The sequence below is a fragment of the Leptidea sinapis genome, chromosome 37 (assembly GCF_905404315.1).
Source record: "Leptidea sinapis chromosome 37, ilLepSina1.1, whole genome shotgun sequence".
In the NCBI taxonomy this organism is placed as follows: Eukaryota; Metazoa; Arthropoda; class Insecta; order Lepidoptera; family Pieridae; genus Leptidea; species Leptidea sinapis.
Genome location: NC_066301.1, coordinates 745297 through 889475, shown reverse-complemented (window position 1 = coordinate 889475; position 144179 = coordinate 745297). Strand labels below are relative to the sequence as shown.

Here is a 144179-nt window from a genome sequence, read left to right as displayed (position 1 = left end):
GCCTTTGCAATAATGTACGTGTTAACGTGATGCGTAGTTAATATCACGTCTTAAATTGATATGTAACAAAGTTTTTATGTTTTGCCGAGGCAATCTTTAGATAGCGACAAAACATCAAACTCGTTTGTTGGTTGTTCAAGGTTTGGCGCTCACGTAACAAAGACCCGAAACGGCCAGTTATAATACGGACGAGAATAGAATGGCGTGTTAAAAGTTTGTCACGAATTAACAAATAGGGTTGAGGTTAAATGTATCGATAAGGTTTTATTTTTATACTCCTTAAATTTTTTTACTAGTGGATTTATGCTTGAGATTTTATTTGAATAAAATTTGTCTGATAATTTATATACGTACACGTCCATTTTGGGCAAACCTACTTCAAGTTGGAGTTTATAAAGATTGGTACGAATGGGAGTATTGTACGCAAATTTCAACGCTTTATTTTGAATGACTTAAAGTTTCCGCATGTTCGTTTTGCAGGTTCTGCTCCAAACTGGACAGGCATACGTGATACATGGTCGGACCAGGTTGCTGTATAACCGTCTATTCATAATAGGGTATAGTGCTGTTAGCGACTTGATACCTTTGAGACGGAGTTTTGTTAAATTTTCTGACCAGTTAAGCTTGGTGTCTATTGTTGATCCCAAGTATTTAACAGAACGGCTCCACGGGATGCAAACATTGCCAATGTTTGGTGTTTTATTAAGTGGGGTTCGTGTTTTTGTAAACATGATAACCTCAGCTTTGGAGGCCTTAATCTTAAGTTTACATTTCTGGAAATAATCCATGAAACGGGCAAGAGCAAGTTTCAGTCGGACAGTAATGAGGTCTTAGTTAGAAGAGGATGTGAAGTATGCTGTAACGAGAATGAATGAAAACTGTCACAAGAACTCCACCAAATAACAAAGAACAAGAATGTTCATCTACAATATATTCAACAACACTCACTAAACACCTCTACCTACAATATGAGCATTTTGCTTATATTATAATCATAAATACTATTATATTTAATTAAGGGTAATTAAAGCTCAAATCTTTTAGAACAATTCATACCCAAGCTTTCTTATCAGCTAAATAATCCTTTAAATTGTAATACGATTTTTCCATAAGTTTATGTTTAATAAAGGACATTTCCATTATGTTCTCAGGAAGCTTATTATTAAAATCTAACGCAATTACCAATAAATGACTTATGTTTTTCATATACCTTTTGAAATTTATTGCCATTTTTATGAAAATATAATAAATTATCATATATATATATTGGTTAGAAACAGTCATAATTTTAAAATCTGTAAGTTTTGATCTAAGCGACTCTCTTGGTCCCATACCACAAATTGCCCGAACAGCTCTTTTCTGCAGCACAAAAATCGAATCAATATCAGAAGCATTACCCCATAATAATATACCATACGACATAATGCTGTGAAAGCAACTAAAATAAACCAATCTTGCAGTTTCAATGTCTGTTAAGGAACGTATCTTTTTTACTGCGTATGCATCAGAACTTAGTCTACTCGATAAGTTTTCTATATGAGGGCCCCATCGGAGTTTGGCATCTAGCGTTATTCCAAAAAAAAACAGCGGTATTAACTATATCAAATTTCTCGTTTTTAAGCTGTATATCGATTGAAGCATGCAATAAGCGGTGATATATAATTTTTTCAAATAGCTTACCAATACATGTTAATAAGCTAATTGGACGGTAGCTAGAAGGATCAGTTGGATTTTTAGCTGGTTTATGAATTGCTATCACCTTAGCCACTTGCCACGCACGTGGAAAATATTATGTTTGAGTGATGCAGCCGTTACATATTTTTGTTAGTAAAATTATACATTTTTGGGCTATATTTTTGATCAGGATATCATCCCGGCCAGGAACTTTACAAGGTTTGAGTTTTAAAATATTTTTCTTTATTTTGTAGGGGCAGACCAGCCTAATGGACTCATTTGTGCAGACATAGTCTGTTAAAGAAGCTATATATCGCAGCTGCAGATTGCAGAAGCAGATTGTTCGTTACTTTGCCAGTCATTAGCATATTGTTATAAAAAGCATTCACTAATACGTAACACTGAGACTGTTGGTTAGTTATTTATTATCCATAGTCTAGCTTGAGAGTGGGAATTTCAAATGAAGTTGGACGCAAGCTTTTGACTAGACGCTAGAGATCGTTGCCTGGGTTATCAATCCTGTTCAGCTTTCTATTCCACACTTATCGTTGTTGAGTTTCAAAGCGTTGCCAATAATGATCTTTAGTTCTTTAATTTTGTGACATAAGACCTTCTTAACGAGTGGATTAGATTCTTTTGCGGCATATTTACGCGATTTTAATTTTTCTTATAATATGCCTGGGCAGAGAACACCAGTACAAGAGTTTTAGTGTGGATATAGGCACGCAGCGATCTCTGGCTTCTGGCGTTGAAAGTTTGTAATTGCATTATCAATTTCTTGAGGGCAGCCATAGATTTTCCAATTTAGTAGAGTAGCACTATTAAGGAAACTGCGATAGATTTTTTAATTAACTTTGGCATATTGAATTTCTGAATCGGATTTCGCATAAATTTTGTCTCTAAATTAATGAAAACTGGAAATTAATTAGAAGACAATGCAGGAATAGTTTTTATATTACTGGGAGAGTGAAAGTTTTTACATAACAGAATGTCGGGAATTGAGGGGCTTGGATTTGGGCAGTAATGAACTAATGTAGGATCATCTGGGGCATGTACTCGCTCTTAAGCATATTTTCATACAGCTTTTTGCCATGATTATGGCAGCGACCAGGAGACCAGAGGGGATGTTTAGAGTTGAGGTCACCCATAGCAAGTACCTTAGGGCTAGCTGCAAATATATTATCTAAGTCACTGGTGATTCAAGGTAGGTTGGAGACTGATATACTGAGTGGATTGCTATACTCTTATTACAAAGAGCTGGCGAGATACTAGTGACTTCTAAGTGTTTCGTGGGCGGAGTCGGGATCAAGTTGTAGTAAGATCCGAACGCACTAATACGGCTACAGCCTGGCCAATACTATCGTGATGCTTGTTCCTACGGTAGCATGCAAACCCAGGAATACCAAAAGTCAGTCGGCTGGTAAGTCTTGTTTCACAAAGAGCTATAACATCTATATTAATGTCACTCACCGCCAGTTCAGCGAGTTCCTGTTTCTTTCTAAACACGCCATCTGCATTCCAGTATAATACCCGAAGCTCATGGGAACTAGACATAACGACCCAGATGAGTTAAAATAAGTATCACTTTATCCATTATAGTATTGCATTTCCTAAACTCTTGCTTAATTGTTTGTATGGTGGTTAGAATTTCCAGCATTTCTGTGGTATTCTTGTCTTGAGGTAGTTTTCCAAATGTTACTCCAGTCATTAGAGTTGCTGTGCATGTTGTTTAAGATTTTGACCGTCATGTGATTCCGCCGCACACTCAGATCGTTTCGCCGTCAGGTGGTATTTCGATTTGTACTTTTGGAACTTGCTGGATGCTTGTGCCAGAACTAGTGACTTGGTGCCAGAACAGCACAATCTATCGATAAATAGCTTCTTTAAAGGTAATAATACCCGAAACGAAAAGCCATTTAACTTAACTAAGTATATCTTAGCGCACACTGTTTCAATAAATATCGTAAAAACCCTTGAAACACAACGCACTAAGTATTTAAATTATTTTTTTTTGTTAAATAGTAAACAGATTATAATTATAAACAAAGGAGAAATAAACAATAACGTTTTTTAATGTCTTACAGGTTATGTAATACAAAGCAATTTAATTTTTAAAAACGGTACCAACTTACCCGTTGCTACTCAGAATTTTATTTAATGGACAAATGAGCGTAAGAGACACCTGTTGTTGACCACCGTCGCCCACATTCTTTTACAACACCACAGAAATCACAGGAGCGTTGCTGGACTTTTTAACCGACTTCAAAAAGGAGTTTATCAATTCGATCGGTATTTTTTTATGTATGTACACAGATTACTCTGAGATTTATGATCCGATTAACGTAATTTTTAATTTTCGTTCGATGCAGAATAGATGCCATTTAGTCCCATAAAAATAAAATTTTACATAGTTTGGCCCTAATTGTTTTTAGTGTACGGCTTTTTGAGGAGTTTTCATTCTGGATGATTATATATATAAATTATTAACTGACACTAAAAAGTAAAAAATAAACCGACTTCTAAAACTGAAAAGTATCAAATAACTAAAAATTAAATTAATACAACTTTACTTTACAGTATTTGTATGTGTTACATATTGATAGCTTTGAAGTCGGGGCCAAGCCAAATGTAAAAGTAAGTACCTACACGCGCTACGCGTGACTTTGAGCGGGATAGCTTCGTCTAGAACAAAACAACCCAAGCGGACGGACACGCGTGGCCAGACAACCTTAATAATTACAATATGCGAGCTGTTTATAATATTAAGTTCTATTTTGTTTAGGGCTTGGCACTGACTTAAAACCATTCAATAGGTAGCACATATAAATAATAGTATTTTATTAATATTAAAGGTAAAGGTGTATCAAATTAAATTTTTAATTATTTAATACTTTTCAGTTTTTGAAGTCGGTTTTTTAAACCTTTTTTTATAGAAAGATGTACATGCTAATTTTAATGATATTGATGTCAAGGAAGAAACTTCTTTAAAAAAAAATTAACAATAAAAACAACCGACTTCAAAAACACTATTCCAAAACAATAGATATAATATGCACTAAAAAGTATTAAAATAATTACGTATTTTATACATATTATTGTTATTTTAAGAATCGGTGTCCTTCCGCCATGACCCGCTCCCGCCTCTCACCTCTCGCCTCCTTACGACTCAAGCACCCCTCACCTCACCTATAACTATGTATGTAGTTACAAACCTATCTTGGATGACACCGACTCCAAAAATTACAATAATCGTAACTAGAATTAGATTAATAAATGAGATTGTATAAAACTACGAAATTATTTTTATACTTTTTAGTGCATATTATCTATTGTTTTGGAATAGTGTTTATGAAGTCGGTAGTTTTTTTTTTAATTTTTGGATTTTTATTGAATTTGAAGTACACTTACTAATAATTTGTCTAAATATATGTAGATATACAAAAATTTTCAATGCAGCAATGAACGTAAGCGGTTTGCAATTTGATTACAGACAGAAGTTCTGCCACAGATCGCACCCTTACTGTAAGTCGTTAAGGAGTCTCATTGATCATCATATTTGACTACGACAATTACTTGAACATAACTATGTTATGGTAGATAACTTAAATATCCGGATAACATAAAAAAGATTCAGCCGAGAATCGTTAATTTGCTCCTAAGAATTGAAGAGTTCCGTTACTTTGTCATGCATTCCGTAATCAGAACCTAACCAAACTCTTACCAAACTATCTTTGAAGTATATCATTTCCAAAAAAAAGAATCTTCGAAATCAAATGGCGCGATATTGAGTTATTCCTAAATTTATCATCCACTTTGATATACGTATGTATAGCAAATTTAGGACTTATGGTTTTCTCATGGATGCTACTGTCAGATCTGGACTAAATTAAAATGGGACCAACCGGGAAGCACCAGCTTGCTTGCTTTCAAATAAAAAAAGAATTATCAAAATCGGTTCACCCAGTCGAAAGTTTTGAGGTAACAATCATAAAAAAAATACCGACGAATTTAGAACCTCCTCCTTTTTTAAAGTCTGTTATAATAGGCACTGTAAGGGAACGCCAGACATCTTGATGGTGGAGATGATATCTTAATTTGTGGCGAGTCGCGCGAAAGTGGAATTCGGCGGCAGGAATCAGGTCAAGCAGTTGTTCGGAACACTCCAAGCAACGCCAAGTGATCTAGCCGTTCACAGAGCACGGGATCCCCGACAATTCAAGCAGCTATGCTATGCACGCGATCAATAGGTTCAAGCTGATTCTGGGGTGCGTCTGACCAGAGATGACAGCAATACAGGCAGTATGTGGTAATCCTATGCTTTTGGAGAGCGCTAGAATCAAGGTCAGCTTGAAGTATTACCGTGATCTATTAACGATCCCCCGCTTCTTTGAAACCAATTTGGTTTCCTTGACACCTTTCAGATGACCAGTAGATATGAGCTGACGCGGTCCTCAAAATCAACTCGTAGGCAGAGAGTACACCCTACCCTCGAAATTGCCAAAACGTTGACAGCAGATATCCTCTCCAAAACACACATCCCCATACTGTTATTAACGCCGGTAATTTGTGCGAGTGATGAGCTTAATCCAAACGAGTCCGAGTAGACCACTCGCAAAATCGACAGCGATATATTCGGAATGATACGATAATACCCCGAATATGTCACACCTACCCACCTCTAGCAAATGTTCGTATTACATATCGTTTATCGTAACAATATCGTAACAACATCGTATCCACAGACTAATATTTTATTTTTTTACGATGTTAGAGTGAATGAATTATGCGCAAACCTTGAAAAACTAAATATTATCTATATATATATAAAATGTAAAAAAAGTAACTCAACCCTTCTCGTCAACTTCCTTTTTCTCAGGCGGCCATTTGCATTACTTTCTACGCATAAACGTTCAACAAAATGACATAAATCCATGGAAGTAATATATATATATATATTAGAATATATTATATAGTTAGTAGAAAGAAGGTAATAGAATATATTATATATACAGGATGTCCCAAAGTTATGGGAAATGAAGGAAAAGTACCTTAAATATCGAAGATAGGCTATTTTACTGAAAGAAGACTATGTTATTTTTAAAAGTTAGTATTTCTGCATTCAAAGATTTTCAAAAAATTACTTGCCTCGTCTGGGAATCGAACCGACTTAAATGTAAAAAAAACCAACTCTACTCGTATGATGCCAATCGAAAGAATGGCCAAGAACTAATAAGTATTCTTAAGTAACATAGTATTTTAAAAGAAAGAAGCCAATTAATTGGGTATTTTTTTGTAAATTAATTAATTAAATGCTCAAAATGTGAACCCTCTTGTCTTACGCAAACCGCCAATCTTTTAATGAGTCCGCTGCCTGTTGATTTTCTTATCATTTTATGGTGAATACTCGATATGATATGGCACAATTCTGTTTGTAACTCGCTCACGTTCTCGTATCGCTTTTAGTATAGCATATCTTTCACGTATCCCCAAAAGAAGAAATCTAATGGTGTAAGGTCCGGGGATCTGGCCGGCCATATAATCGGTCCATTCATACCAAGCCAAGTAGGAAAACATTCATTTTACGTTGTTATTTTTTTTTAAATGCTACGTTACTTAAGAAGAGTTATTAGTTTTTGGCCATTCTTTCGGTTGGCATCATAAAAGTAGGGGTGTTATTTTTTTACATTTCAGTCGGTTCGATTCCCAGACGAGGCAAGTATTTTTTAGAAAATAAAAATAACATAAAGTCTTCTTTCAGTAAAATAGCCTATCTTCGATATTTAAGGTACTTTCCCTTCATGTCCCATAATTTTGGGACATCCTGTATATTAGAATTAGAATATTTATAATATATGTATATATATTGTATGGCAAATATATCTATACAACTTGAATCGATTATAGCAATGACAGCCTAGAAGGTGTCGTTGAGATTCATCATCAATCATCGTTTCGACATTGAATTTGATTGAATATGATGTAACTAAGAGTAGGATTCGACACGACTAATGCCACGATATATCGAATATCGATTATGTTCTCAAGTCCGACACATCGTACTGTGGCTCGCACCAACTCACCTATACCGAGGTCTCTCTCTGCTCTCAACGCTCTTCTCGAAGCCAACCCTGCTTGTGATTTATTTGCGGATGGATGGCAGACGATTTTAACAGAGTGCTTGCGTTTTTGTGAGAGGAATGGATGAACGGTATTTGGATGTTAATTAATTGTTAGTTATTTACAGTAAACTTTGTATTTATTAACTATTATTTGTGTAATATGTCTAGTTTGTAATTAATTCTTACTTTAATATTGTAATTGGCTTACGCCGTTTTATTAAAGTATAAATAAATAAATAAATAAATAGGAGTAGGCGCCCTGGCCCGATCGTAATGCGTCATAGGACGACAGCATGACTCTGCCACATCAAAAAAATCTTGTAGTCACTCACAATGCACAAAACAGTAGTTGCGTTAGTTTAATCTTAAAAAAAAATACTTTTTAAGAAGTTAAGTTAATTAAATTTATAATTTATAAAATAATTTTTAAAACATTCGAATGACACAAAAATAGCTGTTGTATCCTAGCCTTCCGTGGGTATTTGGTAATGGTTGCTTAATATGTGTAAAAAAAAGTATCGATAAACTATAATTGTGAGATATTCCCTATTAAAGACTTATGTTTTTCGTTATTTGAATGTTCAGCACTACATTCATCAATGACCAGTGTATCACGAGACTTCTGGGCGAATAGATTATGTGTTTGCCTTTCGAAGGAATCAAGTTGAAATGGACACTTAGAACTGCTTGACTTTATACGTTGATTTTGACATTTATTTTTAACCGACTTCAAAAAAGGACGAGGTTCTCAATTCGTCGGTATGTCTTTTTTTATGTTTGTTACCTCTGATTATGATGATTCTTTTTTTATTGGAAACGATATACTTCAAAGATAGTTTGATGAGAGTTTGGTTAGGTTCTGATTACGCAATCCATGACAAAGTAACAGAACTCTCCAATTCTTAGGAGAAAATTAACGATACTCGGCCGAATCTTTTTTATGGTATCCGGATATTTAAGTCATCTACCATAATATAGTTATGGCCAGGTTATTATTGTCGTAGTCGAATATGATGATCAATATCACTTCTTAACGACTTACAGTAAGGGTTCGATCTGTGGCAGAATTTCTTATTGTCTGTAATCAAATTACGAAGCGCTAACGTTCATTGCTGTATTGAAAAATTTAGTATATCTACACATATTTAGGAATAAGGAGCTTTCTTCCACGTACTACAAAGCTGTTGAATGAGCTTCCTTATGCGGTGTTTCCGGGACCATACGTCATGGGTACCTTCAAAAAAAGCGCAAACTCCTTCCTTAAAGGCCGGCAACGCTCCTGTGATACCTCTGGTGTTGCAAGAGATTGTGGGCGGCCGCGGCGGTGATCACTTAACACCGGGTGACTCGTACGCTCGTTTCTCCTCCTATTCCATAAAAAAATAGCCAAATTGTTAGTTAGTGTACTTCAAATTCACTAAAAATCATAAAATAAAAAAAATTGTAACAAAAAAACAACCGACTTAAAAAAAGCCTTCGACAACAATAGATATAAATAGATGAGGAAATATATAGTCGGTGTCATCCAAGATAGGTTGGAACTAAATACATAGTTATAGGGAGATGTGCTTGAGTTATGAGGAGGCGAGAGGCGAAGGCGAGTCGCGGCGGAAGGACACCTATTCCAAAAATGACAATAATCGAAACTAGAATTACATTAATTAAATAGATTGTATAAAATACGCAATTAATTTTAACTTTTTAGTGCATCTATTGTTTTCGAATAGTGTTTTTGAAGCCAGTTGTGTTTTTGTAAAAAAAAATTTTTCTTTTACGTTTGCGTATACGCGTGAGTTTGTTTTTGAAGATAAAACAGGATGCACAATATTGATTTTAAAGTTCAGTTCAGTTTTAATGAAATAAAAAAGTGTTCGCAAGAATGAACATAGGGAATTTTTATTTCGTCGCCACCTTTGTTTTTTTTTTTGTTTGATCCAGCGGTCAATGTATGTTGTCTGTACAGTACTGTTTTCTTTTAGTACATTTATTTAAATATTTATTTTGTTCGACAATTTCACTTTTTCAATTTAAAGTTTTTAATTTATAACTAATTTTGCGATAGTTCTGTAGACTAGTACTACTTATATTTTTATTAATTTCCATTCCAATCCATAAAAAAAAATTAACGTATTGTAAAATAAGTGTACATACCTGTAATGTAAGTATTACTTAATCAAATAAGTGGCAAGTAAGACTGACGGTTTTTTTACATAATGCTATTGTTTTTTTTTTTATTTTTTAAACACCTTTAGTTTTTTTTTTTGGTTTGGAGGTGCTAATTGTTTTGTGTTTTATGTAAAAAGTAAAAATGTTGTAAAACATTAATTAGTTCAAAATACCAGGAGCGCACCTAAAGCACACTATGGAGGATGCTGTCTGAAATGTGTGACTTCAACTGTGTTTTAAATTAAATTCCATTAAAAAATTGTAACCATATTTTCAATATTTATGTGTCATTTTCATTTCCTCGTCTATTTATTAATTAATGAAGTAACGAATACTTTAATCACTTTTAGTTCCTTCGTATCTTTTGAAATTAAATACCCTATGCCATGTTACTTAGACTATGATTGATAACAGGATTATATGTAAATAAAATGTCAATCTTAGATTTGGTCGTTGAACGATGTTAGTTCTGCGCATGCGCAATATTCAGCGGTTGCCGGTGGCGGATTTCCACTGCACAATACTAAATTTTTATGATGAATTATTGTCGTTAATAATATTAAATTGTGTATTTATAAGTTAGTATTAATTCTAGGCGATAATAGTATTTTTCTAACATGCCGGACAAACCTCTTTGGTTTTTGGCCTGTTACAAATTAATAATTGTAATTCTACTTTATTGTATGTGTGTGTGTAAGTTGTAGTAATTAATATAATGAAGTAGTTTCGGATATATATGATTAAGTTTGAATAATAAAATATATACCATAGATAATAAATAATAGGTAGTAAGTAGATAGGTGGTAATAAGTGATGTATAGATATAGTATAATATGTGTTAACTTGTGTATAGGCTACATTATTATTATTATTTATTATGAGTTAAATAAAAAAATTGTAAATAAGCTGTACTGTAAGCATCTGTTTAATAATATCGTGTTAATATTATCTAACCTTTACCAAGGCTCGAAAAGGTAAGTCCCTGTTTACTTTATCAGTTTTAACAATGTACAAGTTCATTTTCACAGTTTTATCATAGATGCCCTTATAATTTTGATAGTAGTAACTGAGTATCTCTAGTGTGCTACTAGTTAATAAACATAATATGCGAAACTTAGCCAGTACTTAATTTTTTTACACCATAATTATTAGCATAATAATATCTTAATTTTATCTATGATGCACTAATAATGCTGTAGTTTGGTCAATACAGTACACTTACACCTCCTTTAAAAAAAACACAGTTCTTATATTTAAATAGATCGGTAGTGCCTATCAATTACATAAATATTTATCATTACAATATAAGAAATAGATTGGAAAATGAACAAGAGTCCGAGATACGAACAGTGTGTTCATACACATTACACATATCAGCCAAAATAAACCAAGGTTAAAACTTCAATGTTTCAATTCAATTCAGATTATCTAAATAATATTCATTAGTAGTATTCATAAATTGTTTTTGAATACCTAATACCTAAAAAAATTATTTTATACCATACTATGTTATTTGACATAGTATATGTATATCATTAGAAACTACTACTAGATTTGCGTTTACTTCTGTGCGAGACTGTGGTACTATCGCAGTTCAATTACTGTAGCTCCGTCTATGGGCCGAGGTTGACCGCTAGCGCAGAGAGGGCAATACAGAGAGTGCAAAACTCATGTGTACGCTTTTGTTTCAACATACCCAGGAAAGCATATATAACTCCCTACTTGAATAGCAAAGGCATCCTGAACATGAGTGCAAGAAGACAACTTCACTATGCTTGTTTAACTCAAAAGGTTATTTGGAACAAGAAGCCTGAATATTTATTTGAAAAGCTCCGTTGGGTTAAAGATTTCAACGTACAGCACAACTTGCGTGCTAACAGACAACTCGGCCTTATAATCCCTAAGCACAAAACAGCTCGGTTTAGGGGATCTTTCAGATTCTCTGCAGCAAAAATATGGAATGACTTACCTCCTCCTCTAAAGAAACAAATAAGTATCGAGTCCTTTAAAAAAAATACCGTTTTGCTTTACTAAAAAGCAACTTGCTGCGGAGAAATTGAACCACTTCCACTGGAAATATCTTTCTCTAAAAGATTTTTTTTTGTGTACGGACATAAACACACTCTCACACTCATGCACATACCTAAACACACACATACATACACACACACATTTACACACACACACACACTTACATATACTTGCAAGGGTAATCAGAATATTTTTTCTAATATTACATTTTATAAAAAAAAAGATAGCTTAAGTAGGTAATCGGGGAGCCACAATACATCCACTCCCGCTCAACACCTTAGGGAGGAGGGGATGGCTGAAAAACAGCGCTGCATGGAAACGTAAATCCATGATTCCATGTCAGGTGAAGCTGAGCCTTTTCCTTTTGCCTTTTGTTTCATCGCGTATCCTAATTGTTTATTTTATATTTGTAATGATTTGTATGGCAATAAAGAATTTATTATTATTATTATTATATCAGAATAAATGGCATAAGAAATTAACTGTAAAATTGCGCTGTAAAACAACTCATTAATACGTGTACTGTACGAACTAATTATTATTATCTAAATTTGTTTTTGGGACGCACTAAGACGCACTAGTGAACAAGGGCTGATTTAATTAGATAACAATTAGTTGATTACACTAATGCATAACTAAAAAATAAAGAAAATACAAGAAACAGACCAATCAGCGGCGAACTCATAAACTTACGACCAGTAAATTGTCAAAATATCATTGTCTGGTAAAATATCTTACCAGTGGGAGGTTCCTTTGCGCAGGATGCCGGCTAGATAATGGGTAGCACAACGGCGCCTTTTTCTACCGTGAAGCAGTAATATGTAAGCATTATTGTGTTTCGGTCTGAAGGGCGCCATAGCTAGTTAAATTACTGGGCAACTGAGACTTAACATCTTATGTCTCAAGGTGACGAGCATAATTGTAATGCCGCTCATAATTTTTGGGATTTGCAAGAATCCGGAGCGGCACTGCATTGTAATGGGCAGGGCGTATCAAGTCCCTATATGTTATAAAAAATATTCTTACAATATCACTATAGTATTGTACCCGTGAAATTATAATATCACTAAAACCAGGCCGTTAAATTGTTAGATATGAAGTCGATTGACAATCGACCGTATAATTATAATATTTATGAAATTATCATATCACGGCTTTGACAATATACCTGCGACATATTATGTCGTAAAGTCGTTTAAAAAGAAATGAATACATGTACGAATAACATCAACCTAAATTATTCGTCCAGTACCCGTACAAATAATCACTTCGGTTTTTTTTTCAGAAGCTCATACACTCGAAAACGACTGATCAATTGAGATAAAAATCACAAAAATGTTATTGAAAAGTTTGAAGCCACAGAATTGGTACAGATTGTATGTAACAAGTTTCCTATCCTCTAAATGTGTGGAATTTAGTTCCTGTAATGTTGATACCGTCGCGGCCGATCTCGCATACAACATTCATGATAGCCATTTTGTAGATCCGTCTAAACCACCCTTGGTCACCTTTCATGCTTTTTTGGGATCAGGATCACTTTGGGATGGTGTGGCTATGGAAATTCAAAAGGAAACAGGAAGAAAAGTTATAAACCTGGACGCTCGAAGTCACGGCAACAGCCCACGCAGAGCTTCTCTTCATTATTTCGAAATGGTCAACGATGCGATAAAAGTATTTCGGAAATTGGAAATACCAAAAGTATCTATTATTGGTCATAGCATGGGTGGTTATACCTGTATGGCTCTATCACTTCTCTGTGTAAGTTTGTTTTTATTTTCCTTTCAAATTTTAGACGTAATACAACTTAAATATTTATCATCTGATTAAATCAGCCAGTCAGTTGGATGGCTAGTAGATAATGTGTCGCAGCGGTCTGGTTATATCGGCCAATGGCATTACTAGCCCGTTCGTTATATGCCATAAGCTGGATGGCTGCAACATAATTTATAATAAGGTTTTGTTAACGAAAATTAATGCTATCGCGATCTTCAGACAAATACCGAACGAAAAGAATCATGCTTATATTTTCATGACTATACTATACTATTGGAAACATATTATTATCTTGTTATTTTAATAGTTTTATATTTTGTTAGTTGAATTGTTTAATCAAGTAATACTTACATAAAAAGACCATTAAAATACATTCGAATCATAAAATACATATTGCTGTAAAGTTGATGAACTTTTTTTGCTATTTGGTTGAGTTCTCGTGAGTCATGACAGTTTTGGTCACCACTGCTTGTAGCTGCGTCTTGAGGCGGGTCGTTCTCTTCCCTAAAATATGGTCCATGGCTGGTCCATGCGTCATGCTTGTGAATGGGACCTACTTGTGGTGGCTGGATGATCCTGTAACCAGAAAATTTGCTTCATGTTTTTAACCGACTTCGGAAAGGAGGAGGTTTTCAATTCGATTGGTATTTTTTTTATGTATGTACACCGATTACGCTGGGATTTATGATCCGATTTCCGTGATTCTTCTTTTATTTGATGTGGAATGTTTGCCATTTGGTCCCATACAATTTGACATAGTATGGCCCAGTAGTTTATATTTTATGAATATTTTTGTTTACGTGGATGATATTATAGTTTGTGTACTGCTTTTTTAGGAGTTCTCATTTAAATTGATTTTATATTATATTATTATTATTATTATCCCGTTTGCCGATATGTGGGTTTTAGACTACCTGTCATTCATAGCTATCAAATTTTCTTCACGATATTTCAGTATCTCACAAGAACGTGAAATAGGGGATTTATATTGTTTAAGGCACGCGGAACCTTTTGTAGGCCTATCCATAGGTACTTAAAAAAAATATTTAATATATAAAAATAAAAAGCAACGAAATCTTACAATTTACCTAATTAATGACACTAAAAAGTAAAAAATAAAAAAAACTTCGTTTAAAAAAACCGACTTCAAAAACTGAAAAGTATAAAATAACTTATTAAAGATTTAATATGAGGAGATTATTTATTAAGATTTGCATAAGAGGAAAATTAATCCTCATATGCAAATCTTGTAACTTTAATATTAATAAAATACTATAGTTTGTATATGCTACCTATTGATAGGTTTGAAATCGGTGCCAAGCCAAATGTAATAGGTAGGCAGGTACCTACACACGCCACGCGTGAATTTGAGTGGGATAGCTTCGTCGAGAACAAACTATCCAAGTGGGCAGGCACCTAGTTTTTGAAATCGTTTTTTATACGAAGTTTTTTTATTAAAATTAAATATACAAATAAAATTTTAAAAACAACATAATTTTATGAACGATGCGGGACTCAAACCCACAACCTCCGGCGTTCCGTGCCGGTGCTCTAACCAACTGAGCTAAACGTTGTTGTTTTTCAAATTTTATTTGTGTATTAATCCTAGAAGTGAGGATTATCACTTTAAAAACATAACAAATTGTTTAAAATTAAATATATTTTTTTTATAATAGCTAATAAAATGATCGCATAATTCTTTTATTTATTTCCAGTGTGTGTGTGTGGATTAATATGCATGTGTTGTACTCAATAACTCTTGTGTTATATTTCTTATAAATTTACACAATTTTTTTTTCTTTCTCGTGTAAGGCATTGAGTTTTAACGTTTGAGTATTTTTGTCGCATCACTTTATGTTTATAATTGAAATTATTTCTTAGATAATGTGGTAATAAATATAAAAAATGAAGTGGCAATGAGTTTCCTGCCACTTTTTCTTATTAAAGCTTAACCTTTTCCGAAATGGTGGTAAGTATAGAAAGAAAAAGTTTTAACATTTATAAGATTAATTTCCTTAATCTACTTAATTTAAAATGATTTTGATTTGATTTGATGACTTTTTTATTTGTCACTAGAAGAGAAAAATTAAATCGTCAAACGCAATGATATTTATTTGTTAATCAATCAATTCATGATTTCTTAACTGTGGTATGTAATTCTATGATTTTTTTTTACTTTCGTAATTAGTGCATCTTCCCATAACACAAGACGGCATTTTAATGTTGTACCTATATCAAATTGTAAGCAATTCTGTCAACAACACCCGCGTGTGTACATTTCGTATCGAGAGAGCGACTACGACCAAAGGAACCAAACCTTTTTTAATACTACATTGGTTAAACGAACTAAATTTTTTCGTCTGCCATTTATCAGACATTAGAAAAAGTCATATAAATCACTTATTTTCCAAAAATTGATACCTTTAGCAATTTTTTTGATGTCAGTTCAAACACTACTACCGCTTCGGAAACAAAAAGCGCTCTGAAAGAGAAGAAGCGGCGCATGAAACTCTCCCAGCATTCTTTTTTTGCGCTTTTTTATTTAGAATATACAATATTGTACCGTCATTTTTATTACTATAAAATAATCATAATCTAGTCCCAGGCTGTCCGATCACTTTGATATTCAGCTGTGGAGTAGTTATTTATTTATAGATAATGCCTGAAAATAGTTTGTGTAAAGGATAATTTTTCAAAATGTAATTATGATTCTTCAATGGATATTATTGTTATTAATGTGAATAGTTATCTGATTTATTGATTTGTAATATTTAATACAATGTTATACGTTTCTGCACTTCTTCTCTATGTAAACTTTCACAAAACCAAAGCTCACATTCCGTCACGCGAGCTATATTACCTACTTGTACCTAAAAGGGATAAAACTTTGATTTATTTCTCATTCATTCGAATCTACTTATTAATTCAAATTCAAATATTTTTATTCAAAATGGGATTCAAAACCACTTTTCTGAACGTCATAATCTACCACCCGTTCAAAATAGACTACCTGAGACCTGAGAAGAACGGGCGCAAGAAACTCAGCGGCTTTTTTTTTAATAAAAATATGGATTATAATGTAATGTAGTACTATAAACATTTATAATAATTAAAGAGCCTGAAGAATTTCGCTTCATTCCCAGTCTGTGGTGTCATTAGAAAAATCATTTAAGTTATAGTATATACCTCAACAACAACCACACGAACGTTTTTTAACAATTCTTTTTAATTTCGTAACACATTTGTTTTGTACATTTTCTGAGATCATATTGTAAAAGTATATACATCGCCCAATAACAGACTTACTAACTCGACTTAACCGAGTAGTAGGCATAACAAGTTTTTGCTTGTCCCATAATGTTATTATGAATGTCACAGTTTCTAGCAAACTCAATATGCTTATGAACATAAAGAACGTTATCAAGAATATATTGAGAAGCAACAGTCAAAATGTTTATTTTTTTTAATTTTGATCAATCCTCAATGAATCTTTAGGACCTAGGTTATAAATAGCGCGAATAGCCCTCTTCTGCAGCACAAAGATGGTGTTATTATCGGCCGCACTGCCCCATAACAATATACCGTAGGACATGATACTATGAAAATAAATAAAGTATACTAGTCGCGCCTTATCTATGTCAGTTAACTGTCTAATTTTCTTAACCGCATATCCTAAGTACTCGCAAGCCTATTCGCCAATCCTTCAATATGGGGGCCCTATTGCAATTTAGAATCAAGAGTAATGCCAAGAAATATAGCAGATACCTCTCCGTTTAATGAAATATTCGCATCTACATTTTTATAACATACATATACACAATATAATATACACTATTACATATTGTAATGGTGATTCCACACTGCTGTTTTAAATTAATGTTTACAAATATAAAACATTCTGTAACAAACATTTGATTACAATATTATAAAATCGTTTCATGTTAGATGACGTTAGTAAACATTTCTTAACAAAATTGTTAGGATAATTGAAGCAAGTTAAAATTTGCTTGTAAAAATTGTACCCAGGAGACAGCAGGGTATGCGGTGTCACCAGTTTTAACGGCACCGTGGGATCACCATAACAGTTAAAACATTGATGCAATTAACAGAATAGGTAATATAAATAAATAATATACGCGTGAGACGGTGAGTGTCATCAACACTCGGTTGAACCGTATCCTGTCTTAGTATTTTATTATCCCTAAACGTATTGTATCTATTATTGATTAAAAAATACAAATAAATTAATTAACAGCGTCTGAGAACAATTAAAAAAGCAATTTTGTGGATTTATGAAACCACTATGGAAGTGAAACTGTTAAAAAAGCGCGTACACCTTCCTTAAAGACCGGCAACGCTCCTGTGATTCCTCTGGTGTTGCAAGAGATTGTGGGCGGCGTTGATGACTTAAGAACAGGTGACCCGTACGCCCGGTTGTCCTCCTATTCCATAAAAAAAAACTGTACTTTACAAAATATCCTAATATTAATATCAGCATAATTATAGAAAGAAAACAATAAGAAATTAATGGTTCGCTATTTTTAAAATAAATATATGACGTAACCCGCGCTCTCTTTCCCTATTCTCAATTTAAAACTGCAATTATATTCTCCGCGGCCCGTAATCCGCGCAGCCTGTGCGAAAAGGAACTTCGTTCCAAAGATACGTATACATATATAAGTACGAAAAAAATTTGTTCATTTTGTTATATATTATGTATCTACCTAGGTATTGTGACTTAAATATTATGGTCTGTTAACCGAAAAATAACATTAAATATGTACATTAAATGGTGTTACACAAAGAACATTTATTGCATAACACATGAGAGTTTCTATCTATTGCGTCACCTGTTGTTTATTGATTTATAAAATTTTGTATTTCAGCCCGACCTGGTCTCCAGTTTAATTGTGGTTGATATTTCTCCTGTAAAAGCTCGTCTAGATTTAGTATTTGCGATGAATGTTCTGAAGTGCATGGATACTGTTCCTTTAAAGTCAAGTTTGACAATGTCAGAAGCGAGACAACTAGCGGATCATAAGTTACAAGCCATCACGACGGATAAGAAATTGAGAATCTATTTAGTTTCAAACTTAGTCAGGACAGCCACAGGAGAATATACATGGAAGACTAATATTCCGGCATTAAGAGATAATTTAATAAATAATATAGCGAAATTTCCTCCAAGTTTAAAAGGACGTAAATATCTTGGTCCCACTTTGTTCATATGTGGAGCCTCATCGGAACACGTTTTGTAAGTACATGTTCAACAGATAAACTGAAAAAAGAAAAGACACAACAAGACATTTCATTACAGTGATTCCTTGAGACGGCTTTTGGTCTGCCAAAAGAAGGTCTGCCGAAAGAAGAAAGAAAGCCTTTGGTCTACAACCTAATGCGAATTGTTAGAATATTATAGTTAGAATAGTTGATCAAGTGAACGACTCGCTCGTCCGGTCACTTTTTCTCATAAAAAAAGTACACTGTTATATTTTTAATGAAATAGGATAGAATACAATAGTGATATTTGTTAAGCCAGTTGTTGATCCACGTATAAATTACATGACATATTTATTACAAGAAGACTTTAGGTAAACGCTTTTTTGCAGTTTTTTGTATTTATTTCTTAATTTTTTTCAGAAAGGAAGACTTGCCGGAGATCAAAGATTTCTTTCCACAAGCTGAGTTTACCTTCATAGAGGGAGCAAAGCACTGGGTGCAAACTGATCAGCCGGAGCGATTTAGAGAAACGGTGTGCAAATTCCTGAATGAAAAATAATTGATATCAGTGTTTGTTACTACTGTTTTCATAATTATTCACCATCCGTTCATATAATGGTAACAATACACTGGCGGACTCATTACCCGCATCAGTATTCGAAGCCTTTGAAATAATTCGCCATTCAAACTTTTTATACAAAGACCTAATGTTAAATAAAATAAATAAAAAAATAAAATGTATTTATTTCAGACATAATAAAACCCATAGTTACAAAAAAAATTAGCCACTGTAAAGGGTTGCCAAGTTAAAAGTAAAATTAGAGTAACTAAAACTATATACATATTGCACATATTTGTGCAGTCATTTTTTGTTCTTGTCCATGTAAACAGAGATCCAGCACTTAAACACTGGATTCCTGATGTCGTCAGAGACAGCCACGAGTATTTTGTTGTCGGAACGTCGCAGTCTCCGCCAGAGAGAGGCAACGCGAGACCGGATTATCGCGAAAAAGTCGGGTACCCCAGCGTCTGCGAACATGCCCGACGCGTTGCAGCACCGAGGAGCCGCATAAGAGCCCGGAACGCATCATTGTACTGGATTCTTATTCTGCTCATAGCTTTCTGCGAAATGTTATCCGCAGCTGGCAGGTGTACATGCCTAAACAGTATGCCTTAAATAATGTGGTTTTTACATCATTGCTGCATTTTGCAAATCGTCGAGCGAGCATGTTGCCTCTGACTGCAAGGGACCTCCGCTCGCGCTCAATGTCATCATCGTCATACAACCGTTCCGTCAACAAATGTCCTAGATACCTGAACTGCTTAACTACACCAACCACCGTACCGTACAAAAACACACTCGGTACTCTCTCCGGAGGCAGTCTTGCCTTAAACACCATCATTTCAGTTTTAGCAACGTTATATTTCAGTCCGTGCGCATTTCCATAGTGCTCACAGACCAAAAGCAGCTTCCTCATACCCTTGATCTAGGGGCTGAGGAGGACCATGTCATTCGCATAGCTTAGGTTATTCACGCATACGTTCCCTATATGGCAGCCGATCTTGGTGCTCCTCAGGTCCTCAATCAGCCCATTAACGTAAAGATTAAACAGATCGGGAGAGGATGTGTAAATTCAATGACAAATGGGTAATACGTCACAACAGCCGACCAATCACAGCGCGTCATTTCATGGGACGAGGGTATAAAAGAGCGGCTTCCGGTTCATTTGATTCAGTCTCGTGCCAGATTTGGCGAGACAACACGTCCTGAGGATGCCTCGTGTAGAGGCGAAACACGTGTCGAATTGTTTTAAAAACAAATATTGGCGGAATTAACACTAAAGAAAACTTAAATCATTTGTATAATTATGGATTTCCGCAGAGTAGCTTTTAGAAGTGGGAGAGTCACGCTGCCGTCTTTTGACGTACGCATAATCGGGCCAGACAATCCGGGTTAATTACCACACTCGCACAGAATACCGGCGTGAAGTAGCGGCCTTGTGCCGCTATGTTTCGCATAGGTTAGTGTCGAGGACCGGTGGCCATCCCCCCCCCCCCTCCACCCGAATATGACTGCGGAACTAAAAAAGATTTTACCCCAGGAGGGTACCGGCTCTACCAGAGTTGGAGAATCCCTCCCCGGGCACTCTAGCTCGGGCTGCCCTTCGTATTCTGGGTAGGGCACGGTCCGGCAAACTACAGGCCTATTGCTATTACCTCCCTGCTCTCCAAAATCATGGAGAGCATAATTAGCCGTCAGCTCTTGGTATACCTAGAGGGTCACCAGTTGATCAACGACCGACAATACGGGTTTCGCCATGGTCGGTCGGCAGGTGATCTTCTGGTATACCTGACACATAGATGGGCTGCGGCTATTGAAAGCAAGGAGGAAGGCCTGGCAGTTAGCCTGGATATAGCGAAGGCCTTTGATCGTGTATGGCACAAGGCGCTCCTCTCCAAACTTCCATCATTTGGGCTTCCCGAGAGCTTGTGCAAGTGGACCTCCAGCTTCCTCACTGGGCGTAGCATACAGGTCGTTGTCGACGGATATTGCTCGAACCCGAAGCCCGTGAATTCTGGAGTGCCTCAAGGCTGTGTGCTGTCTCCCACGCTGTTTCTTCTGCATATCAATGATATGTTGGACACCTCCAACATTCATTGCTATGCAGACGACAGCACTGGTGATGCCATATACACGGGCCATGCAGGTCTCTCTCGGGAAATCGTCGACCAGTGCCAGGAGAAACTTGTGTCTTCTATCGAGTCCTCTCTTGAGAAGATCGCGGAATGGGGAAAATGGAACCTTGTCCAATTTAACCCCCAGAAGACTCAAGTTTGCGCTTTTACCACTAAAAAAACCCCATTTGTCGTATCACCAACACTTCCCTTAAAGCCTCGCCTAGTATCGGAATACCGGGTCTCGAAATCTCGAGCGATTGCCAATTTCGTGGTCATCTGGAAGTCAAAGCCAAATTGGCTTCAAAGAAACTGGGCGTCATTAATAGAGCACGGCAATACTTCAAGCCGGCCCACATACTAGCACTCTACAAAGCGCACGTCCAACCACACATGGAGTATTGCTGTCATCTCTGGTCTGGCGCACCCCAGTATCAGCTCGATCCATTTGACCGCGTGCAACGCAGAGCAGCTCGAATTGTCGGGGACCCAGTGCTCTGTGAACGCCTGGATCACTTGGCTTTGCGTAGAGACTTCGCTTTATTGTGTGTCTTCTACCGCATTTATCACGGGGAGTGTTCCGAAGAGCTGTTTAACCTGATTCCTGCCGCCGAATTCCACCTTCGCACGACACGCCACAAGTTAGGATATCATCCTCACCATCTGGATGTGTAGCGGTCCTCCACAGTGCAGTTTTCAAGGAGCTTTCTTCCACGTACTACAAAGCTGTGGAATGAGCTTCCTTGTGCGGTGTTTCAGGGACGATACGACATGGGTACCTTCAAAAAAAGGCGTGTACACCTTCCTTAAAGGCTGGCAACGCTCCTGTGATTCCTCTGGTGTTGCAAGAGATTGTGGGCGGCGGTGATCACTTAACAACAGGTGACCCGTACGCTCGTTTGTCCTCCTATTCCATTAATAGTTTTTTGTTTCATTCCAAAATTTAAAAAAGTTTTTGTTTCTTTTATGGATAGCTAATGTATTCATTTTAATACTGTCTTCATTTTTCTGTCACCATTTTAATTCGTGTTTGAATAATTTACGGCTATTATACATATTTTCATATAACACCGCTGAGGGTTTGCCAGCAAACGTCCAGTTTTTTAAATAAAGCCTTGCTTCTTCGTGGCTATCTCTGACGTGGTACTTCCAAGCCGGTACCTTCTTACGACTACTCTGTTCACATGAACGACAACTTACAGCGTTCTGTAAAACATCCGTTATATGCTCGTAGTGTCTATCTATATAATCATGGTGGTCCCGTATATGAACATATTTTAAATTATTATCACAGTCACAAATATCAGAATAGTTTAAGCTAAATAAATATAAATTAGTGTAACAAAATTCGCCATAAGTATTAATTTGACTAGTAGTTCTCTCGCCACATTTTACATACTTTAGAGAGTCCGGTCCACAGGAGGTAGCTGAACTCATTGTCACTCCAGAGATATTACACTAAATGCTCAGTGGATGGTGGTTGGAGCTTCTGACATCATGGGTAACATACGCACCGACCACGGTATCCCATGCCGCTTTGGTGGTTATACAGTGATCCAGCCATCTCTTGCTACCAGTAGCCAAACATGGGAAAGTATATATATCAGAATTGTTGCCTAATTTACTATAGTCAGCCCATTCCCATAACATGTCCTCACAGAATTTCTTTAATTGTTTACCGAACCTAGCACCTAGGTGCGCCGGTCCACAATCGCACTGGCTTCAGCTAAACAGTCCGTAAATTCCTCTACATTCTTACTATTATCAACCGGCATATAAATATTTACTAATATGAACGAACTCGAGCCTACAAATACACAAATTGCCTGAATTCTTTTGTTTGAGCACTGCACGGGTACAACGTTGGAAAATATTTTCTTATTCCACATGATAGCGAGCCCACCGTATGGTCTTCCGCGAAGTAGGGTATACTTCTGAGGAGTCCACGGACGACTTCGCTACGCAGTCGAATGATGTATTGATGGAGTCCACGAAGTTCAGGTCGTGCTCCATAAGTCTCTTGCAGTAAAATTATATGTGAAGTAGTTGTCAAGTCTAAAACATTTTTAATAGAGCTCTTAATGTTCTTACAATTAAATGTAGATATTATTATTCTAGAGGTTGTACTATCCATATTAATGTTTTGGTCATTTTATTCCTCTCGCCGTGTATTCACGAAACAAACTGAATTTGATACCTGGATACTAGACAAAAATCTTTATTTAGAAAAGTATCTAATTTATGTCTGGCGACTGATAACTTGAACGAACAAAAGTCCGTTTCGTGCCTCTGTTGCAATGGTTCTATTTTAAGACATTCTTCATGCTTATCTTTTAAGTAAGTAATCTGATACATCCTCCACTATAGTACACTTTTTTAATCGAGATATATAGATATGAGATGTCAAATCTGATTACTGCAATCTACTCGAACTTTGAGCAGTTCCCGTTAAGTTATTAATCGTTTTCTTACGTTCCACAACTATAAAACTATCATTCATATTGTTCTGCGAAACACGTCGACCCAGCGATCGCGGCGAGCTAGCCGTAATTACCATATCTCTATACCTGAATGTGACCCTTTGTAGGCGAGTAATTGTGCGGTAATAAATACGACTCGGTTTGTCTAAGCTATGCGAATTGTCGATCACAGCAGCCGATAACTGGTTTGACGGCTTTTTCGTATTATTACGCCTTTGTGTCTTGTGTCTTTGAGCAACTGATTGCGATGTACTGTTTTGCATACTATATTGTTGTTTACATTCGCAAGTGGAACTTTCTTTATTCTTTAATGAATTCACTGTGGATTTCACTTCCTCAAAATCTGGTTTTAATAGCGATTAACATGTTTTTTTAATAAGGTGAATTTTTTCCAGTTTGTAATCAGTTCCGCATAGATCTGATCAGAGTTATTAAACGGCCTCGCGGTTTATTAGTAACATAACATGTTAACATTATACTTAGGTACTAATTGAATTATTAAAGTACTTATGTCTTATATTATAATATCTTTAAATTTTAATTGATAGCATTGTGAAATCCGACATGTTTTAGTATAACGGTAGTGTGTTTGTATTTAGACAATTTTATAACATATTTTACATGTCAATTGACTTAACATATTGGATTATCAATAATATTATGTTAACATCTTAAGTATACAATGTTTCATACAAATAAATAAATATTTCATTTAATTTCATAAAAAATTCATTTCAAATTTCATTTCATTTCACAAATTTAAGACTAGGTAAGTATACATTTTATTTCCCGTCATTAACGGACAGTCCCCACATTTTCATTTAATTTAGTATACAAAGTTTGCATATTAATTCTAAAGTAATTCTCAACTTTGTTGCAGTTTACGATTGTATCCGTCAGTATATATACACTAATATAATAGTATGTTGCTCCTTTATGCTCGGCCATCAACGGTCGTCCTTTAGTTTCACTTTTTATGGGAAAAGGTAAGGTTAACCCAAATAAAAAAAATCTATTTCAGATAATATATTCTTATTTGTTCACAGAGAGGGATCACTTTAAAGAATTTATGAGCACTAACTTCTTATTGACACGCTGTCAAAGTAACAATAATTTATTTTGTGTGAGTTTCATAGTTCATACAATAATATAATCTATCTTTGGGTAACTCATATATCAACGCTTACTTCTTATAAACTGTCAGATGTTGTAAAACTTGTAATATGACGAGCGGTAATTTATAGGGCTGTCAACAATGGAATTGTATGACAACAGATACGATATTTTAGAACTTATTCTGAATTACTAAATCAATTCCTGTGAAACTTCACAAAGGTAAAACTCAACAATTTCATAACACAAATATAAAAAATAATTGCGAAAAGATCTACCTTTAAGCTGTGACTCTACAAACTCTTCATCTACTAATATCTATAATGGAAGGATCAAACAGATTTAATCTTTAATAGCGTTCAAATAATGATTGTTTTTTATTTAATAAAATGTAGTAAAACTCTCTCTTTTTCTTTTACAGATTTTTATCTGAATTAGACAAAGGTCTCTATTTAACGTCAACGCACAGTCCCCTGAGCGTAGTAATATAGAGCGTAGTTTCTGTCGAATTGATCCCCCTCTTAAGACGGTTAAATTTTTAAGACATAATATCACTTATAATATGGAAATAATTATGAAGTGTCGCGATGAAGCTTATATCTTGGCAAAAAAATCGAAGCTTAACGTGAATGTTGAGAGATACAAACATTTAAAAAAATATGGAATACAAGCTTTAGAAATAGAAAAACTAGCGTATTTCAGTACATACTTTAACGCTAATTCTCGCAAACCTAATAAAATTTGGAAACATATAAAGGACCAGGTAAGATTAAAACCTAAACATGACACTTTATTACCCTCTCACCTCAACAATCCCGAACCCATAAATACCCATTTTCTTAACATTCCAGGTACTAACAAAATAACGCTTGCAACCCGAACATATTTTGAGTCACATCTTTAAATTTGAACACGTGGATGAAAACATGGTTTTAACAGCAATTAAAGAAATAAAATCACAGGCTGTTGAATTGGATGATGTGTCTCTTGATATGCTACTCCTTACCTTGTCACATACTCTGCTCATATTAACACATACTATTAACACCTCGTTTCAGTCTAGTACCTTTCCTGATCTCTGGCGCCACGCACTAGTGCGACCTTTATCTAAAAAAGATAACCCTGAACTGTACACAGACCTCCGCCCAATTAACATACTTCCTTGCGCATCCAAAATTATTGAAAAAATTGTACACAAACAAATTAATGCGTTTTTTGGAAACGAATAATATATAACCGGACCACCAATCATGTTTCAGGAAAAAAAGAAGTACTACCACTGCTTTACTGGATGAAGTTAACAACATCTTGGATGCTCAGGAGGAAGGTAAGGCCACAATGCTAGTACTGCTTGATTATTCCCGGGCATTTGATACTGTTGATAACTCATTTTTAATTTCCAAGTTGGTGTACTACGGATTGACCCCGTAGGCTGTACAATGGTTCAATAGCTATCTATATAACAGAACCCAAACAGTTGCAGTCAAAGATGATATCGGTAGTTATAAACTATCTGGCTGTGCTCCTATCAACGACCAATTTTAGGACCCTACTCTTTAATCTTTATAGTGCAGATATAATCTACAACATAAAAAATACAAAGTATCGTATGTACGCTGACGATATTCAATTGTATATTTCCTTTAATCCCAAGGATACATTACATGCCACACCATTGTTAACTTCCGATCTTAATGAAATTTGCAGTTGGTCAGATCGTAACTCTTTAATTCTAAATCCCTCAAAAACAAAATTTATAATCCTTGGCATCCCTATGTCTGTAAAAACGACTGAGCAGTATAATCCAAAGGTCACGGTCAACAACACGGACATTGAGCGTGTCCACGAGGCGCGCAACTTATGTTTAATAATTGACGAAAACATGCGCTTCGAAAAGTATATAAGCCAAGTGTTATCCAATTGTTTTTATAGACTTAAAGTTATCTACAAAATTCAAAAATATCTAAGTACAGAACTTCGAGTCAATTTATATACTTTCAAAGCTCAATTACTGTGACGTGGTGTATGGTCCAACGAATGCAAAATGCGTGCGGCCGATTCTGCCGGAACATTCCGCCCAGGCACATATAACACATTAGTCCATACTTAAACCAGGCCAATATACTTAATATGGAAGGTCGGAGGTGTCTGCATTTAGCAACGTTGCTTTTCGGTATACTAAAACACCTCTTTACTTGTATAATAAACTTGAATGGCTAGGGCAACGCAGTGCTAATAATATAAAAACCAGATCTGCCTCGCAGATATTAGCAGTGCCCCGGCATCATTATGTACTCCTTCTCGAAAAGGTGCAAAAAGTTTTTCTTAGGTACCTTTACAAAAGTACGCATGGATACTACCTCTATATGTATCCCACAAAATTTCTTCTGGGTACATTAGGCTACAACTCCCTCGAGGTTAGGCGAAAACGACATCAGCTCACAGTTATGTGCAGAGTTCTCAGAGGTGATATAGATACGCCGAGTTTCCATGTTGAGCTATGTAGAATCTTTGTACCGGACAATTACTGTTCGAGGCGCAAGCATAGATTGTTCTCAAGTCCGACACATCGTACTGTAACTTGCACCAACTCACCTATACCGAGGTCTCTCTCTGCTCTCAACGCTCTTCTCGAAGCCAACCCTGCTTGTGATTTATTTGCGGATGGATGGCAGACGATTTTAACAGAGTGCTTGCGTTTTTGTGAGAGGAATGGATGAACGGTATTTGGATGTTAATTAATTGTTGGTTATTTACAGTAAACTTTGTATTTATTAACTATTATTTGTGTAATATGTCTAGTTTGTAATTAACCCTTACTTTAATATTGTAATTGGCTTACGTCGTTTTATTAAAGTATAAATAAATAAATAAAAAAAAATAAAAATCATTCAACAGCGTTCAGGGGTAGTTTTCGATACAGTGCTACTAAGTGCTGGAATAATTTACCGCCACCAATTAGACTATTAAAAAATGTTTAAAAATTTTAGAATGAAAAAAAAAAAAAAAAACTATTCTAGAGTCACGAGGGGCCTCTGAAAACCAGTGTTGTGTTGGTGTCTTCTGCACTGACCAACAATATGTGAGTCAGCTCCTTTTAGCAGGGAATCACGCTCACACTGTTATTTTTATTACTTTATTTTTAATTTTTATAATATTGTTACGTTATTTAATTTAGTATTTTAATATATTAATTAATATTGTAAATTGTTGTGTTTTTGTGTGAGTGTTTTTTTATTGATAAAAGTGTTTCTATTTCTATATAAAAAAGCTGACATATGTATTAATTACAAACTAAACTGTATATTACAGCCATTGTAAAATACTCTATTGATTGAAAAGAGTGGCCGTTAGGTTTCATGTATGTTCTTCTTACGAGCTCTACTTTTCCGAACATACGGTAGATTAATTACATTTTGTAATTTAACAGAAATATTAATAATGACGATTCAAGCGCTTAATTTTGTCGGTCAATCTTGTGGGGGCTACTTGCTCTTTGCTTGCTGAAAAATGGAAGAAGCTGGTACTGGGGAGCGCCCGCCCAGAGGTGAGAACATATTCCATGTGAGGACGAGGTCAGTTTGGTCATCTCTAACAAGTGACCACGGAAAACCGTAAGCTGGAGGTCTACTCGCAAAATCGACAACGATATATTCGGAACGATACGATAATACCCCGAATATGTCGCAACTACCCTACTCTAGCAAATGTTCGTATTACATATCGTTTATCGTATCAACATCGTAACCATAGGCTATTATTTTATTTTTTGACGATGTTAGAGTGAATGAATTATGCGCAAACCTTGATAAACTAAATATTATCTGCGCTATGTCAAAAGTCAAAACATAGCTAAGGCGCTAGGGACCATGCCAAACTCTGCACCACCAATTTGCATCATTAACACAAAATGTAAATATTAAAAATTATGTAATGAATATAATATGACCATTTAAAATTTAACAAATAATACAAAACTTGCGGATAATAAAATGTAAAAAAAGTAACTCAACCATTCTCGTCGACTTCCTATTTCTCAGGCGGCCATTTGCATTACTTTCTACGCATAAACGATCAACAAAATGACTTAAATTACTTGTTAGTAAAAAAATCCTGTTGAATAGTAATTTATATATAATTATTTTAATAATATCTATTAAGTATGTATATTGTACGGCAAATATATCTATACAACTTGAAAAGATAACAACTAAGAGTACGGTTAGGAATAAATTTTGTCGTCCTCATTCTGAAACTTTGCAAAGCATAGTCTCGATGTTAGAGACAAGTTTATTCCGGTTCTCGTCGATGCTATTCCGGGAGGTGTAAGAAGCATAGCCTGTGCTGCACACGCAGCGTTGCGGGACCAGTGTTCATGGGTTTTAAGTCGGAGCATGCACCGTTGATAACAACCCTGATGCTCCGATCGGCCAAAAAGCTAGTGACCCATTTGCAAAAACTCTCAGGATGCCCATAGGATGGCAGTTTCGCTATAAGCGTTTCATGCCACACCCGACCGAAGGCCTAAACTATGTCGAAACTCACCGCCAACACCTCTCCCTTCGACTCAACCGTTTGCACCCATTTATGGGTGAGAGGTGCAAGAAGATCAAAATGGAAAACATTACTCTGCGATGTGGCCGAAGTTTCAACTCTTGCGCATGCGGATCCCTCTATGCTCCGAAAGATAAAAGAAAAAAGAATTACAGGCTATATTAAAAAAGAACCACTGTCCCTTTCATCACAACTGAGCAAAGACTCGTATGAACAATTAGTTGCTATTAAAATCTAGAAGGAGCCCAAGAGTCAATTCTATAAAATGATTTTAAATTTTGACAGAAACCTTTTTGGCAAACTTTTTCCTGCTGGTTACCTCGTAGTCCGGAAGGACCGCGCGGGTGATCTGGGTTGGGGCGGGGTGTTACTTTCGGTGTGGGATTGTTACTCTATTCGTTTGATGACGATAATGATGGTCTTACAGAAGACAAAAACTATTAATCGTAATTATTAATTGGAAAAATATAACTTTTTTATGCTGTGTTGTGTATTTGCCTCCAAATTACAATGATGAACAATATTTAAATATTTTGTCATGTATAGAAAACGCAGTTAGTGCACAATCTGATTTAAATATTAATATACTCTGTGATTTCAATCTAAATTCTTGTAGCGTTAACGTTAACATTAATGTTAAAGCGCAATTTTCAATGTTTTGTGAGTTCTGTTGCATTAAACAAGGCAATAAGGTATTTAATAGCCGTGGCAGGATACTTGACTTAGTACTGAGTGATCTTGATGCCGATCAGGTTGTCGTGTCTGAATGTCTGGAGCCGCTCGTTTCTATCGACTATTATACTTTGGAAGTCAGGCTAAGTATCGGTCATGGTGATGTGCCACCACCAGTGTTACTAGCCCCGACATCACGGCCGATTACATTTAAATGGCGTAAAACGGACTATACGGACTATATTCTGTTTTTTTCTAACTTAAATTGGAATGATTTGCTTAAAATTACCGACAACGATACAGCCGTTGATAATTTTTACTCTACGTTGTTGAATTGAATTACGGAAATTGTTCCAATGAAGAATCCATCGCCCATCAATAGTAAGTAAAGATCCTAAGTGGTATATAGGTAATACAGGTAGTCATAATTATGAACCTTAAACAAAAGTATCATCACCTAAAACTGTTTAAATGGTACGGCAAGGTATACAATAGGAAATTATATAAATACTATAGATGGTAGGTTAAGATTTTAATCGACAACGCAGTACGCACAAGCAGCATTTTGATTCAAAAAAATATTGTTAATGAACCAGTAAAATTAGAATTAGAATATATACGAGTAAGAGATAAAAAAGTGACAGGCAACGTATTGACACATTCCCATATTATGACACTGAGGTGACAGGCGAAGCAGCAGCGGAAGTATTTGCTCAATATTTCACTCAAGTGTCTAATATGTGTGGTGTCCGTTAAGGTTCTTCTGTTGTTGTCAATGTGATTCAAGATACAGACCTTGAACTGGCTACAAAACACTTGAAGGCGCGATCTTCTGCTGGTCCGGATGGTATACCTACCCGTGCTTCTTGCCAAGGACTGTATGTCTATTTAAATAAGACAATAGGGGACTCCTCTAGCAGTGTAAAAACAAGTAATTTAACATGTACTAAAATAATTAATAATTGTAAAATTGCAAACATGATGCACCAAAACGTGCAAGGATTATTTGGTAAAGAACTTGAACTGGAGTTTTTTATGAATCATAAAGATACATATTTTATGTTTAACAGAGCACTGGCTCAGAAAATATGAGCTTATCTTTAACTTCAGTGGTCATCAGGTGGCAAGTGCGTTTTGCAGAGAAAAGGCTACACGTCTGTGTGTCTTCTACCGCATTTATCACGGGGAGTGTTCCGAAGAGTTGTTTAACCTGATTCCTGCCGCCGAATTCCACAAGTTAGGATATCATCACCACCATCTGGATGTGTGGTGGTCCTCCAGGACACAGTGCGGTTTTTAAGGAGCTTTCTCCCTCGTACTACAAAGCTGTGGAATGAGCTTCCTTATGCGGTGTTTCCGGGACGATACGAAATAGGTACCTTCAAAAAAAGCGCGTACACCTTCCTTAAATGCCGGCAACGATTGTGTTGCAAGAGAATGTGGGCGGCAGTGATCACTTAACACCAGGTGACCCGTACGCTCGTTTGTCCACCTATTCCATAAAAAAAAACGTGGCGGTTTTCTTCTACTTGTAAGTAAATTATTTAAATTCAAGAAACGTGAAGATATCGTAGGTCTCTCTGTGGAACGTACCATTGAAATAAATAGCCTTTGCAGAGCTCGAGCGCGCCATTGTTGTTAGTATATACATATCCCCAGATGGAGTAAATTCTTTATAACGTCATGCTCTATAACAAACTCCCTGTAACGTTGAAGTGAGCTCAAATTGGATGGTATGCGTTAAAAGCCACATATTGAAACACTCTTTATAGCGATACGCCATTCTCTATTAGGAAGAAATGTTTCCATATTTGTAGACAGTAAATATATATTATCGGTATTATTGTTTGTTATGTTATCAGGTAATAAAAGACTTTGAAGCTCCTAAACATCCGAGGTCGGTCTAGCTTTTGTTATCCTTAATTGCCTTGAACACGTGCAGTATGACGCATTGTTTTCTCGGAAGTGATGGTCTTCGACCAAGCATACTGGGTACCTATCGTACTATCAGTCGTAAACCTACTATGAAACTATTAATATGGCCAGTAAACGGAAAGCGATTAGTGTTGACGAAAAAGTTTGTGTGATACGTGCGATTGAAAAGGGAGAAAAAAAAGTGACGTTGGAAAGCGTTTTGAACTAAGTCAATCCACTGTTGCAACCATTTGGGAAAACCAAAAAACAATTCTACAGGCGGCGCTGGAAGGAAAGTCTTCTAAAAAATTAAGAAAGCCAAAATTCGAAGACTTAGATCAGGCAATGTTGTCGTGGTTTAACAATCAGCGCCAGAATAATGTACCCATCTCGGGGCCAATTGTATAAGCTAAGGCTGAAAAGTTTGCCAACCAACTTGGCATAATTGACTTTAAAGCATCTGAAGGTTGGCTCGGAAAATTTAAGCGCCGTCACCAAATTACGTACGGTAAAATGAATGGAGAGGCGCGGGATGTCGATATGAATGTGACTAACAATTGGTACACAACAATTAGTACAGTGTGGCCTAAATTAAAGATGAAGTTCTCACCAGAAGACATTTTTAATGCAGATGAAACTGGCCTTTTTTTCAAGTTGACTCCAAACAAAACTTCAAAATTCAAAGGGGAAAAATGTGTTGAAGGAAAAGTGTCTAAAAGGCGTATTACACTTCTAGTGGCTGCCAATATGAGTGGCACAGAAAAAAGAAAGCTCTTAGTTATAGGCAAATCGAAAAACCCTCGGTGTTTCAAGAACATAACACAGTTGCCAGTTACGTACAAAGCAAAAAACGCAGCTAGGATGACATCGCAGATTTTTGAAGAGGAAGTGAGAAAATGGGATGCTGAATTCAAATCACGGAAAATCTTGCTTCTAGTAGACAAAGGTCCTCCTAAAGATAGCTTTCTATAACGACAAAAAATGCTCAGTCCCTTGAGTTTTGTTAAAGTGTATTCGAGGACGTTTTATTAAAATTATGTAAGTCGAAGAAGTATATCATGGATATGTGATGATTGATAATTTAATAAAATAAATTATTTTATGAGAAAAATCCACCACCATTATTAGATTCAGATCATTGTTCAAATGATCGATGTGATTAAACCAATATTTTCTTAGAGCCTACTAGAGTAAACGGCACCTCCAAAAGCAGTATTGATAACATATTTACCAATTATAAACATATCCATATCTCAGGCAATAACATAATAAGTTCAGACCACTCAGAACAGGTCATTTGGAATCGGTAAAAGCATAGTTTTAATTTCTGTTACTAACCTTGATTCCAATGAGTCTATTTTGGAAGATACAACTTGATTAATAAAATCCTTCAGTGCATTCAAATCGAATTGGCTTGGTGTACCGGCAGGGGTCATCATCTCCATATCTGAGGCCGGTGAACTTGAAGTTTCACCCCTAACCGGAGTATCATCCTTTACTCTGATGCGCCGAGTAACGTTTAAACATATCTCACATTTGAATGTTCTTTTAAATTCCGAACCTTTCTCTCTAAATGTCGCTGATGCTATGTTAAGACATTTATAGTGGTAAGTTCCATTACATCCAGTGGATTTTAGTAATTCTACACGTTCAATTATATTCTTGCATTGCGCACAATTCATGTTCGTTGTGTAAAACAATGCAGAGTGAGACACAAATAGCAACTAACGCTCTGAGTGACAGAGCGCGTTGCACCGTTGTTGGTCTAATCACGGGCAAAACTTTTAATCACTATTATACACATAACACTTATTATTTAAGCCACAAATCTAATTGTATAATTTAAGTACAACTTTAAGAATAATATCAACAATTGAGTAATACTCAATTACACTTTAAACATTTAAAAATGAATTAATTCCGCCACACAACAATAACACCGCGTAATGCAAATGGCCGCGTGAAACATTCATTTAAAATAATTAAAACAGAGTTTGCTTCTATGTTTACTTCTAAGACAGTCAAATCAGGTGGTCTGCTGTCATTTAATGATTGGGCAACAGCTGGCATTCATAGGAGCAGGCAAAGGCTATATGAACTATATAGTGAGAAATCATTATATAATCATGATGCATCTTTTCTCGAGTATGTTAAAAAATACTCTAAATTATTTAAAAGTGTTTGTTCTATTGCAAAGTCTATGCATATCAGACAAATAATTAAAAATGCACCGAATAAAATAAAGATGACTTAGAATGTGATTAACTGGGAATCTGGAAGAGTGAAAGACCGCAACATTGAATACAATCTATCAATAAACAATACTATAATTAAATCTCAGCAGGAAGTTGCTTCTGCTTTTGAGAATTTTTTTTCTGACATTCTAGTTTCTATCACAAGTACTCTTGTCTCCTCCACCAGTGTTGCTGAGTCACTTCTTCTGGAAAATGTTAGAGAATGTCAACAAATTTTCAATTGTAGTTTTGTTAGCCCTGGAGAAATAATTAAAACTTTCAAGTCTCTAGACATGAAAAAAACTGCTGATATATGGGGCATTTCTGTTAAAATAATAAGTTCAATAATTGATGTCATAGCATCATATCTTGCAATAGTCTTTAATAATTATATTAATCGTGGCGTGTTTCCTGACCTTCTGAAACATAGTAAAATTACACCAATATTTAAGTCGGGATGCTCTTCTGACCTGAACAACAATCGTCCTGTGTCGGTTTTGCCGACCTTAGTAAAATTAAAAAAAATTTTAAGCCAAATGCTTACTTACTTTAACTCTCATAAGTTACTTTATTTGAAACAATTTGACTTTACTGGCGTCCCCTAGTAAAGTCAAATTGTTTCAAATAAAATAAATAGTAAAATAAAATAAATTTTCATTATCATATTATAATGAACTGTAAAACTGCGAATAGAGTAGTAAGATACATTATGAGGAATGCTTCTCAATGTAGCATTGTGGGGAATGTTTCTCAATTTAGCGAAGGTATTATTTAATACTTACGTGCGGAGCAAATCTGAGTATTACGCTTTTATCTGGGATCTCTTATTTTCGCTATTGATTCTTAGTTTCGCTAGCCTGGTAGGGTCTACGAGCGAGCAGTGACGTATGCGCGAGTTTGTCGTCACCTACGATCCGACCGATATTTTAAAAATGGAGAGACATAAATAAAGCAAAGCATAATAAAGGTCATTGCGACCCAAATTTAAATTTTTAAGCGTTCATTAAGACGCTGAAACAATCTAATTTAAAGTGATTATTATTATTATTATCGGCACCAAATTAATAAAATATATACTTATCGTGAGTACCCATCATAATAATTACAATGAAATGGTATTATTTAGCAAAATTATTAAAAATGTCAATTTAGTTAGGGGAGATTAGTACAAAATCGGGTATGGGAATAAAACCAGGACATGGCCCAAACACCCTTAAATTAATTTCAAATTTCCGCGCGCTTTGTGCCGCACAGTTAGCCAACTTGAATAGTTTGTCAGCAGAAGTTTATTAACCTGCGTGCGTGCATATAGTAAATATTCAAGAAAAAAAGTTTTTGAGATAGTTTGATCTAATTTTAGATTAATTTCAAAGCAGTATTCGTTTATAGTGCGTTGAGGTAAGTGAATTTTGTTTTTGTAGCAAACAGAAGATAAGATAAGATCATTTATTTGTAGTCATGGGTATACATAGATGTTTCAAATCACAATAAAGTTCTCCATTCCTTGCCCGCATGCTGTGGCGTACAAATAGTAATTAATAACAAGTCAAACAAATATATTTATACACAATGACAGTTAATTGATATACATATCAATAATTGAATATTTTGAAATAACATATAACAAGTGAAATTGGTAAAAAGAAATTAAATTAAGTAAAATGATATTTAAAAAATGTTAATTGAGTGTTGTATCTGAAAAGAAGTCTTATATGGAATAGTACGATTTTGTCACTAGCACATTAAATAGTTTCTTTTTAAAACACGTCAGCTTAAGTTCTGTGATAGTTGTAGGTATCTTGTGTAATATTCTCGGCGCCATTTCAAGAACACTATTGTACATCGAAGCTGTGTTGCTGCCATGTAAACGTAATCTATCCTTGCTTCTCAAACTAATATTGTGGATTTGAATATATATTGAATTGAAAGATTGAGTATATATTAAGGTTTATTTATTTATTTTATTTAGAAATACCAACATTTGTTTACATTGATGCGTTATATATTTATAATACAAACTAAATATAATGTACTTAATGTAACAAACAATTACAGGTATCTACCACATGCTTTAATAATTTTCACAAAATAAATATTAGTTTAAGAGGAAAAAAAATATGTGCTAACAAGTTATAATGGTTAAATGATTTGGTTTTAAAATATTATTGTTTAACATTATTATATATATTATATTATAAAACTAAGAAACATAATTATTATGACTACATTTTATTCACTAAACTTACATACAAATAATTTACGAACTGTATGGACAGAAGTCGTGAAATTAGTATCGATGTAATCGCTATATATGTTTACCATCTTGCACAGCCTAGGAATAGGAGAGTTCGCTCCAAACATACATCGAACCGGTGGAACTAGCGGAATAATTTGCTTCCGGGGATATCTACTAGGGACACGAAAATTAATTTTATTCAGAAGCTGAGGACAGTCAATCTTGTCATTTAAGTTTTAATACAAAGATGATATCGATTAGAGTTCGCCTGTCTTCTAAGGAAGTCATTTTGAAAAATACGAGTCTATTAGCATAGGTAGACAGACTTTTTCTTGAAAGTCCGTTCGAGTAAATTAAATGCCAAATAAATCTTTTTTGAACTCGCTCTATTCTTAACATGTGTGTCGCATAGTGAGGTCTCCAAACTACCGATCCATATTCCAATATGCTCCGTACCAATGAGTTGTAAAGTGATATTTTTTAAAAAGTTGTTACGAAATACTTTTATGTTTCTAATTAAAAATCCTAACATTTTAGATGCCCGAGAGGTAACATACTCTATATGGGGAACGAAAGTTAACTTAGCATCAAAAACAATGCCCAGATCTTTAACTTGATTTAACTTATGAATAGAAGTCCCATTAATGCTATAATTGTACGCTACGTTACTGCTTTTCCGTGAAAAAGTCATAAAGTGGCACTTATCTGAGTTTAATACCATACCATTATAATGGCACCATAAAGTAATTCTCTCGAGATCTGATTGAAGTCTGGTACAGTCTTCAATTGAATTAATTTCTTTTAATATTTTCAAGTCATCGGCATAGAGATAAGGTTTTGATGATTTTATGGAATTGACGATATCGTTAATAAAAAAAATTGAAAAGTAGGGGCCCTAAATGAGAGCCCTGCGGTACACCAGATGTAATAAATTGAGGAGAGGAATTGAAGCCATTCACCTCCACAAAAAAGTAGCGACTAGACAAATATGATCTAAACCATTCCAAAAATATGTTGGATATACCATAAGCTGATAATTTGGCGATCAAGACACTATGACACACTCGATCAAAAGCCTTACTGAAGTCAGTATATACAACGTCGACCTGTTTCTGTGCATCCAGTAATTCGGTTATAGTTTCACAAAAATCTACGAGGTTGGTTGTTGTTGATCTTGAAGGTACAAAGCCATGTTGAACTTCATGTAAGAACAATTTGAAGTGATTTTGTAGAAAAGGACAAATTAAGGATTCTAAAATTTTGGCAAATGTGGACAAAATGGAGATTGGTCTATAGTTTTTAATTGATTCCTGATCGCCTGACTTATGTATGGGGACCACCTTGGCTGTTTTCCAATACAACGGAAAGCATCCCGTACTGAGAGATTTATTGTAATGAGAGGGGAACTGCCAACTGCTCAGCACATTCAACCACAAAAATTGAAGGAATTCCATCTGGCCCAGCTCCTTTATTTATATCCAGTGATTGCAGTTTTTTAAAATCATATTATCGTCAATCTGTGGTGGCATCAATAACGGACTATTATTCCTGACATTATAGAAATATTCAGAGTTTAGACAGTTATTATAAGGTTGTCCACTGTTATTTGTATAAATAGAGCCAAAATATGAAGAAAAAGCTCACAGATTTGGGTTACAGTTTAAACGAACATTGGTTAAATACTTGTTGTGGCATGATTTTAAATTATTATATTACTTTCTTTGTCTATGGTGTGCTCGGGGTAATACCGTGTGGTACCCGGTTTTGTACCATTATTAGATATTTTATTAAATGTTATTTTGAATGTTTTATTGTCACAGTTATTAAACAAAATGCCACGAAATTATAAAAGGGCGACTAAACGACAATCTTGGAGTGAAGAGGGTGTGAAAAAAGCTTTTTTAGAGGTAATAGAGTGAAAATTTGGCTATCGCATAACTTTCCGAAATCATTCTGTATCAATCAACACTTGAAGACAGAGTAAGAAAATGTAGAAAAAATAATAATAATGAAAATGCTGCTAAAAAAGGTCTAGGACGCTTAAAAACAATTTTTACAGACGACCAAAATTTAAAAATTTTATTTATCAGCACATAAATACCTTGAAGCTTAGTTGTTTGGACTTCCCTATAGAGATGTTCGTCAACTCGCATTTCAAATGGCTGAAAAAAATGGCTTAAATCATAATTTAACAAAGATAGCGGATTAGCTGGAATGGATTGGCTTTACGGATTTCTACGTCGTCGCCTGATTTGTCGTTACGCCTTCCTGAGCCTACTTCAGTTGCACGTGCGATAGGATTTAACAGGGTAAATGTCTCAGGGTAATGTAAGTTTTCCTCCCTACTATCTGAAATGCAAAAAAATACAATTTTAGACCAACCAATATGCATAATGTCGATGAAACAGGCATCACGACCGTCCTTAAAAAAAGGTCAAAAGTAATTGCTGTAAAAGGTAAAAGCATGTAAGCCTTATCTCTTCAACTGAAAGAGGCCAATTGATGAGCGCAGTTTTATGCATGTCTGCTGCTGGTGTCTACGTCCCACCCCTACTAATTTTTCCGAGAGTCCGAATGAAGGCTGAATTGTTAGATGGTGCACCGCCTGGGACTATTGATGTATGTCGTCGTAGTGGATGGATACAAAGCGAGATTTTTGTTCATTGGCTTGGTCACTTTATTGAAAGCATCAAACCCACTAAGAATAATCCTGTATTGCTTTTGCTTGATGAACAGGCCACGCATACCAAAAATCTTGCATTGATAGAAAAAGCACGAGCAAAAGGAGTCTTCACAGTTAGCTTTCCACCATACTGTACTCATCGTCTGCAACCCCTTAACGTTAGCTTCATGGGCGCACTAAGTACCTATTACAGTCAAGAAGTGTAGACATGGCTGCGTGATCATCCAGGTCGTGTTGTAACTCAATTTCTTCTTGCTTTTTTGGATTTCACATGCGAAAGCGGAGACTCTTCAAAATGCAATGAGTGATTTTTCTAAAACAGGTATTTATCCACTGACTCCGAATATCTTCTCTGATCATGATTTTATTTCTGCTGCTACAACAGATATTGATGTCAGATGACCCTGTGCCGAACTCTTCTGAAGCCTCCTGCAGCCACCAGGTAGCCCACAACCAAGCACATCCCAGGAATCGTAGTCTTTAGCTTTTTCGCCAGATGATATTTTACCTAAGCCTCATGTCACAAGAAAAATATTTACAAAAGCTCGTCGAGGTAAAACAGCTATTATTACTTCGTCACCTAATAATTTAGAACTAAAAGAAAATGCCAAAAAAAAAAATAAGAAAAATGTTCCTAAACTTAGAAATGACTTAGCGAATCCCAAAATCTCAAAAAAAAGAAGATTTCAGATGACATTTGCATTTATTGCACAGAAATATATGGCAACACTAGATCCAGTGACGTTTGACAAGCAAAAAATGGTCTCATGAAGCCTGTACAGGCTGGGAACCCGAAGAACTGGACCAATTCAAGTGCTTCAGATGTTAGGGGCAAAGTCGGGTATAAAACAAGAGGGTACCTAATACAGGCAAGGGGCAAGAGCGTAAAATACAAAGGTATAAGTATACATTTTTTTAATATTCATATTTGTTAAACAAGTGATCTCATTGTTTAACTTAAAAGAGCCATAGCCATAGCGTCCCGACGCTATGGGAAAGTGGGGTAAAATCGGGATTTTACCCCACTTTCCCCTGCATAATTTTGTTATTTTAAAGGGGTACTTACCTAAATACGATCTCTATCCATTTATGTTTGGATGTGCTGTGGACAGTTTTTCACTGAAACTTTGTCATTGCGTGGAGTTGTATTCACAGCACGGTCAAAGCACAACTGAACGATAACTCTGCCCAATAGACTCGTAGGCAGAGTTTTGCTTCAGACAATTTTGGAGCGTGATTGCGAGTCTAGTTATTTATTGTACGTCAATGCAGAGTTCCCGCTGACTAGACAATGGGATGACAACAAATAACACGAAGAATGTATCAGGCATCACCTACCTCGCGGATATTTAAGGGAAGGGAACGACCCGCCCCACGACGCCGCCACAACATTCCTTGAAACACTTAACTACAAGAGTACTGTCTGCCATATTTGAAGAGGTCAGAAACGAAATGTCTTTAAATGAATAAACATAATAATTTTCATTTAACTGTACATTTATTACTTAAATTAACAAATTTAAAACACAGACAAGATCTTCTTGTTCTCAAGCGGGTTATCACAGTTGTCTGCTCCCCTGCAGGCCAGCATGTGAGTCAAGGTCAGTTGGTACCAGTGTCGTACAGAAGGCAGCTGGTCTTCTATTATATTCTCTAATTCATACGGGTCTTTGGACAAGTCGTACATTTCCTTGAAGTTCTGAAAATGTATTGAAAAATGAATTATTACGTTGTAATTAGGAATCTATATAACACTAGCTTGTGACCGGTATACTTCACTTCACCTAAACAAATGCCAATATTAATACTTCATTTAAAATCTGCTTTTAAAATTACGAAATTTGTAGAAATTCGATTAGTATTTTGACTATTGGTTTTTCCCTGTTCTTGTAATGAAATAATGTCACAGCAGTTATAGCCACATGGAATGACATATTCCCAATCACCTCGCATCGTCGAGGGCAAGTATTCCCATTTATATCCACGGAACAGAAAAATCTAGTGGAAGTGGCATGTGGGCGTTAAGGCCTGGACACACCTGTCATACAGCCTTCCGATCCGACTACGGTCATACAGCGGGACGACTGTATGATATGGGAATAAACAATGGTTTGGAATGCAGTAGGTCTCACCTGTCCGACACGCGACCCGTCCTACTCCCACCCGTCTCCGATTCCGGTATCCCGTCATGCTCCGACATTGCAGACCATTCGTTTACTTGATGCGGGAAGGTTGTCGGTGGCAGTTTTTGTGTTAAATTCAGTGAAATGGCGGGTATAAAAGCGGAGGAGCTTATTGAAACTGTCCGAATGTTTCCAGCTCTCTATGATCAGGCACAAGAGCAATATAGAAACTCGGAGTACAAGGACATTATGTGGAAAAAAGTTGCGAAGAAACTAAATGTAGAAGGTAAAAACATTTGTATATTTAAACTAAGCTATTAAAATCTTGTCATAATAACAATATTTAAATCCACTTCCACTTCTAGGGAAGGGGTTTCCTGTTGGAATTGTGAATTAAAATAAATAAATTAATTAATTCCGAAAATATTCAAGGGATTTATTCGTTAGGAATATACCGGGTGTTTCAAAAGTCAGTTTACCGAGTTAAAACATAAAAATGTTAACAATGACCTTCACAGTTGATTTTATCATTGCTCAAAAACAGGTTGTGCAACATTAGTTACGAAAGCATTGTGTTTAATAAATCAGTTTACCTCAATTAGTTTGGTAAACTGACCTTTGAAACACCCGGTATTTATTCTTATCTATAGTAATTGACGAACGTAAGTGAGTCTATGATTAGAGAGTAGACTCGATCTGCATTTGGATTTTCTGTCTGTCTGTCTGTCTGTCCGTATGTCTGTCACGCGATACCGGCCGCAATTTTGAAGATATCGGCTTGAAATTTGGCAAATTTTTGCTATCTTTTGTACTTGTATTATTTCAATTTGTTTTCAATCACGATTGCTAAAATGTTTCAACATTCGCGCAATATATTCGCAACCGTTTCAACTGGCGATTTCGAGTAGACTGAGTGTCAAATCTCAAAAGAGCAGGAAGTGGGCATGACATGTGTGCTCACCCCTTTCCGATCCCGCACCGATCAGATTCTTTAAGCAATATCGGACCGGAGTCGGATCGGAAGGCTGCATGACAGGTGTGTCCAGGCCTTTACCCTGTCGCCTCTATTGTGTACAAAATATGTACCTACTCGAGGCTCAAGTGAGACCAGTCATTTGATGTCAAGTGAAGCATAATTATCTTTCACAAAAATATAAATATGTGTGGGCCTTATTGTGCCATTTTGACTGTAGAAATCATAGCCGCAATAAAAATATGTCCAACGAAGGGATTTCCTATCATCGGTAATCATAATTTTCCGATCTAAATACAGTTAATATTTTTTATGTGTTGTGCAATATATACAATTAAAAAAGAACCATAAAATTACGACGTATGATTCATTTACCTATACGTTTAATCGATGTAACTTATGTTAGAATCATTAATGTAAACAATAAAAATATCTTGCTACTCAACAAGTGCATGCATGTACAACATATCGATATAATTTTATCGAAAAAATTTTATCTTTATAAATTGTATTCAAGTATTGCTCTTTCCCATGCATCATGCGATAAGGGTGTAAGTAAACAAAATGTTAAAATATGCTTGTGGTAATTGTGTATACGAGAGACTACGATGAATTCACATTTGTACGGTCAACAGCATGTCGACTGTACATCACGTTTCGCGTATCAGCGTTTACGTCGCCTCGCGTTATTTCCTAAGTAATATTGTAACCAGTTCGCGACAAGCCGCCGATCGATTCGCGTGCTCATTACCATACCAACATTTTACCATTTTACCATATAGCATAAGTTAAGGTTTCAATATACCATTTGAGCCTAACTTGTGTTTTACTCTGTACGGAACCAAACCACCGTACATTGTGGTCCTTCGAGCCGGATCTGAACCAGCGACCTATGGATAATTGTGGTCCTTCGGCCTTTTGTTAACCAGTGACAAAATTTTTTTTTTTTAACCATTCCAAGGACATTGTGGTCCTTCGGCCTTTTGTTAACCAGTGACAAATTTTTTTTTTTAACCATTCCAAGGACATTGTGGTCCTTCGGCCTTTTGTTAACCAGTGACAAATTTTTTTTTTTTTAACCATTCCAAGGACATTGTGGTCCTTCGGCCTTTTGTTAACCAGTGACCAGAATTTTTTTTAACCATTCCAAGGACATTGTGGTCCTTCGGCCTTTTGTTAACCAGTGACCAGAATTTTTTTAACCATTTCGAGGACACAAAAACATTGTGATCCATCGTTCTATTAACCAGTACCATTAGTTAACCATTTTAACCAAAATTCGTCGCGTGTGTAGTGAACCAAATTAGTGTTGACCAAAGTGCTTGTGTGTGGAGTGTAACCAGTTCACCAGATCGGCGATACTACCAGCGACTACCAACGGGGAGACTGCTGAGGACACACCAGGTCACCACGTACCAGTCTTCAAGTAAGATCTTTCCTTTTTATCACTCACCACTCTTTACCACTCTCTTTTGACCCGTAACCATGGAGGCTCTATTAACCACCCAAAACCAGATTATGTCCGCGATTAACACGCAGTGTGTTAATTTCAAGAAGGACGGGCCAGAACGAAAGACACCCGCCTATATTGAAAAACGTCTCAACGCTTTAGACTCGTACTGGAGTGAATTCCAGACCAACCATACTAGGCTTTGTGCTGAGTTTGAAGACCCTAACCATCGCTACTTCGCGGAAAACCATTACCAGCGGACGAAAGATTTTTACCAGGAAGTTAGGAATATGATTTCTAATTACGTAACCAGCGATCCCAGCAAACCATTACTGAGACCTGCTACACCATTATCGCAGGGCTCAGATAGGCGCGATATTTTCTCTCCCGCTCAGGAGGGTCCCTCTTTTAGCTTCCCTGCACCAAAGCTATCGAACCAGGGCAACTCCAGTAGGGTCGAAGAAATGCTGCGAAAGCAGAAGAGCAACTTCAAGGCGCTATCCCGTACCATAGAGGCTGTCGACCTTGAAAGCTGCTCCGACCGCTGGGAGTTCGAAGATATTTTACGAACTATCCAATCAAGATGGTCGGTCATCGATTCTCTTCACTGGGACATCGACAGCGAAGGGCTGCTCGACAACGAAGAGTATGAGACAGCATTCGCTGAGATGGAGAAGAAATACAACACCATGAAGAAGGCAGTGAACAGACAGATGTGGTCGTCATCTTACAGGGAACGTTCAACCCCACAAATGGACATTCCCACCTTCAGCGGAAACTACCAAGATTGGATATGTTTTAAAGATTTATTCTCCGAAACAATTCACCATAATAAATCTTTACCAAATGCGCAGAAAATGCAATTCTTGAAAAGTAAGCTCCGTGGCGAGGCTGAAAAATTAGTTCACCATTTACGCATCAATTCTGAAAACTACGAAGTATGCTGGGACATATTAAACCAACGTTACCATAATACTAGGTTAATATTTAATTCTCACATACAATTGTTACTAACCATGCCTACGATTCAACATCAATCTGCAGCGGTCATCAAAAGGTTACATGACACCACCAACGAGTGTCTTAACTCTATAAAAGCAATGGGCATCGACATTTCCAACTGGGACCCATTGATCGTCTATATTTTGTGCCAAAAGTTAGATACTGAAACCCATAATGATTACATTGTGTCGCTTAAGAATCCAAAAGAATTGCCTACTTTGTTAGATTTTTTGAAATTTTTAGAAATTAAATTTACTTCGTTAGAAAGCTCTCGTCGTAAGCAGGACTTCAACAAATCAAATTCATCCCAGGTACACCAAAACCAATACCAAAAACCATGGGCTGAAAAGCATACCAATAACCATTTACATAATTTTATGAACAGAAATTTTAAACCAAGACCAGCTGTAATAAACCACGTCAATACGAAACCAGTACATATTGCGCCACAACGGAAATGCATACTCTGTAAAACGTGTTGCCATGAATTGTTTAAATGCAAACAATTTCTAGAATCCGCACCGCTGAATCGACTTAAGGTCATTGAATCCAACAAATTATGTAAAAACTGTTTAATTAACCATTATGACAAGGAATGTTCTTCGGAAAAAACTTGCCGTTTTTGTAACCAGCAGCATAATACTCTTCTGCATAATGCTCTTGTCACTTTTGCACCATCTACTTCTAGAAATACCGAGATCGAAAATTCTCCTAGAAGATCCAATATATGCGTTACCAATGCCCCACAAGAAACCATGCCCAAATTATTAGCAACAGCTAAAGTTAATATTATGTCTATGGATGGCTGTCACCATACCATGCGAGCCCTCATAGACCCGTGCGCGGAGTCATCTCTCATTACAGAGAATGCCGCTCAACTTTTAGGCTTACCCAGGATTAAGCGCCACTGTGTGGTGGTCGGAGTAGGCGCAAAAGCCAACAATAGTAAGGGAGTCGCACAGCTTTCAGTGTCATCTCTTCATAATAATTTCACATTTAAAACGGAAGCCTATGTGATGAAGCATGTCGTCGGGAATTTACCACACGAAACATTAGAAAAACCAGCTTGGCCGTATTTACAAAAGTTACCACTCGCAGATCCAGAGTTTTATAAAAGTAGACCAATAGATTTAATTTTAAGCGTTGAAGTTTACGAATTAATTATTTTACCAGGTTTAATTCGTAATGGCACATCACTACCAATCGCGCAAAATACCAAGCTCGGTTGGATTCTTAGTGGTACCATAAAACCAAACCAAACATATTGCAACGTCGTCATGGTCGACTTGCAGGATATACAGCGGTTCTGGGAGATTGAAGATATCTCAGACAACTCTGTAAATATTACGGATGAAGATAACCATTGCCTTCATCATTATCAACAGCATACTACGCGCAAACCAGACGGACGTTATGTTGTACGGTTACCATTAAAACCAGAGATTACCGAAAAATTGGGTGAGTCTAAAACCAAAGCCGTAGCCCAATTTCGGCAATTAGAACGCAGATTTTGTAAAAATAAAATTATCGAACAGAACTACAAACAATTTATCCATGAATATATTAATTTAAACCATATGAAGAAATGTAATAGTAATCCGATACTTCAGTGCTATTTACCTCACCATTGTGTAATCAGAACGGATTCCACGACGACTGCCACGCGAGTTGTTTTTAATGCCTCAGCGAAAACTTCGACTGGACTTTCGTTGAATGACCTTATGTACTCTGGACCAAATTTACAAGAGGATTTGTTTACTCTCATATTAAAGTGGAGGCAGTACCAAATAGCCTTCACAGCCGATATAGAGAAGATGTTCAGATTTATAGATGTCCATGATGATGACCAGCCGCTCCAGAAGATCGTGTGGAGGGACTCTGAAAAGCAACCATTAGAAGAATACCAACTTACCACTGTCACATACGGCACCAAGGCCGCACCATTCCTAGCCATGATGACATTGAAACGTCTGGCTAAGGATGAAGGTCACCGTTACCCAGAAGCAGCAGAAGTTCTGGCTACCAGGCTCTACATGGATGACCTCCTCCATGGACATCATGACCTCCAGTCTGCAAGGAGGCTGATTTCCGACCTCATAAATCTCCTTAAGTTAGGTGGATTCAATCTAAGGAAGTGGTCGTCAAATCAACCAGATGTACTACCAGATAACCAGTTACCATGCGAAGACCAAGCATATGTTTTTAAATACCAGGAATCAACCAAGGCATTAGGACTTAAGTGGCATCCCGACGAAGATTATTTCACTTTTCAATTGAATTCCGAACCAGTCAGTAAACTCACCAAAAGAAGTTTACTCTCGAATATATCGAAGATATTTGATCCGCTTGGATGGCTTTCACCAGTTACCACCAAGTTGAAACTACTCTTCCAGGAAGTATGGCTCTTAAATCTTCTGTGGGACGACGAATTACCAGCTGACATCAACACAAAATGGAAAACCATAGAGGCTGACATCACGAAAATTAGCCATATTACCATACCAAGGTGGTTGCAGTCTTCTAAGAACGACACCATTGAATTACATGGGTTTTGTGATTCATCACAAAATGCCTACGCTTGTGTTGTATACTGCAGAGTCAACAATATTACCAGCAACCAGTCTTCTGTAGTATTAGTAGCTTCGAAGTCTCGTCTCGTACCTGTAAAGAAAAATGTATCGTTACCTAGATTAGAGTTATGTGCAGCGGTTCTACTTACCAAGGTCATGAAGATCACCTGTAAATGCCTATCAGATTACAACATCAAAATCTACGGTTGGTCTGATTCGACAGCTGTGTTAGGCTGGCTCAACGGCGACCCATGTAAATGGAAACCATTCGTCGCGAATAGGGTGAAGCAGGTCATTGACATTATACCATCGAGTAGCTGGCATTATGTGTCAACAAAGGACAACCCAGCTGACTGCGCAAGTAGAGGCATTACCACAGAACAGCTGATTAACCATTCCATGTGGTGGATAGGTCCCCACTGGCTAAGATCGTTTGAAGAGTCCAAATGAACCAATAAATTATATACAACCTGCGAAGAGCTTAAAAAACCATTATTAAATATAAATGTAAACACAATTAAATATCAAAACAAGGTTATAGATAGTATAATTAGCAGATACAGCGATTTTACGCGAGCTTCAAGAGTGCTTGCGTGGGTGTTACGTTTTACACCTAAGTCATTTAATACTAATAAAACAAACTACTTAACTATATTAGAAATAAGAAAAGCTAAAAACTTAATTATAAGGCATATACAACAAGTAGAATTTTTAGAAGATATACAATATATTAAAAACCATAACCAACCTAACCCTAAGAGTAAATTATTAAAATTGAAACCATTTATTGATAACCAGGGGCTCTTGAGGGTTGGGGGGCGATTGACCAACGCCAAAATAGAAGATAGTATGAAACATCCGTGTATTTTACCACATAACCATTTGCTTACTGACATGATTATTGACCACGCGCATAAGATGACCTTTCATGGGGGTCCCCGGTTAACCCTTGCTTGGCTGCGTCAAGAATATTGGATCCTGGGAGGAAACAATGCTGTAAAGAAGAGGCTACGGAGATGTGTGCTATGTAGAAGGCACGACCCCCTGAAACACGACCAGTTGATGGGAGACTTACCACCTGCAAGAATCAACAGGACCCGCCCCTTTTACCATTTGGGGGTTGATTTTACTGGTTTTGTTGACGTCAAGTCTGCGAAGGGTAGATCAGTGAGATGTACCAAAGGATATGTCGCCGTCTTCGTGTGTATGGCGACCAAGGCTGTACATTTGGAGTTGGTCTCTGATCTCACCGCCTCAGCATTTTTGGCAGCCCTCAGAAGACTTGCGGCCAGGAGAGGATCGCCCGGTCACATTTACAGTGACAACGGGACGAACTTTATAAAAGCAAATAGAGTTTTGCAAGAGGAGATTGTTAACTTGAAAACCATATTGAATGCCCAGTTTTATGCAGAAATAGCTGAAATGTCGATAGAATGGCACTTCAACGCACCATCTTGGCCAAGCGCAGGCGGTCTCTGGGAGGCTGCAGTGAAGAGCTTGAAATACCACCTGAAGCGAGTAATAGGAGAACAAAAACTCACCTACGAGGAGTTCTCTACTCTTCTAGCTCAGCTAGAAGGATGCCTTAACTCCAGACCTCTGTGCCCGCTGAGTGAAGACGTCGAAGACTTAGATTGTTTGACCCCTTCTCATTTTCTGTCCAGTGGACCAACATTGACCATTGTTGAGTCAGAACACGACTTACGAACCAGATGGCAGTTAGTGCAGAAGATTTACCAAGATGTGTGGAAGAGATGGAGAGCGGAGTACCTCACACAGTTGAACGCTAGGTCCAAGTGGCGACGTTCACAACCAAATTTAAATGTTGGCGGCATTGTAATTATACACGATGCTAACCTGCCACCGGGTAAATGGGCTCTCGGTCGAATCGTGCAGCTACATCCGGGGCAAGATGGGCTAGTTCGAGTAGTCTCTGTTAAAACCAAAAATGGCATTATGAAGCGACCAGTAGTCAAACTATCTCTTTTACCTATTAACCACTCCAACGACGAAGACAGTAACCAAATTCATGAAACCACTGACCATAACCAGCCGAAACACCAGTCGAACGACGATTTACCAAAACCAAAGCGACGAGCTAGAAGAGGAATTGTTAATTTATTTACCATGGCACTTATGTTGTTTACCTTTTTATTTTCACCAGCCACGTGTGCATACAACGCTATAAACTTCAACGACAGTCAAAGTTTATATTTAGATAAAATATCAACCATGCGACTAGTTCAGGACGAATGGAAACTAGTTGTATACTACGATTTAAAACCATATTGGCAAGGCAGTAAATTGTTATCCAAATATATTGATCATATGGAATATATTTGCAAGGAATCGTCAGTCAGAAACCATTGTGAATCTATTTTAATACAATTACAGCACAGTTATACAGAGTTATCGCATTACAATAACATTCTGTCGACGCAGCAGTTCCCACGCGGGCACGCGCGGCGCAGGCGCGGCCTTATCAACGCTGTGGGTAATGTTGCACACGCGCTGTTCGGTGTACTCGATGACCAATTCGCTAAGCAGTATATTCAGGACATCGATTTAATTAGGGAAAACCAAAACCATCTTGCTGCTCTATGGAAAAACCAGACTTCCGTAATAGAAGCAGAATATAATGTATTGAAGAGGATGCAAGGCTCAATTGACAAACAATATAAAATATTTACTCATTACCTTAACCAGTTAAAGAACGCTACCAATGATGTCAAGAGTCAATTGAAAGACGTGGAAAACAATAATGAATTTTTATTATGCGCTATGGCAGCTAACAGCTTGGAGTCGAATTTGAAGAATGTGCAGGATGTTCTTTTAGATACTGTTTCGGAGGTGTACTTTGGGAAGTTCAACATACATCTTTTGAAACCCGACCAGCTTCTAGAAGAATTAAATATTATTTCCGGAAGATTGTCCAACGATTTAAGTTTACCAATAGAGAACACGCATACAGAATTAACCAAAATGTACCATTTACTCAAGGTCAGAGCGAAAATGCTAAATGACTATTTTATTTTTGAAATTAGAATACCATTAGTGAGTAGAGACCATTACCAAGTATATAAAATTTATCCTGTACCAAGACGGAACGGCAAAACCATGGTCACCCTAGTTCCAGTTTCGGATTACATTGCGATCAACTTACGAAGAGACTCATTTATGACCATATCACACTTAGAATTAAATAATTGTCTTCATTTAGATACTGAGACACAACTTTGTCCTTTGGAAAAACCAATTTCTCATATGAGTCATGATGACGTCATGTGCTCCAAAGACCAGGAGACGAAGCAGTGCAGAACCAAAACTGCCAAATGTCTAGATTGGTGGTCTCAGCTAAGCGAGGTCAATACATACTTTTTCTTTTGCTGCGACTCGTATCCAGTACGTATCATCTGTGGAGAGCAAATGTTTTCCAATCATCTTAATAATAGCGGCATTATTAGGTTGGGTCCAGATTGTGTTCTGAAAGGACAAGACATTACCATTTATGCTCGGAGGCTTCAGAACAATACATTAACCATACAGACGGATATACCAGCTATAGACATTCACCCCATCAACCACATCTTTAACCAGAATAAGACGTTCGTGTCGCTGATTTCGGAGCCAGCATCAGTGATGGGTGGTTACGATCAGGAGCTAGATGATATAGGCGCAAAAATAAAACAAATGAATTCAGAGAGTGGTCTAAAGGGTGGTATATCTTATCACGACGTTCACCACTACGTCGCGATATACGTGGTGGCGGGTGTGCTGGTGGCCGGGGCCGCCGCGTACGCCGTGCGGCGGTGGTGCCCGCGCCGCAGCCGACGCCAGGACTCCAGCGCGCCGCCCGCGCCGGCAGCCGCTGGCGCAGGGCCAGCCGCGTCGCACCCGCCGCGCCCTGAGCCGCGGGGTCTGACGAACGCAGCGTTTGTGTATAGTGTTAGTGACCAGTGTGTAAGTGTAGTTAACCACGGGCAATCTAGTGCTAGTAAAAATAGTGATAAGTGTAGTGATGAAGTGAAAGACCAATCCACTTCTCCTGTAGTGCATAGGCATAATTTTAGTGATTACTGTGGCTAGAGACATTAAGGTTACCATTAGATAATGCAAATTTGTTTATCACCTTGTCTCACGTCACTCGCTAACCATAACCATTTCTTTTTTGTACCATCTTCACCACCACTCTTTCTTCTCTCGCGGTGGCAGCATGTACGGTCAACAGCATGTCGACTGTACATCACGTTTCGCGTATCAGCGTTTACGTCGCCTCGCGTTATTTCCTAAGTAATATTGTAACCAGTTCGCGACAAGCCGCCGATCGATTCGCGTGCTCATTACCATACCAACATTTTACCATTTTACCATATAGCATAAGTTAAGGTTTCAATATACCATTTGAGCCTAACTTGTGTTTTACTCTGTACGGAACCAAACCACCGTACAACATTAATAGTTTTAATTGTCTCTTAGCAGCAAATTATTATTTAACAAATATGTGTAAGATTCCAGTTAAATAAAATAAGCGTTATTAAATATTTTAAATATAGACAAACAATTGTTTTTAATTAAATTTAATGTTTGGCATATATTGAGGTTCCACTGATATGGTTGAGTCGAGGTGGTGTACAAGAAAAATCCCACCACATCATGGAGTAGAGGAAATACGTCTTAGAATTGTAAAAAACAGATGGAAAACCATGAATTCTGGGAATGTTTGCCATCATTGTAACATATTATGTACATCATAATATAAAATATCATATATCATAAGACTAACAAGATTATTAATACATTAAGTACTTATAGCTTCTCTTTTTAATAATCATTCGTTACTGATTGTTTTGGAAACTTTCTTTCCGCTTGCGCATTATGTATGGAAGCAGTTTATAAAATCTCGTCTTACTGGCCTCTGGGTTTATACAGAATAACGATGAATACTTATAAAAAAAACTATGTTTTATGCGAGTATTGCTTAAATATTTCGATATTGTAACTTTCCAAGCCTATTTGTGTACGCTGTCTTGATTTTATTTGAATAATTGAGCTAAATATCGATCATCCTTAATAAATAAAATCCTCCTTCTCCTCCATAAATAAAACTATACCTAAGAAAAATATTGGCCTATTACTATTTTAGCTTTCGACGTACTTTATCGGTAATAAACTTTATCAACCCTGATTCACTAACTTATCGGTATGTTTATTCAATTTCGTACAACACTAGGTCGTACAACACTAGGCACGACAGAAATCAAATCTATGGTTATAGAATTCCTATTACTTCAAGTTTTTATATGTTATTTTTCGCAATTTAAGAAAAAGTTCTGAGGTTGTCATAATCACTTTAAGAATAGGAGATTAGTGTAATTGTAATAAGTTCGAAATTGATGTAAATAAATTTGTAGTTATGTCTTTTCGGGATTGTGAATTTAGGCCTATCATAAAGCCGGAATTAAGTGTGTGTATTACATATATAATAGATAAATGTGGGAGTTTGGCGACATCGGTTTCGTTGTAAAATGACATGATGCCACTTTACTAGTTTTTTCTGTTCGGTGGTTATATCCCCGGGATTAACGCAGACCGTCACTGACAACGATGGTCGATCACCCGATGATTACGGTCGAACTGTCACAACAAAACTGAAAACAATGGGTTTCATTGTCGACAACAGTTGAAATGTTCCACATTAGACACTTATTGAAGTTTAAACTCCTTGGATGTGCCTGCCTTATCACCGGACAAATTACATCCAAAGGTTGGCTCCGTAGTAATCGTGCTTCGAAACATAAACCAACCAAAAATGTGCAACGGAACACATTTGGTGGTAAGTAAATTTATGAACAATGTGATTTACACGACGATAGTCAAAGGAACATTCGAAGGTGACGAGCTTCTCATTCCGAGGATCCTGATGATCCCACCCGATGTGCTGTTTCAGTTTAAACCACTTCAATTTTCGATCCGTCTTGCATTCGCCATGACCATTAACAAATCTCAAGGCCAATCCATGAAAGTTGGTGGTCTGGATCTAGAAAATCCATTTCCTATGGTCAAATATGTGTAGCATGTTCACAGGTTGGATGGTCATCCAACCTGTGAACATGACAACATGACAACAACATGAACCTGTGAACAAATAACGCAGACGGTCGTCTGCGTTATTTGTTCTTGCGCCTAATAATAAAATGGTGAACGTCTTATATCACAAGGTGCTTCACTGAATAGTGCAACCTATGCACCAAAATACATAGGCAATAAAGAATCATTAACGAACTTGATTTTTTTCATTTCCTTATATTTAAGTATTGTCACAAAAAAATTGAAATTATTTAAATCCAAAATTTGCTCATTTATTGTGTCCAAGGCGGAACCATGTTGGGCGGGTCAGCTATTATACTAGTTATTAAGAAATTGATTCATGAGGCACACATACCTTATCATCTGAGAACGCACAATACTTCTTATCGATCCTCCTTGAGATATGTCTCAGACACGCGAACGTGTTGTTCTTTGCGTCCTGACACTTACAATCATACTGAGGATAACATTGCTGTAAAAATAAAATTAATTATAAATAAGCAACGTTTTTACGAATTTTGTACACGAAAGGTTACCGGCATACCTTGACATTTATAAACTTACAAAAACCGAAATAAAACGTGTTTTAACCAAAACTCTATAGTCACTAAACTATGACGAAACTGAAAACCTCTTACGACCAATTCACACACACACACACACACACACGTTTTTACTTTGTTTTCTTTCTTTAAAATTTAATTAATGTTTAGTGTCTTACACCCACACCTAGTACATGCCCCTGTACTGTGTGTTAAGATAAAAGTATTTTTATTTTATTGAGTGTGTATAAATGTTACTACAACAGCAAACAATAAAAACCAAGATGGTCTATTTTAAATAAAAAAAAACTTGTTTTAAAATGTACAGATGTGTAATATCTTGTACGATCCCATTAGCCCAGTAAATTTCACTAGGTACGGCGCACTTTAAACCGAAACATAAAGATTCTTCCACATGACTGCTTCTGGAACCCACGTAGCCAGCAGCCTGTGCCAATAAACCTACAGTTAGAAGCCTCCCTCCACCTCGCTCGAAGTTTCGAATGGTATTCGTTTGTGATTAAACTGAACCAAATTCAGGAACAGGTATATCAGTTGTTCTCAAAGAGTATGAAAAAAATTATTTCTACGTAAATGCTTCATAAGAGTATTTGTATTATCAGAATTGCTTGGTTTGAGAATATGAGTCTAATGTGATATACAGTCGAGGTCCATTTGCCACGGTATTAACATAATGAGCTAGCTTCCGCTTCTTATTGTTAATACTCTTGACCTCCTATCAGTATATCTCCGACCTCATACTCAAATGTAGATACACAGCTAGAACAACAACACTTTCATATTCGTTTTATAACTTTTTCATCAACACTCGTCCATCCTCTATACGGGTTGAACCCACCACAACATTATTTCTCCTGAGCGTATGTAGAACCAACCTCACATTAATGATAGTGCAGTAATGGATTAATATATAATACTGTTGTCTAAACAAATCATTGTAAGTGTGGACTGATTGTGGATGTATTTCTCTGCTGAAGAGTCAATAGTCCACATCAGCCTGTAACACATAGCTGTGACCTCTGAACGCAAGGAGAATCTCTTAACTGTAAGATAGTATCATGGCTGTCCTGCAGTTCTCAGAAAATTTCTGTGCTTCTCGTTGGTGCTTTGCTGACTAAATGCAGGAATAAGAAAGTCTGAATGCACGAAAAAGTAGTCAACATTACATTACCACATAAACATTTGTAACATGTGTGCTTCACGCTGACTGCTCCTCTAATTACACTACTTGTAAATCACTTCTCAAACTAACAACCACATGAAACAAAGTGATTTACTCACGGCCAAATTATGATAATCATATGTCCAGGGACACGTCGGGTCCACCGTGCCATCTCTACTTTCTCCATAATACTCCACAAGCATCTTCCTTTCTATATTCCTATCTTCTGCAAATTTGATCGGCCTCCCGTCCATAGATTTGGTTGCAGCGAGTCCAGCTAACTCCAGGATGGTTGGTGCCAGGTCAGTGTTTAATACAGGTTGGTTGTCAGTTGAGTTTTTCTGGATGTTTGGACCCCGGATCAGCAGTGGTACTTTTATATCAGCTTCGTAAGGCTGACGTTTGTCGTACACTTGTGAAAATTGGCCTGTATTTAAATGTAATTAGCATTGTGCGTTTATAAGATGACGAGAGATGATGAACATAATATTTATATCTAAAGTCCAGTTATTAACAATACTTAATAGTAAGTATGAAAACCACATATAGGACCTATAGAACGTCTATATATATATCACCGCCGCCCATAATTTCTTGCAACCCCAGAGGAATCACAGGAGCGTTGCTGGTTTAGAAAATTGCATGCGCATTTTTTGAAGGTAGCCATGTCATATAGTCCTGGAAACACCGCACAAGGTTGTATGTGGAAGAAAGTTCCTTGAAAGCCGGCCTGTGGAGGAACGCCACACATACAGATGGGGGAATGATACCATTTTTTATATTCCTGATTTAAGTTTGCCGAAATGTATGCCTTGAAGTGGTCTGATCATCAAACCACCACACAACATATATAACTTGAGGTGTCCATGTTTTTAACATAAAATATTTGTTGTTGATATCAAAGAAGAGGAGTAAGTCTGTATTGTTACTCGTTATATTGAGTAACAAAACAGACTTATATAATACTATTATTTATAAATAGTATTTTTCACAAAATTATGTTCCTTCATGAAAAATGTATGTATGTAAATGATTTGGAAAAAATTTAGTGATCTCCTTTTGTAGTAATCCAGCAGGATCTTAAGTGGCAAGTCATAATGAGCTAAGAAAGTAAAAAAACATTACTCACCAATATGGTATCCATTATCTGAAGTATAAATGATGTAAGTGTCCTCTAATAGATTGTTGGTATCAAGTGCTTCCACAATATCAGCCACCATCTCGTCCACAGACAACAGAGTCTCCCAGCGGGATCTATATACTCTGTCCAACTCTCCCATCATATTCTGAGGTAGCGGGGAGGGGGGCATTGTGATCAGCCAATGTTTATCCTAAATCAATAAATATTTTTACTATTCATAATATGATAATCCCTAAGACAAAAACTATATGGAGACTAAGGCCCTTTTATGTATTTTAAAGGTAACAAAAAAAAGTTTATATCTGCCTACAAAGTACATAATATGTATTAATTTATCAGGTTATTAACTCATTATGTTTCTAACCAAAAACAGAGTTAATAAAATCTTAAGAACATTATGTATTTATAAAGCTTAACATACAACATTGATATGTTACGCACACAAACACGGTGTGTGTAACACACATGTGTATTAGTGGTACCTACTTAATAATTATAGATATGGAAGAGCGGGAGACCTTCTGACACAGGTTTTGTCAGGTAAAAGAAGGTCCCAACTAATTATAGTATTATGTACATAATACTTTTGGTCCCAATATAGAAATTTGAAATTGAATTTGGTTTACAAAATATGCTACATTACAAATGTAGTTGTATGTACCCTTCTAATGGGGAAAGAATTTCAATAAATATTATTCACTGCCCGCTTGAAAATTTTCAAAAATCGGGATTCGTGTTTTCATCAGATCTCGACGTTTTAAGTATGTATGTTTATGTATGTGTGTGTATGGATGTATGTAAACCTCTTATTATTGCCGTTTGAAAATACAAAACTAATGTTTTATTAAACTTTCTAACCGACTTCAAAAAAAATTTTTAACAAAAAAAACAACCGACTTCAAAAACACTATTCCAAAACAATAGATATAATATGCACTAAATAGTTATTTATGCAAATGTTGTGTAATAAGGGGTATTAAAACACGAATGTGGATTTATCTCACGAGGCGAATCCGAGTGTGATAATAGTAGGTATCACATGAGTGTTTTAATACCTAATTATCAACAGTTACATACAAGACTTTATCTACACCCAAAATATGTATCCTCTAAAAGATTCTGAAACAGTTAGCTTACTGCTAACATTAAAACAGCCAGTCCTAGTAGTAATCTAATATCATCCATTACTGATTATGTACTAATAAACTAAGTATTAATGAAAGAATTATTTATTTTAGTAGTAATTTACATTTTGTATAGTGCAATAATTAAAATTTACTTGAATATTATGTTCTTTTGGAAATTAATCGCTCATTTTTTGTAAACAAAACAAAAATATCGAAGAAAAATGGCGGGGAATCAAATAACCTACTTTTTTTTAAGGCGCGCGACTTTCTGGTGGTGTGGAACGCGCGTAAACCAAAATGTTCTTTTTTTGAAATTCATACAGATCATCAGATGCCACGCATCGAGCAATAAGAATGTGGCTGTCTGTTAAAACTCTTTTAGCATGAAGGGAATGAAAAAAAAATAGGAGTGTTGTTATGAAATTCAGTAAGGTGACTGGGGGTAAGATAAAAAACGGGGAAAGATAAAAAAATACAATAACGCCAAATATCGAGGAATTCTTTTAATGCTGGCAATATCGTTGTGTACACCATTTTGTGTTGCCCCGCCCTGCAGTCTGCGTCAGTCGCTAAGTGAGAGCGCACGAGTGTTTTTTATCATTTTTCCGTAGGGACACATTTCCCGCGCAAAATTGAGTTTTTTGATCTTACCCCGCTTGCTGTATCTCCTTACATAGGTAAGTAACAAACATTTTGTTTTTATGTTCGTAATTAGATTTGAAATGTAATATGCTCTTTAATGTGTTTATTAGTATATTTAACGTATTTCAAGATTTATGGTGCCTTTCAAACTTTCCCCTGCAAAATTTAACGGGGTAAGATGATAATATAAAACTTTCCATCTTACCCCGTTTACGAAACTCCTACAAAAAGTCAGGGGTTCTCAACCTTAAAAACACGGTGGTATCCCTTTCAAAACGTCGTATCAAAAACTTTTATCATGGAATCAGTACATAATTCTATACTCTCTTCAGTCAAAACGCTTGTTGGTTTCAAAAAAAGTCAGTTGTTCTACTCGTATACATAAGTGCAATACTTACACGATGATAAAATGTATAATACACAGCTGATTTTGTTAAGCAGATGAAAAAATTCTACTTTGGGATGTCTAGAATTGTGTACCTACTGAATAAATGGTTAACGTTTTCATTTTGTTGTATTTAAATTTATATGTTCTATTCTAATCATCGTAAAACTACTGTGGTCACTTATTTAAACAAATTAGGTAATCCTACCGTCATGGTCTTGTTAATTTTCTGTAATAATTTCCTTTGGTAGGGAAATTATTTACGAGAATTTGCCTCGATAGTCGTCGCAAGCGTAGCTGCTGTGCATGAGGTCTTGGGTTTCATGCCAGGCTGTGTTTTTGATTTTCCATTATACATAAATATCAAAGAGAGGCCTTAATTTGCGATCAGTGAATCAACGATGGTATGGAACACTAAATATGCAATTTCAACTTGCATATAGATAACTTTTTATTTTTTGTTTTAGGATCAGCATGCCTCGTAACTATATAAGGAAATCGTTACGGGCAACTTGTTATACTCCTGAGGACTTGGCGATTGCAATACAGAGAGTGGGGAATAAAGAATTAACCATGTACGCAGCAGCTAAGTTATATAACATACCTGTCGCTACGCTGCACAATCGCTTACATAAAAAAACTGGAATAAAAAGCAGTACTCTAGGGCGTCCACCGGTTTTGCCTCTTGAAATAGAAACCCAATTGGCGAACGGACTTGCAGTGTTAGAAAAATGGGGATTTGGGTTATCAAGAAAGGAAGTGTTTTCACTTGTAAGGGAATTCGTTCATTTGAATGGGATATCAACACCATTTAATAGTGGAGTTCCAGGTCCAGATTGGTTTACAAACTTAAGAAAACGACATAGATTATCATTGAAAAAGGCTCAACCTATTGAGCATGTCAGACGAAAGAATACAGATCCGTTCATCGTGGGTGAATATTTTAGCCTATTGCAGGCTACTCTAAAGACGTTAGCTCTTGAACAAAGGCCAGAACTCATCTGGAACCTTGATGAGACTTCCGTTAGTTTGGATCCCTCTAAAACCAAAGTAGTTGGCCGAATGGCAGCGACATAACGTTGGTGTGAAACTACCTAAAAAAGTATTCTCTAACTTATTTGCAGAAGTATGGAATAATACAAAATCTGAAAGTATTATCAACGGTTTTATAAAAACTGGAATATGTCCTTTTAATTCAGATGTAATTTCAGTGCATAAGTATGATCCAAGAGCTGGAGAGAAATGGTAAACGTATTTCAGCCTCCACAAGTCCTGTTCTTCAGTCAGATGATAACTCTTCCGTATCGTTACTTGAACTTAGCCTTAATGTAATTAATAGATGGATATGTGACGATAGGACAATTTACGACCAAATTACGACCCACAGTCTTCATTTTTGGTTCCTGAAAATTCTGAAACAGACGACTTGCTGGTAGATGTGGCAAAACATGAAGAGCAGGCGTCATCATTTGTGGCAAACCACAGTCTACAGTCTTCATTTATGCTTCCTGAAACTTCTCAAACAGTCCACTTGCTGGTAGATGTGACAAGGCATGAAGAGCAGGCGTCATCATTTGTGGCAAATAGCCAAAATGATTTACCGATTTGCCTATCTAATATTCAAACAAAACCCATAATTAGTGTGGAGTCTAAAATTAAGATTATTTCTAATGAGGTAGTTAACTACCCCTACAGTTTCGAAGACCTCTTACTTGAAAAGGTTCAACAAAGTCCACGAAGTAATACCAAAATAAAGAAAAAACGGGTTGCAATAGGGGCTGAAGTAATAACAGAGTCTTTGATTCAAAATAAAACCAAAACTAAGATTGAAACACACAGCCTACCAAGGAAGAAAGTGAAAAGCAATAATGAAGGTACAATACTTAAGGAAAAAAATGTATATAATCAGAGAAAAATGTAAGTGGAGAGACGAGTGAGAATAAAAAACAGATATATAAAAAAATTGCTGATAAAAAGATTATTAAATCACGTCAAACTATAAAAAAGAAAACTAAATTTACGTTATGTACCGACACAGAAACTTCCACTTGCGAAACAGAGTTTAAGACTGTAGACACCGATTCTGAATATGAAAATATGGACGACTATATAGAACAATGCCTGAAACTGCAAGAAGACGAAGAAAACATTCAATCAGACGCAAAATTGCCTTTCAGCTTGAACGACATAAAATTTTATGACGAAAGTTCGTTACATTTTAATTCATTATTTGTGTTCAATTGTAATGTGCGCCTACGGAAACCGGTCATAGATCCAGATTACAGAAGTGATATTCAACTAATAGTGATCAACTAATAACAATTCACCTTTTGCGTTCGACAAGCATAAGTGACCGAATATTGTTTTGTACCAACTGCCACTGTATTGAGCCAGAATCGCTTAAATAAGTACTGCGAACATATCTTGTGCTAACTTGTATGCATTGTGTACTCACGGCATCCATTCATAGACCGTGAATTATTGAAGCACTTTCTCACCGTTGCTTTATTATTTTCTGCGTATTACAGGCATACATATATATAAATATAGTCAAAGTATTATTATTTTCTAAAAATGATGACCTGTAGTCGCTGCGGAGATGAAGCAACAGAAACGATAAAATGTTCAGTATGCACGAAACAGTATGACTTTGAATGCTCTGGAATTACAGAACGCGGCTATCGCAGACTCGGTGATCGGCAGGCATCTTGGCGGTGTCCGGCTTGTAAAAACCCAGGCAATTTAAGTGTTGTGACTCCTACCCCAGTTTCTTCACCGATATCGCCATCATCGATAAGCTTGGAAACCATCATGCAGGAACTAACAAGCATCAATTTAAAACTGGCGCCACTCTCCAGCCTTGTAGCGGATATGCAGGTCGTAAAAAAAAGAGCTTAGTGACCTTAAAGCCTCTGCTTCTGAATATTCAAAGAAAATCTCGTCACTTGAAGCAAATCTCGCCAGGGTAGAGAAGGATCAAGAATGTTTGCAACCACTCAAGGTTCTGGTGACCAAACTAGAGGAAGAGCTTGCTGACAAAGATCAATGGCTTCGCTCTAACAATGTGGAGATAAAAGGCGTACCGATCAGAGACAAAGAAAATCTTTTTGATGTAGTTAATAAAATTGGTAATAAGATCTCATGTCCTGTATCTAAAGATCAAATAAACTTTGTACATAGAGTTCACACAGGCACCAACAACGTCAAGAATATAGTACTATCATTCACAAACCGGTATAGCAAAGAAAATTTTGTTGCTGCTGCACGCTCCGTTAAAGACCGTCTCACACCTCAGGATATTGAGATTTCTAGATCTGGAAATTTTTTTGTAAATGACCACCTCACCACTAGAAACAAAATGCTGCTTACGAAAACTAAAGCACTCGCCTCGCAACATAATTTTCAGTTCGTGTGGGTCAAAAACATTCAAAAATTTTTGTTCGGCGCGACTCTACTTCAAAATCTTTTACCATACAAAGAGAACAGGATATTCAAAAGATACGATTCATCATCTATAATCAACTTTACCCTAGCCTTAAAAATGTGTTAAACCAACAACAGCATGGTTTTATAAAAGGAAGATCAACGGTTACTAATTTACTTGTTTTCACTGACTTCTTAACTGATTGCATGGACGGTGGTCAACAAATTGACGTTGTGTATACAGATTACACCAAAGCTTTCGACCGCATAGATCATAGAATCCTTCTTCAGAAACTTGCTGGTCTTGGTATTAGGGGTAACTTATTTAGATGGTTAAGTTCGTACGTAAAAAACAGAACTCAGGCAGTTGTTTTAAATGGCTACACCTCCTCATGGATCACGATACCTTCTGGAGTTCCTCAGGGCTCACTCCTAGGTCCTTTATTATTTATCTGTTTCATAAATGACATCGATACATGCTTTCATCATTCCAATTATTTACTTTTCGCTGACGACATGAAGATATTTCGGCCTATCAACGATATCTATGACGTTGATCTCCTTCAGGAAGATCTCAATAGACTAGCAACATATTCTAGTAATAATAAGCTTTGGCTTAATATACCTAAATGTCTTTTTATAAGTTTTTCCCGTAAAAAGCTAATCATCAAATTTAATTATACTATAAATAATCAATTTCTATTGCGGGTCGATTGTGTCACAGATCTAGGTGTAGCTCTTGACTGCAAGCTAACTTACGAATGTCACATCGACAATATTGCAAATAAGGCATCACAAGCACTTGGGTTTATAATACGTTCAGCGAACTGCTTCAAGAGAATGAAAACATTAAAAATTATTTTTTGCGCTTATGTTCGTAGTCATTTAGAGTATGCTAGTCAAATCTGGAATCCGGTATATATGATACATAGTAAAAGAATTGAACAAATACAAATTTACGAGATTTTTAAATTATAAGTTCAGAATTCCCAAAACAGATTACAAGACTCGGTGTACTCGATTTCATCTCCTACCATTAACACTCCGTAGATCCATGGCTGATATTACGACTATTATGAAAATTGCTCAGGGTAAGATTGACAGTCCAACCTTGTTATCTAAAATAAACCTCAATATACCGTACCAACATTCTAGAAAAAAGAATCTCCTCCATATTCCACTCATGCGCACAAACTATAGATCACACTCCTTTATACCACGTACTTCGTATAATTTTAACAAACTAAAATCATCCGAAATAGATCTTTTTTGTTCCAGTTTAGGTAGTGTTAAGAAACATATTATACAAGATTATTTGCAAGTCACAGAAAAGTAATACAATGACAACATAATATATGTATACTTTAAGTCAATTTAAATTGCAAAAAAGCGTAGTTAACTAGTACATAGTAATGCCTTTAATTAGTTTAAGCATTTGTAAAAACGTAAAAAAAAAAATACTATTTAATACCTATTTGTGGAGGCTTTTAATTGGCCTATATATAAACATGTAGATATATGTTTTTGTATTGACGGCTGTTAGCCACCCTATGAAAATAAAATAAAAAATAAAATAAACAATTAAAAAAAGAAGACTGGCTTGTAGTTAAGTTCACAACGAAAAAAAGTGTCAAACATTTCATAGGTAGAATTTTATCGATTGATGACAAAATACCAGTCGTAAAATTTGTACGAAAGGTAAAACAGTCAAAATCTGAAACAACGTTTAGTTATCCTATTGTAGAAGATATCTGTGTTATTAAATCTAAAGCAGATATAATTTGTGTTTTACCTCAGCCCGTTATTTCTCGACGTGGCCAACTAATATTTAACGTTGATCTCAATAAATATAATATCGAATAATATTTTGTAACATTGTTTTATATTATTAAACGGGGTTATTGGTGAAACACTAACAAAGGACCGTATTACTAGGATCATAAACAATAACTTTTGTTCTATGACTTTTAATAATTTATTAGATTTTAATTCGTCAGACTTTCATGCTAAAAAATAATATATTGAAATACAACGCTCTAAATGTTCCGTGTGCGCTTTCCTTAGCTACACGTACAGTTCGAACCGTTTCGAGCGTTGTATTTCAATATGTTTTATTTTTGTATTAAAGGCTGATACCTACATTAAAATGTAATGAATTATTAAAGGTCATAGAACAAAATTTGTTGTTATGATGCCAGCAATTCAGTCCTGAGAGGTTGTTAGTGTTTTACCAATAACCCTGTATTTTTTTTAGTTCAGTGATTTTTCGCGTTCTGAAGAACGCCGCGTAATTTTAACGTCAATTTGGCAATGATTATAATAGTACCTACTGTTTAGTAACGTTTATAAAGGCAAGAGAGCCTAGTTTTGTTATTTTTTTATTATATAACTATTAAGGAACGCAAAAATATGCGAACGTAATTTTTTTATATTGTAGTTACTTCTGCTTTGCGGACTTACCAACTGATCTGATACAGCCAAATTATATATTTTTGATAAGAGGTTATTTACTTTTAAAAGTAGTACTTATATCCGACTGATTTTATTTAATTGTGATGTTTAGGTTTCTACTACGTACCTCCTTTAAAATAATATTTTTAGTAATGTTTAATTGTGTTCTGAAAACGTGTGTTTTATTTATCGACCCGACTAAGGCTTGACAGTCATGAGCATGATTATTAATTTTTTTTGATATCTTATCATAACATGTTGAGAATCCCTGACTGCCAACCGTTTCAACGGGGTAAGATCGATATATTTTATTTGAGAAATTATTTTTTCTTGCATTTAGAATGCGATTTTTGAATGTAACTGATTTTCAAGCTATTTAGGTTATAAGAGCAGAAGGTTTCTTGGTCACCACATATACATAATGACCATGAAAACGATTTTAGTCACTGTTTCAATCTTACCCCTTCGGCATTTCATCTTTCCCCTGCATATTTTTTTTCTTAAGACCAATTTTATTAACGTTTTTTTCATAAAATATTGTTTCAAAAAGATTTCTGCCACCATAAAAGTAACAAGTTGACTATACTTTTTTACCCAAAACATCATTTTATACATTTGACTTGAATCCCTTTGTTGCACAACAGTTTCAAATCAACACTGTTTATCTGATCGAAAATCCATTCCGACTTACCCCCAGTCACCTTACAGCATTACTCTTTTCGATGATGTAATGGTTATTAGAACATTGGGTGTTTTAATGTTGGCAATAAGCTAACTGTTTCAGAATCTTTAATAGAGGATTTAAAGCTTGGGTGTAGAAAGTAGGGTGGTGTAAAAGTATAAAAATAATTGCGTATTTCTATACAATCTAATTAAAAAAATTTTAGAGTCGGTGTCATCCAAGATAGGATTGTATCCATACATAGTTATAGGTGATATGAGCTTGAGTCGTGAGGAGCCGAGAGCGGGCTGCGGCGGATACTATCTTTGAAGTATATCCTTTCCAATAAAAAAAGAATCATCGAAATCGGTTGGCGCGATATTGAGTTATTCGTATATTTATCATCCACTTTGCTATATGTATAGCATATTTAAGTCTTTTATGGTTTTCTCATGGATGCCACTGTCAGATCGGGACTAAATTACAATGGGACCACCCGGAAAGCACCAGCTTTCAAATAAAAAAAAAGTTTTGAGGTAACAAACAAAAAAAAACATACCGACGAATTCAGAACCTCCAACTTTTTTGAAGTCGGTTAAAAATAATTGCGTTTTTTATTCAATCTAATTAATAAAACCAATTTCTAGTTACGATTATTGTAATTGTTGGAGCTGGTGTCATCCAAGATAGGTTTGTTACTACATACATAGTTATAGGTTAGATGTGCTTGAGTCGTGAGGAGGCGAGAGCGGGTCGCGGCGGAAGGACACCGATTCCAAAAATAACCATTATTGTAACTAGAATTAGATTAATAAATGAGATTGTATAGAAATACGCACTTATTTTTATACTTTTTAGTGCATAATATTATATCTATTGTTTTGAAATAGTGTTTTAGAAGTCTGTTGTTTTTTTGTTATATATTTTTTTTTATCAGACATGATTTTCAAATTAATCAGTTTCATAGTTTTTCACACCAAAGCTATCATCAATAATTGGTTTTTAGCAAATTTTTAATTCTTAAATATTGAACGAATGTGATTGCAGATATAGTCGGACTCGGATCTATTCCTTTTTCTTCTTTTGAGAACTATATCTACTATTGCTAGAACAGCAGCCACGTGTTCTTAGTCGATACTGATTTTTTAAATGAAACAAAATCATAAACTTAAACAGATACAGCGGACGGACTGTTTCGCTAACATGATTTGTTAAGAAATTGGCGCAAAGGATGCGGCATAATGGCGGGAAATGATCTTTGTAACATCAAAATACCTTTCTGAATAAGAAATTGAGAAAATAAATTGAAACTCTTAAATTTTTCTATCGTACAGAATTTATGGCCCAAATAATTAGGGTTTATTTAATGTAAAGTTACCATACCGTTGAAGCAACATTGAAGTTGGGATGTTGAACGACAGTAACATTGAGGAAGGCGTCTCTGTGCCTGGCGGCGGGCTCGAAGGGCTGATGCGGGGCCGGGGGAGCCAGCACCATGAGGAAGGGCTGCGACTCCGTCTGGTTCTCGATGTAGCTGATGCCCAGGTCTCGCTGTCATTTAATGAATAAATCAAAATCTCATTTACAGAGATCGTTACACCCAAAAATATAAGCTAATGGTACCTAATAGTTGTTTGTAGGCATCAATGTAAGTCAATCCCATATAAAAATTATATAAAGACCAGGAAATACAAGACAGACATACTACCTATGGGAAGGAGAGTGGATCTCACGACAAATTAAAGTTACTTACTTTGTACCAATGTATACTTTATAACAGATATTATGTAACAACTATGTAACTCATATGATACCTATTAAAAAAATCCAACACAAAAATAGCTGGTGTTAAGACCAATATTTGTAAAGTGACAATATATCTACTAGCAGTACTAAATCTACGAAATTCTTTGTGTTAGTGTGCGTACATTGCTCAAAATAAAGGTTAGTTCTAAACTCAATTATTTTCGATGTTTTCACAGCTGTCATAGTCTATAACATACACGTTTAAATGATCTAATTCTAAGGTAAACGAATAATTACTGCATAACTATTGTTTAACTATACAGAGTAAAACTTTTAGCTAAACCTACTCAAAACAATAAGTAGTTCTTTAGGAAGTAATAAAATAATAAATCAAACCCAAGAAGTAAGAGTTAAAACTGCGCACTGTTCTAATCATCATTATAAACATGCACGAATTTCATTAAATTATAGAATTTACTTTTGTAGTGTTGACTCAACAAATATAATTATGTTTTCCTAAGAATATTATCAAAGTAAAAATTACAAACACTCATCCAAACTAAACTCACACAGACTCACAAACACATCGACTTAACATTCCTGTTTATGTAATGTCATTGTAATATACAATATTTTTTGTAAATACTTGTCAGCCTAAGATTATTGCTGTTATAATTGTTATAATTGATTGATATGGAAGAGTGTGGCCCTCTGGCATGGGTGTTCTTCATTTAATAGTCTCACTACCAGCGTAGCGAAACTCTCTAAGAAAAAAGCGATTAACTCGATTGTATGAAACGTGCAGTCATTGATAGATTGACAGATGACGGCTATAACCTTGTAACAAACGAAGATAGCCAAAATCTACATTAAGCAACTGTTCGCTTTCAAACTTAGCCGAAAAATACTTCTTCGCCATAATGTTGTATTTCAACTATTTGAAACTTACGTCAAACCACTGCACATTTCATACTAAACTAAATTTCAATTCTTACTTAGGCAGTAATAAATATTTTTGAACATAGAACATAAATAAATAAAAATAAACTTTGATGAGGTATCACTTATACACACTTTGTCATTATTACAATATAATACTTACAATAACATCAGTGAGATACAAATCAGTGGAATGTGTTGGTACTCCATTGTTGGACAGGGTGTAGTCATAGTAGACTGAATTTCCTACCAGACCGTGCCACTCTGTCCAACCAGGGGGAACTGTTTGAGGGCCACCAGCTGCTTCTACACCGTACTGAAATGCAAAACAAATACTAATAACATTATAATTTTTAAGTAAACATAAGAATATAATGAGTGCATTACTCAATTGTTTCTTTTTGGGTTCCTTACATGAAAAAGAAAAAAACGGTTATAGATTTATAGTTCTGAGATATTATTTGTAAATAATACAAGTTGAAATAGAAAAATATGGAGAAATCTATTCATAAAAATTAAAATAATTAATTACAACAGTTATGTTCTAATTAATTTATAGTAATAAAATATGAAAAACAAAATTTTATGAACGATGCGGGGCTCGAACCCACGATCTCCGGTGTTGCTTGTTCAACTCTCATCAAACAAGATTTTATAACGATACGCTACTGGAACGGTTGGCTCAGTTGGTTAAAGCACCGGCACGGAACGCCGGAGGTCGTGGGTTCGAGTCCCGCTACGTTCATAAAATTTTGTTTTTCAAATTTTATTTGTGTATTAATCCTTGAAGTGAGGGTTATCACTTTAAAAACATAACATACTGTTTAATTTCTAGTATCACTAACCAATTGCTTATTTTCTTGTATAGTTTAATTTTAAGTCTTTTGTTTTGGAAAAGTAGAAAAAAAAACATATGGTTAAATTAATGGTATTCACCTTTTTAATAATTCACCTTCCTTAAAGGCCGGCAACGCTCTTGTGATTCCTCTGGTGTTGCAGGAGAGTGTGGGCGGCGGTGATCACTTAACACCAGGTGACCCGTACGCTCGTTTGTCCTCCCATTCCATAAAAAAAAAAAAAATATGCCATCACCATGGCGCACACTCTCTGATAAGACCAGAGGAATCACAAGAGTTATACCAACCTATTACCTAAAGTGTCAAACCAATATATAAATTTCAAAACTGAAAGTACATTGTTATGTGTCAAGAGAAGATACAACTGGGGATACTGTGGTGTTGTGTGGGTTGGCGCTTCAAGCTTATTCAAATTCAAATTCAAATATTTTTATTCAAATAGGATTTAAAATCACTTATTGAACGTCAAAATCTACCACCCATTCAAAAGAGACTGCCTCAGACCTGAGAAGAATGGGCGCAAGAAACTCAGCGGGCTTTTACAATTACGGGCGGACATTTATAATTAAAGATCCTGAGGGTGTTCGCTTTATTCCCAGTTCGTGGTGTCATTAAGAAAATCGTTTATGCTATAATAACCTTTCCCACACAAACGTTTTTTAACAATTCTTTTAAATTTCGTAACACATTTGTTTTGTACATTTTCTGGGATCATATTGTAGAAGCATATACATCGCCCAACAAAAGACTTACTAACTCGACCGAACCGAGTAGTAGGCATAACAAGTTTATGTTTGTCCCTCGTGTGAACATTATGAATGTCACAGTTTCTAGAAAATTCCTCAATGTGTTTATGAACACACAAAACATTATCAAAATTGTATTGAGAAGCAACAGTCAAAATGTTTATTTCTTTAAATTTTTCTCTTAATGATTCTTTAGGACCTAGGTTATAAATCGCGCGAATAGTCCTCTTCTGCAGCACAAAGATAGTATTAATATCGGCCGTACTGCCCCATAACAATATACCATAGGACATAGTACTATGAAAATAACTAAAGTATACTAATCTCGCCGTATCTATGTCAGTTAACCGTCTAATTTTCTTAACCGCATATGCTGCAGAACTAAGCCTATTCACCAATCCTTTAATATGGGGGCCCCACTGCAATTTGGAATCAAGAGTAATGCCAAGAAATATAGCAGATTCCACTGGTTTTACCACCTCTCCATTTAATAAAATATTCGCATCTATATATTTGACATTTGGCGCGGTGAATTTAATATATTTGGTTTTATGATTATTTAACAATAAGTTATTGGCGCTAAACCAGTACACGATGTCAGATAGAGCATTGTTTACTTCGTCATACAAAACTTGGCTTCGTTTCACTTTGAATATAAGTGAAGTGTCATCCGCAAACAATACCACCTTGTGTTTTTTTTCTACAAGGTTAGGTAGATCATTTATATAAATTAGGAAGAGAAAGGGTCCAAGAATAGAACCTTGTGGTACCCCCATACCGAGAGGAGTCCCAGGAGATCTCCTGCCATTCACCTCGACCCTCTGAATCCTATTATTTAAATATGAGATCAGAAGATCGAGTGCAGATCCTCTTATACCATAGTGGCATAGCTTCCTGACCAGTGTTGAATGTTGAACACAATCAAAAGCCTTAGATAAATCACAGTAGATACCAAGTGCATTCTGTGATTCCTCCCAGGCCTCAAAAATATTCCTGATGAGTTCAACACCTGCATCCGTAGTCGAGCGTCCCCTAGTAAAGCCAAATTGTTTTATATGAAGTAACTTATAATGTGTTAAAGTGAGTAAGCATTAGGCTTAAAATATTTTTTTCAAAAATTTTACTAAGGGTCTGCAACACTGAAACAGATAGTTATTCGGGTCAGAAGTGAGTATTCCCGTTATTTCACAAGTACAAAACTGTGGAAGTGAGCCCCAGTCAGTATACTAAGCCGTTATTACTGGTGTGAAATTTTTAATTAGACATTAATAATATTGATGTTAAAGTCCATTTCTGTCTCATATCATATTTAGAAATAAAATGGACACTGACACTTTAAATTATAAAACAATTCAAAATTTCATTCCTAAGAATTTCCATATGTTAAAAATCACTGAAGTGGTTAATTTACAGCAGCCTGTCACTTTTGAATCAGCTGTTGCAAACCAAATATTATTATAAAACAGTTTTAAGTGTAGATCTATGAGTCTAATGAAATTGAAGTTAGTAACATACCTCATTCAAATATTTCCCAGCATAAAAGGTGCTATAACCAGCTGCATTCAATGTATTGCTAAAAGTGTGTGTTTCTAGTCGTTTCCAGAATCTTCCATAGCATCCACCATCCAAACTGTTGTTCCATGTAAGATGGTTGTGGACATGGAGACCCGTCAAGAGACTTGCACGGCTTGGGCAACAGATAGGCGAAGTCACATACTAGAAATAGTAAATTTAATTTATTATTGTCCAAGTCTCAACAGTGAAGTGTCATTATAATAGATTTTATTATTCAAGTTTAGTTTCTGATATTTTGTGATACCTCAAAAGATTGACACTCCAATTTTAAAGGTACCTCTTCTCTCAAATTTTGTGGTAATTTTATATCATTCTGGGGGACATCAATTAAGTCAAACAAGATTCTCAAGATAATTAAATATGTCTCTTGTGTCTCTACACCACTGGCCACTACACAATATATTGTGCCATTAAATTCAAATTCATATATTTTTATTGAAGATAGAAATTTAAATCACTTCTTGATGTCAAAGACTACTGTTCGAAAAAATATGCCTGAGACCTGGCAAAACAAATACTTGTTTAAATCAACATTTTCCAAAAGTGACTCCACAAAGCTGTTAGAGGAGACTGGTATGTTAGAAAAATTCTCAAAAGCAGAAGTAACTTCCTACAATTAGTAGGAAGATTTAGTGGATTGTTTACAATTAAATTATATACAAAGTTGCAGAATTTCACTCTTTGAATGTCCAGTTAATAATATTCCAAGTCATAAAGAATATATATACAATTCTAGGGTAAGCTTCAATCTTGTCAGTATAATTATTGGATTAGATCTAATAATTTGTTATACTCTTTTGGAAAAAGACAACATGGCACACTTTTATAATCTTCAATATTGTTGTAGTGATCACAATAATATTACAGGAACTTACAGATTTAGTGAATGTTGTACCCTCATTTCCAATGAACCGTTGCACATTTTTCATAGGTTTCTGGAATAAAAATAAAACCAGAGCTCTAGCACATCACATCTTTATTGAGTCAATTATTACCTACAACATATTAAATACTAACCATTCCATCCAAGGCAACATCTTGATCATCAGTGAGAAATATAACAAAATTTGGTTTCTTGTCACATGAACATGTTTGTAAGATTAGTAAGGTAACAGCTAAAAAAATAAACATTTTTAAAAATTGTATTTTCCTTATTGTGGAATAGCAGGCATCATTTCAAGGCCAGTGCATTCACTTGCAATGATTATTCCAACTGCAAAAAATGTGATACTCTTCACAACAGACCTGCAAATATTAAATGGTGAAATCAATCTGTTTTATTTAGATAAAGTTAAGATAAGGAGGTTAATGTCCTCAGCACTTGATTAGTTTCAAAGCAATGTTATATGTATGTCCTATGGATGAATAACAAGTCCTCAGCAAATCATGTTGTCACATGCATAAGAAAATAAGAATTATATTTTAAAATCCAACTAAAATAAGTTAATTAATTGACAACTGTTACATCATAAAAGTCAATTTAGTTATTACACATTTAAAGATCCAAATAGTGTCATATAGTTTACTAGGCTGAGCCTGGAGCAAAAGGGAAGTGGAGCTCCTGCCTTTTTATAAGCACTCAAAATTTATTTCAATTTAGAATTATCCATCAAACATAGAGTCAAGTGTTTTCTGGACTAACAGTTATGACTCTTTATTATACATTAAGAATAAGAAGTAATGAACTAGATACCTACTGGTTAGATGGCAGATACTGATTTGGTTGTACTTAGTTCAATATGATACAAGCCAATTTATGTTATTCTTATATTATTATTATAACAAGTAATCTCATAGCAGAATATTGGCTATAATTAGGTACTTGAGTAATATACGCACCGATAAATTCTTAAGGTTATGGGAGGTTATTATTTAAAATTAGTACGTAACTTCTAGCGATATAACAAAGATAAGTAGAAGTAAGTTTTAATAAAAACAATTCCAGCAACACAACTACAAAATATTATGTCGCAACCCAAATAGATTTCGAGGTTACTAATAATTTACCAGTCACCTACCATTTAAAGGGGTCGTTATAACAGTCCATAATAACACCAGCGACACCTTTTTTACCCATGATAATAATCACAACAAATTTTTTAAATATATTATTTTAATTTGAAAAATATTAATTTAGTTAGGTTTATTTTTAACCTCAAACCTTACAATTACTACAAGTTACAAATTCGACCTAATATTAATTTACTATAAGTTCAGGGCGTCGACCATCAACTTAACTCGGGACCTCGCTCGAATGACACTTGACAGTTCTAGGAAGTACGGTCAGCAAGAAAAACTCAACAAAAGCGCCAAATCAAGCAGGCCAGAAAAAATTAACTAACTTTTTGATCCATTTTTTTTGTAAGGCATACATACTGAGCATAAAATCATAAAATGATGGGGGTGGAGCTCTTGGAAAAAATTTTGGCCGGAAATTATGCACATTTATTTATTTCTATTATATTATTTATTTTAATTCAGAGTGATCTCCATAATATATATTTTATTTGTAACAATTTGTTATTTTATTTTAAGTGATAACCTTCACTTCCGGGATTAATTACACAAATTAAATTTGAAAACAATAATCGATGCGGGACTTGAACCCTACACCTCGTGTTCCATATGCTCTTTCCACTGAGCCAACCGTTCGAGTGACATATCGTTGATAAATCTTGTATGTCTTGTCTTCGAGTCCCGCATCGATCATAAATTTTGATTTCAAATTTAATTTGTTTAATTAATCCCAGAAGTGAGGGTTATCACTTTAAAAATAAAATTGTTAAGATTTGAAAGAGCGACATTTTAAGTTAACTTCCTAATATGCAATTATTGGGGTTGAGCAGGACATAATATAATAGTAATATAAATATATAGATCCTGTAGATGAAGCCACAACCTGAGAGAAAGTTAGTATTATCTTCTTAAGGACGCGTTTACGAATCAGACAAAATTAAGATATTTTTCGGTAAAGTTTGTGATGAAATGAAACTAAATCTAACAAAACTAAAAATTGCCACGAATAAATTACTTCCTTACCTTCAATTAGCGGTAAATTTTTGCTTTGAAATTTTGATATTTTATGTCGTAAAAACGATTATCCGTTACCTCTTCACACAAAATTGGCAAAATGGGGCTTCATTCAGGATCATTTTTCTGCTACTACTTCCATAATTATGTCTCTTAAAAAATACGTAAGGAAAGCAGATATAATATTTTAAAAAACACGGGAAATAAATTCATGAATATGTTATAAATAATCTCAGAAAAAAATAAAAATGAATCGTCTAAAATTCATATGATTTTCTGATAAGTATGTTTATTTTATTTTGTCACTCCGTACGCATTGCACAAAAAGATCTATCGCTGTACGAACTTGAATATTTTTATAAGCTCTAGAATACTGTCTTTGATACTTCAAATATTTTGTACGCAGTCAGATTTTCTAAAAATTATGTTTCTGTATTTTTATGAAGAATTAGTGAATTATAAGTTCATCTCTAAATATAAGGTCTATATTAAATCTAAATCCATGATGGCGCTTATAAAATTGGCAACTTATCTTCATGGGTGTCCTTTCTTGGATTTCGGGGTCAACAATAACGAATATCGGGTCAAAATCGAAATCCAAGATGGCGCCTATGAATTTTACCATGTTCTCTTAATGGGTGTCATTTTCATGGTTTTCGGGGTCAACAATAACGAATATTGGGTCAAAATCGAAATCCAAGATGGCTCCTATGAAATTTACCAACTTCTCTTCATGGGTGTCATTTTCATGGTTTTCGGAGTCAACAATAACGAATATCGGGTCAAAATCGAAATCCAAGATGGTGACTATGAAATTTACCAACTTCTCTTCATGGGTGTCATTTTCATCGTTTTCGGGGTCAACAATAACGAATTTCGGGTCAAAATTGAATTTCAAGATGGCGCTTATGAAATTCAGCACTTCTCATCATGGATGTCATTTTCATGGTATTTGGGGTCAACAACAACGAATATCGAGTCAAAATCTAAATCCATGATGGCGCCTATGAAATCTACAAACTTTTCTTCATGGGTAAACTTAAATTATATTATAAAAGGCCTGTCTAACAATATCCCACATGCTAAATTAATTCTACATTCCCTAAATATAGAAATATTTACGTTTCTACTTTTCATCCACAATATTTACAAAACACATTCCGTTACCAATCTAATTAAAAAATCTCAAAATTTGATTTTGAAAGATCTATCTTTATTATTCATCCCCTTTTTAACCACAAGAAGCTCTACCCCTCTTATCAATTATTACCACCATATAATGTCAAGAAGAGTTATTTCAATATATATTGTAATCATAAGGTATAAGCTATTACATAAATGTAACGTATATCTTCCTTAATCCCGCATTATTTTCAAAAGACCAAAGGAAATGTCATGGATCAAACCTGAATCGAAGTTTCAAAGACCTATCCAACGATACCCCACAAGGTAAGTCTCCAGTATTTTTTTCAACTTCACTTTTAGAGGAGGTGTCCTTAGGGGGGAAGCTGTAGCTGTACCTACAACCAATAATATCAATTAATACAAATGTCTAATATCTAACTTGTAACGTAGCATTATAGATCGTAGAAATAGTAATCGTGCATAATAACTGTAATAAGCGTATGCCGAAAGATTCGTTCTGAAAAGAACATTTTATTTTAGATAACGTAATATTAGCTCTGATAAGAACATTTTATTTTATATAACGTAATATTAGCTCTGATAAGAACCATTTCATAATGCTGTACATCTACTCATAGAATCATACAGATCACCAGTAATAATCTCATCAATGAAAGTACGAGCATCGTACTTTCTCTCGACGACCGCAGATATACTCACGTGATCAGTCATATGCTCCGCGTTACACAACCGCACAGCTAGGCCGAGCGTCCTCGAATGACGCGTCGGGACTCGGGGGTCGATCGCTATTCATGCAATTTTAATCAATGAGCAACAGCGTAGTTGCGGAATGCTGGCTGGCTGGAGACGGTTGCTACCCCCTGGATTTGCTCCATCATCGAGTCAGCAAGCAACGCTAGTTCCTCCAGCGTGGAATGACTCGCTGACGGCGAGCACGGAGCGGACGTGGGCTGGCAGCAGCTTACTCCACATCATGCGGAGGGTGGAGTCGGTAACCTTGTCCCTTGCAAGGTTACGCATGCGTCGCAGTAGCTGTGAAGGCTTCTGGTCTCCAAGCTCCATCTCAGCGAGTAGCTTCTGGAACTTGCGGCTGTCGGATTCTTCATACACCGATATGAGACGTTCCTTGATTGCTGAATATTGTTTGTCTCTCGGTATGTTAAATATAATGTCGGAGATTTGTTCGATGTCAGCCTTTTCTAATTGGACGAGCACCATCTGTGTCAGCTGGGCTTGACTCCTCTTGAGATCATCGGTGGCGGCTTCAATGCTGTGATACCACAATCGCGGATTTTCCCGCCAAAATGGTGGTATGCGCATCGACAGTTAAATGGTGGAGATTTCTGTCGCGGTGGGCGCTGGGAGTGGCTGAGCCTGGTTTGTGTCTTCCATTTCTTCGTTGGGTTGATATTCCTAGAGCAGAGATTCGTCGCTGTTCGAAGCTGTTCTTCGATGTGTAGCCGGGCAGAGGTTCGGTGTTCTTCTGTTCTGGCTTCCTTCCGTCGGCGTTCTTGTTCGGGTTTCTTCCGTCGGTGTTCTTGTTCGGGTTCCTTCTGTCGGTGTTCTTGTTCGGGTTCCTACCGTCGGTGTTCTTGTTCGGGGTCACCACTTTAGAGACTGAGCATCGCGATCACCTAAGAACAGTTCTTAGAAGATTGGAAGAAAACGGTATCACTATCAACCCCGCGAAGTGTAACTTAGGCAAAACGGAAGTCAAATTTCTTGGATACATCGTATCAAAAAACGGTATACAGCCACCAGAAGAGAAGATTAAAGCCATTACCGAATATTCAAAACCGAAAACTATAGAAGGTTTAAGACGATTTCTAGGCATGTTAAATTTCTATCGTGACCACATACCGAATGCTGCATCAATACAAGCTCCGCTAAACGCTTACGCTAATATTCTGCGATGCGTCTGACAATGCAATAGGTGCCGTCCTACAACAATACATCGAAAATCATTGCCAACCACTCGGTTACTTCTCAAAGAAATTCTCAGAGGCGGAGAAGAAATACTCAGCGTATGACAGAGATCTATAAGTCAGTGAAATATTTCCGTAAGATGTTTGAAGGACGTGAATTAATTATATTCACAGAACACAAACCCCTCACATTCACTATGAATAAAACACATACTGCAAACGAAACGCCACGCCGAATGCGCCAATTATTATTCATCAGTGAATTCACAGCCGATATTCGACACATCAGTGGAAAAAAACAATATTATTGCCGACGCATTAAGTCGAATAGAAACAATAACAGTGTCACCTACGATCGACTACAGCGAGATTGCAAACGCACAAGAGCGAGACAGCAGCATAACACAACTCATTCAACAACCAAACTAACCTTCAAGAAAATAAATGTACCTAACACGAACCTAGAATTATATTGCGAAACATCAACAAGTCATGTACGTCCTTACATACCTACAGAATTCCGCAAACAAATTTTTAATAGTGTACATAATATTACTCACCCAGGAATACGAACATCACGTAAATTAATATCTAAAAAATTCTTTTGGCCATCAATGAATATCGACATCGGGAAGTGGAGTTAAACTTGTATAAATTGTCAGAAAAGTAAAATACAACGCCACACAGTCAGCAAAATTCAATGTTTTGACGCAAGCGATCGTTTTCAGCATATACACATAGATATTATTGGACCTCTACCTACCTCTGCTCAACGACATCGTTATCTGATAACAATGATCGACAGACATACTGGTTGGCCTGAGGCAATCCCTAGCGACAATATTACAGCCGAGACAATTGCAGATATCATATACAATCACTGGATCTCAAGATTTGGATGCCCAGCGACACTAACAAGCGATCAAGGTCGACAATTCGAAAGCTCTCTGTTTACCAACCTCATGAAAACTATGGGAGTTAAACGGATACGAAGTACTAGCTATAACCCAAAGAGTAACGGAAAGGTAGAATGCTTTCATCGTTGCTTGAAGACAGCCCTTCGTTCAAGGTTAACGAACACCTGTGCATGGGTCAATGAACTACCAACCGTATTATTAGGCCTGCGCGCAGTTCTACGATCGGACACAGGCGTTAGCGCCGCCGAACTAACACACGGCTATAACCTTCGTCTACCAAGTGATTTCTTCGACATAAACACACAAACATCATCTACCTCATTGGATTATACCTACGTTGATAAATTACGTACCCATATCGCAGCTAACAAACCACACTCACCTACTTCACATCGTAATAACAAACACATATTTGTTCATCAAGACTTACATACATGCAGTCATGTATGTAAGTCTAAGTTTATTAGAATAGATTCAATAAAACCACCATATGAAGGACCGTACCGTGTTATCAAACGAAGCGGTAAAGTTTATACCATTCAGTTACCAGGTCGACAAACAAACATATCGATCGACCGTTTAAAACCTGCATATTTATTAAATGAAACCTTAATATATAATATATATGAACCTTACCGATACCATACCTAACAAACATACCACCAATACCCAAAATACCACGTTACCGGACCCTACGAACAACTTGACGTCCCAGCCTATCAAAATGTCAAGGACAGGCCGACACATCAAGTTGCCGGTGCGTTTCACTTGAAGGGGACTCCTGTAGCTGTACAACCAATAATATTTTTTTTTTAACACCAACAAGACAAACACTAACAAAAGTATAATAACATTATTACAATAAATAATAAATTCTAAGTGTTGACTTAATTATAGGTGATACACACATTCCAAAAACATAGACACAAACATATTTAATTAAAATGAATGCAAATATTATCGGAATATATACAAATTGAATTAAACGTAAATGAATAAGAGATCAATAATATTATATAATAATTAAAACATGGATCATTTCACAATTATATAAAACAGACTTAAACTTATCAGTATTTATTAATTATTTGAATAAAATATACTTTTTGCCTATAATTTACAAAAAAAAATTATGAATATAAATGCAATAAATTCCGTTTAAATGACGAAATATGGTCTGAATATATATCAGTATCAACTTTTTTATCTTTTTCTTTATTAACAGTAGTTGTTATGACACCAATACATTTCTTATGTGATAATTTATATATAGCATTATAACTCAACATCAATCTATTAATTGGAGAATAGCGTCTTTGACGTGAGCGTGTGCTTTTTTCTACGAATGGCATAAACGACGACGGCCTTATTGTCTTCAGTGGGGCACGAATATTTAATTGAGCTAATAAAAAGGTACTATCAATGACGCCATTCACCAACTTATATAAGAAAGTAAGATCGAGGAGCTGTCTTCGATTCGAAAGTGACTGAAGCTTGAAGTACTTTAATTTATCCTCGTAACTTCTAACAGTTTTAACTAGATTATGATCGTAAGATAGATGCAAAAGAAATCTCTTTTGTATCCTTTCGATTCTTTGTGAGTAAATATTAAAGTGTGGATTCCATACAACGCTGCAGTATTCCAAGATACTACGTACCAAATCTGAGTAAATAATTATTTTAGTGCGAGCATCCTTAAATTACTTACAGTTACGAAAGAGGAAGCCAAGAGTCCTAAAACCCTTGCTAACAATATTATCTATGTGGATATTATAGCGGAGCTTCTTGTCTAGCGTAACTCCTAAATCGCGTATGTGAGGAACTTCAGATAAAGGACTACCATCAATGTAATATGTTGATGCAAGAGATGTTTTCATTCTAGAAAATTTCATAACACGACACTTGTTAGTATTTAAAATCATGCCATTGTTACGACACCACAATAGCAAATTGTTTAAGTCTTCCTGTAAAAGCTCTACATCTGCATTTGAAGAGACAGCTCTAAAGATCTTAAGATCGTCAGCGAATAAGTAAAACTTAGAATTTGTAAGGCAATTACTGATGCCGATAATGAATATGTTAAACAACAAAGGCCCTAGATGAGACCCTTAAGGCACACCAGAATAGGCAAAAAATGGCTCAGAAGCATAACCATTAACAACAACAGTTGATGACCGATTGGCAAGATACGATTTAAACCAGTTCAGCAATGGGTCTGCTATACCTATGCCTTTGAGTTTCATTAGTAAAATGGAGTGATCAACCTTGTCGAAGGCCTTACTGAAGTCTGTGTAGATTGCATCAACGGATTTGCCAGTATCATGAGCCTCAGTAATGTGTTCCACAAAGGAAACAAGGTTGGTAACTGTTGATCGAGCTTTCACTAACCCATGCTGCTCAGATGTAACAAAGCTTTTAAAGTGCCATGAAACGACAGGACATATAAGTAGCTCAAACACTTTTGCAAAAACAGAAATTATGGAAATAGGTCTATAATTTTTTACCTCCTCTTTGTCACCGGCTTTAAATAAAGGCAACACCAGGGCTTTTTTCCATAAGGTTGGATATGTACTAGTCCTAAGAGATTTGTTCATAATCAGTGCAAGTGGTAAAGCTAATGCACTAGCGCAATTATGTACAAATATCGATGGAATACCGTCTGCTCCAGCTCCTTTCCTAATATCAAGTCTTTTTAAAACATTATAAACTTGGTCCTCTGTATAAGATTTATAATCAAGGTACACATTACAACAAGGGTTGATAAGATTTGAAATACTATTAGAATTTTGATTATTACTATTATTGGAATTGTATACTGACGAGAAATAATCAGCGAAAACATTACAAATGTCTGTCCCATGGGAAAAAGAGTTGTTATCGTTTTTAATTTTCGAAGGATACGAACTTTTGCCTCTCTTTTGTTTTAAGAATGACGAAATTAATTTAGGGTTTGATTGTAATGATAGTTCAAGTCGTTCAATATATTTAGCGTAGGAGCTTGCTAGCAATACCTCGCATCTTTTTTTCAATAAATCAAAGGATAGTTTATCGCGAGGATTGTTATATTTTCGAACTTTCATCCTATATTTATATTTTTCTTTAATGCACTTGATCAGACACGGAGTGTACCAAACTGGGTATTTATGACTGCGTGATTTTGCTTTAGGTACGTATTTCAATATTAATTTATCAATTAATACAAATGTCTAATATCTAACTTGTAACGTAGCATTATAGATCGTAGAAATAGTAATCGTGCAAAATAACTTTAATAAGCGTATGCCGAAAGATTAGTTCTGAAAAGTACATTTTATTTTATATAACGTAATATTAGCTCTGATAAGAACCATTTCATAATGCTGTACATCAACTCATAGAATCATACAGATCACCAGTAATAATCTCATCAATGTACGAGCATCGTACTTTCTCTCGACGACCGCAGATATACTCAAATGATCAGTCATATGCTCCGCGTTACACAACCGCACAGCAAGGCCGAGCGTCCTCGAATGACGCGTCGGGACTCGGGGGGTCGATCGCTATTCATGCAATTTTAATCAATGAGCAACAGCGTAGGTGCGGAATGTTCATTAACATCGTATGATCGAGGTTTGACGCGAGTTTACACAAACTGCGATAGCATTAGTTTTAGAGCGAGATAGAACACATAATATTATTCTCAATTCTTATTGAATGAAACGTTTTACTATTGGTTGAAATGTAAGCTTTAGTATTGGTGTGTATTTTCTGAACTTGTAAATATTTTTTAAGTAACAATTGTGATTGGGTAACTAGTTTTAAGGATTTTGTATATATATCATGTAACTTTTTAATAAATCATATCTTCCACATATTCCTCACAGTCAAGCAGTTGTTTTATTTAATCGCCAAACGCTCTGGCTCTAAAAAGCTATGTCCAAAGCACCAGACAACACAAAAAATGGCGTTCGTACAAAGTACACATGTCAGAAGTGAAACTCATTTGTGAAAACCTGCAGCCGAAACCATTAAATGGTAAAGTTTTACAATAGGCAAATTCAATGTTTATGTTGAATACCTTTATGTATTAATCAAAGAGTATAATAATATATAGGAAAAAGAGAGTCCTCTCGACGCATTATGAGCTGTGTATTTGAAAACTAGCGCTTTTTTGAATTTGAAAACTTATTTACAAGTACCCTTCAATTCACTTACGTTTGTGTATTAATGTGATATAATTAACAAATAATGATTCTTACATTTAACATTATAAACATTATTTGTTAGCTCTAAGAACAACATTGCCCAACAAAAGACTTACTGACTCGACTTATTGGGTAGTAGGCATAAAAAGTTTGTTTCTTCCTGCTGTTAACATTATGATTATTAGTTTCTAGCAAGTTCCCTTATGTGCATAATATACATAACATTATCAAGAATATATTGATATGCAACAGTTAAGATGTTTATTTCCAAATTTTTTAAATAATATTACTCTATTATTACATAAATAAAATATATTCAAATTATCAAAATATTCAACTAAAAAGTTTATGTTTGTTCCGGTAAACAATGGGCGAATGGAGAAATATAGAGACAATGTTTCAGAAAAACTATCAAACTTGTATTTGAATTAAAACAGTTTACTCCAAATGAGATCTATGGTAAGTTATTTAAAATAATTAAAACAGAGTTTGCTTCTATATTTACTTCAAAGACAGTCAACCCGGGTGGTCTCTTGTCATTTAACAACTGGGCAACAGCTGGTATTCATAGGAGCAGACAACGGTTATATGAACTATATAGTGAGAGATCATCATGTAATCATGATGTATCTTTGTATATGATTGTCCTTGTATATGTGAAAAAATATTCAAAATTATTTAAGAAAGTATGTACTATTGCTAAGTCTAATATGCATTATATTATAGAAATAATTAAAAATGATTCAAATAAAATAAAAATGACTTGGAAAGTTATTAACTGGGAATCTGGAAGAGCGAAAGACTGCTAGTTTGAATATAATCTAATAATAAACAATTCAAAAATCCACTCTGAGCAGGAAGTAGCTTCTACTTTTGAGATTTTTTTTTCTGACATTCCAGTTTCCATCTTAAGCACCCTTGTCTCCACCAGTGTTGCCGAGTCACTTATTTTGGAAAATGCTAAGGAATGTTAACAAAATTTCAAATTCAGTGTTGTTAGCCCAGCAGAAATAATTAAAACTTTCAGATCCTTAGAAATGAAAAAAACTGCTGATCCTTAATCCTTGAAAATAATAAGTTCTGTTATTGACGTCATAGCACTGGTTTTTGAAGTATAGTCAAATTATACCAATATTTAAATCGGGACTCACTTCTGACCCGAATAACTACCGCCCTGTTTCGGTGTTGCCGACCCTTAGTAAAATTTTTGGAAAAAATATTTTAAGCCAAATGCTTACTCACTTTGACACTTATAAGTTACTTCATATAAAACAATTTGGCTTTACTAGGAGACGCTCGACTACGGGTGCAGGTGTTGAACTCATCAGGAATATTTTTGAGGCCTGGGAGGAATCACAGAATGCACTTGGTATCTACTATGATTTATCTAAGGCTTTTGATTGTGTACAACATTCAACGCTGGTCAGGAAGCTATGCCACTATGGTATAAGAGGATCTGCACTCGATCTTCTGATCTCATATTTAAATAATAGGATTCAGAGGGTCGAGGTGAATGGCAGGAGATCTGCTGAGACTCCTCTCGGTATGGGGGTACCACAAGGTTCTATTCTTGGACCCTTTCTCTTCCTAATTTATATAAATGATCTACCTAACCTTGTAGAAAAAAAACACAAGGTGGTATTGTTTGCGGATGACACTTCACTTATATTCAAAGTGAAACGAAGCCAAGTTTTGTATGACGAAGTAAACAATGCTCTATCTGACATCGTGTACTGGTTTAGCGCCAATAACTTATTGTTAAATAATCATAAAACCAAATATATTCAATTCACCGCGCCAAATGTCAAATATATAGATGCGAATATTTTATTAAATGGAGAGGTGGTAAAACCAGTGGAATCTGCTATATTTCTTGGCATTACTCTTGATTCCAGATTGCAGTGGGGCCCCCATATTAAAGGATTGGTGAATAGGCTTAGTTCTGCAGCATATGCGGTTAAGAAAATTAGACGGTTAACTGACATAGATACGGCGAGATTAGTATACTTTAGTTATTTTCATAGTACTATGTCCTATGGTATATTGTTATGGGGCAGTACGGCCGATATTAATACTATCTTTGTGCTGCAGAAGAGGACTATTCGCGCGATTTATAACCTAGGTCCTAAAGAATCATTAAGAGAAAAATTTAAAGAAATAAACATTTTGACTGTTGCTTCTCAATACAATTTTGATAATGTTTTGTATGTTCATAAGCACATTGAGGAATTTTCTAGAAACTGTGACATTCATAATGTTCACACGAGGGACAAACATAAACTTGTTATGCCTACTACTCGGTTGGGTCGAGTTAGTAAGTCTTTTGTTGGGCGATGTATATGCTTCTACAATATGATCCCAGAAAATGTACAAAACAAATGTGTTACGAAATTTAAAATAATTGTTAAAAAACGTTTGTGTGGGAAAGGTTATTATAGCATAAACGATTTTCTTAATGACACCACGTACTGGGAATAAAGCGAACACCCTCAGGCTCTTTAATTATAAAGGTTTATTGTACGATATTACATTGTAATTCATATTTTATATTAAAAAAAAGCCCGCTCAGTTTTTTGCGCCCATTCTTCTCAGGTCTGAGGCAGTCTCTTTTGAATGGGTGGTAGATTTTGACGTTCAATAAGTGATTTTAAATCCTATTTTGAATAAAAATATTTGAATTTGAATTTGAATTGCATATTGTTCACTATTTTCCCAGCTTTTACTGTATCATAGAAAATTACCCTGTGTAACAACAGGCCTTAAGGACTCTGATGCTCACACAGTATTTTTGAACAAGGTATTGAATTTGAGTGTAATATTCTTCTGATGAACTCGGAGCAGCAATTAAAATAGGTGTCATCCAAGTGCATTGTACATATCCAGAATCACCTAAAATATCAAAATATATAAAATAGCGTTTATAAGCTGAACCAGGTTTCAATAAAAATATACACCTTATAAACATTGATTCCTTTATAATATATAAATCTTTAACAGTTAATTTGTTATATTGAAACGTACCTAATAACTAACAGAATGCACAATTTCTTTCCCAAAGCCATAAATGACGTACTAGTAAATCATTCAAGGAATGTTAATATAAGCCAAGAACTCATTGTCTTTCCATTTGCAAAAGCGCTTTTCTTCGGCAAATGCCGTAATTATATACAGGTACGAATTTAATTCTCCCAGAATAAACACAATAAAAAACTACAAAAGTCGACTTAAATAAACTTTAAAATTTCACTAATATAACAGCTTCGGTGTTAATCACTATAAGCTATAAAACACTACCATTTAGCAGTGCCCTTCAAGGAATAATAAATGATTATCACTTTGATGTCCACTTGCTTACACGATCGCAAATATCAAATTAATTATCTATACGAAAACGACTGTCAAAATGTGTTACGGTGACTAATGACTATCACAGTTTTTAGGTGCTCATGACGTCATCACAGTTGTCCACTGACGATAGTCAATACGGATAGTGATGTTTGACAACTAACTGATGTACACTTCGTCAAGTGATCATCACTATTACCTGTTATCTGAGATACGCAATAGGCCTGCAGATGGGGACAGAGAAATGCAGAATTTATCAAGTATGAACCTAATAATAACCTAAATGATTAATAAATGCATTAACCGATTTTTCAAAACCCGCTGACGATTTAACAGTTTTTCCAACCTGTTGACCATTGACAAAAAACAGTTAATTTAATTTAATAACCTTCAATGACAAACTTCTAATGCAGATGAATTAAATATGTACATTAATTTATGTACCTAATGAAGATCTTAATAAGTGTTCAGATATCAGTAGTCTCAGAGTTGTCTCCTTTATTGATGAACGAATAGTATGAACTCATACAAGCTTAAGCGTCTGAGTTTCAGTCTGAGTCGGGTCTGGGTCATATAACCAAATTAAATTGGCTGACCTAACTAAACATGACAAAATAGTAATAGCACGTTACAGAATCTCATGTCATATAATCTCTTGAGTGTTTTATGAACTAAACATTCCGCCCACCATGGACATAGGTTTTAATGTCCATTACTTTAGTAAGAATCAAATACTTAAAGCACTAGACAATATACTAGACCCTTAGAATAAAAAATATTTTAAGTAGTATGCAGTATTTGCAATAACATATAAACCGCCCACCACGATACAATGTGAGGGTTATCTAAATAAATAATAACACATAACAAAAAACAAATAAAAAGGCGAAACCCAAAAAAAACAACATAGTACTTAACAACTTACGACTAAAAATACGTTAACAAAAAACATATGCCTAGTATAAGAGTACCTATATAAAAAATCGTAAGCTTAAACTTGTGTAGCTACTGGCAAAAACCATAAAACCATTTACCCGGAGGAAGAACATCCTCCTTCACAAGCACAATGTCTCCAAGTTTGGGTTCAGGAGAACAGTGGCTCCACTTATACCTATGCTGCATTTGACTAAGATTTTCTAAAGACCACTGACGCCAAAAATCCTGCAACATCATTTGAGTGAGTTGCCAACGTTTAAGCGAATTTATGAAAAAGTGTTCATAATTTAAGTCTGGCGCAGAAACTAGCGGTTCACCTACCAGAAAATTTCCAGATGTCATTGGAGCAGCGTCTTCTGGATTGCAAGAAATTTGGGAAATAGGCCTTGAATTCAGGCACGACTCAATTTGACATAGCACAGTTGTCATTTCCTCAAATATCAATGTGTTGTTGCCAACCACCCTTTTCAGATGGTGCTTAGTAGATTTCACACCTGCCTCCCATAATCCTTCAAAATTTGGAGAATGGGAGGTATGAAATGCCAATTCGTGCCGTTTGTCACAAGTGACAAACGGCACGAGATAGTTGACTTTCTTGAAAGTCAACTATCTCGGAAGCTATGCTCGACCTTTCCGTATCAAATAGTTGTTTTAGTTCTTTAGCACTGCCTACAAAGGTGGTTCCATTATCGCTCCACAAATCACGAATTTGACCTCTCCTGGATACAAATCGCTTGAAGGCCGCCAAAAAACTTTCAGGTGTCATGTCGCTTACAGCCTCCAAATGGACTGCTCGAGTGGCTATACATACAAAGTGGCAAATATAGCCTTTAGTTGCATGATGACTTCGGCCCTTAGTTGTCCAAATATTTACAGGGCCAGCATAATCGACCCCGCTGGACTGAAATGGTTTTTGAGCAGTAATTCGAGCTTCTGGTAGCTGTCCCATCATTTGCTGACTTCCATGTGCTGCTTAACGAATACAAATAATACATGTTCTTACGTGAATTTGAGTAGTAGGACCAAAGTCACATAGACCGACGATCTGGTCAAGATCGCCGGAATACGTTGGATGAGGACGGCGTAGGACCGATCGTCTCTTGGATGATAGATCATTGGGACTGATTATAATATATTATGACACCTTCAGTAATAAGAATCATTTAAAATTTGTAATAATTATGTACAAATAATTGTCCTATGTTACCATTTTTTTTCTAACTTTAGATGTTCGACGCTGTCTAGTGTAACGCCCGGGATTTACAATAAAACATTTGTTTTATAAAAACTAAGTTTATTTATTTTTACTGACAACATACACAATCCAGTCAATGTAATGGGACACCTTTGTGTAAACGCCAGGATAGTTGCGGTTACCGCACGTATACCCGAATGATACTAGGCCCGCCACTACTCCTTTGTAAATTAAAGGACCTCCAGAATCACCGAAACAGGCGTCTATACCATCCACGTCTAGACGACCGGCGCACATCATAGAGTCAGATATTCTTGAGCCGATTGATTTATAACGATATCGGCACTCGTCTTGATCAACTGTAAACATTGTTACGTATTGAAGCTGGTCCGATTGTTGCCCACCAACCTAAAATTTAAGAGCTCTTTGTGTTATCTGTCATTTGTCAACGTCACTTGAATTTACACGAATAAAGGTAATAAATACCTGCATTATTTTTCTGTGATCATCACATAGATAAGAGTATTAATATAATGACATCGTAATATACTGAATCATGTACCCTGATAGTCATTGATCACTGCTGATTTATTCTACTGCAACACCAGAAGAATAAAAAGATATCGTAATTTACGTTAAATTAATAAACGTTAATTTGTAGGTACAAATAGCATGGAAGTATATTCCACAGTTTGGTTATTCATGAAAAAAGAGCTGATGATGATGGTCTTGAAACGGTGATGATGAAAATGCGATAGAAGACGCAATAAAGCGACGTCTAATCTATATGCAGCGCTAACTCCTCACTAATTAGCACTTGAAGCTATAGGTGATTGACTTGATGGCTTCACAAAGAACACCACAAAGTGTACTAACCTTTGTCACACCCCATCCCACTAATGTACACAGCGAGAATGGTACTATATTAGTCTGTTTTTTGGTAATTGTACCCTGCCGTATTGTGTTTCCAAAAGTAAACCTCTTAGCAGCAACTACTACAGCTATGTCGTTGGTGAAGTAATATTTATCAAACTCAGCGTGTGGAATTATAGTCTTGACTTTGTGCAGGACTCCTCCTCGATTTCTATATGTTGATCCAACGCGAATCCTCCAAAATTGTGGAAATGTATAACTATGGAAAATAATTATTGCTAAGATTTCTATACTTAAATCATATAACACCAATATTACATATTTCGCTACAAAATAACAAACATAAGGCGAAGTGTTTTCATTCAATTCAATTTCAAAACGAGACTCAGTAAAATACAAAATTCACTTCCCATATTAACATATTAACACTGTGATTTGTCACAGTGTGCAATCTTTTAATAAAATTATATATATATATATATATATATATATATATATATATATATATATATATATGATAAGTAAAGAATCCACTGTAATTGCATATTTTATAATTTTGAGGTATGCTATAACATGGTTCCTCATGCTCACTAAATAGCATTGCTTGCGGTGGCGTCGAGTGCCAGGTCGTCTCCTTCCCTCAAATATGTGCGAAGGGAACGATGGCTGATCCATCCGTCAATTCGTGAACGGGTGTTGCTTGTGGTCCCAGGTCGACCTATTATAGTTAATGAATGATTGTATATTTTATTGGATGCATTTAGATTCAGAAGCGTTTACTTTAAGCCTATTTGAATAAGGTTTATTTTACTTTGATATATAAAGAAATCAAGTTCACTTTCACCCTACTTTTTTCAGGCAAACGTTTCTAATAAAAGATAAATACTTTGATAATAGTTTGAGCCACTGTCTCACCTTACTTAGCATTGGTAAATGTATTCTTTTGATACTTTTTTATTTGGGACAACAAACGTACTCACAATAAGTATTACAAAATAACTTATATAGGTACTTGTGTAGATTAATTGCAAGACAAGACACAAATTGGTCACTTCAAAGAGCGCAAATTACCAACATGACTCCCGATAGCAGTAGGTGCAACCAGCAGGCACGGGCTAAACATACAATTACTGTTGGACACCATCTTCCAATATGAGTGAGTCAAGACAACTGCTATAACAAGAAAGAAAGGCTACAATGTGAGGACTCACTCCAAAAGTGTGGCGGTGCTTAGGTACTGTGCTGAATGAATATATATATATTATATATTATACACAGGTAGTAAAAACGGTTATTTCAATATTACAAACTGACACTCCAATTTTATTTATATGTATGGATTAACCATTACAAATGTCACCAATCCGTGGAAGCAGTGGTCTTTGAGGTGACTCTACGGTGCACCAAGGAACACAGTGGTACGTTAGGTAATAACTGAGCGGACGAACTGTCAACTGACATGGCGAGAGTCAGCAACTCGCGTGGATGGCCCAATGACATTTGCCACGTTCACGGCCATGTTACATGCTTTCTTACCACTTACCCACAAGTTGCAGAGAGTCGATACACAGACTGATTTTATTTGTTTTTTATAGACAATGAGAGCAAACAGCATACGAGTAGCACAATGGTGATGATCACAGCCGTAAAGACCATAGGAGGTACCTACATGTCACTATGAGATAATACCATAGTTTTGTAGTACGTGGTAGAAAGTTCCTTGAAACAACAACAGTGGGTTGTAACATAATGTTATTAAAAAATATTTATTATACTCACTTCTTCCCGGTTTCGCTGTTAAACTGAAAGCAGTGTGCAGCAGACAGAATATGCTTCGAAGTCAAAATAACACCAGCGCAGTGCTGGGAGTATTGCTCCGTGCCCCAGGGATCCAGCAGGAGTTGGGCAATTATTGGAAACTGCAGTATTGAAGTAGGGGCTCCGCCCAATACCCGAATGAATTGTGTGCTAACTAAACAAAAAAAAACAGGTCATTCTAAATTTAAGATCTATTAATATACCTAGTTACATTAAATTAATTAAAAATAATAATATGGACTACCAGTCCATATTATTTTACGGCTTATCTCTATTAATAATTCATTGATAGAACTAGTATATAATATGATAGTATAAGTCCCTGAACAAAAGTCAACCCTAAGTACTCGTATATTTGAATAGGATTTCCAATTGGTAAGTCTATATATATTGTAGTCCCTTTCTGTCGGACAGTTGCACGGGCCAGCTCCCCCATTCTGCGCACCCTCACTGCCCTCAATGCGCTGCTGGAAGCCTTTCCTGACTTTGACTTATTTGCGGCTGGATGGAAGAAAGTCTTGAATGTTTGCCCGAGGTGAGACACTTTGACTACATTTACGATGTTACAAATAGGAATTATTATTGCTATTATCATTTTATTATTATTTTTCTGCTATTATTATTAAGAATTGTTTTATTTAACTTATCCGTTATGTTATTTTTTAAGACTACGATTGACAACGGTTGAGACGACTTTGATTCCTGTATTGTATCAACATTGTTTAAATTTTGTTGTTAATTGGATTTTATGTTATTTTTAATTTTATTTGTAAATAATATGATATTCTGTGTCAATAAGTGTAACTGGTTATAGGCCGTTCATGTTAACAATAAATAAATAAATATACTCTGGTCCTCCTAATATCTGAGAATAAAGCTGACATTCACTTCAGCCGAAAAACGTCCATTGCTGAACAAAGGCCCTCCCCAGCTATCTCCACGGCGAGTTAATATAATTAATTATTTAATTATATTATATAAGTATAATTTATTACACACTAATTAGATCAAAAAGCCGGGCCTACCTTCCTTATTCGCTTCCTTAAGAGATAGTTGAGCCTCGAGATCCTGTAATTGAGAACCCCTCTTTTTTTTGAGGCTTGTCGTTCGAAATTTATATTTTTCTAAATACCAAAACGAAGTAATTTTTTTATAAAATGTTTGCATAATACCATTATGTATTTACAGTAAATGAGAATTAATGCATCTGCTGTGCCCAAAATTTTGATTCTTTTTTTAAATTTACTTTATTTTTCACCATCACTTGAGTAAGTTGAAACATTTTTGTATTTTGGTTACTTCAATTTGAAGTAACCAAAATACTTTTTCGAATTTCTTAGTAAATTGTTATTTTTTGAAATGAAATGAAATGATTTATTTGTATGAATCGTGGTAACATAGTTGTTAACAATTAATTGGTGTACAGCACAATTCGCCAATATTTCGGCATACAAATATTTGATTGTCAATATTGGAATATCACATTTAAATTATACTTATACGTTCTTAATACACATTACATAGCTTTAATTCAATGATATAATATAAAATAAACATTAGTTTGTAGGTACCTCTCAAAAATTACATTTGAATACTATTATTTTTGGCTAAAGAATTCTTTTAAACTATAAAAGCATTTATCTATTAGCCATAATTTTAATTTTTTATGCATTAATGTTTTAGGCATCTCTCTAATATTCTTTGGAAGGTGGTTAAATACCCTAATACACATAACATTTGCGTTATTTTGATGAAGCGCTGTTCTACAGTATGGCATCAGAAGGCGAGTTGGATCTCTTAATCCTAATATGGAATAGTCCTTTGCTGGTTTAAAAAGTTCACCACGTTTTTTAATGAACATACAAATTTCTAATATATATAAACCAGTAAGCGTTAACAGACGGTGCTTTTTGAATAATGGTCTACACGATTCTAGATTCATTGCATAAAGCTCTTATACATTTTTTTTGTGCCAGAAAAACATTTGAAATATTAGTGGAGTTTCCCCGTAGTATTAACCCGTACCGTAAAACTGACGCAATATAACCGTGGTATGCAGTAAGTGCAGCATTAAAGGATACAGTTTGTCTGAGCCTTCTTAAAGCGAAAACGAACTTATTTATTTTGCCTGCCACTGTATCACATTGAGCTTTCCAGTTACAATTGCAATCTAATATAAGGCCTAAAAATTTTATTGTGTTTGTTTCTTTAATCGTTTGGTCACTGTGTGTTATATTTAGAGATTTATGTATTGTTTTATAATTAGAAAATTGTATATATTTAGTTTTTGTCATATTAGCGAATAAATTATTCTCATTAAACCATGTCAATATAGTTTCTAAATTTTTATTAATAGTCATATTATAATTATTTATCGCTTTATGCTCGTCAGGATTAATTATGGATAGGTCATCTGCAAATAATACACAGTTATAGTCAATCACATCGGGTAAATCATTCAAATAAATTAAAAACAGTAAGGGTAATTAAAAAAGTAAAATAAGACTTCCTTGAGGAACTCCAAATTTACTAATTAAATAGGGTGACTTGTATGTAGTCATCTCCAGTTTCTCATTTATGTTATTTATTTCTACAATTTGTTGTCTATCGGCTAAATAAATTTCAATCCATTTTAGAGCATTAATTAGATTTTGGTACTGACATTGTAACTATCAGTTTGAGTACATGAATATTACGTGACTTTTAGTTTGTATATATACCTATATATAACTGTTTGTTTATTTTTAAAAAGAAAAAAAGGGGTAATTGTTGAGCACACATATTTTTTTTAAACATAAGGTAGGTTTATAAGAAACATCCTTTTTAGATTTTTAATAGCAGCAAAAAATACTAGGGATGTAATAAAAACTCACCATTACCCAGAGTAACAACTACAACGGCACAAGTTAAATATATTATTTTGAACTTCATAATCTTTAAGTCTTAACTTTACTGACTTTTTGACGTTAAAACGTTAAGCTTATTTAAAATTAAAATAACGATAGTTCCTCACTCGCACGATATGTTCCGAATGATGAATGTGCGCCCATACGGTACTTTCTTAAAGGTTTATTACGGTGTTATAATAACATATTACACTATCATTGAGACAGGTTCACGATTGTGAGCTAAGAAACTTTGATAGACATCGTTACTTGATGAATAATGTCTAATATATTATTATATGTGTATAAGTAGTCACTAGGTTAGGCAGTTATGTAGTCAACTATGAGGTATGAGCATCGGTGGTAAGAAAGAGATCAGTCATAGAGACTTACCCTGTAGCTCCTATTCGGCTAACAGAGTTTCTCTCTTGAGTCTCTTACACTGGCCTGCAAAAGTAAGTATCACACTTTTCAAATTAAATTTTTTTCCCACTGCATGTGTTCACGGGCGTATCGCAGTATCGCTACTCGATGCTGTCTCTCGAGTTTTGGGCCACTCGCTGGTCTTCGGGGTTTCAAATTTGCTTCAGCAAGTCTTCTTCTCACTGTACTGTCACTAATGTAGTCCCTCCGGGTCTGAAGTAGCTGTTGCTGGACTTCAACTGCATTTTGGTGGCGATTTCTTAACTCAGTGGAAATAATATAACGATCTTCTCGGGCACTGGTACACCTGGGTCTGCCATTACAAGGTCTCCTCAGATGGTGTCCAGTCTCTTCGTACCTTCTGGACCGTTCGTACCGTCACACCCACCATTCTTGCAGTGCGACGCATACTGGTGCCTAGTTTCGGAAAAGCCATGATCCTAGCACATTCTTTAACAGAAAGAGGCATGTTAAATAAATGTTATGTGCTTTTAAGCATAAATTTTTAAAACAAGACCCATCGATCTTGAAAAAAAATTTAAAACAGAAAGAAAAATGAGAATGGTAAAATTTTAATTCGGAATCCAATATGGCCCAAGAACCTATTTAAATTTTTTGTAAGCTTAAAATACACTTATATTAAACTATAATTATTTAAATTTAATTCTACAATTTTAAATAAACCGTAGGAAGTTACTTACATCGAAATATTTATCAAAAGCATCTATCTCCACTAGACACACTCTGAACACTCCAGGCCAATCGCCCTGAGGCACTCCGTAGTCGACCATTGCGTTAATATGTTAGAACTTGTCCTTCCTATCATATTTCGTATATTGTAGGTTATTTTTTGCAGCAGCTTTTTGATTGATGAGTTTATAATAGCAAGAACAAATAACTTTGATTTATTACGGTTCATCAAAGTGGGTACGTACATACCTATGTAGTTATCTATGTTGACTTTTTTACAAAGAGTTCAAAAAGAGTGAAATTAGTTCAGCAACAATAATTGATGCTCAACAAAAAATTGAGAGCTATTTGAATAAACATGTTCAGACAATTCGATTAAAATCGGTACAATATTGGTAGCAAATAGCAATGATGCCGGACATTCCGGTAGTGTGTAAGTATAATTATTAAGAATAGAGCGCCGCCGCTCAATAGCGGCAAGCAAAAATCGTGGCCGCGAGTATTTATTGATTAGCGAATTGTAATGACAAAAAAGAACTACCTACGTTTGCAAAGTATATTGTATGCAACGCTTCGTTTTGTTCTGAATCACAACATTTTGTTCACTACATGGACACCGCGACCTAACGGGAACAGCTAGGGGGCAGTGGTTAGATATTCTATTTTGTAGCGTGTCGTGCGAAGGTGGTATTCAGCGGCAGGAATCAAGTCAAACAGTTCTTCGGAACACTCCCCGTGGTAGATGAGGTAGAAGACACTCAATGAAGTGATCGAGCAGTTCACAAAGCACTGGATCCCCAACAATTCGAGCAGCTCTGCGTTGCACGCGGTCTCATGGATCAAGCTGATACTGGGGTGCGCCAGACCAAAAAGGGCATGCGAATACATTAGCTCCACGTCATAATATAATAATAATAAAATTCTAACATTACAAGCACATAATATTTCATTACATCATATTAATATCTATACAAAATATACATGTCATATGTGTACCTAGATGTATATTTTTAAGAGTAAGTATGTCAAAACAGTATAGAATGAAGTGTTTTAAGTATTCGATTAAAGGACAGAATAAGACAAGAAGGAATAAAAAGCCAAACCAAGTTCAGAAACGCCATTAATTTTAGCAAGAGACAAAAATGGAAATAATATAGTATATATATATATATATATATATATATATCGGCGCAAATACTACAACACGAATTGAAAACACGTGCACGTGCACCGAGCCTCATAAATACGGCCGCATTTCAAAACACGTGGATTAGCACTTGAGTCAGTCGTGCTCGGGCTGTCGTACGGTAAGGACCTCTCTGGGACGTCGTAACGCTGCCCGTTGAATAAACGAAAGTAATAAAATACTTACTCGTGTAGTTTTCTTTGGAAGAACCAATGAGTGATCTTCAGCGAGATAGCAATTGTGATGTCAACAGTAATGACGTCACACTTTTAAAAACAATACAGAGGTTCTTTCCTCGTCATCAGAAGTGGGATACGACCAGATCAACTGCGACCAACCAACATCCAGCAGAAGAGACCATTGGTAGATAACAATACGCCATTGGAAGCAGGGTCACAAGGACTGCAAGCATACCCATATTATGGAAATCAGATGGGAGGGATACCAAGTCATTTCTTGATTCAAATGATGGAGACGGTGCAGAAAATGTCGGTGCACTTATGTGCTTTATCTACCGAAGCGAAGATAAAGGATTCAAGTCTACTTCTCTCTTAATTTGACTGTAACGAGTGCGCTGCAATGCGTAGTGCAGAACGACATGTGATGTTACATAATATCTTGCGCAGTATTCGCATGATACAGCGACGCTTAAGGGCGGGAAGACCAATGTACCTGAGACTGTATCGGCGGAAAACGAATTACCCACTCACCGAGATCCTATTGCACAACACACCCAGCCCATTCCATCAATCATATGAGAAAGGCTGTCACTGCAGCCACACTAAGACTCAGTGTGAGGATAATCAGAGTAAAGGGAAGTGCCTCTATTCAATAATTCAAAAAAAAACCAGACGAATATCTTTTATAAATCCACGAGGGAGTCCTACGAGAAAAGTGCCTGAAACGTGGTACCTCTGGCGGTGGTAGCTCAGGCTAACAGCGTCATACATTTGTGATAACCACGTATGCTTGATGTATCCATCAGAGATACCGTTGAGACGCCTTGTGGAATCGTGAGTAGACACGTAGATGCCACAGATCCGTATGAATATCTGGAGAGTGGTACCTCTGAACTAATCATGTCATAAACTTGGATAACCACGGACCCATGATGTATCCATAAGAGAACCATGGAGATACTGTTAGGAAGCCTTGTGGAATTGTGATTAGACACGTACACACCACAGATCCATACGAGTATCTGAAGCGTGTTACCTCTGACCTCCGGAAACAATAGGTACTACCTTTTGTTTTTTTTCTACCAGGTTAGGTAGATCATTTATATGAATTAGGAAGAGGAAGTGTCCAAGCCGTGCCAGCAACAGCAAAGGTTTTTGAGTCTACAATTCAATACTGCATTTTAGCACAGGTACAATTCTACTTATCAGATGTGCAACATGGGTTTAAACCACAACGAAATACCACAAGCAATCTATTAACCCATATGGTAGATATAATCCCAGTAGTTGATGGTGGTGGACAGGTCGATGCGGCCTACTTTGATTTTAAAAAAGCATTTGATTTAGTCCACAAGGATGTGCTTATAAAAAAATTAGCAGAATTTGGATTCACACCACATCTATTAAACTTCATGGCCAGCTACATGGCTGATAGACAGCAGTATGTAAATTATGCTGGATCTACATCAAAGCCCTATTTTACCAGATCCGGTGTAATTCAAGGCAGTAATCTGGGACCATTAGGGTTTATTCTGATGATTAATGATCTTCCTAAGGTAAGGTAGTTCAGTACGCGAAGTGCTTGCTCTTCGCCGATGATCTTAAACTATCATTACCAATAAAAGGAAAGATTCACTGTGAGAAATTACAAAGTGACATCGACAGGGTTGTAGCTTGGAGTAAAAACAATTTGTTGCAGTTTAACACCTCCAAACGTTTAGTTATTACTTTCTTCAAAGCTCGTAACGCAACATTGTATAACTTCCACGTAGATGGAGCGCAGATGGCCAGGGTATCAGAAGTCAAGGATCTTGGAGTGAGTCTCAATGCCAACTTGACGTTTTGTGATCATGTCACGAAGGTTTGTATGAAAGCTTTTCGGAATTTGGGGTTTATATTGCGTATGGCTCGTGGTTTTTCAAATATTAAGGCTATTATTAATTTATATAACGCTTTGGTTAGAAGCTAGTTAGAATATAGCGCCGTTATCTGGGCGCATCATGAAGCCAAGTATAGTATAATGTTAGAGCGTATACAAAACAAATTTACACGTTACCTGTACATTAGGCTCGGTTTTACCCTTTTTATCCGCTTATGTACCCCACATTATTTATTTCAGGTATAGTAGGATATAGCGAGCTGAGGGTTAGAAGGGACCTGACGCTGATTTCATATCTATTTAAAGTCTTAAGAGGGAAGGTGCATAATCCGGATATATTGGGCAGACTGCATTATGATGTTCCGGATAGGTACGTATGGCGCCGACGTCGGCCGCCGTTGCTGATGGTGCCGTCCGCGCACATCAACTTGTTAAGCCAGGCAGCGATGACTCGTGCTCTTCGTACAGTTAAGGAAATAGCCTCACAGACGGATCTATTTTGTTGCACTTAGGGTGAATTCACGAAATATATATAATATGTTATAAAATTTAAATATAAAAATGTAAAATGTAATAATGTATGTATATATCTCTATCGCATTGGAATATTCTGTAATGATAGTGTGTAGTTTGATAAAATAATTAAGAAATAAACTTAAAAGTCTTAAAGTCAGTAAGCATTTGGCTTAAAATAATTTTTCCAAAAATTTTACTAAGGTAGGCAACACCGACACAGGACAGTAGTTATTCGGGTCAGAAGTGATTAAAATATTGGTGTAATTTTACTATATTTTACTAAAGTCAGGAAACACGCAATGTTCAATACAGCTATTAAAAACTATTGCTAGATATGGTGATATGACGTCAATTACTGAACTTATTTTTTAATAGCTTTTTTAGAACTTTTATAGATATATATTAGCAGTTTTTTTTTCATTTCTAAAGATCTGAAAGTTTTAATTATTTCTGCGGGGCTAACAACATTGAATTTGAAATTTTGTTTACTTACATTCTTTAATATTTTCCAAAAGAAGTGGCTCAGCAACACTGGTGGAGGAGACAATAGTGCTTGTATTAGAAACTGGAATGTCAGAAAAAAATTCTCAAAAGCAGAAGCTATTTCCTGCTCAGAGTGGATTTTAGTATTGTTTACTGTGTAATAACTTTCCAAGTCATTTTTATTTTATTTGATGCATTTTTAATTATTTCTCTCAACTATAAGCATTGACTTGGCAATAGTACGCACTTTCTTAAATAATTTAGAATATTTTTATGATTCAATGTCAAGAGACCACCTGAATTGACTGTCTTTGAAGTAAATATAGAAAAAAGCAAACTCTGTTTTAATAATTTTAAATAACATACCGTACATCTCAATTGGAGTACTGTTATAATTAAAATACAAATTTGAGGGTTTTTCCGAAACATTGCCTCTATAGACCAGGGTCGATAATTTTTAAAACCAAAAAAAATTACAGTAGGATGAAACCCATTAGAAAAGTATTATATGTTATTATCAGGGGAATAACACTGCTCAATAGAAGCAGTGTTATTCAAATAAAACAAATATTTCTTTGCTCAATAGGAGCCGAGTCCAACAAGCTATTACACTGCTCAATAATTATTTATTATTTTACTAATCATTAACAACACAGAGATTGAGCGGGTCCACGAGAAAAATATATGAGTTCGATTCAGGCAGGCAGCGCGAGCACACGTGCCGCGTTATCTGTCCTCCTTCGAATATTTTTATTACCTGCGTTATCGCACTATCTGCTCAGGCCACCTGGGCTAGCTATTGTTATCGCGCGCTATTGTTCGGGACTCTTTGAGTCTCGCACCTGTTACGTTCCTTCGCGGAACGTAGCTTAGTTATTATCTGTGTTAATTACCCGGTTTTACGATCGTGTTAGTTAGCACCTGTGCTGTGTTTCGCGATTCTGCACGCTAATCGTGTGTGTTTGTGAGTTGCAGTTCGTGCCGTGTGTGTCTTCTCCGCGGGGGCCTGCACAGCGTGCATCGGGGTTCCGGCCCAGCCAGTCTACATCCAGCAAAGCTAAGTCTTAGGCTTAATTATTATTATTAATTTCTTTTAATTTTTGCATATTTTATTATTATTAATATTATTTATTAATGTGCAAGTGTACAACTTAACTATAGTTGTCCACTTAATTATTATATTCCCCCTCTGCCTGACCCGGGCAGCGGGGGTTGTTGCCCGCCCAACCTAGTTAATAAATATGACAACCATGGCTTCACCAATGGTTCCCGACGAGGGCTTCTTCAGCGCTCTCTTAGATAGGTTATTTTCGGAGAAGATCGCTCTGCTAACGAAAGTAACAATCAACGAGACAGTGGATGCCGCTATCAAAGCGAAATCCAACAAATATGACTCATCGTCTGACGTTACGGGTTCCGACGGGGAATCCGAAATGGAACTAGGTAATGACTCCAACGCAAGCTCCGTAGCTTCGGTCAAACCAAGGAAATTGATCACCCGATCAGCCCGTCCGCCTGTCCTTCAGGCGTACTTTGACGCGCAGGCGACCCCTAAGGTCCCCGCGGTCAGTCCTGACCGCACGGAAGCCCCTCAGGCTTCCAGTGCTTCACCGGCCCAGCCGGAAACCGCTCTACCGTCGAGAGCGGAGAGTGTCGCGTCAGATGCTGACGGCTTCATCACCGTCAGTCGCAAGAAGAAGCGCGATCGCGAATCGCCTTCTCTTGATGGCACACCCGCCAAGAAAGCCGCGGCCACGACTGGCTCCACTCCCGCGCCCGCGCCCGCGCCCGCTAAAGCCCGCGTACCGCCTCCGACCAAGCGCCCGCCTCCTATTTTTATAGGAGACCGAGGCCGCTGGTTGGTTATCAAAAATAGGATCCCGAAGACGCTCTCCTTCCAGGCGAGGGCGTACCAATCTCTCATCAAATTAGAGACCAAAGAGGTAGCGGACCACCGCGCCTTGACATCCCTTCTTATAGAGCTGAGTGTGGGTTTCCACACGTACGCCCTGCCTGAGGAGAAGCGTCTGAGGGTGCACACGAGGTGCACCGTATGCGCGGAACCACCAACAAACAACCATTTAACATGGTTCTCGTCGTCCTCGACCTCACGCAAGAGGGAAAGGAAATTTTTAACATAAAATCGGTTTGCTCCCTTCAGGGCATCCGGGCCGAAGCTCCTCGCAACCGCGGGGGGCCTGGTCAGTGTCACAGATGCCAGTTATACGGGCACTCGGCACGCAACTGCGAACACACCTCGAGGTGTGTGAAGTGCCTCGGCAAACACGGAACGCCGGAGTGCCCTCGACCAGCGCAATGCGCGGAGCCCCCGGCCTGCGTCTTGTGCGGGGAGAAGGGGCACCCCGCGAGCTATCGCGGGTGTCCCAAGGCACCCAAACACAAGCGTCACCCAGGGCGCCACCAGCCGCAAGGCAGAGCAGAGAAGGTGGAGTTCACTCCGACCTTCAAACCTGCGCCGCCTCCGAAGGTAAACGCCTGGGCGAGGTCTCCTCCAGCTGCCAACGCTGCCACAGAGGCCACTCTCGCGGCCCCCGCGCCCCTCCGGCCACCGCTAGCGTCCCGCCCGGCGGCGTCGGTCCCGCGACCGAGGCCACCGGCGCCCGCGTCCGCGACAACAGGTAACCAAGGCGGCAGCACCTTTGCCTTCATGTTCGAACTGTCAGAGCTGTTCGACATAGATGAAATCATAGCCCTGGCCAGCAGGCTCGAGGCTGTCCGGGACGACCCGCCGTCGCTTCTGCAAGTTATGGCAGACAACGGCAAAATATGCCGTGCCCTCACCGATATAGGGCGAAAGTATAAAAACATTCGCGATGCCTAATTACGTAAGCGGACGGGTTAAACCACATACACTCCGTATAGCTTATTTTAACGCCCAAGGCCTTAAGCCTCAACTAGACTTGGTGAAGGAGTTCGCTCACGAACTTCAATTAGACCTATTCTTAGTGCAAGAGACATTTCTAAAACCACGTATACGCGATCCGCGTATTGCTAATTATAACTTAGTCAGGAATTATCGCACCACCCGTATGGGCGGCACCCTCATTTATTTTAAAAGGTCTCTACACTGTATACCTATAGATCCTCCGGTCCTCACTAACATCGAGGCCTCTGCCATCCGGGTCAGTATGGCGAATCACCAGTCGATCACTGTTATTTCAGCTTATCTTCCGCCCAACAAACAAGTATCATACACAGATATAGAAGCATTACTCGGCCACGGGGCCACAGTCATAGTGGGCAGCAATCTTAACGCCAAACACTCCAGCTGGAACAGTAGAGCCACAAATAGAAACGGAATCTTATTAGATTCGCTGACAGACACGCTGAACTTTTCACTAATAGCACCCGACGAACCAACACATTATCCGGATAACGTCGCGCACCGACCCGACATTCTAGACGTTGCGTTACTTAAGAACGTAACGCTCAATGTAAATTCAATCGAGGTTTTTCACGAATTAGAGTCAGACCACCGGCCCGTCGTCCTAAATCTAGGCCCACCGGTTAACTATCAACCACCGACGAAAACAGTGATCGACTGGCAACGGCTGGAAAAGGATCTCGAGTCTATCAAGTCCGACGACCTTGACCTTATACCGGACGTCATCGACTCGGTCGACACGGCTCACAGTGCTATCTCTCTAGTGACGTCACATATACAGAATAGGATCAAGGCCTGCTCCAGGCAGGTTCCGACGATGCAACAGCAGCCGACCCGACACACGTTGACGAAGTTGATCGTGAAGTTGAACGTCGCTCCGCTCTGAGCCCTTCAGGCGATGTAATAAAACCCACCTCTTACGAAGAGGTGAAGCTAATCATTAAGGAGCTTAACTCCAAGAAGGCCCCGGGGCCCGACACTATAAACAATAGGGTTCTTAAAATCCTACCCTCGACTCTTATTACTTTATTGGTTACCATTTTTAATATTCTATTGTCTAACAGCGCGTTCCCCGAACAATGGAAGGATTCCATTGTTATCGGTATCCCAAAACCCAATAAACCTAAAGCTAATCCGAGTAGCTATAGGCCTATTAGCTTAATTAACTCAATCGGGAAACTTTACGAAAGATTAATTCTCGCGCGTCTTAATCATTACATCGTGGAGCTCAACCTGATACCCGACATACAGTTCGGATTCAGAACTGCTCACTCGTGTCCCCAGCAGGCTCACCGACTCACCGAGTACATTCTCGTACGGCGTCAACTTCACGCTACCACGGCAGCCGTGTTTTTCGATGTCGCGAAGGCATTCGACAAGGTATGGCACAACGGCTTAGTATTCAAGCTGTATCAACTGGGAGTGCCAGACAGGCTCGTGCGCATCATACGAGCCTACCTTACTGATCGCTCCTTCCGATATCGAGTAGAGGGCACCCTATCCTCACCCAGACCCATCAGGTCTGGCGTGCCACAGGGTTCAGTCCTCTCTCCCACTCTTTTCTCGCTCTTCACGAGCGACATTCCCAAGTTTCCGAGTCTCCAGCTCGCTCAGTACGCTGACGATACGGCACTCTACTTTGGCTCCGCTCTATTGAACCGCTCAACCTTGAGCAGGAACATTAAAGTGCTTCAAGCCGCCGTCGATGAACTAGGCAACTGGTTCAGAAAATGGCGGATTGAAGTGAACCCCACCAAGAGTGCAGCGGTACTCTTCGGTAACGCGAATAGCATCCGCGCTAAAAAACGACCGACCGACGTCATTAAATTGTATGAAACACCCATACCGTGGGTGAAGGATTACAAATACTTAGGAGTCACGTTCAACAGCAATATGAACTTCAAGAAACATATTGATACGGTATGCAATAGAGCCCGATTTGTCCTCAGTCGCCTTTATGCACTTGTGTGTGGGCGATGCAAACTTCCGCTCAAACACAAAGTGACGCTGTACAAAACCATCGTACGGCCCATACTGTCATACGCAAGCGTCGTTTTCGCGCACACCCGACCGAGCTACTTACGTCGTTTGCAAAAAATAAATTCACGCGCATGGCAACCGGAGCCCCGTGGTTCATCCGAAACGTTGACCTTCACCGCGACCTAGAGCTTCCGACGATAGCTCAACACTTTAAAGAGGCATAACATCTTGGCTAGGAAGGCATGCGGGTACACCACCCATCACCATAGTCTCAACCCAATAAGACGTCCCAGACACGTAACGGTAGACCCGGATGACGACATCACCATCGCGAACACCTACAAAACCACCGACGCAGACACGCACACACCGCCTTCGCAGGCGTAGGCGCGGTCAACCACCGCAAGCCACTGGCACTCGTCGCTCTGACGATGGCCAGCGGCCCGCACCCTAGATACACCACACATTGTTTTGATACCCGACGAGACGTTAGTCCTCGTCCTGTAATCGCTTCACTACACTCACTCACACACGGACTGACATACACCACTTACACAATCACAAACACACTCCACAAACAGACACAAACACAAACATACATGCACACAAACATTTACACTACGTACATACATACAAACACACATACATACAATCATAAACACATACATACACACTTACATACATTACACAAAACATCACCACACTCGCCGGCGAGTGTGTTCTTATCACCTTTTCATCTTTCATCTTCATTTTCATTCTCTCTCCTTCCCACAAGCACACAGCCGGTCTGAGGTTCGAGTCTCCTTAGGAGACGCCCCGCGACTGTTGTTGCGTAGTCTTTGCGGCCTCCACGGCCCACGTCCTACTTCGCTGTGAAAGCCAGGACTGCTAACAGCACAGAGGAGGTTTTAGTCGGTATGGGGTGTCCGCTTACGCGGACACTCGAGTCCGACATATTACGCCCCTTCCCGGTGCGTAAATACGTAACCGTATTTCCTCCTCCCAAAAAAAAAAAATATAGGCCGAGTGTTATCCAATTGTTTTTATAGACCGAAAATTATCTATAAAATTCAAAAATATCTAAGTACAGAACTTCGAGTCACATTATATGACGCACTTGTACTATCAAAGCTTAATTATTGTGACGTGGTGTATAGTCCAAGGTTACTGTACAAAACAAAATGTTCCATCCAACGATTGCAAAATGCATGCGCCCGATTCTGTTGGAATATTCCGCCCAGGCACCACATTACTCCATACTTAAAACACGCTAATATACTTAACATGGAAGGTCAGAGGTGTCTGCATTTAGCAACTTTGCTTTTCGGTATCATACACACTAAAGTACCCCTTTTCTTGTATAATAAACTTGAATGGCTGGGGCAACGCAGTGCTAATAATATAAAGACTATTAGCGGTGCCCCGGCATCATTCAACAGCGTTCAGGGGTAGTTTTCGATACAGTGCTACTAAGTGCTGGAATAATTTATCGCCATCATTAAGACTATTAAAAAATGTCCAAAATTTTAGATTGAAATATAAAAAAACTTTTTTAGAATCATTATATAATAATTAATATTGATGGGCAATGCATCTGTATTTTTATCATTATTTAATGTTCACCAATATATTTATATCTCATTTATAGCACTTAATGCCACCTTTATTATATTATATACAGTTACGTACAGATTATACTATGATTTAATATTATTACAATTATTTATTAATTTTTATTTTATTACACTACTTACTTTGATACCAACGCAAATTAATTTGTAATGGGAAGACTAAAAGAACTTTCTACTTCTATTGTCACGAGGGGCTGCTGAAAACCAGTGTTGTGTTGGTGTCTTCTGCACTCACACTACAATATACTGAGTCAGCTCCTTTTAGCAGGGAATCACGCTCACACTGTTATTTTTATTTAATTATTTTTAATTTTTTATAATATTTGTTACGTTATTTAATTTAGTATTTTAAGATTTAATTAATATTGTAAATTATGGTTTTTTGTGTGAGGGTTTTTTATTGCTAATAAAGTGTGTTTCTATTCTATTCTATTCTAATAGAGATATCCTCCTTCTCCATGAAGTCAGCCAGCATCTGCCCTCGGCCATTTTTTTTTTTTATGGAATAGCAGGACAAACGACCGTACGGGTCACCTGGTGTTAAGTGATCACCGCCGCCCACACTCTCCTGCAACACCAGAGGGATCACAAGAGCGTTGCCGGCCTTTAAGGAAGGTGTACGCGCTTTTCTTGAAGGTACCCATGTCGTATCGTCCCGGAAACACCGCACAAGGAAGCTCATTCCACAGCTTCGTGGTACGAGGAAGAAAGCTCCTTGAAAACCGCACTGTGGAGGACCGCCACACATCCAGATGGTGGGGATGATATCGTAACTTGTGGCGTGTCGTGCGAAGGTTAAATTCGGCGGCAGGAATCAGGTTGAACAGCTCTTCGGAACACTCCCCGTGATAAATGCGGTAGAAGACACACAATGAAGCGACGACTCTACGCAACGCCAAGTGATCCACTCGTTCACAGAGTACTGGGTCCCCGACAATTCGAGCTGCTCTGCGTTGCACGCGGTCAAATGGATCGAGCTGATACTGGGGTGCGCCAGACCAGAGATGACAGAAATACTCCATGTGAGGCCGGACCTGCGCTTTGTAGAGCGCTAGAATGTGGGCCGGCTTGAAGTATTGCCGTGCTCTATTTATGACGCCCAGTTTCTTTGAAGCCAGTTTGGCTTTGCCCTCCAGATGGCCACGGAATTGGCAATTGCTCGAGATTTCGAGACCTAGTATTCCGATACTAGGCGAGGCTTTAAGGGAAGTGTTCTCGAAGAGCGGTGATACGGCAAATGGGGTTTTTTTAGTGGTAAACGCGCAAACTTGAGTCTTCTGGGGGTTAAATTGGACAAGGTTCAACTTACCCCATTCCGTGACCTTCTCGAGAGAGGACTCGATAGAAGACACAAGTTTCTCCCGGCACTGGTCGACGTTTTCCCGAGAGAGACCTGCATGGCCCGTGTATACGGCATCACCAGTGCTGTCGTCTGCATAGCAATGCATGTTGGCGGTGTCCAACATATCATTGATATGCAGAAGAAACAGCGTGGGAGATAGCACACAGCCTTGGGGCACTCCAGCGTTCACGGGCTTGGGATTCGAGCAATAACCGTCGATAACGACCTGTATGCTACGCCTAGTGAGGAAGCTGGAGGTCCACTTGCATAAGCTCTCGGGAAGCCCAAATGATGGAAGTTTTGCGAGGAGCGCCTTGTGCCATACACGATCAAAGGCCTTCGCTATATCCAGACCAACTGCCAGGCCTTCCCCCTTGCTTTCAATAGCCGCCACCCATCTATGTGTTAGGTATACCAGAAGATCTCCAGTCGACCGACCATGGCGAAAGCCGTACTGCCGGTCGTTGATCAACTAGTGACCCTCAAGGTATACCAAGAGCTGGCGGTTAATTATGCTCTCCATGATTTTGGAGAGTAGGGAGGTAATAGCAATAGGCCTGTAGTTTGCCGGATCCGAACTGTAAGATTACATAATGATCTCTCACTATAAAGTTCATATAGCTGTTATCTGCTCTTATGAATACCAGCTGTTGCCGTGATTCAATGACTAGAGACCACCTGAGTTGACTGTCTTTGATGTGAATACAGAAGCACACTCTGTTTTAATTATTTCAAACATACATTTTTACTCTATGGACTATGACAGCTGTGAAAACGTCGAAAAAAAATTGAGTTTAGAACTATCCTTTATTTTGAGCAATTCACGCACACTAACACAAAGTATAATACAAATCGCGAGTGTAAGAAGATTTTATCGGTTGTCTAACAGCAAGAGACTCTTTCTAGACGTATAAATTATCTAAGATTGGAGTACATCGCCTTTGGAGTAGTTACCTACTGTTATAACTTATAATTCAAATACAAATTTGAGAGATTTTCTGAAACATTGCCTTTATATTTCTCCATTCGCCTATTATTCACCGGAACAAACATAAACTTTTTAGTTGAACGAAAAGAGATTTTATTTACCTACTTGGTTTGGTGGTGAATTCTGTATGTTTTAGTTGAAACAATGTCCAATTTATCCCACAGAAGACTCAAGTTTGCGCGTTGACCACAAAAAAAACCATTTGTCGTATGACCGCTCTTCGACAACACTTCCCTTGCAGCATCGCCTGGTATCGGAATACTGGGTCTCGAAATTTCGAGCGATTGCCACTTCCGCGGTCATCTGGATGGCAAAGCCATATTGGCTTCGAAGAATTTGGTCATCATAATATAATTCATTTATTTCAGGCATTTAAAACCCATTACAATAAATTGAGGAAAATAGAATAAGACGTACTTATCAATAAAAATTTTATACATGACTTTTTACTTAATAAAATAACTTAAAAACTAAAATTGACCCAAAGGGGCATATAAAAAGTAATGTACTGATAAAACTATCTACGGTTAATGTTACGATGCACCGAAAGTCAGTGATGGAGTATAGGATTCTCTGGGTGCTCAGAGCATACACTGCGAATTTCGTTTTTGGATTCGCGAATGCGAGACCAAAAAGCAGCAACTCGTGATCTTTTCACTGCGAAATAATCGGGGACTCTGGCGTCGGCAAACATGCCCGACGCACTGCAATATTTAGGCAGTCTCATCAATATGCGGTATGCATTATTATACTGCAGTCTGATGCAGTATAATAATGCATACCGCATATTGCTTCGTGCAGTTTTAGTGCCAAAGCTGACACGTGTAGAAGCATTGACAATATGCTCTAATAGTGTCAGCTTCGCCCCAGGACTGCACCGTGCAAACCAGAGTGCGAGCATATTTCAACGAACAGCCAGAGCCCTTCGCTCGCGTTCTATATCTTCGTTATCACACAAATTCTCAGATAGAATATGCTCGCGCTATACCTGAATTGATCCACTCTATCTATGGATACAGCGTCTAAAAAGAACATCGGAATTCTCTCCGGACCTTTCTTAGCCGGAAACTCTTTTTCACAGATAGCCAGCAGTTTCCTGAGGCCTCTGATTGAGGGACTTAGAAGCACCATATCGTCAGCGTAGCTGAAGTTATTCAAGCACGTTTTTCCTATGTGACAGCCAACTCCAGCATTTCTAAGTTCCACAATCAGATCATTGACATAAAGGCTAAAGAGGTCCGGAGAGGTTAGCCCTCCTTGACGCACGCCGCACTCTAATCTAGTCATTAGAGATGGCGTCGCCCCATTTTACATAATTTGTTTGGTTTTCGTACCAGGATCTCAACAGATCTGCCCTGTGCTGCCCCGAGGCGTAAAAAAAAGAATAGGAGAGTCTCAGGTGCAAGGGTGTCATAAGAGGCGACTACGGGCTTTTTGAAAGTGGGAGAGTCACGCTGCCGTCTTTTGACGTCAGCACAATCGGGCCAGACTCGTCCGGGTTACTTACCACACTCGCACAGAATACCGGCGTGAAGTAGCGGCCTAGTGCCGCTATGGTTAGTGTGGAGGACCGGAGGCCATCCCTTCCCCCCTCCCCCTCCCCATCACCCCCCAACAAAAATATAAGAGCAGTCCTTAAAAATATATTACCCCAGGAGGGTACCGGCTCTACCAGAGTCGGAGAATCCCTCCCCGAGCATTCTCGCTCGGGCTGCCCCTCGTATTCTGGGGAGGGCACAGTACCGCGCATATCTAAGGACAAACAGGGCAGCAACACCACGGCACGCCGCTCCACGCTTAATGTGGACTTCTGTAATATCAGGAAATTAACTCCAATTTAAACGCCGTCCACCACCACCTTGAGACGGCGCAGCCGGCCTTGTGTTTCCTTACGGAGACGCAGATATCTCAACCTAGCGATACGTCATATTTAACGTAGCCCGGGTACAAAATTGAGCATAATTTCATGCCTCATGCCGGGGTATGTGTACGTTAGGGAGGATATCTGCTGTCACCGTCACGGCAATTTTGAGGGTAGGGACCTGTCCACTCTCTGGCTCCGCGTAGATTTAGAGGACCGCGTCCGCATCTATGCGTGTGTCTACGGGTCCCATAGTGGTAACGCAGAAACGGATCACCTCATGGGCTGCGTTCAAGCGGCATTTGATGACGTGCTTGCTCAGATCCCCTCCGCTGAAATCGTAGTCTTGGGTGATTTCAACGGGCACAATGCCGAATGGCTTGGATCACGTACTTCAGACTATGCAGGGCGATCTGTGCATAATTTTGCATTGGCATATGATCTGTCCCAATTGGTTGAGTCGCCAACGCGGCTCCCGGATGTGGATAGCCACATGCCGTCCTTATTAGATCTTCTGCTGACTACACATCCAGATGGTTATCAGGTCTCTGTCGACGCCCCTCTCGGAACGTCCGAGACCATTGCCTGGTCAGGAGTGTAGTGCCTATCCGACGCCAACGTCGCAGACCACCAGCGACCCGCCGCGTTTGGCACTACAAGTCAGCAGATTGGGATAGGATGCGTTCCTTTTTTGCATCCTACCCTTGGGACAGGGTTTGTTTCCCTTCGGATGATCCCAGTGCCTGCGCCGTTGCAGTAGCCGATGTGATACTGCAGGGCATGGATATTTTTATACCAAGCTCTGTAGTACCGATCGGTGGCAGATCACAGCCCTGGTTCGATGCGTCAGTTAAAGCAGCATCTGACTGCAAAAAACAGGCGTATCGAACTTGGGTTGCGGCGCTGGGCTCAAAGGATCCGAACTGCAAATTTCAGAAGAGGAAATATAACCGTGGCTCCAGATTTTTTAAGCGGCAAATCGCCCGTGCGAAATCGAAGCACGTCGTCAAAATTGGCGAGCAGCTTTCCAGTTACCCGACCGGAACACGCAAGTTCTGGTCATTGTCGAAAGCCATACGGCAAAAGAGAAAGCTGATCTCCTGTGCGCTCTTTTTGCCTCCAACTCGAATCTTGACGGCAACGGAAAAACACCGCCGACCATCCCGCGGTGTCAGAGCTCCATGCCTGTACAGTTCCGACAGAAAACTGTTAGGCGAGCTCTGTTTTCGTTGGACGTTAGGATGTCGAGCGGGCCGGATGGCATTTCTCCAATCGTGCTTAGAACGTGTGCCCCTGAGTTGACGCCGGTGCCAACGCGTTTATTTCGGCACTCTTATTCAAAAGGCGTAGTCCCTGATTCATGGAAGTCAGCCCTTGTCCATCCGATCCCAAAAAAAGGAGACAGTTCGGATCCGGCAAACTATAGGCCTATTGCTATAACCTCCCTACTCTTCAAAATCATGGAGAGCATAATTAACCGCCAGCTCTTGGTATACCTTGAGGGTCACCAGTTGATCAACGACCGGCAGAACGGCTTTCGCCATGGTCGGTCGACTGGCGATCTTCTGGTATACCTAACACGTAGATGGGCGGCGGCTATTGAAAGCAAGGGGGAAGGCCTGGCAGTTAGCCTGGATATAGCGAAGGCCTATGATCGTGTATGGCACAAGGCGCTCCTCGCAAAACTTCCATCATTTGGGCTTCCCGAGAGCTTATGCAAGTGGACCTCCAGCTTCCTCACTGGGCGCAGCATACAGGTCGTTGTCGACGGTTATTGCTCGAATCCCAAGTCCGTGAACGCTGGAGTGCTCCAAGGCTGTGTTCTATCTGCCACGCTGTTTTTCCTGCATATCAATGATATGTTGGACACCGCCAACATGCATTGCTATGCAGACGACAGCACTGGTGATGCCGTATACACGGGCCATGCAGGTCTCTCTCGGGAAAACGTCGACTAGTGCCGGGAGAAACTTGTGTCTTCTATCGAGTCCTCTCTCGAGAAGGTCGCGGAATGGGGTAAGTTGAACCTTGTCCAATTTAACCCCCAGAAGACTCAAGTTAGCGCGTTTACCACTAAAAAAAACCCCATTTGCCGTATCACCGCTCTTCGAGAACACTTTCCTTAAAGCCTCGCCTAGTATCGGAATGCTGGGTCTCAAAATCTCGAGCGATTGCCATTTCCGTGGCCATCTGGAGGGCAAAGCCAAATTGGCTTCGAAGAAACTGGGCGTTATAAATAGAGCACGGCAATACTTCAAGCCGGCCCACATTCTAGCGCTGTACAAAGCGCAGGTCCGGCCTCATATGGGCATCACCCCAGTATCAGCTCGATCCTTTTGACCGCGTGCAACGCAGAGCAGCTCGAATTGTTGGGGACCTAGCGCTCTTTGAACGGCTGGATCACTTGGCGTTGCGTAGAGACGTCGCGTCACTGTGTGTCTTCTACCGCAATTATCGCGGGGAGTGTTCCGAAGAGCTGTTCAACCTGAATCCTGTCGCCCAATTTCACCTTCGCACGACACGCCACAAGTTACGATATCATCCCCACCATCTGGATGTGCGGCGGTCCTCCACAGTGCGGTTTTCAAGGAGCTTTTGTTCCTCATACTACGAAGCTGTGGAATGAGCTTCCTTGTGCGGTGTTTCCGGGACGATACGACATGGGTACCTTCAAGAAAAGCGCGTACACCTTCCTTAAAGGCCGGCAACGCTCTTGTGATTCCTCTGGTGTTGCAAGAGAGTGTGGGCGGCGATGACCACTTAACACCAGGTGACCCGTTTCTCCTCCTCTTTGTTGCTCGTTTGTCCTCCTATTACATAAAAAAAAGATCTACATTTTTTGCAGTAAGTGCATTCGACAAGGTAATTTTTTGGCATGGTAATTGATAGTTTACCACGTTAAAAGCTCGGGTCAGATCTAAGAAGCATGCGTATACAATACGGTGTCTCTACGTGTGTAGCAGCTAATTGTCGATTTGAGAGCGAATATAGCAGAATCCGTTGAGAGACTGGGACGAAAACCAAACTGCGAATCATCAATCTTTGAATTACGGTTTACATCCGCGTAAATTAATGTCTCCAGTATTTTTCCTATAATTTTACCTAACGAAATCGGCCTATAGTTTTTGAGACTGGAGAGATCGCCAGTTTTATTTTTAGAGATAGGAACCACCACAGCTCTCATGAGGTTTTTTGTGCAAGTAACCTGAATTTATGCAAATGGTAAACTGCTCCGCCAATTTACAATAAATTTTATCACTTACATAAAGAATATGTTCGAGGCTTAATCCATCAAAACCTTTCCCCTTTTGATTTTAGTAGTAACACTGGCTATATGGTCCGATGAATAACGAAGAGGTTTGCATTCAGTACTACTTATCGAGTAGACAATGGGTCCACTTTGAAGTGGTTCGAAAATAAGTCGGTAATGAGTTTTGGTTCATGCTCTTTATCAACGCTCGCAGGTAAATTTGATCTATAGTTCAGACGTTTCGTGGTCTTCCAGAATTTTACGAAGTTATTATCTGCCTGATGCGAGGCTAGAATATCCATCTTTATCTGGTCCTCGTTATTTTGGCACCACTTCAATTTATTTTAAAAAATCTTACTACTGTCTACCATTTTATCGTAAATCGCATCAATTTGCAGTTTACCATACCATAGCCAATATTTGAAATAATATCTCGCTTTTTGGTAACTCTCACGAACGTGATCAAATTCGATTTTCATTCGATCAAATTTAAATGCCGTCCAGTTTCACCAGGAGACGGCGAAGCCGGCCCTGCTCTTTTTAACCGAGACGCAGATATCCTCCCTGGCTGATTCATCTTACCTTTCCTACCCGGGGTATAATTTGGAACACTCCTTTATACCACGGGCTGGCGTGTGCGTTTACGTCAGGGAGGATGTCTGTTCTCGACGCCTGAGTTTTCTTGAAGGACAGGACCTATCCATCATCTGGCTGCGTGTAGACTGCGATGACTATCCGCGAATCTACGCATGCCTGTATAGGTCCCATAGCGGTAACGCAGAGACTGACCGGCTCCTCGAACACATCCAAATGGCTACAGATTCCGTGTTGGAGCAGATCCCCACTGCAGAGATCGTGTTTCTTGGCGATTTTAACGCCCACCACGCCGAATGGCTAGGCTCACGTACCACCGATCATGCAGGGAGATCTGTTCACGACTACGCCTTAGCATATGGTCTGACGCAACTGGTTATTGCGCCAACGCGAATCCCAGATGAGTAAGATAATACACCTTCACTGTTGGACCTTTTGTTGACCTCACATCCGGACGGCTACCTAGTTTCCGTTGACCCTCCTCTGGGATCGGACCACTGCCTGATCCGGAGCACTGTGCCGATCACGCGCCTAACACGGCCCCGCTTCTTAGGCTGTCGCCGCGTGTGGCACTATAGGTCAGCAGAGTGGGACGAGATGCGGTGCTTTTTTGCATCCTACCCGTGGAGGCAGATCTGTTTTTCGCTGGGGGATCCAGATACCGCTGCTGACGCTGTTGCTGATGTGGTACTGCAAGGTATGGAACTCTTCATTCCATCCTCCTCTGTGCCTATCGGTGGCAGGTCCCAACCATGGTTTGACCGCTCCTGCAAAATGGCCTCTCGCCGAAAGCAGGAGTGTTATCAGGCTTGGGTTAATGCGGTGGTATATAAGGATGTGAATCCCAGCGAACTTAAAAAACACTTCAATCATGCCTCCAGGTCCTTTAAAAGAGTTATTGCTGACGCGAAGTCGAAGCACGTTGGCAGAATTGGCGAGAGACTTGCACGCCTTCCCTCGGGAACTCGTACGTTCTGGTCGCTCGCCAAGGCTGTCCAAGGAAACTTCAGCCAGCCAGCCATTTCGCCACTGCACAGGGATGATGACTCGCTGGCCCATGACGCGAAAGAGAAAGCTGATCTCCTGGGCTCCCTCTTCGCGTCCAACTCGACTCTGGATGACCAAGGTGCACCACCACCGCATATTCCGCGGTACGATTCATATATGCCGGAGGTAAAAATCCGGCATAGTGCCGTGCTTAAGGCGCTTCTCACCTTGGACATTCACAAATCGAGCGGGCCCGATGGCATTCCCCCGATAGTGCTGCGGACATGTGCTCCGGAAATGGCGCCGGTCCTTACCCGTCTTTTCCGGCTCTCCTACTCATCAGGCGTAGTCCCGAAATTATGGAAGGCGGCTTTAGTGCACCCGATCCCTAAGAGAAGTGTACGCTCAGATCCGTCCAACTACCGCCCCATTGCCATTACCTCCATTTTCTCCAAAGTAATGGAGTCGATCATCAACCGCCAGCTCTTGGGATACCTAGAGGGGCACCAGCTGATCAGCGACTGCCAGTACGGTTTCCGTCAGGGTCGCTCAGCTGGTGATTTTCCTGCATACCTCACCCATAAATGGGCGCAAGCGGTTGAGTCGAAGGGAGAGGCGTTGGCGGTGAGTTTGGACATAGCGAAGGCCTTCGATCGGGTGTGGCATAAAGCGCTTATAGCGAAACTGCCATCCTATGGGCTTCCCGAGAAGTTGTGCAAATGGGTCACTAGCTTTTTGGCTGATCGGAGCATCAAGGTTGTTATCAACGGTGCATGCTTCGACTTAAAACCCATAAACGCTGGTGTCCCGCAAGGCTGCGTGCTATCCCTTACGCTGTTTCTTCTGCGTATCAATGATTTGCTGCAAATCAGCAATATTCATTGCTATGCAGACGACAACACAGGGTATGATTGCTTCCTACACCGGCCGTGCCAACATGTCCCGGGATAGCGTCGACGAGAACCGGAACAAACTTGTGTCTGAAATCGAGACTATGCTTTGCAAAGTCTCGAAATGGGGCCGACATAATTTAGTCCAATTCAACCCCAAGAACACACAAGTTTGTGCGTTCACCACTAAAAAGTCTCCCTTTGTCGTATCCCCTCGATTCGAGATCACTCCTCTAACTGCCACAGCCTGTATTGGCATACTTGGTGTCGATATATCGAGCGACGTCTAGTTTCGTGGTCACTTGGAAGAGAAGGCCAAACTGGCCTCTAAAAAGCTTGGTGTACTCAGTAAGGCGAGACAGTACTTCACTTAAAGCCACCGCCTGCAACTTTATAAGGCGCAAATTCGGCCTCACATGGAGTACTGTTCTCACCTCTGGGCGGGTGCTCCCCAGTACCATCTTCTTCCATTTGACCGCATACAACGAAGAGCGGCTCGAATCATCGACGATCAAGTCATCTCCGATCGGCTTGATTCTATAGCATTGCGTACAGATGTGAGTTCTCTCTGCATCTTCTACCGCATTTATCACGGGGAGTGCTCAGAGGAGCTGTTCGGGTTGATTCCAGCGGCTGAATTCCACCATCGGACATTACGTGCAAAGTATCACGTATCCGCATCACGTAGACGTCTAGCATTCCACAACCGCGCGTTTTGTTAGAAATTTCTTGCCTCGCACAGCCACTTTGTGGTATCAACTACCGGCAGCGGTCTTCCCGAACAGATACGACTTAGGGGCCTTCAAGAAAAAAGCATACCTTAAAGGCCGGCAACGCATTTCTTGACACACCTGTTGTTGCGGATGTCCATGGGCGATTGCCTCACCTCTCCCCATCCCGTGAGCCTCTTGCCCGTTTGCCCCCTCTCCAATAAAAAAAAACGTGGTAGTTCCATTCCAAAAATTTCTTATGTCTTACGGGTGGATACACACACTCTTTTTGGCAGCGTCTTGTAAAACCTTAACAATACTGTCATAATAACGGTCTAATAAAAATAAATGGGCATTACATAAAATAAAATTACGAAAATTACAATCTGTACAGCTTAACAAATTACTAGATAAATTAATATCACTCAGGTTATCACAACAATGTATATTATACCTATTGGTTTCGTTCAAGTCTCTGTTACCCCAGTAAACTCCAGATATTAAATAACTTACCTGAAGATCTATACACAATCATTCAAAAATAAAAATTCGTGTAAATATCCATTTAAAAATATGCAGTATGCACTAAGAGGAAAAGGGGATGTAATGGCTGGTGTTAACTGTTCTTAATATTTGTTTTGATTTATTTTTATATTTTTATTTCATCTTTTGTTATTTAACAGTATACCTTCTTATGTATAAAAATAAAATATTGATATAAATACTTCTTAAGTACACAGCACGCATAAACCTACACAGGTTTCTGTGGCGCATCTTAGCCTTAAGTTTTCATTGTACTCTTTTTTTAAATATGAATAAATAAATAAAAAAAATATAGTGTCTTATTTTCAATGGATATTGTTATATTTTGTGGAAGTATATCTATTTCACACTTAAATAGAAGAGGAAAATGGTCAGAAGAAAAAAGAAGAAAATAAATTACTGTTTCACGCGCTGCAGCGGTCACCACGCAGTGATCTAGCTAACGCTGAACGCTTAGACCCGCTGCCATCATTAATATGTGTAAACGTGTCCGGAGCCAGAACGTCAGTGTCAACACACACGAGTGAATAGTCTCTGTACAAAGCAAGCAGCTCGTTACCGAATCTAGTACCACAATGTGCGTTGAAGTCACCCAGCACATAGATAGCTTCAATATCACTGTCACTGATCACGGCTTCAACACTTCCCAAACAAGCTATGGAGTCTGCCATACAATCTTCATTACCATCATCAAATGGTAGATAGACAGTCATTACAAAAATATGGCGTCCACCCAAATCAATTTGCACGGTCGCCAATCTATCACTGGTACAGTCTATGATAGATACACTCGGAAACAGTGACTTACGCCACATCAGTGCAAGTCCCCCATACTGTTGGCCCTTAAGAATTCCTGCAGAGGTATCCACAGCTGATTTAGAAAAACAAATGAAGTGCTGATTGAGTTCGTTCACAGAACCTAAGAGACCCCTCAAACTGCAGACTTTCGATCGGCCGATAGTTTGGTTGGGTTCGGCTGTTAAGTGCGCACACTGGCCCGACTAAACAGTTGAGTCTGTGATGAGTGCGCACACTAGACAACTATCGGCCGACAGTTTTAGGGACGATTAGCTATTAGTTTAACATCGGCTATTGATGAGTCTGGCCGACTAAAGAATCGGTGGTGTGCGCGCCTAGAAGACCGCTGTACTGATTTAATAGTCGGCCGATAGTTTGCTGACAGTTCAGTTTGAAGGCAATCGTATAGCCCATCAAACTTTTTTGTCGGCCAATACCGAATCGTTATAATGTGCGCACTCTCATACATCTTCAAACTGATTAAGAAACCAACCAAACTATCGGCCGATCAAAAGTCTGCAGTTTGCGGGGTCTCTAAATCATGTGGGAGGAGCCAAGTCTCCTGCAGGGCCAGAATGTCAACGTTCTCTAATAACTTCTTTATTTCTTCTGCAGATCTTTGTACAGAACGACAGTTAAAAATCAAAATCAAAACGTTTATTGAACTCATAACATTGATTTACAATGGCTTAAGTTCAGTCATACACAAAATTTCATAATAATAAATAAATAATATCAAACAGATAAAATTAAAATCAAACAAATCAAATAAGTAATATAAATAACATTAAACAATTAAAATCACATAAAACAAATCACACTTAAGTAGATCAATTCAATTCCAGGCTGCTTTATCATTTAAATAATCTTGGATATTGTAATAGCCTTTGCTGCTTAATTTACTTTTTGTGTAGGCTTTGAATTTATTTATAGACATATTTGCTATATGTTCGGGGAGTTTATTATAGAAGCGAACACACTGACACCTAAAATAATTACTGACTTTATGGAGTCTTGTGGCAGGCATGACAAGTCTACCCCTATTTCATTAATACTATGTAAGTCACTTAGTTTTGTGAACTTATTTTTATTCTTTTGTACAAACATCAAATTCTCGTAAATGTATTGTGAGGCCACTGTCATAATACCTATTTCTTTAAACTTATTCTTTAACGAAATTCTAGATCCCATGTTATAAATGGCTCTAACGGCTCTCTTCTGCAGCACAAATATCGTATTGATCTCAGCAGCATTACCCCATAAAAGGATACCATAGCTCATAATGCTGTGGAAGTAACTAAAATATACTATTCTGGCCGTATCTATGTCAGTCAGTTCTCTTATCTTCTTAACCGCATATGCTGCAGAGCTTAATTTGTTTGCTAAGGCAGATATATGGTCACCCCACTGAAGCTTCTCACCTAGAGTTATACCCAAGAACACTGTCTTATTTACAAGATCCAACATTTCTCCATTTAATTTAATGTGTGTTAATCTTTTTTACATTTGGTAATATGAATTTTAAGCATTTCGTTTTCTTACCATTCAAAAGAAGATTGTTTACTTTGAACCATTGTTCTACCTTAGAAATAACATTATTTACATGTTCAATAGTAGTTGCATGACGATTAACTTTAAATAATATTGATGTATCATCCGCAAACAATACTATATCATGTGTGTTCTTTATAAGATAGGGTAGGTCATTGATATAAACTAAATACAGAAATGGTCCGAGAATTGAACCCTGCGGGACACCCATTCCTAAAACGTAGCCTGAAGACCTTACACTATTAACTTCAACATACTGTATCCTGTTATTCAAATGTGAGATTAATAAATTTAATGCACTTCCTCTTATGCCATAGTGTTGCAATTTCCTGATTAGAATTTCATGTTGGACGCAATCAAATGCTTTGGAAAGGTCGCAAAAGATTCCTAAAGAATCTTGTGAATCCTCCCAAGCACTAAAAATATGTTCCATTAATGCAACACCTGCGTCAACAGTTGAACGTCCCCGAGTGAATCCAAATTGTTTATCATGTATAATTTTATTTATGTTAAAATGAGCGCGTAGTTGACACAGTATTAGTTTTTCAAATATTTTACTCAGGGTAGGCAAAATTGAAATAGGCCTATAATTAGAGGGATATGATGAGCAACCCGACTTGAATAAAGGTATTATTTTGCTATGCTTCATGAGGTCTGGAAATGTGCCACAGTCTATACATTTGTTAAATATTAGGGCTAGATCAGGCGCTATTATATCAATCAGAGAGCCTATTACTTTAACAGATATACCCCAGAGGTCAGCTGCCTTTTTAACATTAATCTCTTTAAATGACTTTATAATATCCGAGATATTAACATACTTAAATTGGAAATTATTTGAACATTTAGTAACATTTGCAGAAAGTAATGATATTGCCCTGGTTGGACATAAGTTTAAATGTTTATAGATATGGGAACATTGGTAAAGAAATTTTCAAAAGCTCTAGCAACATCTACGTTTGATTTTACAATTACATTATTAATATTTAGATTAAACTCAGAGTTTTGATCTTTTGTTTTACCAGTTTCATTATTAATAATTTTCCAATTAGTTTTGATTTTATCGTTAGAATGTCTTATTTTATTTCTTAAGTATAAATATTTTGCTGCTTGACAAACATGTTTAAATGTTTTTGAATATTTTTTTACATATTCCAGAAAGAGTGGATTATGGTTGAAAGTTTTTTCATCATGAGGCTATAGAGCCTCATTCTACTCTTATGAATTCCAGTTGTAGCCCATTCACGTAATTTGGTATTAGTATTAATTGTAATGGTCTTCGATGTATTTTTTTTTAAATTCAGTATTAAATAAATTAAAAAAATTATTATATAAAACATTGGGGTTATTTTCCTCTAAAGGCATTACTTGCAATTTATTAAATAGGTAAGATTTAAACAAATTCAGACGGCCCTGTGTAATTGGTACAACAGTGATGTCTTTAGTTATAGTTTTCTTTGTCGGCCAATCAAAACTAATAAGTTGTCCACAGTGATCTGATTCTAGTTGATTTATTATACTTTTGCTGTTAGGTTTTATATTTGTAAAAATGTTATCTAGACAAGTAGCTGTAGTCAGTGTTATTCTAGTTGGCTCTATAAACAAGTTACTGAGATTATTTGACATGAACAGACTTTTAAACTTAGTACACATGGAGGAATGTTCTAATAGATTAATATTAAAATCTCCACAAATCAGAATCCTTTTGTTGCCCTTACAAACTCTAGACAAGACTGCATCCATCACATTTTCAAAATCCTCATATGGTGCTGATGGAGGTCTATACACACTTATAATAATGAACTGCTCTAATTGTATACAAGCTATCTCGGCCACTAGTTCCACAGAGAGGCTCACAATGTCCTTTCGTTCCTTGAATTTTATATTTTTATTAATTAATATTAATGAGCCACCATGTATTGAATTAACTCGGCTAAATGAACTACCAACTCGGTGATTAGAAAATTTAGTGTATGTTCATAAAATGGCAATAAATTTCAAAAGGTATATGAAAAACATAATATTAATACTAGAAACAAAAATAAACTGTTAATGCCCACTTCTAGGCTTAGTAAACTCGACAAGTCATTCATCGGTAATTGCGTTAGATTTTATAATAAGCTTCCTGAGAACATAATGGAAATGTCTTTCAACAAGTTCAAAGCCTATATTAAACATAAACTTATGGAAAAATCATATTAAATTTAAAGGATTATTTAGATGATAAGAAAGCATGGGTATGAATTGCTCTAAAAGATTTGAGCTTTAGTTACCCTTAATTAAATATAATAGTATTTATAATTATGAATAATTTTTGAAAAATTGATAATTTATACTAAAAGCAAAATGGTCAAATTATGGGAGAGGTGTTTAGTGAGTGTTGTTGAATATAGATTAGATGAACATTCTTGTTTTTAGTTATTTGGTTGAGTTCCTGTGACAGTTTTCATCATGCTCGCTTAAATGTCACTGCTTGTGGCGGCGACGTGGGACGGGTCGTTCCCTTCCCTAAAATATGGTCGAGGGAGGCGATGGCTGGCCCATCCGTCATGCTCGTGAACGGGCGCTGCTTGCGGTGGCAGGATGATCCTGTAGCCGGAAACACTGCCTCATGGTTTTAAAATTAAAATTTTTATAATTACTAATAAAATGGTCGCTAAATACCTTTATTTATTTACGGTGTGTGTGAATTGATGCATCTACTGTACCATGGCCTGGTATTATTGTTGATACAGTAGTAGTCGTCCGTGAATGTACTCAATAGCTCTTGTTTTTTACTTATTAATTTACATTTTTTTTTGAGTATTTGTAGTTGGAGTATTATTGCTGCATCACTTTACATATATTGTAACTGAAATGATTTGTGAGTGATTGCCACAAAGAGTTTCTTGCCACTTCTTATTAAAGCTCAACCCTCAAAGGAGGTGGATATAAAAAGAAAAGTCATTTCCTTGACCTGCCTGAATAAGGCGATTTGACTAGATTACCCTAAAGGATTGAGCTTTTGATTACTATTAGTAAAAATATAATAATAATTTCAAGCTTAAGCAGAATTGTCAAATTGTAAGTAGAGGTATTTGGTGAGTATTGCATGATATTAGGATTATTTTATTGTTATTTGCTGAGTTCTCGTAACAGGTTTTATCATGCTTTCTTAATTGTCACTGCTTGTGGCGGCGACATGGGACGGGTCGTCCCCTTCCCTAAAATATGATTGAGGGAGGCGATGGCTGGCTCATGCGTCATGCTCGTGAACGGGCGCTGCTTGTGGTGGTGGGATGATCCTGTTGCCGGGGACTCGGTTTCAGATTCTTTAAAGTTATTGTGTATACATATATATGTATGGATATATACATGTTTATTTATCTATAATCGCTTATAAAATGCTCACAGAATACCGTTATTGATTTATGGTGTATGTGCATGATGCAGCTACTGTACTCAATAACTTTTGTATTAATTTACATTTATTTTTTTGACTTACTCGTGTAAGACATTGACTATTTGACGTTTGAGTGTGTTTGTTGCATCATTTTACATATTATATTGTAATTGTAATGATCTGTAAATCTTGATATAAAAGAGTGGCAATGAGTTTCTTGCTACTTCTTCTCATTAGCTCAACCCTTTACGAAGTAGCGGTAGATTCAATAAGAAAAATATTTTATTTTTTTTGACATTCATAAGTGTCATTTACAAGCAGTGTGATACACCAAGTTTTTGGCTGATTGTATAAAATAATATGATAGCGATATAGCTAATCGTTGTTTTAAATATATTGGAATAATATTTCTCGTAGAGAAATTAGAATTAATATAATTATTTATATCAATCAAATGGAATTTATTTCTATTATTGCATATTATTATGTCAAGTGATAAATTCAATTTATATCTGATATCATTTTCAGATTGTGACAATCTGTGACCGTAGGGGAAAGTAAACAAAACAACATTCTTTATGTTTAGAGAATCTAAACACTCAAACTATTTGATTAGCTGTGTTCTGTTTGTATTTCCTCTGTTTCCAATTAATAACATTAAGGTAGTGTCAGGGGTCAAGTTAAATTTAGATAGCCTTTGCACAATCTGTGAAAAGGTTAGTCCTGGTAAACAATAATTTGTTACTGTCTGTCCCATCTCGCTTGAAATAAGCCGGCCCATACCTTTACCTAAGTTATCACTAAACATTACAATCTTGCTATTCACATTATTTGGTTTAAAGGAACTGATAGACTTAGTATTAGATGAGCTTGTATTTTGATTATATTTGTGTGAAGGTAATTGCTGATTAGCAAGAGGCTCACAAGTGGGCTCAGATTTCTTCTCTAAGTTGTAGGTAACACATTTGTGGTGTCTTGTCAAGGACTCCTTGTTTATAAGTTCATCTAAAGCCAGTACTTGATCCTTCACTTGTTTGTTTGTAACATTGTATCTGTTATTCATTGTTTGCAATGATTTCTGTAGATTTAGGATTTCATTATTTAATTTATTTATATCTGATTCATATTTTAATTGGTTATTTTGAATTGTTAATGAGTATAAATTTAATTGATTAATTAGATCTATTTTTTCTTTACTAAAGTTTACATTTTTGTTCATTAATTTTTGCTTATTTACTAATTTATTTGTCTTTTTTATGTATTTATTTATATAAACGTAGCTAATGTTATGTTGGTTGGCTTACCACCTATATTATTTATAATTAATTAAAGCAGTATACAACTGTCGTTCCTTATAACGTCGGTATACTAGCCCCGCAGGGCAAAACTTGGCATCCTTATACATTTTTGGATCTTACTTGCATGTATCTTAACTTTAAATGAGTTGAAAGAGGTCTCCCTACTTTCAGTACGACGTTCAACACTGATACACTCCTCCCCCATATCGTTAATGTGTTCCGTGATGCCAGTTTCGTAATAAGTCGAGCACGGCAATACTTCAAGCCCTCATTCTAACGCTGTACAAAGCGGAGGTCCGGCCACATATGGAGTATTGCTGTCATCTCTGGTCTGGCGCACCCCAATACCAGCACCATCCATTTCACCCCGTGCAACACAGAGCAGCTCGAATTGTCGGGGACCCAGTGATCTGTGAACGGCTGGATCACTTGGGAGTTGCGTAGAGACGTCTCTTCATTGTGCGTCTTTTACCGAATTTATCACGGGGAGTGTTCCGAAGAGCTGTTTCACCTGATTCCTACCGCCGAATTCCACCTTCGCACGACACGCCACTAATTATGATATCATCCCCACCATCTAGTGTGGCGGTCCTCCACAGTGCAGTTTCAAGGAGCTTTCTTCCACGTACTACAAAGCTGTGGAATGAGCTCCCTTGTGCGGTGTTTAAGGCCGCCAACGCTCCTGTCATTCCTCTGGTATTGCACCCCTAAGCTCCCAGCTCGTTTGTCCTCCTCTTCCATAAAAAATCATTTCAACAACTTTGCGATGTTATTCTATCGAAGAAATTCTATAACATCACGTTAGATAGTCACTAGATCATATCCAGAATTTAAACATAAATAATTTATTTAAATGTGATTGATGTAGAATTGTTGATACATTTCAATATATTGCTAATTTGACGAGGGGTGCGCCCTTCAGAGGATATTTTAAATGTTTTTATTAATAGACTTTCTCAATTCGAAATTTGGTTGAAGTAGGAAACACATTGCTCCTAACGTGGTACATCAACTTTGTGGACTCATGGTGTCAAAAACTATTAGTTAGGTAATGTAAGTTAAGTTAGTTAAAACCATTAGTCTTATATTTGCTATAAGTATGTGTGGGACAAATGGACGAATAACTCAATATCGCGCACACCGATTTCGATTATTCTTTTTTTATTGGAAAGGATATAAGTACTTCAAAGATAGTTTGGTTAGGTTCGGATTATGGGATCCATGACAAAGTAACGGAACTCTTCAATTCTAAGGAGCAAATTAACGATACTCGTCCGAATCTTTTTTATGCTATCCGGATATTTGAGTCACCTACCGTAACATGGTTATAATCAAGTAGTTGTCGTAGTCAAATATGATGATCAATGGAACTCCCTAACGACTACAGCAAGGTATCTGTGGCAGAATTTCTAACTGTCTGTATTAAAATTGCAATGCACTTGCCATCATTGCTGCATTGCAGAAATTTAGTAGATCTACACATATTTAGACAAATTATTAGTTAGTGTAGTTCAGATTCACTAAAAATTAACAAATAAACAATTGACTTTAAGAACACTATTCCAAAACAATAGACTATAATATAATATGCACTAAGAAGTATATTTTTTATTATAAATAATTGCTTTTTTTTTCTATGTACAGATAAGAATTTAATATAATTAATCTTTTACAGTTAACTATTGTTACTCAGTGAACATTACAAAATCTTATGTGTTTCTCTCACTTCAATAATATACTTTATAATTATCTTATTATTCCCTTTCTTCTGATAAAGTTTTGAATTTGATTGTCGATACTGGTGTAATATTTTAGGTAACTCAGTACTTTAGTTACTCGGTGTAAGTCACCTTCATGAAATGCTTTTGATAACTGCTGTTTCAAGTTATTCATGATTGCTATATTTTCTTTATTGAGATTCAAGATCTCCTCTTCAGTTTCGGCGTTTTCAACTTCTTCATTTTTTTCCATAATTTCCAAGAGGAATTCCTGATCTACCTCTGTTTGCTCCGGTACATCTTTCCCTTTTAATTGAAGCATGTAAAGGCCTGAAATTAATATAATAAAAAAATTGTAATATTATATAAAAATCACAATTATGGAATAAACTGTATGTTGGGGTGATAAAAATTCTTTTATCTTTTAGCTGAAGTAATTTATTAAATTAAGTTTAATTAATATTATGATGTTGAGTATAGCCAAAATATTTAATTATTTAGAATTAAAATCATGAAAAAAAAAATTGCTGAAAGAATACTAATAATAACTGCTTTTGTCTTCTAACATAAAAAATGATAATATCTCACCCTCATCAAAGCAGAGTTGTGGAATATAGTAACCAAAAATATTTTATTACATAAAAGTCTCAGTCTCACTGTGCAGAAGGCCTACCATCAACTTTTAATTAGCGATTCAATTCCGATGCAGTTCAGCTTAGTTACCTAAACTGAATCACTAAGATGCGTACCATGAAGTGCCTACAACTGAACGGCGTTTGGATCGCATAAGGAAGAATGAACGAAATAAATTTTTTCTCTGGTGTGAGAAAAAGATGATGCTACAGTCGGTTCACAAGTCTGTTTCTTACTCGAGCCATATGCGTTGCGTTTTGAAACCTATAAATGATATGATTGTAGATTTTAGAGTTTTTTTATTTATTTATTTAACAACAACAAGACAAACACTAACAAAAGCATAATAATATGATAACAATAAATAATAAATTCTAAGTGTTGGCTTAATTATAAGTGTTACACTCATTTCAATAACATACGAGGTGTGTTCAAAAAGTAACGAGAATTTTTAAATTTCGCGGGTTTGGAGAGTACGCCTGTATAAAATTTTTTTTTTATTATGTTGGTACACATGCCCCTGAAGTACGATAAAATTTTCCGCAATATTCATTGCTTACTTTTTGAGTGGCAGCCGCTAACGTTAGACGTGTTTTTCGAGCTCGGCGATTTTCGTGTGTGAAAAAAAATGTATCAAAGAATTTGTATTCAATTTTGCGTAAAAATGAAATAAAGTGTAGTGAAGTTTGTAAAATGTTAACAAAAGCATATGGTGAGTCTGCTATGAGTAAAGCAAGGATTTACGAGTGGTATAAGTGTTTCCAAGATGGCCGCGAAAACGTTGAAGATGACGAACGACCTTGATGCCCAAGCACATCAACAACCGATGAAAACGTGAAAAAAGTGAAAGAAATGGTTATGAACGATCGCCGAATCACAATCAGAGAAGTCGCTGATGATGTTGGTATACCAGTTGGCTCATGCCATGAAATTTTTTCGGATGTTTTGGGTATGAAACATGTGGCAGCAAAATTGTTAAATTTCGAACAAAAACAGCGGCGAATGGAAGTTGCTCAGGAGTCGCTAAATGAAGTTAATAACGATGCAGAACTACTCAAACGTGTTATAACAGGTGACGAAACATGGGTTTACGGATATGAATTTATTATTGCATTAAAAGGCCGTCGTTTTACAAGCATAGATGACATTAAAAGCGAATCGCTGAAAGAGCTAAAAGCTATTACAAAGATAGAGTTTCAAAAGTGTTTCGAGGATTGGAAAAAGCGTTGGCACAAGTGTATAATATCCGAGAGGGGTTACTTTGAAGGGGACAAAATAGATATTGATGAATAAATAAAGATTTTTTTCATAAAACAAAAATTCTCGTTATTTTTTGAACACACCTCGAACACACAAACACAAGTATTGAATTATATTGAATGCAGACATTATCGGAATATTTACAAATTGAATTAAACGTATGAATAAGAAATCAACAATATTTTATAATTATATTAAAACATGCATCATTTACAATTATATAAAACAGACTTAAACTTTTAACTATCTAAAACACTTTTAAAGGATTAAAACACTGTTTTTACATTAGATCTTTTAAAGTTACATTATTATTTAGTTTCTGCGCTTTATAGCGTCAAATTATAAACCATTAAACCCTTTTCAGTAGGTACTTTTGTTTTTAAATAGGAGGACAAACGAGCGTACGGGTCACCTGTTGTTAAGTGATCACCGCCGCCCACACTCTCTTGTAACACCAGAGGAATCACAGGTGCGTTGCCGGCCTTTACTTAGGTATTAAATAATAGTACCTAATATACAGTATGTATTTTACATTTATGAATTAAATGTAGCCACATACTTGTTATAGCATTTGCTGACGATATACAAAACATGAACGAAATCGGTGCACTAATTAGGTCAAAATGTAGACTTTTAATTTTGAGCGAATATTAACATGCTGTACATTGTAAAATCGGGTCACGGGGTTGCTAGGTCAACACTCAATGATTCAATGAACTTTAATCTTTGCACATCAAAATGCGATGTTGCCATTCCGTGCTCTTCAAGTTCAAAGACACTGGTCGGATAGAACACAAGCGATGTTGCCTGTTCGATACTCGCGTTGACTTCAAACGCGTCGGACCGTCAAGAACGCGAACGGGCTTAGGGTAGGGCACAATTAAATTAAAGGTCGATTTACATCAAACGAACACAGAGCTAGAGCTAGAACAAGAGCATTATTTCGTAATCTTTTAGTGTAAACGATAGCTATAGATCATCTGAACGAATATTCTTTGCTCATTCGTGTCAATTCTGTGGTTGGTATTGGTAGTGCTTCGCTATGTCTGACTCTGACAGCGATATCATAATTGCAAGTGCTGCATTTATTATTTTGTCGCAAAAACTCAAAAATAAAAGAAGGAAGAGACGTTGGTGGGTTACAAAGGATTAGAATTGTGCCAGAGGATTTTGATCATTTACTATCTCTGATCAGCGACAAAATTCGGAAATCAAGTACGAATTTTAGAGACTCGATTCCTACATATGACAGACTAGCAGTGACTTTGAGATTTTTGGCAACTGGAGATTCCTATGAAAGCCTGATGTATTTTACTAAAATGTCTAAATCTACAATATGTAATCCTATATCTGAAGTATGTGCCACGATAAATGAAACATTGCAAGACTATGCTAAGGTAAGTAAACAATTTTGTTATTATTTTTATACATACAGCACACACGTATTATCACGACCGTAATTATTAGTGAAAGTAAGTAGATAAACTTAGACAATTTATTTTAGACTAAGACATTTACTAAAAAAAAACAATCAGAGAACTTAAGTACACAAAAAAAGTAACTAGAAACGAAATATTACTTAAAATTGTTAATAAAATGCAGCAGACTCTCTAGTTTCTTCTGTTGCGGTACCATCCGGAATTTGTAATTGTTGGCCTATGTTCACATTACTTTCTGAACTGTTTTCCATCTGGTTGGGTAGATTGATCTGTGATTGCATTTTGTGAACTGTCTGAATTGTCTGAATATGAAGACATCGGAGTTGATGCGAAATTTGACTCAACATCAAATTTCCCCAAATCGACATCGAACAGTATATTATTTATGTAATGTTCAACATACGCTTTCGTCCGTTTCGAATATTCACAACAATGTTTTGAAGCAACATGACTTCCAAAAGCTTGACTCTTGTCCCTTATCTTTGATTCATGTGTATCTTTTAAAATACGGTAGGCTTCGGCTACTCGATGGTCTTCATGTTTAGATCTTTTTGGTGGTATGAACGTGTGGCCAGATCCAGATCGCAGAGACGTTGAAGGTTGCCATTGTGTTGTGGTGTTTCTTGATCCTAATGAAGCTGCAGGTTGTGGATGTGTTGTTGAATCTGACTGTGTACCTGCATTAGGGTCTACCGCTACCGCAGTTTCTTCTTCATTTCGCTGATTCTCCTGCTCATCAGCCTATGTAAAAAAAACAGTTTAATTAATATACACTCTAAAATAAGTTGTTATTCATTTCAGACACCGTCAACAGAAGAAGAATGGCTATCAATCGCTCAGGAATTCAATGAGAAGTGGAATTTCCCAAACTGTGTTGGTGCTGTAGATGGGAAACACTGCGTCATACAAGCACCTATTAATAGTGGAAGCTACTTTTTTAATTATAAATCCACATTCAGTGTGGTGTTATTCTACTACTACAACTTTATATTCGCCGATATTGGTTGTCAGGGCAGAATATCAGATGGCGGAGTTTTCAGAAACACTTCTTTCTATCAGAAACTACAAAATAATGATTTAAATTTGCCTAATGACCAAAGACTTCCAGGAAGACAGCAGAATGTGCCATTCGTATTTGTAGCTGATGATGCATTCCCATTACAAAGACACATCATGAAGCCGTATCCTGGTACTCACGATAGGGGTTCCGAAAAACGAATTTACAACTACCGTTTGTCTAGAGCAAGACGAATAGTAGAAAATGCGTTTGGCATACTTTCAGCAGTTTTTCGTGTATTACGAAAACCTATGTTGCTACAACCGGATAAAGCATCTCTCATCGTAATGACCTGCGTATACCTACATAATTATTTGATGAAACGGAAAGCTTCTAGGAAGCTATATAATTCACCGGGCATGATGGACAGAATTGAAGATGACGTCGTTATTCCAGGCCAGTGGAAAAATGTGGACCGTTTATCATCATTTCTCCCGTTACCCAACACTGGACGTAGACACACTTTACAATGTGAAAATATCCGAAAAGAATTTTCAGACTATTTTAATTTGACTGATATTTTGCCATGCCAAAACAATATTGTATAATTGCAGGGGTGTGCACTAGAGTTTCAGGGCAAGAAGTTTTCGAAATAGTTATAAATGTAACTACTTACTTAAAGTAAAAGCACCAATCAAGCTAATAACTTTAAAACGGCTGAAGCGATTTTGATGAAGCATAGCTAAAAACACTCCCGACTAATTCAACTTTCAAACATAAAAATCAAAATCGGTTCATCCATTCGGGAGATAAGATGCTACAGACACACACACACACACACACAGGCCGTCAAACTTACAAAACCCCATCGTTTTTGCCGCCGGGGGTTAAAAACAGGATATATATTCAATTTTGCTTATTTTTTATAACTACCTATTGTTTAAACTGTCCATCATGTTACCGACATTATGGGCAAATACCTAAAACACATGAGCCGCACTGACCGTGCGGATAGAATAGAAAAAGCGGGCTGTCAATGTCAGGTTTACCCTACCATTAAATAAGTATAATAAATAAACCTACTTACCATGTTTTTATTTTGGTTAGTGTCGAAATCAATTGTTTTCCTCGGTTTATATTTGTCCATCAAAAAGTGCATACTTTTAAATGCAAACCATTTAGAATTATAAGTACAATCGGCACCGCTGCCTGATTTCGAACTCATTGTTTTTTGCCTTTCTCGGCGGTTTTTTTCTCTCTCTCTTGCATCTTGCAAGAAGCGAGTCCATCTTTTTTTTTTAATTTCATTCATTTTTAATTCTTCAACATTACATTCCAATAGTTTTGCAATTTCCTGCCTCGTCTTGTTTGTAAGTTGTATTTTTATATTGTTCATACGTCGGATCCCACACACATCTGGAATTTTGGTAGGCTTCTATCATTAATAAACACTTTTCTTGAGACCAATCCATAATTTAATCGATATAGGTATGTATACAATCGCTAGAACACAAGAACGCTCTGAAGAGACCGCTCAGGGGCGCGAGCACTTCCGAACACGCAAGAACGCTCTAAGCAACTGTTCGCACGCTCTAGCGCCGTTTACATCGAGCGAGCGAGCATTCTTAGAATATTCCATAGAATCTTTGCGAACGCACTAAGAACAACGAAAGAATGCTCTACGCCTGTTTACACTCAAATAATTTGATATAGTGGGGATAGAATGAGCATTCGCTCGTCTGATGTAGATCGACCTTTAAGGAAATAATACCCGATTCAAAAAGCTATTAAAATTAAAATACTTAGCGCACAGTGTTTCTAGAAATATCATAAAAAACCTTAAAACACTATGCTTACTAAAATACTTAGTGTATTTAATGAAATGAAATGAAAATTAATTTATTTAAATTATGCTTAAGTACAAAACAGATAATAATTATAAACAAAGGAGTAATAGTAAATAATAATAACGTTTTTAAGCAGTCGTTCGCAAAACTCCCAGCAACGCCAAATGATCTAGCAGTTCACACACACACACGCAAACAATACTATAACACACACACGCGCACATTTAAAATATTATTATGTACTCTAAGCATGTTATTTTAAGGCTAAGAAAGAGCGGAGCCTCCTGGCACAAGCATTCTTTATATGCTTAAAAGGAGGTTCTTGCCACTATTTATTATGGAAAATTTGTTAAAACCAATAAAGAATTTTATTATTATATTATTGACACGAGAGTGGGTCAGGGATTGGAAATAATACTCCGCTTATAGGAACTTTATTTGCGTTCACTTTTTCTGAACTTGCACTTCGCCGGTCTGCCGCTGTTCCTCTTGTGGGTGGCGGTACCTTCAACGCGTCACACCGCACCGAACACTAAGTCTTTCCTATCATTTTCTTCTTCGAACACTTCCACTTTTCACTACTTCTTCTTTTCTTCTTTACACTTTCGAGTCAGTTCTAGTTAGAACTGCCGTAGGCCACGCTTAGTACGGCTTATATACCCCCGGATCTGTTCTATTTTCAAAATGATTCTCCCATTCCATCTTTAAATTTAAATTGTACTAGAAAATTCTTTTAACTAATTTTATCCTGCGTACATTTTCCATCCCTTTTTTTCTGTTCGATTTGATCCTGAACTTACTAGAAATTTCCATTAACTTTACAAAACCCAAAAAATTCCATACACTGGTAGGTATATCGAACCCGGGTCTACAGTGTCTAAAGTAAACACTTTTACGCTGAAGCTACGAGTATTGCTAACGGAGCTGTTGAAATTATCAATGTCTTGAAGTTTGACAACTCTCGTCATGTACGTTGCTGCACGATATGACGTTTGACAACTCTCGTACTATACGTCGAAGCGATGCTACGCGACATTATTATTAGAAAACCAAACTCTACCTACTACTTTCAAATTTGTGGCAAAGAAGTCAGATTATTAATGTTAACTAATTTTGCATTAGGTATTTAATATCTATATTTAAGTGTAATTCCAAAGTGTGTGTTTTATTTTTTCTAGCGTTTTTATTCTGACTTATATAAAGGAATAATTTCTTCTTTTTATTAATGTTTTTGCGAATATTATTTTTGTTAAATATAGTATTATCAGCATTGGTTACATTTGACTGGTGTTCACAAGAGTCTACTTATGGATAATAATAAATAAAAAAATACTGATTAATGAAACAAGTATAATTGTTACCACATTAGTGTAAAATAATAATTAGACAGAGGTATCTTTAAGTGTAATTCCAAAGAAGTGTAACGATAGTAATTTCCAAGTTTGTGCTATTTTAAGTTCTTAATGATAATGTTTATAAGAAAATAAAATAAATCTGTAAAATTAACTAATAACGTAGTGGCACCAATCACCGACAAGGACCAATGATCGACGTTTTTTTATGTAATTCAAAAAAATAAGAGTAGGAAATTGATTTTCTAATATGGCTACTCTATCTCATAGACTATATGCTTCCTGCTGTCATCTAGTGACACTTGAAAGAAATCCGCTATTTTCTCTAAAAATGGCCGCGTAAGATCGTGTGTGATGAGTCTACGTTAAGTTAGTACAATGTTTTGTTCATTATCTTGACGTGTTAAAACTTATTTTAATTTGGTGTTTTTTACGGCATTTTATGGGGATTATAGTAACGATAAATTGACTTCCTCCAATTATCCTGCCCTGTACTTTCTCCGGGGCGTAAAAAGAATAGGGGAGTCCCAGGCCCATGGGTGTCGTAAGAGGCGACTAAGGGCTTCTTAGAAGTGGGAGAGTCACGCTGCCGTCTTATGACGTCAGCACAATCGGGCCAGACTCGTCCGGGTTAATTACCACACTCGCACAGAATACCGGCGTGAAGTAGCGGCCTAGTGCCGCTATGTTTCGCATAGGTTAGTGTCGAGGACCGGAGGCCATCCCTTCCCCCCCCCCCCACACAAATTATGAGAGCGGTACGTAAAAAGATATTACCCCAGGAGGGTACCAGCTCTACCAGAGCCGGAGAATCCCTCCCCGAGCACTCTCGCTCGGGCCGTCCTTCGTATGGGCACAGAACCGCGCATGACCGAGGACAAACGAGGCAGTAACACCACGGCACCCCGCTCCACGCTCAACGTGGACTTTTGCAATATCAGGGGAATTCACTCCAATTTAATCGCCGTCCACCACCACCTTGAGACGGCGCAGCCGGCCTTGTGTTTCCTTACGGAGACTCAGATATCTCGACCTAGCGATACGTCATATTTAACGTACCCCGGGTACAAAATTGAGCACAACTTTTTGCCTCATGCCGGGGTATGTGTGTACGTTAGGGAGAATATCTGCTGTCGCCGTCTCGGCAATTTTGAGGGTAGGGACCTGTCTACTCTCTGGCTCCCGTAGATTTAGACGACCGCGTCCGTATCTATGCGTGTGTCTACAGGTCCCATAGTGGTAACGCAGAAACCGATCATCTCATGGGCTGCGTTCAAGCAGCAATTGACGTCGTGCTTGCACAGATCCCCTCCGCTGAAATCGTGGTCTTGGGTGATTTCAACGGGCACAATGCCGAATGGCTTGGATCACGTACCACAGACTACGCAGGGCGATCTGTGCATAATTTTGCATTGGCGTATGGTCTGTCCCAATTGGTTGAGTCGCCAACGCGGCTCCCGGATGTGGATAGCCACATGCCGTCCTTATTAGATCTTCTGCTGACTACACATCCCGATGGTTACCAGGTCTTTGTCGACGCCCCTCTCGGAACGTCCGACCATTGCCTGGTCAGGAGTGTAGTGCCTATCCGACGCCAACGTCGCAGACCACCAGCGACCCGCCGCGTTTGGCACTACAAGTCAGCAGATTGGGATAGGATGCGTTCCTTTTTTGCATCCTACCCTTGGGGCAAGGTTTGTTTCCCTTCGGATGATCCTAGTGCCTGCGCCATTGCAGTAGGCGATGTGATACTGCAGGGCATGGATATTTTTATACCAAGCTCTGTAGTACCGATCGGTGGCAGATCACAGCCCTGGTTCGATGCGTCAGTTAAAGCAGCATCTGACTGCAAAAAATAGGCGTATCGAACTTGGGTTGCGGCGCTGGGCACAAAGGATCCGAACTGCAAAGTTCTTAAGAGGAAATATAACCGTGCCTCCAGATTTTTTAAGCGGCAAATCGCCCGTGCGAAGTCTAAGCACGTCGTCAAAATCGGCGAGCAGCTTTCCAGTTACCCGACCGGAACACGCAAGTTCTGGTCGTTGTCGAAAGCTGCTCTTGGTAACTTCAACCAGCCGTCCTTGCCGCCGTTGCACATGAGGCCTGGCCCATACGGCAAAAGAGAAAGCCGAGCTCCTGTGCGCTCTTTTCGTCTCCAACTCGACTCTTGACGACAACGGAAAAACACTGCCGACCATCCCGCGGTGTCAGAGCTCTATGCCTGAAGTACAGTTCAGACAGAAAACTGTTAGGCGAGCTCTGTTTTCGTTGGACGTCAGGAAGTCGAGCGGGCCGGATGGCATTTCTCCAATCGTGCTTAGAACGTGTGCCCCTGAGTTGACGCCGGTGCTAACGCGTTTATTCCGGCACTCTTATTCCAAAGGCGTAGTCCCTGACTCATGGAAGTCAGCCCTTGTCCATCCGATCCAAAAAAAAGGAGACAGTTCGGATCCGGCGAACTACAGGCCTATTGCTTTCACCTCCCTGCTCTCCAAAATCATGGAGAGCATAATTAGCCACCAGCTTTTAGTATACCTAGAGGGTCACAAGTTGATCAACGACCGACAGTACGGCTTTCGCCATGGACGGTCGGCAGGTGATCTTCTGGTATACCTAACACATATATGGGCGGCGGCTATTGAAAGCAAGGGGGAAGGAGGAGGTTAGCCTGGATATAGCGAAGGCCTTTGATCGTGTATGGCACAAGGCGCTCCTCTCAAAACTTCCATCATTTGGGCTTCCCGAGAGCTTGTGCAAGTGGACCTCCAGCTTCCTCACTGGGCGTAGCATACAGGTCGTTGTCGACGGATATTGCTCGAACCCGAAGCCCGTGAATGCTGGAGTGCCCCAAGGCTGTGTGCTATCTCCTACGCTGTTTCTTCTGCATATCAATGATATGTTGGACACCTCCAACATGCATTGCTATGCAGATGACAGCACTGGTGATGCCGTATACACGGGCCATGCAGGTCTCTCTCGGGAAATCGTCGACCAGTGCCGGGAGAAACTTGTGTCTTCTATCGAGTCCTCTCTCGAGAAGGTCGCGGAATGGGGTAAATTGAACCTTGTCCAATTTAACCTCCAGAAGACTCAAGTTTGCGCGTTTACCACTAAAAAAACCCCATTTGTCGTATCACCGCTCTTCGAGAACACTTCTCTTAAAGCCGCGCCTAGTATCGGAATACTGGGTCTCGAAATCTCGAGCGATTGCCAATTCCGTGGCCATCTGGAGGGCAAAGCCAAATTGGCTTCGAAGAAGCTGGGCGTCACCAATAGAGCACGGCAATACTTCAAGCCGGCCCACATTATAGCGCTCTACAAAGCGCAGGTCCGGCCACACATGGAGTATTGCTGTCATCTCTGGTCTGGTGCACCCCAGTATCTGCTCGATCCATTTGACCGCGTGCAACGTAGAGCAACTCGAATTGTCGGGGACTCAGTGCTCTGTGAACGGCTGGATCACTTGGCGTTGCGTAGAGACGTCGCTTCATTGTATGTCTTCTACCGCATTTATCACGGGGAGTGTTCCGAAGAGCTGTTTAACCTGATTCCTGCCGCCGAATTTCACCATCGCACGACACGCCACAAGTTAGGATATCATCCCCACCATCTGGATGTGTGGCGGCCCTCCACAGTGCGGTTTTCAAGAAGCTTTCTCCCTCGTACTACAAAGCTGTGGAATGAGCTTCCTTGTGCGGTGTTTCGGGGACGATACGACATGGGTACCTTCAAAAAAAGCGCGTACACCTTCCTTAAAGGCCTGCAACGCTCTTGTGATTCCTCTGGTGTTGCAAGAGAATGTGGGCGGCGGTGATCACTTAACACCAGGTGACCCGTACGCTCGTTTGTCCTTCTATTCCATAAAAAAAAAAAAATATCGACAAGTGTCGATAATTTTCTTTTTTTAATATTTTATTTTTTAAGAGAATATTGTCCTTTGGTTATTTCTGAACTGTCAGATATATTTAATAAGTTTATCAAAGTATAGTTACCAGTAATCGACACGATGTCGATTACTGGAGTTACAATGTGTCGATAATTAGTTCTTGCAGATGGCTCCGAGAAAAAACTATACTTTCTATCTGATAGAGAAAGCAATTGAGGCTGTAAGTGATGGCGAAAAGATTGCAGTGGCTGCGCAACCTTTCGGATTACGCTTCATGACAAAATAACTAAACATAACAGATAACTTATCTAGAGCTCGAGATAACGTGCCTGAGAGTAACATCAAAACCTGGTTTAATGAAATAGAAAGTTATTTGAATAACTTCAAAACTATTCTAAATAATCCACACAGGTTATTTAATACAGACGTAAGCGCGTTTTTTTTGTCACCCAAACCTGATCGAGTAATCGCCAAAAAAGGAGAGAAACACCTATATCGTAGCTGTGGGAATGATAAGGACAACCTTACCGTCCTAATCACTGGAAATGCAGCCGGAGACCTAGCCCCTCCGATGATCGTTTTTAATTATGAACGAATGCCGTCGTCCATTGCTGCCAGTGTTCCCGATGAGTGGATGGATGTGCAGCAGCACATTCTGTAGAATATGTGTCTAACGTTTTCAACCCTTGGTTCTGGCCAAGGGTTGCTCTAGCAAAATAATATTGAAAAACCGATTTTACTCTTTCTGGATGGCTACAAATCACACGCTCACGCTACACTCATCTAATTTTTGCTCCCAAAATGGCATTGAGATCTTTGCTCTATACCCAAACTCTACACATATTTTACAACCGATGGACTTGTCAGTATTCAGACCCCTCAAAGCAAATTGGAAAAAAGCCGTGACGCAATGGAAAATGGAAAACCTTGGACAAAATCTTCGTAAAGAGAATTTTGCGGCAGTGCTCCAAAAAGCACTTGCAAACATCACGAAAGATTCGTGTCAAAAATGGGTTCTGAGCGGGGGGCTATTTTCCATTTGGGCCTGATTATATTGACATGTCTAAATTAGACAAACCGAAAAAGAAACCGCGAATTAAACTAAACCGGCGCAGACAGAATTTCTGAAGTATTTAGAAAAAGATATTATAAAAGCTTTTTCAGTTGAAAAGTAACACCAATTAAATAAATTATTCTTTGAAAATAGAAGAACACTCGAAAGTAGCATCCCCAATGAAGACGAGGCTTTATATGTGATTTGGTCCAAAAATAAATCCGAAAAGGCGTGTTCATTCATTCGAATCCAATGAATGCTGCTTCAACGTCAGACATAGACAAGAACAGACAGGAACAAATATATACAATCCCAAATAACGTAACGACTGCTCTAATGAAAGAAGTTTTAACCGAAGACGCTTTTTCATCAGGTGTTGATCTATATCTTTTGAGATATTATACTCAAAACATTCCTTCAGTCTACCAAACTTGGTAACCTTGCAGACTCGTTTGCAGGTAATATAGTCGAAAACTGGGTGACGATAACTGGTAATTGTCGGTAACTGGGTGTTGACTATTGGAGTGCTAATGTCGAAAATTGGAGATATTAATAGTACATACATTTATTTTATTTATTACTCGTCTACATCATATTTTAAAAATACAATATAGTCGATTTGGTCAATTCCCTTAGTGATTTGATCAAATCACAGAGTATGATTGAAGAACAACACGATTTTAGCATTTCTATAAGCAAATCTGATGGTTTGATCAAATGCCAGGTTTGGTTGCTTGAAATGACAATGAGTGACGCGACTAGAAGAACTTATGATGTAAAAACGAGAACATCAGACTTCAGTCATAACGCGACCCGGACAGTTTAGGTGGAATGGTTCCACTTGTGGTTTCTTTTTAATAAAATAGGGCCTCTAAGCCTTTAGAGAAACTTTTATCTGTTTTGAGGTTAGGTTACATTAATTTGATTTTCAAGACTGGTACATTACCTTTTCATGGGAGTGGGGGAGTGAGCCAGGGGAGAGGATCACCCTTTCTCCCGGTTCCCCTCCCACCCCCCTCAACCTGTGACATGATAGGTACTAAATTCTTACCAAACAAACCTTATAAATACCAAAGAAAATACTTTTTGTCATTTCACAGAACCAACTCTGTCATTTGGTCAAATCGCTGTTTTCCTGTACCTTGAATTACAAATTAAAGATTTGCTTAGTTTTCACAAAAATAAACTGATTAAAACGAGTTATGAACACACCTCCATTCATGTTTATTTGATAGGGGCTTTACTGCCTTGTCTTTAGTATTTCACTTTTGGTATTTGTTTTCAGTATTTTGTTTTACAAAAAAGTCCAATAAAGTATTCTCTTCTCATCTTTCATCAATTCCGTTTTCCTATTCTATATGTTTACATTATTTTTTAAAAGTATTAACAAAACCATTCACTTTCGGCTAAGAAAGTAGCAATTTTTTTTAATCACTCTCTTTGACACATAAACTCTCCAGTTAAGGTTGAAATATTACCTCATGGTATGTATGAATGAACAAACTAAAACAGTTTGCGATTCAATTTTTGACTTGATTTGAAGTCAACCTAGTTCATGGTAGACCCACTGTTCTTTAATAGAATTTAAAATAATATCACGTCTAACACCTTCTTAACTCAAAAAGTTATAAAGAATTGCCTTATTCAAAATGCCTACTATATGATTAAAGAATAAAGAGGATAAAGAAGTATGGAAAATAGATGCTCCTGGTCCACATAAATTTCTTTATATTAAGATTGTATAATCAAATGTTACATAAATATACTATTTATTCTTTTGTTTTATACAGAATCCACAGTACTTGCATTAAATAGAATCATTTGTGGTCTTGCAAAGTTACAAAATTAATGTAATGTAATGTAACATGGTTTATCATGCTCAATGAATGGCATTGCTTGCAGCGGTGTTGTGTGCCGGTTTGTTTCCTCCCCTCAAATATGTGAGAAGGGAACAATGGCTGGTCCATGAGTCAACTTGTGAACAGGTGCTGGTAGTGGTGCTAGGTCGACCTGTTATAATAAATAAATCATTGTATTTGTTGGATGCAATTACTACTTGTGACAGTAATTCTTACACAAACAATGTTCCAGTTCAAGCTCTAAATGTTGATACATCTAATTTAATTCTTTATTAATTTTTATGAAATAGTTTATATTATTTAAACAGGACTCATATATTGGATGTAGCACCTTACAAACCAATTTGTTATGTACATTACAGCCATTGTAAAATACTCTATTTGATTGAGAAGAGTGGCTGTTGTGTTTATTAAAAATTGTTCTTCTCACGAGCTCAACTATTAACAAACATATATTATATGTTCACTATAGTTTACTATATGTTCACTATAGTTCACTATATGTTCACTATAGTTTACTATAGTAAACTCAGTAATTTAAAAGAAATATTTGTAGTGATAATTCAGTTCCGCTTAGTTTAAGCCTAATTGAATAAAGTGACTTTGAAATAATACCTCTTGACAATGGTTCCAATAAGGTCTTGTACGCTTCATTAACAAGTGATGAATATCTTTCAGATATTTCCTGCTCTGTTTTATTTCTGAAAAAAGAAAAGCATCAAATAATTAGTGTGATTAAAGTGAGCTTGACTTTTGGAACAACCTACTACTCTTGTTGCCTGGCTTCCAGCAAGCTCTCATCAAGTCTTGAGGGACAGATGCATACTATATAATTTATGTGCCTGATTTTAATAACCTCAAAGTATTACTTTGTGTTGAGACATTTGTCTTATATTCTATATTATTAAATATTTCATGTGCACTTGGTTTGTTACTAATGCTGAAATAATGTGAATGTGAGTCTATGAACACTGAGGCGTTATCAGAAATGTAATTAGACTTGAATCAGAGGGTTATGTATATATATAAAGAAGACTGTATTACCACCTCAATAATCTAATATAAAAAGTATATTACTATAAGTTGGATTCTATTTCATTTTCGGTTATAATATATAAGTACATGTGTAACAAAATGCACAATAAATTTTGAGTCAAGCTCTTGTGATAGTGCCTGGTGAGTTTTCCAAACACCATAAAAATCATTTACAATTTATGAATTACTTACTTATTAGCAAACTTATCAGGATGTAGGAGTTTTTGCAGATGTTTAAATTTCATTGATAGATCATTTTCATTAATGTCATATGTTTCATGAACACCCATTATTTTAAAGTAGTTTACATCATCGGTAGGTTTCTGCAGAACTTTACAATTTTCACAAAATAAATATGCAATCGTCGAGGGATTGTTATTACCACACGACCAACACGAAAGAGAACAAATATGATTCAGAACAAGATGCGAAGCTTTAATTCGAAGAATATTAATCATTGTTATAAATATTACACGTCCATAACTCAATTTAACCAACTGAAATAAACTAATTCCCAAGAAAGTTAATACATAGTCAACACAACTACAAATAATAACCACAAAAAGTAAACACTCTTCGTTATTAGTTTATTACATCATTTTTCTAGACTTAAACCTATTCATTATCAAGTTTCAACATAGTGTGATGCAAATGGATGCAAAGATTAAAATTAAATATTTATTATTATTTACTGTGATATTATGTTATTAATAGGTACATATTTTTTTTTTATTTGCCCATTAAGGGCAGGCTATAGTCTATAGACCATACGCCTAGTCTTTCGTATAATATAATCAGTCCATTTTTCCTTACTTGTCTTAAGTTGTAAACAAATATAGATTAGGCCCACAGAGTACCTTATGATTATGGCACAGAACACTTTGGAATAAGGCGTACAGAGAACCAGCTCGTACCAAGAGATAATTCAAAGAGATGGGGATCATCGAACGAATGAACGACTTAATGGTTTTTATGCAGTGAAAAGTATCGGGTAGAAGGGTAAAAATAATACGACTAGTTATTTTATTAGTTTTATTATTCGCATTCGGATGGTAAAAACTATACCTATCTTATAATATTATTATATACCTAAAGCAAATAATAATAATAATTAATCAGGAGTTTTCTGTTAGGAGCCTCTAAGAGCCACCTTTAATGTAATAATTCCTCTGGATGGCTCACTAGGAAACCCTGTGGAGAGCAAACCAGTGATTTCCGTCCGCTTTGTAATTTAATGTTAGTCTACATCAATGAATGAATACAAATATGTATATATCTACAAGAATATGCCTTATCTTATAATGTTTTTTTTAAATGAAAAACAAATAAGCAATCGGGAGATTTCCGTTTGGAGCTAAGTTCGTTATAACAATTTAATAAACTGTTCAGTAAGATACGAAATGATAATAATAACAATATCAAAATAACTCAAAAAATACGTGTAAGCTTATCAAAAGTATTTAACTCGTTCCAAAGAATTATCAACCCAGTTATGAGTTGCTACTTTGTATTTCAAAAAAGCTCGTTTAGGGTAAGTAATAACTTATTGTAAGCTGTCATTTTGTTATTGTATTAGTTACACGCATTTTTGTAATAACCACAACATATTCATCCGTTAATTACCTTAATTGGAAATAAAATATTCTATTTACGTGTTAGGCTACCTGTCATTCATAGCCATCAAACGTTCTTCACGATATTTCACTGTCTCACAAGAACGTGAAATAGAGTTCCGAAAGAAAAAGTAGAGGTTTTTGGTAGCTAATACGCGTGAGTCGAGTGTTATTACAGTTTATAATTACATTTTCTTACAGAGCCTATTAATAACTTGTGTATAGCAGTTTTTATTATCTTATTGGTGGTGGAGTATTTTTTACTAGTAAGTATTTATTTACAATTTAACATAGATATCTAATTGCGTGCCTACTAACTTAAACTTACTACCAACTTATCCATTATGGATATAACCCCCCCAGAACCTCCGGATCCACCGGATATTCCATTGCCTGGATCGAAACGTCGTTTACAGGACAGCACAACACATAACGCAAATGCAGTCTCTAAAAAGACAATTATTGATACCGATATAGCTTCTGCATCCATACAGAATATATATAATCACCCAACTTTAGTTGTGGGGATTAAAGAATACACCTCATTAGATAAAGGTTATTATTCATGTTTCCCGCACTGAAGAAGATCGCTCTTCAGGTTTAACAATAAGACCTATAAAATTTGGTCAACTTTTACACAGACAAGTTGCCAACATGTGCCCGAATGGTATTAAAAAAGTTGGTAGGAATATAATAGCAGTAATCTTCAAATCAATTTCTTGCGCCGCTTCTTCTCTCTCAGAGCGCCATTTGTTTCCGAAGCGGTATTAGTATCTAGTAGTTATAGAAATGAAATCAAAAAGATTTCTAAAGGAATAAATTTTGAGAAAAGAAATGCCTTTTATGCCTTTTAGTAGTTACATAGTTACCTATGATGCGAGATAACCACGTGATAATTTGTTTTGTTGATGCTGAAGGTTATGTTTCGAGGATTTTGAAATTTGTTCTCTTTTCTGGTTTGTGTATGCGGGTGAGTGGCTTTTTAGAAAACTTAATGTAGCAAACAAATGATAAATGTTAAAATAAAATAATCCACTTAAAATACCATAGGTTATTGTTCAATTTTGTTGAATAACGTTATTGTTTTGACTTAGAAGACTACGGTAAGTCTTCACTTACCGTAGTCTTCTACCTTACCTTCGGTAAGAACCGTGTTTATGTCTTGTGACAATATAACATTTAAATATTTAAATCATAGTAATGTAACGCAAATGAAACGCTCATATAGATCGTGTTTACGTATCTAGTAGTAATTGAGAAAATTTAAAATATTGGCTTTAATGTTTGAGTAGTGAGTACATTATTTCTAATTATTATATTAGTTTGTGTAATTGTTTGTGGATTGGATTCAAATGAGATTTTCTTTTATGAAAATAATTTTATACTACAGTCAATATTTAGAAGAATTCGGTTTAAAGACATTTATGCTCATAAGATTTAACATATAATCACTTACATCGGAATTTTACATATACAATATAATATTAACTTAGGTTTCTATGACTAAGCATGCTAAACAAACAAAGTGAACAATTACAAAAAATTTTGGTACATATAAATTGCTCAACAAAAAAGCATAATTAACTTCTGTTAATTAAATAAAAGATGCCGTGTTAAATATAGCTGAGGTAAATTTCTCTGGCTTACTTCAATACGGGGTGGTCACTTTCACTTCACTTTCATTACCACAGTTACTACAACACCCGAGAATTAAATTGTAGTTTCCTGAAAATCATATTTACTACTTGAATGAAAATATTTCAGTGCAATAACTACGAATTAAAATTTTAACAGCGATTTATAAAATTTTCATAGTTTCATTTTGGATCTAGTTTTGATAGAAGTAATGAGATATTACTTCAGGGTTATTACGTACGTAGGGTACGTAGCGTGAACCGCGAGTGATGTCACTTGCAACTTTGCGTTATATTCTCAGTTTATCATTATGTCAAATCGTTATCTAGACAAGAGAGACTAGACCAATATTTATTATTT

General features: G+C 37.3%; 4 protein-coding genes across 6 annotated transcripts; 1 reads left to right on the top strand and 3 right to left on the bottom strand.

Annotated features, from left to right (window-relative positions):
• Nucleotides 1–8406: 8406 nt before the first annotated feature.
• On the top strand, nt 8407–19720 carry LOC126975698 (protein ABHD11-like). Of its 3 annotated transcripts, none has more exons than XM_050823701.1 (4): nt 8407–8552; nt 13279–13748; nt 18650–19017; nt 19404–19720. In XM_050823701.1, exons 2-4 carry the CDS (start codon nt 13326–13328, stop codon nt 19540–19542), a joined length of 930 nt encoding a protein of 309 aa, XP_050679658.1. In that variant the 5' UTR covers nt 8407–8552; nt 13279–13325; the 3' UTR covers nt 19543–19720. The 3 variants fall into 3 exon arrangements, with proteins under 3 accessions (XP_050679658.1, XP_050679657.1, XP_050679659.1); XM_050823700.1 differs by having other exon boundaries at nt 13276–13748; XM_050823702.1 differs by lacking the exon at nt 8407–8552 and having other exon boundaries at nt 13276–13366; nt 13474–13748.
• Nucleotides 19721–41021: 21301 nt separating this feature from the next.
• LOC126975680 (N-acetylglucosamine-6-sulfatase-like) lies at nt 41022–73430 on the bottom strand. Its single transcript, XM_050823679.1, has 10 exons — nt 73187–73430; nt 72186–72413; nt 72044–72103; nt 71109–71309; nt 68154–68306; nt 66689–66856; nt 56605–56806; nt 55595–55902; nt 54106–54222; nt 41022–41244 (listed from the first exon to the last, which is right to left on the bottom strand). Exons 2-10 carry the CDS (start codon nt 72297–72299, stop codon nt 41065–41067), a joined length of 1503 nt encoding a protein of 500 aa, XP_050679636.1. The 5' UTR covers nt 72300–72413; nt 73187–73430; the 3' UTR covers nt 41022–41064.
• A 13129-nt stretch (nt 73431–86559) lies between these two features.
• On the bottom strand, nt 86560–99154 carry LOC126975806 (trypsin CFT-1-like). The gene is made up of 5 exons (XM_050823836.1): nt 99148–99154; nt 90502–90694; nt 88726–88981; nt 87974–88257; nt 86560–86563 (listed from the first exon to the last, which is right to left on the bottom strand). The coding sequence occupies exons 1-5, from the start codon at nt 99152–99154 to the stop codon at nt 86560–86562; spliced, it is 744 nt and encodes a 247-aa protein (XP_050679793.1).
• Nucleotides 99155–126128: 26974 nt separating this feature from the next.
• LOC126975684 (uncharacterized) lies at nt 126129–141424 on the bottom strand. The gene is made up of 4 exons (XM_050823685.1): nt 140764–141424; nt 140152–140237; nt 130626–130954; nt 126129–129282 (listed from the first exon to the last, which is right to left on the bottom strand). The coding sequence occupies exons 1-4, from the start codon at nt 141027–141029 to the stop codon at nt 128770–128772; spliced, it is 1194 nt and encodes a 397-aa protein (XP_050679642.1). The 5' UTR covers nt 141030–141424; the 3' UTR covers nt 126129–128769.
• Nucleotides 141425–144179: the final 2755 nt, after the last annotated feature.

Bases quoted from the DNA above. Each gene is read 5' to 3' on its own strand.
- LOC126975680 (XM_050823679.1), bottom strand. From the start codon at position 72,299: ATGTTTATTTTTTTAGCTGTTACCTTACTAATCTTACAAACATGTTCA. The intron at 72,104-72,185 runs GTTAGTATTTAA...TTTTTATTCCAG, and splicing joins ATGTTGCCTTGGATGGAATG to AAACCTATGAAAAATGTGCA. The intron at 41,245-54,105 runs GTATGTGTGCCT...ATACATTTTCAG, and splicing joins GTGCGTTCTCAGATGATAAG to AACTTCAAGGAAATGTACGA.
- LOC126975698 (XM_050823701.1), top strand. From the start codon at position 13,326: ATGTTATTGAAAAGTTTGAAGCCACAGAATTGGTACAGATTGTATGTA. The intron at 13,749-18,649 runs GTAAGTTTGTTT...TTTGTATTTCAG, and splicing joins TGGCTCTATCACTTCTCTGT to CCCGACCTGGTCTCCAGTTT. The intron at 19,018-19,403 runs GTAAGTACATGT...AATTTTTTTCAG, and splicing joins GCCTCATCGGAACACGTTTT to AAAGGAAGACTTGCCGGAGA.
- LOC126975806 (XM_050823836.1), bottom strand. The intron at 88,982-90,501 runs GTGAGTATAATA...TATTTTCCATAG, and splicing joins AACAGCGAAACCGGGAAGAA to TTATACATTTCCACAATTTT. The intron at 88,258-88,725 runs GTTAGTACACTT...CTTAAATTTTAG, and splicing joins TGGGATGGGGTGTGACAAAG to GTTGGTGGGCAACAATCGGA.
- LOC126975684 (XM_050823685.1), bottom strand. From the start codon at position 141,029: ATGATTAATATTCTTCGAATTAAAGCTTCGCATCTTGTTCTGAATCAT. The intron at 140,238-140,763 runs GTAAGTAATTCA...TTCTTTTTTCAG, and splicing joins CCTGATAAGTTTGCTAATAA to AAATAAAACAGAGCAGGAAA. The intron at 130,955-140,151 runs GTATTATTTCAA...CCAAAATTCCAG, and splicing joins ATTGGAACCATTGTCAAGAG to ATGTGTGTGGGATCCGACGT.